Raw genomic sequence first — 121,896 nt, 5'->3', positions numbered from 1 at the left:
CTTTTCTTTCCTTTTCTTCTTTTTCTTCTTCGCACGCAGCGTTGAGAGGTGCGGCCGCGGAATTTTGCATGGCGCTGAGAGCATTTTCGGAGCGTGGTATGTTCGAATTAACTGTCGCAAGTGCTTGCGTGTTGAAATTACAGGGCGTTTTTGCCCATTGGAATACACACAGCTTTAATGAGACCTCAGCATGAGCTCAAATTAACCAGAAGTTACAGGCATGTTTGAATTAATGAGGTTTGACAGTGTTTATTTGTGAGCACGTGTTTATTTGTGAGCATGTAACGTTTGTGAGCATGTAGCACGCTCACACGATTAGTTTTCAACAGATGTCAGATGAAAATTCAGACGAAAAAGTTCATCAAATGTCCATAGCTACTGCACAAGGTCTCCTTTCTAAGAGCACGAAACATACTAAGGTTGGTTTTAATGAAAGATGACAGGTCAAACAGACATGTAAACTACATGAGCTCATCAAGGCTTCTCTACGATGACCAAGTTGAGGTGGTCCTGCAGCCTGTCAACTAACGGTGTAGCACTCAACGGTCGCACCACTGACGAACTCGACACCTGAAATGTCCACCATTTCCACTGCTTCCTCCACCACGTCGTCCACCACAGTCTCCTCTATGACGGTGGCCGCCATGTCGTCAGCCACAGTGACAGCACCACCGAGTCCTGCTACGGCATGGCCGAGTTCCGTGGCAGCCACCCCGTCATCGGCAGTTTCCACAATCTGCATCACATTAAGCATCACATCGTCGCCAGTCTCCATGGACACCACCGGCACCGTGGTGTGTTCGATGTAGACAGGCTTGGCGCGACCCTTTCGCGAAGTTGTGTTCACCATGCCCGTCACTTTGTGCACCTGGAAGATGTCGAGGCATATGGCTGTTACATCATGTTCGGCTATATGCCTCGGCTTCAAAAGTGATGTCACTCTTGGTATTCAACATCATTAGCTGGCACTGCACCTGAAAGCGAACATACACTTCACGATGATGGGAAGAGAGCATGCGCAGCCCATCTCTTGTAACTTGCCACACCATACAGTAGACTCAAACGGAAGCTGAAGGGACCAGAAAATGTGTTCCATTTAACCATGAGTTCCCTTTACTGAGAGATTAACAGGAGTGCAGCCAGCTCTTAGGTTCGAACACTGTTTTAACAGTGGAACTGTTAAAGCTCTTTGTTCTGCTGGTTCACATTACCAAAAAACTAAGCTGTGCTGAGCACGTACAATGCGAGAGCTTGGCCAGCATGCATTTTTTCTTCTCTTTCATTTTAAGATTAACTATAGGTATAGGCAGGCTACTTTTGGTGACATACGTTCCAAAAATGAGGGTAGTTACAGCACATTTTTCTGCGTTGCCAAGGATTTGGCGGATAACAAGGCCTGTGGCCAGCATGTCATTGAGGTTGACACGATAGATGTCCAATGTTGGCATTTCTTCCATGTGTGTGCTTTCAAAAGACAAGTACCAGACAGAAAATCATAAGGGAATGGATAGATAGAAATAAACAGGAACAGAGAGAGAGAACCTTGCTAACACTATGCTAATTGTGACAATGCTAATAATAACTATGCCAGTTAGGGCAGTAATAATTAGGGCCACAAAATAATGGATTGTTTTAAGTAATATATTCACAATTATGGCTGGATTAATTAACAATGTGCTAATTAAGACCTTGCTTTTAATCTAGGTCAGCCTTGCACTATTAGTGTAAGCTGCCCACATTTCTTTTACAGTGAAGTTTTCTCAGTCTAACCTGCCCCGCTGCCGTTGTTGAAGCATTACGAGTAGTAGTAGTAGTACGGGTAGTTACGCAAGTCACGAGACCAGAGAGGGAAGTGAATAAATAAATATTTAAAGTTAAATGGTGATGATGAGTTTCAGTACAAGTTATGATATAGATTTTCATTAATTACATTACAACTAAATCCCAAGCAAGTGGTCCCCCTGCAGTGAAAGATAATTATACAAGATTCGGAGGGGGGGCCCTTGGTCTTGGACGAAAATTCAAGGTGGCAATGCAAGAGCCACTAAGAATAAAGAATGCACACCAGTATTTCTAATGAAATGCTTTGTTGAATATGCATACATTCACCGTTTTTTTTCATGATGCTCGGGAGAATAAGAAAGGTGAATGGAATAGTGAATAGTGAAAATGGTGCAAAAAAAGAAGAAGATGTTTGTTCGGTTATTGGTGCATATTTCAAATCTCCCAAAAAAGCCGGGGGAGGGGGGTGTTTGCTCAGGCAGAACGTGCTTGAGATTTTAGTCATTGGAGATGTACACTTATTATAATCAATTAAGGCAAGGCATCTGGGTGTGTATGGATGTTCATGTAGATAACAGCGAATACACACATGGCAGGGCTCCGGCTGTGCCTCCAGCAAATCCTGTGTACGACGCATCTGGTGCAATGCTATCACTTGAGCCTGTAAGCCACGCGACCTTGCTTTGCCCAATGAAGTGTAAGTGCACATATTTGATATCTAGCAGCATATTTACAAAGCAACGTGACCTTCTTAACCAATCGCACACACTTGCGCACTTACAGCTTCACTGTCCGAAAGTATTGCTCGGCGTGGAACTGGCCGAAATCTTTGTTATTGAAATTGTCTTTTTGTGTAGCCTTATTTCTAGTGGCACCTTTCATGTAGCAAAAGGGATCCTTAAGCAACCATAACAAAATAAACTTCAGTAATACAACAAAGCAAACTATCAATTATTGCGACTGATTCATTACACAAAGGGTTTGCAGTAACTTCCAACAAAACAGCCACATTTGTTCACCAACCCGCAGCATTTCATCTTGGCCTGAAAGGTGTCAAGCGATTGAAACTTTTGCAAAAGCCCAATAAAGCAAGGTTCCAAGTTGAAGTGCAGCCCAAAGGTGATGCATGTGCGCAACAGTGGCGTGCGTACAGACCTGCATGAGGTGCTTGGCAAGCTTTCGTCGCACAACAAACCCACGGGAGCAGATGGGGCAAAAGACTGCGTAGTTTTTGGTGTGCATGTTGACGGTGTGATACTTGAGGTTGGTGGGGTTTCGGAAGGTCATGCCACAGTGCTGGCACAGATACGGCCGCTCGTCAGTGTGTAGGCGCAGGTGCATGGCCAGCACATTGCTCCGTCCGAATACCTGCAAGTTACATTGAGCAAGCTCAAATGTGATCAACTTGAAAATGCAGAAAGGAGCCCAAATAACACCTTTTGAGGCACAATCAACAGAATATTGAATATACTTTCCGAAGTAAACTGAAGTGAATGCTTTATAAGTAGTTCCCAAACACTTAAGAGCCTGTTTTATAATTTACCCTAAAACGATGACACTCACTTTTTTGTATGCATAATCTTAGCGTTAAAAGCCTGAATGTATAAGAAATAAACGTTTCTCGAATGCACAGAACTTTTCAATAGAGCTCAAACAATGGTTGCGTAGCCAACGGTCTCTCAGAGTGACAAGGCCTAGTGAACTATACAACATCTGTCCCCAGGTATTATATTTATCACACTTTTTCAATAATTCTGCATTTATTTTATTTCAGTTGACCTTTCAAAATACTTTTAAACTATTACAAAAATATTTGTGCTTATGAATTGCAATTATTTCACACGAGATTCAAAATGAATAGCTGGCATTCTAAACTGGGAATTTCAGCATAATGCACAATTAAACACATGCCCATTTCATGGTGCACAGTAAAGGTTCCATGCAGTTTAGGTGGCCAGTTGCAAGCAGTATGTGGTTTTACATGTGAGCTTACTGAAAGATCTTTGCCAAAGTCCACAAGAATGCTTTCAGAGTTTGCTTTGTTCCTGCTTGTTACTGACTGATGAAGTTACATGGCTTTCATTAGGTTATTATTCTGCCCATAAGCGATACCAACTTTTAATATGCAAAGCATTTCTTTGCACGCTGTAAGCACTTTGAGCATTATCCGCTTATGCCTTGGTAAGATCTCATGATCACCCCATTGAATGGGTAAACAGAGCGCCGCATTCATTCCGACTGCTAACAGAGCACCGCTCCAATAGGCCACTTATGGGACACCTGCATTCCACTGAACATGGCTTGAGAAACCCCATCTTGAGAATATAAGATCTTTTGCATGAACTGCAGAAAAATGGCAAAACTCCAGTGCCAGACAAAGATCCGGAACCTCATTGACAATATTATTGTGCTCCTGTGCAACCTAAAGAAGCATGGATGGCGCATACAGCAATAGATTAATGTTATTGCAGTACACTACCACACCTGTGTGCAACTGGGACATGCCAGGCACGCTTCGTTTCTGTGAACTTTTGGCTAGGTGGTCATAACGAGTTGGTCTCTAACTCATGGTACATGTCCGCATTTTTCTTTTTTGCAAAATTTTTTAAATACAATACAGAATCCTGTGACAGTGACGTAAACAACAAAGCACTGGAGAAAAACCACACCAAGTGGTACTCAAGAAATGATTATTTAACAACCACATCTTGCTCAGCAGGGCTGTAACAATGCCAGCCAAAATACAGTCGAACCCCGCTACAACGAAACTCACGGGGCGCAGAAAATATTTCATTGAAGCGAGAATTTCGTTGTAGTGAAATAAAAAAATTACGACTCATCTGAGCTAGCTAAAACAAGGAACGTTCTTTCTTAAAATTAAAAAAGTGTCCGCTACTTCCTATTCTTTCTTACCAGCGTCACGGCCTGATTCACAGTCATACATAGCGAGGCCATGGTGAAAACCGCTGAAATAACGCCTACAACCGCATTCGTAAACGTACCAAACAGTTTCATTAATACGTTAACACCAGCAGACATCCGCCGTCAAAGTGTATGCAATAACGGCAAGATTGTGGAGGTGCTGACATCCCCTGTAAAGTTGTTTGCGCCGTGTGGCGCACGTGTCGCGACCCAAAGCCGCATTTCGGGTGTCGATCGCCAGGCGATAGATGGCGTTGTATTCGCGTTGAGCACCCCTATCGTCATCATCATCATGGGGTCAACGGTGTCCTTTCACTCCAAGAGCGTGGCGTGGCGCTTGCTCGCCAATTCGAGACCCCACAAGATGGAGGCATGGTATCGTGAAGAGGTGACTTTTGCCTTATTCTATGCCATTCTTATCATCGAAATCTCGCGGCTGGCTGATTTGATTGATAATGTGGGTGAACAGCCGCTCTGATTAGGTACCACACTGGCCAAGCGCGAATAATATGATAAGCATTGGAATCTGAAAAGGCATCGCTCTGTGGTTGCACGCTGCAGCTGCGTGAAGGAAACCATGAACTGAGCGACTGAGCTTCAGCTTTGGATCGTCTGCGGCTCGAAAACAAGCCAGTGGCAAAAGCAGGACCATCCTTTATGAGCAGAGTAGTCCGATTGTCATTGCTATCAAGCAACGGTGGCGCCCATACTTGCTGAACAGCGACGATTACTCGTGGTGGCAACACGTGTTTACACTTCATCGACGTATTTTCAGGTTCTCAAAATGCATCAAAGTCTTAAAGATTGGGTATCCTGTATAGGAATAAATATCTGTGCCTGGAATTGCATCGTGAAATTTTGTTGAAGTGGGACGGCAGAAGAAAAAGTGTTCCTTGTGGCGACAATATTTATGCATTGACTCCTATGAACTGCTGACAGGAAACTGAATTTTTCGTTGTAGCGGAAATTTCATTGAAGCGGCGTTCATTGTAGTAAACCGTTGACTTTTGCCAGTGAATCTGGAGAGATGTGACTTGATTGTAACTGCTGGTCAGTATAAGGGGGCATGTATAGGAATGTGAGCGAGCGCTGAAGAGGGCAGTGCACGTGTCTGTAGGCGAGTGTGCAACTTGACAATAACTATCAGTGAAAGAAATATATAAGCAAGTAATAGTTAATTATGCCCTCCAATGGTGTGCGAGCGCACCACATATTAAGGAGCCAGTATTGCAACGCACCTTTCCACAGTATTCACATTCAAAGAGACGCCCCTCTGTGCGTCCAGTGTGCTTGTCGAGCTTGTGCACTGCCAGGCCGCTTTGGTAGCGGAAAGCTGATCCACATATGTCGCACACATGAGACTTGAGCAGCACACGCGGGTGATACCTGCAAGAACATTCCAGATCAAGAGAAACTAGGAGAGGCTCTGCACGCAGGATTAGGAAGCGAAGTAAGTCGTAATTTGTTACATGCACTGATGCCTTCTTTATTAATTAAGCACTTTCAGAATCAACCATTGCCTACGGAACACTAAAGCCAAACATCCCTGCCTAGTTATTGAGGCAGCTTTTAGGGGCGAAGCTCCTTAGGGCGTGGGCTATGCGTCCCCTGTAGCCTGTATGTAGCCAACTCTAGTTTAGTTCTTGCAGTGTTCACTAGATGGCGGTACCGTCCCCTGTATCTAGCCACCTCTAGTTTAGTTCTTGCAGTGTTCACTAAATGACGGTACCGTCTCCTGTATGTAGCCACCTCTCGTTTAGTTCTTGTAGTGTTTACTAGATGGTGGTACTTGTAGCTGATGATGAAAAGATGCAAGATGTTATAAACTAGAAAGCGGTACTTGTAGTTGATGAAAGACGCGAGATCTTATAAAATAGGAATGATGTCACATATGGCGCGTGTCATTGGTTGAAGGCAATCGTTCGATTTAGTGCGGCGACGTACGCTAGGGGGAGCGATGTAATAAAATCGAGTGGGCAAAATGTACAGAGGATTCATGGTTTACCAGGTTTACCTCCGGAGCTTCGCCCACTCATCATCATTCACTTCGTGGATATGGCGGAATTTTTTTTTGTCATAAGTGAGCCTTGCACATTAGAAATGTGAGGCGATACTGTAACTGTCTGTCGTGCAAATAAAATGATATGCTTCCCAGCCCTTTCAAGTATGAGCTACTACATCAGGAAGAAAAACATTCAGTCAAGAACTATTTTGCAAATTTTCTGGAAATTATATATACTAACTCAAGAAGTTAATTCATGCCTGACCATTCAAAGGCTCGAACTTCCACCGCCATATAATAAATAGCTCTTCAAGCCTGGCAGAACACTTATTGAACATGTCTGTGGTCGATCTGTGATGGTAGACAGTGGTCCCTTTCTATACTTGGGAAAACAGCAATGCAAAACATTGTGCATGCTTGATCGATGAACACCTCTGAAATACGGGAAAGCTGCCTCTCTATGATTTGAGGCTCCAAGACGATCAACGTCGCATTAATGAGGGCTGCAACTACTGTAACTGTTTCAGAATGGCTACCTGCGATAAGATAAATGATGTGGTGGAGGTTTTCAGTGCCAAAAACTTCAGTTTATGGGACAAGTAGCGGTGCTGCAGAGCCATCCAAATAATCCAAGTTGTACAGATGATCCCTTTGTGAGACATGAGAAACTTCAGCCTTTCAAGTTAGGTGTCTCTTATAAGCAGGATACCACAATATGCATTTCCTTATCAACACCTACTTCAATGTAGGCACACTGGTGTCTATTTTATACATTTGTCTGTTACATCATTGCCTCTCATAAAGGAATTCATCTGTACCTAAATAAAGGCAATACTGCAAAACAGGCTTCACACTGGCCAACACAGGGTGCCGGACAACTGTCTACACGAGAGGAAAAGAACAGCCAAGGCTGCCATTTCATCTCACACTGGTCACAAGCTGTTGACTTCTGCAGTACTGCAAGTTGTAACTGTTGTTACTGTACACAGTAGGAGGGTACATCAGCCAATCACCTGCCCTATAGCCCTGACAAAGTACACACAGTCCCAACTAAGTGCAATGTATACAGTGGCAATAATTTTGGCCGAAGTAGCCAAGAATCAAGAAGAATTCTATGGTTACCAACACAGTGGCATCAAAGGGACACTAAAGGCAACTATTAAGTCAATGTTGATCGTTGAAATAGCAGTCCAGAAACCTCGTAGTGTTACTTTTGTGCCAAGGAAGGGCTTATTTTGAAATAATATAACGTTTTAGTGGCCCGCATCGGGTTGGCGCACTTCAAATTACCCACTTCAAGAAGCAGACCGACTGATGTCACTGTTGCTGTGCACAACATTGCCCAGCTTTACTGCACGGTCACCGACACTAGTAGACAGAACGAAAGCAGTGGGAGCCAGAGCAGCAACAACACCCATTGATAAACTTCCTGCCATTGGCTCCGAGGTGGCAGACGTGTTTTGGTTCAACTGTGCCTTGCTAGATGGAACGACCTGTCCAGTGTAACCACGTGAAAATCGAATTTTCGAACCACTCGTGCCATTTCCTATAGTAACGTCTCACAGTTCTTTTTTCGATGAATCAAACAGAAACAAACAAGCAGCATTTTTTTGCATCTCTTGATGCATGGAAGTTTCATTATTTAGTGCAGCTAGATCGATTACTAGTGATTATTGTAGGCAGTTTGTCTTACGTCATCAGTATAATTTTGAGAATGTCTTACTGCAGTGCATGTATCCTTGTGCATTTACTTTAATTCTCTCTTTTTTCCTACCAGCGAGCGGCCCTGAAAGCTTTGCAGGGGAATGATGACAAGGTGGCAAAAGGTGGGTCCTTTCGTCAGCTCATATCATGACGCTCATCTTCAGTGCGATCACGAATGTGCACATGGCCACGCGGCATGATCCCACGGCGGCCACGATAACTACGCAGCTCGCAATCTTCAGATCAGCCAATGGATGCAAACTTTGGGTCTATGGTGTGGTAATTTTGGTTTGTGGCATCATTTGCTGAGAGAAAAGCGCGTAATTTCTGGCCAACTTTGAGAACTAATTGTGAATTCCGGGCTCTGTGCTACACTATAATGTTCGGCTCATGTTCTCAGGTGCCTCGACTATTGATCAGCATTGTTTTTTTGATTAAACTGAACAAATGTTGCAGGGCCCCTTTAAAAGTCGTCATGACAAAAGAGTTTTTCTCGTCTTTTCAAACTTTCTCGCGAAGAGCTTCAACCATAACGCTTGCTAGTCGAGCATGAGAATGCGTAAACGTTGTGGGCTGCTCACTTGCGGACATGTGTCACCCGCTGGCCGATATTGCAGAAACGCTGGTGGCAGAGGCGGCACTCGTAAGGAAGGTTCAGGTCATGCTGCTTGTCGTGGTGCTCACGAAGTGCTTCTGCGCTCTCAAAGTGGTGGCCGCACTGTTCGCACGGGTGCGACTGGCCACTGTGATGCAGAGCCACGTGATTTTCGAACTCCAGCTGGTCCTGTCAAAAAACAAAAAGTAACTATGATTGAGTCACACAGCGTGAAAAGTAAGCTTTGAATACCAAATTCCCTCTAAGATATCTTTTTTTTTTTTTTAGTTGAACACAATCGCCAAGAATTGCAATAACGTGTCCATGTGCTTAGAGTTATCAATGAATTCCCTCTCGTGGCGTCATTTGCTAGCTTCCTGGTTAGCTCAATCCGTAAAGCGACCCCCTTGAAAAGGTGTTGGCCCTGGGTTTGATCTTCGTACCAAAACCAATTTTTCAGCAACCAAGAAGATTCCTTTGCGAGAAAACTGCAAAGGTTTCCTTGTGGCTTCATATTACAAAGGAGCGTTTGTCCATTTCCCAACTAAGTGATGGAGAACAAAGGCATCAACAGAAATTTTTGTGGAGGGGGGGGGGGTTGCAATCACAGGGGCCCATTCAGCACAGGCAACCTTTTTTTTCTTCACTGCCTTGACAAGATCGACAAAATAGCAAATTTCTGGAAAGCCAAGAAATCTGCAGTGCTGCAACCAGTGATGTTGAGCACATTCTTGTCTAATTTCACATGTGCATTGCAACTGCTTGAATGAATTGCAGTGACAAGGTGGCTTGGAAGCCAAACGGAGGCTCCGATCCAAGCTTTCAAACAACAAAAACCGAATTAAGATGGAAGAGAACCATTTAGCATAAATGTATTCCTCGAAGCAATGCCTCAAAAGACTAGCATTCACCTTTTTAACAGTGCCTGCTCTTTCTGGTTTCCTAAAAGCATTGGGCAAAAATAAATTTTTGAAAGCCAAGGGAGTCGGGAGTCGCAAGAACACGAGCCGGCAATGCAATCGCCTGTCTAAAATGCTGATGGAAAGGTAAAACTGGGCAGCATGCTTATAAATGAGCCTGTTTATTCCTACTTGGCTTGGAGTTACATAACACTAATCTACTCATGTTGGAGAATCTCGGTGCACCTTACCAGGATCCATTTCAAATTTTCGTTTAATCATTTCACGGTTGTAAGGCAACATCCGGAGTGCATTTTACCAAAAAGAAATTTTGAAGCAGCTTCATTATTATTCACATTAGAAGAAATTGAAATGTCCATTACCATGTCTCCAAGAATCGAGCATAACAAGTAAAGGGGACACTGTCCCACTTTGCCTCGGCTGCTGTGTCATGGTGACGCGACAAACTCTGCTCTCTAGCTTCTACTCTCTCTATTCAGCTTTCTAACCCAACTGCAGTGGCATCATTGCACACTCACTCCATGTAGGATAAAAGCAGAAGTCATGAACCATGGTCAGTGGTGTTTCACAACCATTTTGCCAAGCCTGTATGCAAACCTACACAGACATAAATGTTTTCGCTAGTGCTTCTTACATATATAATGCATGTTGCCTTAACTCTTCTGAAACCTGCCTCTCACGAAAAAAAGGCCACACTCATTTCACACCCCATGGGTGCTTCATAATTTACGGATGCCATTGCTACCGAGAGTCTGGTTCACACCTTGCAAATTTCGTGTAGAGACTTGTAAGTATTTTGCCACTTGGATTTGGATACTGTGCAAGCATTGACATGGCCAAAATGTCGTCTCATAAGCTCTTCACATTCTCCTGGCTAGCTCGCATTTGCGTGTTATTTGTAAGGGTCGAGGCTGAATGAAGCTGCAAGTAATGGGTAGTGCAGTAGGCCCGACAAAATGACCAAGAGCGTAGTGTCAGATCGGCAATACGACTGCAGCAGTGGCTACAAATACAATAAAATGCAGTGCATTTATCCTACCTCCTGAATTTAGCTAGAAACTACCTCCCTACATATTTGAAATGGCTCGTGCACACGCACGCTGCCTGCCATCAGTTTAAAGTTGCTCTGTGCTTCCAGCAAGACCTAAGCTGTCCACATACGGGTCACCTAAAAAAACTATTGCGTACCGAAATGTACAGCCACTTTTGCCCGTCTGAACATAACTTCGTAAAATAAAAACAATGCTAAATGCAAATCAAACAAAATTCAAAAATCTACACAAGCATCAGAGCTGCAACTGCCGAGAGTACCTTAGTGGCATTCATGTACTTCTGACCCAACACAAACTTAGTGAAAGTGAAGTTCTGCTAAATACTAATATGGGGCATTTGAAGCTTCTTATATATTCATCAGGCTAAATGAAAGCCAAAACTTTCTTAAGTGACTTAGGAAACATTACAGTGCACTAAATATATTACTATCGTTCCTGTTCCTGTGAGCCAAATTTTACAACCAGGTTGGTGATCCATTACGACGCTTCGGTACACCTGTTCGTCTTGTTTTCACAACCATAGTGGCATCCCCATATAATTGTGCAAAGCCAGAAAAAATCCTCATGCACTTGCGCTATCAGAAACTTAATCAGATCTAGCCATATTGTTACGGTGCAACATAGACATGAACCAGGGTGGTGGTTGCCGAAGATGAAGACGACCAGAAAACGTAGAGCTGGCGCATGGTACTCATCCGCCATATCGTCTGGGTTATAATCAGCTGTTTAAATAAACCTCGATCTCGCCTACGTCAGACTTGGTGGAGGTGCTGGGTAACCGCCTCGCAATGGATCTTTGCAGCGGCTGTCGTTTGAGGGGTAACTCTGCAACTGTGACGGAAAATATGGCGTCTGCATCTGCTCCCGGTGCTCCTGTGGCTAGAGATGATGTGGTGACTACATCTGCTCCGGCGACTACAACCTTCGTACTTGAACCCCCACGAGATCCTGGCACGTTTAGCGGTTCCGCAGATCCAGATGAAGTGGACGTTGAGGATTGGCTGGCAGGGTACAAACGTGTGAGTACTCGATGCCGATGGGGTCCGACTCTTATGCTGGCGAATCAGTTGTTCTACCTTAAGAGAAACGCCGAAGTGTAGTATGAAAACTATGAAGCAGAACTTGGGAGCTGGGAAACGTGCAGGCAGAAAATGTTGGACTTGTTCGGGAAGCCCGTCGGACGAAAGATGGCTGCAAACAAAATGCTCGCGTCTCGGGCGCAAACGTCCACAGAATCGTACATCTAGTACATCGAAGATGTGATTTCTGTGTGTCGGAAAGTCAATGCCGAGATGCCAGAGGCTGACAAAGTTGGGCATATTCTTAAAGGGATTGCCGACAGCGCCTTCAGTCTCCTAATATGTAAGAATCACTCAATCGTGGACGCCATTATAAAAGAGTGCAGGCGCTTTGAGCAAGCAAAGAGCCGGCACATTGGCGACGCATTTGCCCGGGTTCCCAACGAGGCTGCATCGCTGTCGTGCGAAGGTTGCGCGAGAATGCACACCGACAGCTGTTTCGCCAGACCAGGTGACTAGAACCGTAAGGCGCGAGATTGAAGCCATGGTTCCTGCTCCAGCTTAGCCGGTACAGCTGATACGGCACCAGTTGCTGCTCCCATGGTTCAGGCCATCGTTTGTCAGGAACTCGCCAGCATCGGCATCTACTCGGTGTGCACTATGACCAGTCCACAGCCAACCTCATGGCGTTCAGCCTCGTCCTGTCCCAAGCAGCGCTTTCCTGCTGCCCGCTCTCGCGATCCTGCAGCTTGGAGGACTGCCGATGACCGGCCGATTTCTTTTCACTGCCATCGTATTGGCCATGTAGTCCTTTACTGCAATGCCAGCTGGTTCTCGCCCCCTCGGACGTCGTCTGCGCCATACCGCCGACAGGGTGACACCCACTTTGCTCCGCCGACCCAGTTCTCTTCCCCCAACGTATGCACAAGGTTCAACAGCCGCTCCCCGTCGCCCCGTGGTCATCAGTCACGCTTGCCTCCGGGTCAACGCCAGTCGTTTTGCTCACCGCAGACTCACCTGCCGTCCTCCCCATTTAACCCTGCTTCTTCCTACCCGGAAAACTAAACAGTGCAGTGCCCGGAGGTGACGCTGCATTGTAGACTTCCTCAATTCCGCTTTTGACGAGACAAAGTTTGCTGGACATTGATGTTGATGGTGTACATATTTCGGCGCTTATTGACACAGGAGCACACATTTCAGTAATAAGCGCGAACCTTCGCCACCGCCTACATAACGTCCTCGCACCTGCCGCTTCTGCACACTCCAAGTTGCCAATGGAAGATCTGCTGTCGTTCACGGAATGTGCACTGCCCGTATTTGTATAGCCGGTCATTCTACCTCGGTTCAATTCGCCGTCATTGACCAGTGTCCCCACAACCTAATACTTGGCTTGGATTTTCTGTCCAGTCACTCCGCACCGATTGATTGTGCGACAGACGCTCTTCAGCTTGAGTTGCCGCAGCTTGCCGATTTTCCGGCTGACCTGCCTGCCCGCTTGCACTCTCATCATCATGCCCGCTTACCACCACAAGCTACTACCTACGTCATTGTCTTGTTCACGTGATATGCCTGACGGTGACTACATCGTGCCTCCTATTGTCGACGTACTGATGGCGCGAGACGTCGCCCTTGCTCAGACCATTGTTTCCGTGGTCGATAATACAGTGGTCATTCCACTTCTCAATGACAGTATATTGACTCAAGTGATTCCTCAAGACATGTCATTGGCCACCATCTCTTCGCTAGACAATTGCGTGATTGCCGCTTTGGATGCTGATGTTTCGTCTCCATGTCATGATGCTAGTTCTACTCTGCCTCCTGAAGCCATCGCGAAAATGATCACTCCCGATTTAACCCCGGCGCAAGCTACAAATCTCTATCATCTACTTGTCTATTATAGCGACATTTTTGACTTCGATGACTGCCCTCTGGAGCAACACTGGTGGCGCCACTCCTATACGCCGGCATCTATATGGCGCATCTCATCAGGAACACCAAGTAATTCAGCGCGAAGTTGACAAAATGAAAACTAAGGACGTTATAGAGCTGTCGTCCAGCCCGTGGGCCTCCCCCGTCGTGCTCGTGAAAATAAAAAAGGATGGAAGCTGGTGCTTTTGTGTTGACTATCACCATTTAAAGTAACTTATAAAGACGTCTACCCTTTGCCATGGATCGATGACGCTCTCGACTGCCTTCATCGTGCACAATACTTTTCATCGATCGACCTTCGGTCCTGTTATTGGCGAATTTCAGTGTACGCCATGGACAGCGAAAAAACTGCCTTTGTGATGCCCGATGGTCTCTAACAATTCAAGGTCATGCCGTTTGAGCTTTGGAATGCCCTGGCAACTTTCCAACGCACGATGGACTCCCTGCTCCGCGGATATAAGTGGTCCATCTGTTTAAGTTACCTAGACGATGTCATCCTCTATTCCCCTCAATTGACAGCCATCTCATACGCCGGTCTGCCGTTCTGGATGTCTTTCGCAGAGCCACTCATCGACTGAATTCGGCAAAGTGCTCTTTTGGACGGCGCGAAATCACTATACTCGGTCACCTTGTAAGTGCTGCCGGCATTTAACCGGACCCAGATAACGTGCGGGCCGTGTGAGAATTCCCTGTACCGTGCTCAACCAAAGACATCCGCAGTTTTGTAGAATCATGTTCCTATTTTCGTCGCTTCGTCCGCAACTTTGCTCACATTGCCCGAACTCTTACTGATCTCCTGAAAAAAAAAAAATGCTCCTGATCTCCTGAAAAAAGTGCCGAGCAAACTGACTCTTTTTCTACCCTTATCCATCTGATGACTATGCCGCCAATACTGGCGCATTTAGACCCTGCTTCGCATACAGAGCTTCGGACCAATGCTAGTGGCCATGGAATCGGGGCGGTTCTCGGTCAAAGACAGCATGGCAAGGATCCAGTAATTGCTTATGCTAGTCGTCTTCTTTCGCCCGCCGAGCAGATGTTCTCTATTACTGTGCGTGAATTCCTAGTGCTAGTGTGGGCTGTGACCAAATTCAGGCCCTACCTATATGGCCGAACGTTTTCCATAGTCATGGACAATCACGCTCTCCGCTGGCTCTCATCACTAAAGGACCCGTCTGGACGTCTCGGTCGCTAGGCACTACGTCTTCAGGAATATTCGTTTGAGGTACATTACAAGTCGGGGCGACTTCACACAGACTGTTTATCACGTTATCCAGTTGAAAAGCACAAACTACAAGACCTTGACTCGGACCCCTGGGTGCTGTCCATTCACGCTTTGCTTGACATCGCCACTGAACAGCAACGGGATCCATCGTTAGTGGCTATTATCGACCATCTAACATCCCTGTCACCCGACCAGTCTGTTGGAGCTGCATGACAACATCCTGTATCGTCGCACCTTCAATGCTGATGGCCCGGAACTACTTTTTGTGCTACCCCGCCATCTACACAACAGTGTCCTGGAATAACTTCATGATGTACCAAATGCAAGTCAGCTTGGTGCCTCTCGCACATACGATCGAGCGCGAAGTTGCTTTTTCTGACCCGACATGTACCGTACTGTGGATCGTTACGCCGCTTCATGTGACCACTGCCAATGACGAAAGTGCCCCTCGGTACTGCCTTCTGGCCACTTACACCCCATCGACATACCCATGGAGCCATTCTTCTGTGTTGGACTTGACCTGCTAGGCCCTTTTGCTACGTCCACCACGGGTAATAAATGGGTTGCTGTCGCCACAGATTATAGCACATGCTTTGCCATCACTTGAGCACTGCCGACGAGTTGTGCCACGACGTCGCTGACTTTCTCTTGTACGATGTCATTCTACATTATGGCGCTCCTCGACAGCTGCTTACCGATCGAGGAAAGTACTTTCTTTCATCTATCGTCGACGACATTCTCCGTACCTGCTCCACTCAGCACAAGCTTACCGCAGCATATCATCCCCAGACGAATGGTTACACTGAATGTCTCAATTGAACGCTTACTCAGATGCTGTCAATGTATGTTTCGTCTGATCACCGTGACTGGGACAGTGCACTGCTATTTGTCCCATTTGCTTATAAATCTTCACCACATGATACAGCGGGTTATTCACCATTCTTATTTGGTCAGCAACCAGTGTTACCATTTGAGATGCTCCTTCCTTCAACCAGACCCTTGTCTACTACATACGCCACCGACGTCATCGTTCGAGCACATAGAGCTCAACAAGTCGCCCATGACTGACTATCTTTGTCGCAAGCACAGCAAAAAGATTGTTACAAAAGTCAACATCGAAGCGTCCACTTCTCATCGGGATCTCTGGTACCCCTTTGTGTACCCTGCCACCAAGTCGGCTTATCCGAGAAGCTTCTCTCCCGTTACAACAGCCCCTAAGGAGTACTCCGCTAACTTAGCATTGTCAATTACGAGATCGCGCCTGTGAACTCGGTTTCTTCGACCACGTAACCCCAGACATCGCACACGTTTCTAGACTGAAACCATATTGCCTTGCTAGCTCTTCATCGCCTTAGAAAGCACTTCCACCGCGGGAGGGTGATGTTACGGTGCAATATAGACATAAACCAGGGTGGTGGTTGCCGAAGATGAAGATGACAAGAAAACATAGAGCTGGCGCAAGGAACTCATCCACCATATCGCCTGACGATCAGCTGTTTGAATATACCTTGATCTTGCCGCCGTCACAATATCACTAGATGAAGCCACCACATTTTACCTTGTGCCACGATACACCAATAATGCTGGCAACGCCAGGTGTAGCTTTTCAAGACCGCCTTTGGTATCAACATGCTCGCTAAATGTTGCCCTCTTTTGTAAGAGAAGCATGTAGAAGAGCTTCTACAGCTTCAAAAGTACATGTTCATAGCTCCTTGAAGCTATGTACCTCAGTTCTAACCAGTTGTTACGGAATGTTACCAGTAACCAGTTACCTTCTCAACCGACATGACAAAACCAATTATTGTAGAATCCCAATGTGGGCACAAAAGGGCCCCTCCACAGCTACAGGTTACTGATTAGGTAACCTGTAGCTCATTACTTTCGCATATGAATAACTTACAAGTGCAACACTAGTACTCTTACATAGCAACTACATTGGGCTCTATCAGATACTAAAATGTATTTACCTGCATCTATAACAAGTGAACTTCAACAGAACCACAAAAAACAGCTCGTGTTTGGGCACTGTCATAACTGTTCTCGAGGCAATGCGAAATAATGATGTGACTTGACTGGCAGTAACTGCTACAAGTTGCATTGTGGAAATACTTGTGGACATAACTATAGCACAGTTACATTTGTGCTCCATGCAACTCTACTAGAAAAAATGATGCTTTTCGCAGATAACAAACACATGACAATATATCATGAGCTGACAGCTGTCGACTGTGCCACTCTCCCTCGACTAAGGCATTAATTTAGGAATATGTGTTTCCAGCAAGACCAAAGAAAAAAAAAATGCCATAATTACAACAACAAAATGCGCTCAGAGAGTAACACTGCCAATCTATCACACAAAAGCACCCTGCCTGGAAAATCCTTGGGCAGTTTGGACAGTTTTGCTGGCCCTTTGGGTGAATGATGTGCACATGTCGGCTGAGCTCCTCCTTGGCTGCAAAACGCCTCGGGCACTCGGTGCACTCGTAGGGGTAAACGCCCGTGTGGGATGCTCTGTGCCTCTCGAATCGGCCCATGCTTTCAGACTCGAAATCGCAGTCAGTGCACTTGTGCACGCGCTTGCCCTTCGGCATGGCCACGACATGGGCCTTGGCCATGTGGTCCGCTTTCTCCTTGACCGTGGCAAATTTGTGCGGGCAGAGCTCGCAACCGTGCTCATGGTCAAACAGGTGAATGTTCTTCATGTGGCGACTCACACTGAAGGTCGTCTGGAAGCACTTGCTACAAAAGAGGCAGCGATACTTGCGTGCAGTCTCCTTGTTGTGCCGGTTGAGGTGCTTGATCAGTGCCACATTCGTTGTGATACCCTCACCACAGAGTTCGCAAACGTGCCTCACAGACCTTGGGTGACGCTTTATGTGCTCCTTTAGAGTGCGGCAGTTCTTGAACTCCTTCTTGCACAGTGGACACTGCACGGGCTCCCCAGCATGAGACTGTGGAGAGGGACTAGACGGTGCAGCAGCCTTCCCGTCAGGACCATGGCTCTTGAGGTGCTCTTGGTGTACTCCGAAGTCGAGTGACAGGTGACCGCAAGGCTCGCACGTGTAGATCACCTTTTCGGTGTGAGACTCCTGGATGTGCTGGCACAGACTACTTGCCTCGGACGTCGTGAAATCGCACAGCTGGCAAACGACCGTCTGTTTCTTTTGCCTAGCGACGGGACACTTGAGCTCGTGCAGTGCCAGCATGTCGGCGCTGAAAAAGGCATTCGCGCAGTACGAGCAACGGTGCGGCGCCAGGTCCAAGTGGTCGCTTTGCATGTGCTTGTCCAGCTCTTGCTCGCTGCGAAACTTGGACGAGCAGTGCTTGCACTGAAGCGGGCCTCCGTGGTATATGCGCACGTGAATACGCAGCAAACCATCGGCCGGGAACTGCTTGCTGCATTCGGCGCACTTGAAAACTGCCGCTTTTTTCTTTGGCCGAGGCAATCTCGGTGGGGCGATTTTGTCGCGCATGACTGCGGCGGGCTGCCTGACATTGGAAGCAGGGACGGGAACGCTCTCGTGACTTTTGGCGTGTTCCAGAACTTCTTCCTTGCGCATCGACTGGAAATGGCAAACTGTGCAGACGTATGTGCACAACGGCGGTAAAAGCGATCGGGGCGCGGCCACTTCAAGTTTACCGCGCACTGTCTTCTCCCGCACAGCGGTGCCTCCTTCGGTAACGCCATTCTCACAACCGTTGGCTCCAACAGCGTCCGAGATGACTGTTGCCACATCTTCGGCCGTTTCGTGAACCGCTGTCGGAGGCGACCAAACCGACTTGACATCATCATTCGCCACAATAGCAGCTGCATTCCCTTCGCCACGCGGAATTTCCGCTTCGTGTGCGGCTGCCGCTTTCAGGAAGCACAGCGGATGACCGTCATCTTCGTGAAAAGCGTGCACTGTGATGTTTCCCTCGAGATAGCGCTGGTCGAGCACGCTCGCCCTCCGCCTGACGACGGGAACGCACTCGCGTTCGTTCACGTACGCGAATCTGGACGAAGTGCGAAGCAAATTCAACTGGACACTTCCCCCCTTTGGTACACCGTCCGGAAAAACGAGGTCCACGCACGTTGGGTGCATGTCCAGGTTTATGTTAACTTGAATCGTCATGTTTTACGACGCGCAGTACCACGGCACAGCGCACACGCAACGCACTCAACCACCTTTATTACATCGCTGCACGGCCTGGCCGCACCAAAGCCGAGCGAATCACAACCACAGAACACGTCACAAACATGTCATACGGTCAAGCCAGAGAAAAAAATTGCATGTGGCGCCATCCATACGCGACAGCAGCACTTAAAGCTTTAGTCGAATAATTCTTAGAGTGGGCTTTTTGTCATCTACAACGTATTCCTGCCGCCAGTAGCCATGGTGTGGCGCTACCCTTTTATCGCACGGGCAAAGCAATGAATGCGACAACAACAAATGGCTAAAGTAAGGCCGCTAAAGCTAGCCTGAATTTATCATCAGACCTGCTACACAAACCGCTGGCACAAGAAAACGCGGCTATGGTGGCTAGAATTGGGAGGTGACGCCAACGGGAGCTCGGAGCCGCTCCTTCGTTTCGAGCAGCGCGGCGGTGGCGCTGTCGGCGGAATGGTGATGCTAGTTACGCGCGCGCGCCTTGAGCGCGCGGACCTTTCAAAGATGCTGTTGCTGAAGCATGATTCAGATAAATTGGCGATTCAGATAACTCACTGTGACGATGGCTGATAGAACGCCATTTCAAGCATTAAAAGAAATTGGCTGCCGCTGCAAGACTTCTGTGACGTTGAATCTGCGCAAATTAAAGCTTTCGTTCGCATATCCCTGCAGTGTTTTGGAGTGCAAGGCGACGGCGTTTTTTTTAAAAAAAATATTACCAAAGTTCTGGGCGAGGAAAATAAAACAAATATTTATTGCACATCATATTATTAGGAAGATCTATTGCACATCATGGAATACAGGGTAAAATAAAATAAAATGAAAAAATACGCACATTTACATACGCTCGGGAGTAGTTAAAAATATTGAAACATTGCACACAGACAGCGCATCGCTTGGCACTAAGTAATAAGAGGCATACGATCACTTTCCACTCGGCAAAAAAAAATCAATAGAGCTTAAAGTTACAATATCAAACTCAGAGCACGCGTCTAAGCTTCAGCAATTTCATTCTTTCCTGCTTAGCATTTCGTTTGCTGTTCTGGGCTTTGACATGAAAGTGGAGCCTAGTAAGAACATAAAACTTGATAATTTTGTTTGTGAGGGACATACTGTGGTCAGGGCAGCCAACAAGTGTAAGCTTTCTTAACTGCAAGAAGGAAACCAAGTCCACGATGCTGTCAGGTTTGACTTCTGTAACACTGAAGCAGTGGGTAAAAGTGTTCTCGAGAGTGGTCACGAGTTCATTGAGCTTGACTGATGGGTACAGCAGGCCTCCTCGGTCAACAGCAGCCGTGAGGGATGCTGCAGCTGGAGATGGATCGTTCTCGCCTTGTAGGAGCTGCTGGCTGCACTCTGCACATTTGGTGCTTGCAACGCTTTTTCTTGCCACATATCCAGCCATGTAGAATATGAGTCTGGCATCGCTGCTTTGCACGACCATGTCTGCATACTCGGTGCCGTGGCCGTATTCATTGAGCACTTCATGTGCTTCGGCAAGGTTTCCTACGTCAAGAAGCTCGTCTAATTTCCTCCGAGGAGTGAGGTCCTTTCCGTTGTCAGCTCCCAGCAGACTTCTCAGCAGTCCTGAGGACACATTGCTTCCTTTCGGTGGTTTTGCCAAATTCTGGAAGCTCAAAGTGTTGACCGAGATTAGGAACTGGGAGGCAGTCGGATGATCATTGCATCCAGACATTTGTCGGACGATTCCAAACAGCCTCTCCAGGGGGTCCTGACTCAAGCGGCATGTCATCATATAGCTGAAGTTCAACTTCATCGTCAGGTAGCGGAGAAGGTGTAGCGTGCTTGATAAGGTAACACGAAGCCCCTCGGCTGTACTGCGGCTTAGGAAACCTCCGGAGCCAGCAGCTGTTTCCCAATCGTCCAGGTAAGTCAAGAAGTTTTGAATGCACTTCTCGTGCATCCCTCCAGGCTTAAGTGCACCCGAACTGCACCTTGAAGTCATGGCCTCAATGAGCCTTCTCATTCTTTCCACAAAGCTGACTGTCGCCGCTGTGCTCCCATGCTTTTCTTCGATGGTTGCATTGTACAAGAAAAGGCCTCTGAGGACTTCATCACTGTAAAGCCGCACTGCATAATTTACCCTCATTTTCTCAAAGCCATTGGGATGCACAACCGATTTGCTAATATGAGGCATGGCTTTGAGAGTCGTGTCATGCTGTTCATCAAGCTTCCGGGCACAGTCAATAGGGTCAACACTGGCATGGCCTTCTGGCAGTTTCACGCCCGTTCGAGGGCCTTCACCGCTTCTTCAAATGCTGCAGAATCATTCCGTGCATTCTTTTCTTTCATTTGTTTGATGAGTGATTTAGCCTGCAGGACACTCAGGCGACTCCTTTTCGCTTGCGCTGTTCGCAGCTTAAGCCTGTATGAAAGCTTTTGGGACTGGGCCACATTTTTGCCTTTTCTTCGCCTGTAGGACTCACGATTCAGGAGTAGTCTTCTGAGGTGCTTGCATTGTGGGCAGGCTTTTTCTGGCGTTGGAGCAACCCCACGGCAAGATGGGCTGAAGGTTCTGCCATCAAAAGTCTTCTCCTTGTACTTTAAATTCACTCCAAATTCACCAGTTTTACCAAACCCTCTGCATGGTATCATGGAGTCGACGTCGCGAAGCAACTCTTCTGCCATTTCGATGTCGGTAATGTCAAGGGTATTTATTTTTGTGGCTTGCACAAAAGCTGTCGCTTGAAGTTTGTTTTCATCTGATGTCATTAGCACATACTTGTCAATAGTCAACTTGTCACCATCTAGTGCGCAAACTGTAAACACCGTGGCGTTGTCGGCTCCAGCAATTAGATGTCGAGCCCAGTAAGCGCTGGGAAGACCACACTTGCGGACGTCGGGAATTGCGGGCACATTCGGAACAGGTATTTGGTTACTGTCGCTTTCTGTGCTGTACGAGCCAGCTGTCTCCTCGCAAGCAGACGTGCTTGGTTCCTGACGCCGAATTTTCGATGGTAGGCCGCAAGTGGATGTTCTTGACGTCCTTTTCTTCGGCACTTTCTTTGAAAGATACGCAGGAACATTTGGGAATATGGTTGGCACCGCGTCAGATTTCAGCACCGGTTTCCCTCAGGGAATCTGAACAGTTTCGCCGTTTATCACATGCGTGTAAAAACGCTCAATAAACTGCTCGTCGAAATGAAGCTCACATAGCGCCGACTTCACGTCCAACGACTTGTCGGCACGGGGTACGGCTCGTTGCCAGGCTTCGAAGAGGGCAGGGTCTTTGGGAACAGAGAAAAGAGAAGCACGCTGACCTTGCTCCCTCGATGACACATAGCCGCTCGTGCAGCCAGGAGCAAAGCAGTGGCGTTGCCTCGCTTTCGTAGTGCTGGAGTTCATCCTAAGGTCGGCACTCACACTGTTATGTCAGCAACTAAATACATTTTGCCATAAGCGAGACATCAACGCGGAAAACTGCACACACCCAGACACGCTTCCAGAGGCGAACCAGCGAACCCAGCGGCGAGTCGACGAGAGAGCGCGGAGCGCGCGCTTCGCCCGCATCACTATGCCGACAGGAGCGCCGTGGTGGCCGTCGCGGCGGCGCTTGAAAACGAGGATCGCGCGCGCTCGGCGAATATGCGGGCGCTGGCGTCACCTCCCAATTCTAGCCACCATAACGCGGCCACTGCTGCTAGCACGGTTCTTTCCTCCGTGGGCGCCACCTTTTTTTCCTCTGTGGAGCACACGGAGGAAGGAAAAAGGTGGTGGAGCCAAGGAGGATTAAAAAAAAAATGCTGGAGTGGAAATGATTGCGCAGAAGTGAAGCCGTTCCTCTGGCAAGATGGCGATTAAAAACGAAGCGTTTCCCTCGAACGCCCAACGAGTTTAATGTGGAAACTTTTCTGGGTCACATAAAGCTCCAAGTGCGTCTTACAGTTACTAGTTTTTCTTAGTGAGCCTCAATTGGAGGCAAAGTTCTTTAAAGATTCAGTCATCCATACTCGTTTCTGTGTGTAATTTCGTCGGGAACAACCATCTTTTAATATAGAACTGACGTAGCATATACATAACATATCAAAACCACTTGATCTTTAAGTAAGCACTATGAGAAAAAAAGCATGTTTCCGCCATCTTGGCAGAGGCAAAAGCTGGCTTCACTTCTGCCGGCAAGGCGTTGCGGGAGCTTCCACTCCAGCAATTTTTTCTTTAATCCTCCTTGCAATTTTTTCTTTAATCCTCCTTGGGTGGAGCACATGAAAGCTCCCTTTATTGTGGATGAATGAATAGGGCTGTACCCTTTAAATTGAGTGGTGGCTAGCGCCACTAAGCCGTTAGGAAACTTAGGATAGATAAATGGATAGATGAATATGGCTGTACCCTATAGATTGGGCAGAGGCTAGCGCCACCAAGCCGTAATACTTAATGAACCGAAAACTAGATTTATTTTTTTTTCTTTAAAAAGTGAGTTTGAGGAATCGTACTTTGCAGTGAAGAGTTTAATTTTCACTCGTGCCTTGACTTTAGCCACCAATCAGATAACCTCCTTCTAGTTAAGTCTACCCGCTTAAAGTCTATTTTGCCCTCCCGGTCCCTAAACACCAGTGCTTAGAACACGGAGGAAGGAAAGGTGGCTTAGAAAAACTCTGCGCCATCATTCTGAACTATAGGGTGAAGCCCTTTACAGAACATTATTAAGTGATCGGCAGTTTCTTCTTCCTCTCCACACGCACTGCATACCGTGTCTACCCCTTCGTATTTGGCCCGATATGTCTTCGTTCGCAGTACTCCCGTCCTGGCCTCAAACAGTAGAGAACTACCCCGAGTATTATCATAGATCCTTTCCTTGGCAATTTCCTGCTTAAATGTTCGATAGATCTCTAGTGCGGACTTCTTAATCATGCCCATTCTCCACATATCAGTCTCCGTTTCCTTCACTTTCTTCTTAACCTATAGTTTTTTTTTTTGGTTTGGCCACCTGCTGTTTTCTAAGTATTTACCAGTCAATTTCCTGGTTCGCTTCCTCCATTTTGTATCGACATTCTTCATGTACAAGTAGCTGAAAACCTTCCTAGCCCAACGCTTCTCCCCCATTTCTCTCAATCGCTTCTCAAATTTTATCTTGCTGCTAGCTTCCCTGCCCTCAAATGATGTCCATCCCATATCACCTTGTACTCCCTGATTTGGTGTATTCCCGTGAGCTCCTAAAGCAAGCCTACCTATTCCACGTTGCTTAATTTCTAATCTTGCTTGAACTTCTGACCTCATGCACAAGACTGCATTGCCGAACGTCAGACCAGGAACCATGACCTCTTTCCATATTCCTCTCACAACATCATATCTATTGTAATTCCACAGTGCCCTATTTTTCATCATGCTGCATTCCTGTTACCTTTAGTCGCCACGTATATTTCGTGTTCCCTCAGGTACTCGGTCCCATTGCTTATCTATACGCCCAGATATTTGTATTTGTCTGTTGTCTCTAGCGTGACCTTCTGTATTCAAAGCTCACTACCTTCGTTGTTATTGAAAATCATGACTGCTGATTTTTCCTTACTGAATCTAAAATCTAACCTATCTCCCTCATTACCGATTGATGTCCATCAATCTCTGCAAATCTTCCTTGTTGTTGGCCGTTAGCACTATATCATCTGCGTAACTTAATGCTGGTAGTGCCTGATCAATAAGTTTTCCTTGTTTGACTAAAGAGAGGTTGAAGCCCAGTCCACTTCCTTCTAATTTTGCCTCTAATCCTTGTAGGTACATCAATTAATAATAAGGGTGACAGGGGACACCCCTGCCTAAGCCCGCGTTTTACCTCTGCAGGCTTGGATACCTGTTTTTCCCACTTTATAACTACCTTGTTACCTTTACAGATATCCTTTAAAAGATTAGTGACTACATGTTGCACGCCTAGTGTGTCCAGTATTCCCCACAATTCCTCTTGAACCACGCTATCGTACGCTCCCTTGATATCCAAAATTGCTAGCCACAGGGGCCTGTGTTCCTTTTCTGCTATTTCGATGCACTGCATCAGTTAGTAAACGGGACAACAGCGCTATGTGCGGCTAATAAACGCAAGAGTTTCATTTTCCGCTATCGACTCAGGCGCCACTTGACCGGGTAGGGTACTTTGAAGAACTACTGCGAGTCTGCGATTCGTAAGCGCCGTTTTAGCGCTGTCGCAGTGTTTTGTGCGAGCAGAGTCGCTGAATCTGTTTTGTAACAGCCGTGTGTTTATATCAACGTAGCGCATTCGCGTCTGTAATTTGTGTTTGTGCGAACTCATCCTCTGCGTTCAAGCATTCACTCCGCACTGTCGTAAATTTCTTCGGGACATCTCCGTGAGAAAATTCGATCGCTGCTATGCGCACCGCCCTGCTTTTCGCTAGGTTATGACATTCTGATTAGTGATCATCGATTCTCATAAGCTAGACTGAGTCGCCTACGGCCACAATACGTCCCTTCCATTGTCCATCTTGCTCGGAACCAATGGAGGCAGGTAAGCGTCTTCGTGCGTGCATCAGTGTTGCGACCATGTTCCAGCTGCGTGTTAACCGAAATCGTTGTGATGACTTCACATTTCTATAAACCGAATTCGTTTTGATGGCTATACATGAACATTGCAGAGCAATTGCCCGGTCATCATTGCGCACTTGGCTCAACGTAGCGCAGGTTTTGTGCGCGATTTGCCGCGATGTCATCAGAGAATCATGTACCTATAAATACGTGAAATGATTGTTTCACAACACTCCCTTCTTTTTCATTCGGAAACGTCGAGGTCTGGATTTGGAGGCCTCCAAAGACCACACGTTGTTTTTGCAGAGTTGCCACTGACTTTCGAGTGAAATTCGCCAAAAACTAACAAATGTAGCCATGTAGCCAGAAGTCGCCAATTTTTTTTTTTTCAAATTTCGCCATAAAATGTCGCCATTCTTCATATGTGTGCCTTGCCTAGTAATCAAAATTTCTAATCATGTATAGCCTCAACGAGTACGGCACCATCGATAAAACCTAAATTATATTGACGTTTTTCAAAACCAGTCAGATCACCTGCTTCACCATGGGAGTTCTGAAAAAGGGCATGCATGCACTAGCATCAGCCCTGAATGTAGCACCTCATAACAAAAGCTTGTGATGGCTTCCGGTCATTAGCAAACGCCGGATAAAGCAATGACTACAACAACAGGTGTATGGCATGTATAGCCCTCCTGCAGAATTAGAGAATTTCTTTTCCGGGAAATCATGTATTCAATAATCGAAATTTTAATCACGAAACAACAGATATAAATGTGCAAGTATTGCATAATTGTCACAATGACTGCACAAGGCTTTATGGGTGGTCATACTTACGCTGTACATTCTGCAATTTTTGAAGGATGCCCAAAGGAGGCCGACTTGTTGGCCCACACGAATATACAAAATTAGAGGGTACTACATCAGAGAAGAAGTCGACAAGCTGTTCAAGACAGTTAAAGCTGTGGTCGGAACACAAAGCCTTACCATCCCCTAGCCACTTCAGAAGCGAAACTTTGATGAAGCTTATAGCTTTGAAAGCCCCTAAAAAACATTGTATAACACCACCGTCTCGCTGCACACGAAGCAGTCTGCTGATCTAAACATTGCTGAGAAATTGCTGGCAGACGCACTAGTGTGCCAGTACCTCCTTAGGTGAATTGGGAGATAGCGGTACACACGAGAAACAAGACAGACATAGTAAATTGTGCTTTAAGTGCACCTTGTACTGGTGGGTCTGAAACTACGAAAGAAAGTTTTGTCGCCTATTTGTTTTGAAGGTACTGAGTATTGAAGCATAACTCAGTCGACACATAAGCCGAAATTCACCGAAAATTCGCCATGCCGCCATTCATGATTTTAGGTCGCCACAGGCCTCTCAAATTTGCCAATTTGGCAAAAAGTAGCCACCAGTGGCAACCCTGGTGCGCTGTTTAGTCATTAGTATAGATGTCAGACTCTGAAGTGATGATGATGATTATTTGCTGCTTTTTAATGGGCGGGTTTACTTATAGTTGTAAAGACACCCTAGCACACATATATGGAAAAAAGGGATGCACCCAGCAAGGGGGAAAAAACCGAACAAACACTAGAGTTTTGTTGGAGTTACTGTATATGCTAGCATATTCAGTAACTCTTAAGTATTACAGGCACGCAGCGCCACCTGTCGACACAGTTTTGAGTAATGCAAAGCTTGACTCCCTTGCAGAGTTTGCTGCGCAATAAGGTGCAACTACAGCATTAGAAACATTGATTGAGCTAAATATTAGGCCTATTTGCGCATTAAACACTTAGAAAGCTACGAATTTCTCTCCTCTAGTCGTACGCATCACTGAACCGCTGTGAAGTGCTTGCTAGTTCATCCGCCAGCATGATGGTGAAAACAAGAGCAGACGCAATAGCTCTGTGCTCTACGGAAAATGACCCCCGTCGACGCAACTGTTGTGTTGTGAAAGGCCACGGATGTAAAGGACTACGGTTTTACTGAATTCCCCAGCTTTTGCGAAGCAGCGCGGTGAGAACGCTGTATACGGGCCGTTGCGAAAGTGTTCGGTAAGCGAATTACTCGCATTCTTCACAGCCGTTTGAATAAGAAAGTGTGAAAATGTAGGTCTCTTGTTATTGTTTTGAGTTGCCCTGACGGAGAACCGTGGTAACTGATTTCAACAGAGCCTCTGACCGTGGTGCACGCCGTGCAGCAGTAGACAGGTGACGAGAGTGATAAACATCGCCACGTCGCGACCACCGATAGTTTTGAGGTGTCGCCACTACATGGCGTTACGCAAGTAGGGCTTTGAAGACTCAAAGTTCTGGCTTTAACTAGGAAATGCAAACACGTACGTCATACAGGTAAATCACAAAATTATTGCGACCACAATCATGTTTTTCTTGCTGTTGTTCTCCGCAATTGCCGGAGCTATCTCGGAGGCCTCGGTGTTGCCTTTTATTGTACAGCGAGAAAGTGGACACGCATATATCCCCACTATATAGCAATATATACGAGCGGATGACAACCGGCAAGATAACACTCTAGCATGCGTAATAAAACGGTACAATGCACAGGAAGGGAGAGATCAATGGAGAAAGAACTGCAAAGGCTAAAATCACCAGGGCTATTCGTGCCAGATAAAGCGAGCTTCGTACCACTGATCGTGAGATAGATTCCTCATGTATGCACTTCATGGCCTTGGAATCATGTGCATGTATAAGCTTAGGCGTTAGAGAATGCACGTCGGAGTTCTTCGGACTCGATGTCATGCGCTGCTCACTTGCACTTAAATTGCCAGTTGCAGTACGCCGAAATAAATGAAACATCTTTCGCACTGTACCCCCAGTTTGTTTTGATGAGCTTCCTACTTTTCTGAAGCGAGGTTGGATTGAAGGAAGAAGCTTTCCAGTTCCTTGATATTCATTAAACCGCATGTCAAGACCAATGAAAGAGGAGGGCCTATGCACGTTTTTTGCTTGCAAACGGCACTCCTAGCACTACCCATTTATGGCCAGCGCATCGATAGGGGCGCTGATGGCGGCATTTTTTGCAGTGCCGCCTGGGAAAAGTCGGACGTCAATTTCATGAATGCCTGCTGATATGTGGCGCTATTTGAACGAATTTGCAGGGCAAGGTCCTGTTCAGGATCGGGCTACGGGGGCAACTCCGAAGACGTCGCTTAGCTGCCGAACGTCCTCGACTAGTCGCATAAACACTGAATGCATCTCGCACCACTGGACCATCGAGAACTTCAGCAAGTGCCAGTTCTTCCAAAGCGGTACTTTCTTCAGCGAAGAGTTCCCAAAGGATTCGTCACTGGTAAATAACCTGTGCTGTTGTCGATCTTGCATTACATCTTGTGCTCAATGTAGCTCCACTACCGCAAAACCTGAGGTAGGGCGTATTACGGGCAATCCAGCGATTGCCAATGCGGTGGCGCCATTTGGCACGGTGCGAGTATCAGTTGAATATTTTAGACACCTATTTTTGGTTATTCATGTAATGAATATTTTTGTTATTTTAGACTTAGTTTATTTTGCACTGTTTTTGAGCATTGTTAGCCTTCTTTAGGCCAGTACTGACCATTGCTTGACTATGCAAAATCGGAGGGTGGATGGATGACAAGTTGGCCCCTAAAATACTAGGCACTAAAAAAAACACGTCTTCTCTCGTGTTGTGCATAGTTGCCAACTGTGAGGGTGCAAGCATAGTTGCCTACTGTGAGGGTGTTGGCACCTCCTTTAAAGTTGTTTGTGCCGCGCGACGCACTTGTCTCATGCGGAAGCCGTATTCTGGGGTCACAGCTATTGAGCAGTAGGTGGCGTTGTGTTCGCGGGCGTTGATCACCACTATCATCATCATAGTTAGATCGGTACGAGCGCTGGCGGTGACTACTGGCGGCACGCCTTGGTGGTGACGTGCAAGAAATAAACTGGTCTTTTTCTCTGGTGGTGTTTGGCGCAAACGGTGTGGCGCGAGCGGTGTGTCCCCGGTGCACGGCAGTGTGGGCCGTCGGCCGGGGGCCATTGTAGTGAGTCAGGCGTTGGCGATGCCGCCTTGCCTTTGTTATGTTATGTTGAGTGTTGTGTAATAATGCGTTAGGTTGTTCGTGTGGATCACAGTTGATGTTATAATAATTCAGCTGACGATATCATCAATCAAAAGTAGTTAAATAAATAAGTTTTTGTTTTGTTCCGACTGCATCTGCTGTCTTTTTTCACTCCAAGAGCGTGGGGGCGATTACCACCTCTAGACCCCACGCACTGGCGCCCTTGGACCATAAGATGATAGTTTCCGCGGCTCGGTACAACCTTTTGGTTGAGCTGGGGTAGGTCTAAGGGGACTTTTAGGTAGAGTAGGCCTAGGGGGGACTTCTCATTGCTATAGCATCGGCGGTGTCCTTTGTTAAGAGCGAGGAGATCGGTTGTTGTGGTGTGTTTGAACTTGTCAGCACAATGAGTATTTTTTTTCTGCGCACAACAGTTTTTTTATTATTTTGTTGTTGTCGGTTTTCAAGAATGTTGTTCAGTTGGTACGAGAGCCATGCGGTCTGCATCCTGGGGTGAGCATTGCAAAGCTTAGAGCACGTGGATTGTGGGCCAGACCCGAAGCGAGTGAGCACAGAAGCCTCGTGGGTGGTCCGATTTTCTGTAGATAGCTCCTTCCATCTCATCAGGCTCAGGGAGCCGGGCGTCATTGCTGTCTTGTATTGCCGTCCGGGACAGTGGATGCCGATCGCTCGGTAAGCTGCTGTGTGCGGCGAGCGATAGGGCCGCCTTGCAGAATGGATGTCTCCTTGCGGCTGCCTCTTCTGTGCCTAGGCTGGGTGCTGGGTGGATGCGGGTTTTTGTCGAGCGACTCATTAGGGGTAACGCATCAGCATCATTTGCTGATGAGCACGTACCACGCGGTTGGGAGCTGTCAGACCGCGCTTTGGTCCTCTACGCTTACGCACTCCATACGGCCCACGCTGCCCCCACGCGTGGCATTCCACAATAGGAGCGCGAGGTCGAGACGAGGCCTAAAGAGCGGCGCAACCCAGAGCGAGGACCACCTAATCGAGCCAGCGTGGCTTCCACGGTCCTTGCTATCGGTGCGGCGCGCCAGAGCACATCGCCCGTGAGATCGAGGCGACTTACGATAGAGCCGGCATGGTTTCCGCGGTCCTTGCTATCAGTGCGGTGCGCCGGGGCATATCGCCCGCGAATGCGACTGAACACCAGGTCAGGAGCAAACGCGTGGTTCGGGAAAGGGACGGCGCCGCCGGTGAACCACATCGGACACCGTGCAGCGATCAGTAGTTACACTGATGTGTTCCAATCACTTGCACCGTCAGTCTGTTGTGCAAGTGATGCCGTAGACTCGCCTGAACCGCTGATCGAGTTAAAGATAGCTCAAAAGAAGTTTGTAGCACTTTTGGATACTGGGGCAAGCGCTTCTTTATTTGGCGATGACGTATTGCACCATCTCCGTGAGAACAATATCCGTTTGCGACAAAGCAACACCATTTTGCTCCTTGCTACGGGTACAGCGCAATCGAGCGGTGCGGCTACGCTAGTGATCCACTGGGAAAGATGCGTGAGGCGACAACGTTTAGGGCATCTTTCTGGTCTGTCAATGTCTTTAATTTGGGTCGAGACTTCCTCACTAAGTCGGGTATTGTCAATGACATTGCAAACGGCAGTTACCGAGAGCGCGACGGAGACGTCCTAAAGCTTTTCTCGAAGGCCCCCCCGCATTAACAAAAGCATACGAATCACAAGGTGTAATAGGATGAAAAGGTGGGCTAGGTGGTTATTCATGATGGTTCAGCGAACAGCACGAGCGCTCAACTAACTAGTTACACTATCACACAACACTATCATCTTATTCCTGTTGACATGCGCACCCTTGTGTACTTATATGTCCTTTAAACGTGAGAATAAACTAGTTGTTAGTTGAGCGCTCGTGTTGTGTGCCTCTTCTTTGCTTTGTGTTTGTGTTTACCCCGCTCTCCCAGTTCGCTGAACCATCACAGGGTGTAACATTCGCCCAGCTTGCTACGCTCTTTCGTTTGGCTTTCTGATAAGCTTGCCTGCTTGCCGCGATATCGGCTCCTCTTGCTTTGTTTTTTCCACCCTCAGATTGGTTCGATAGTGCATAAAAAGCGCGTCGTTGAGTGAATAAAACGGGATTGTCTTCCTGGCACTGCTTGCGTCGTCTTTCCTCAGTACCCGTCGGTCATCCAGCCGTCGAATATGTAACAGCTGGTGGCAGCGGTGGGATAGAGTGTGCGTCGGCGGTGGCTCTTGGCATTCGTTTGGTGAGAGCACGGCTAATGCACGGAGCATTAGCGACATTTTCTTGGTAGTAGAGAATTTTTTATTTTTTGTCTTTGCTAGATTTAAGTTTTACGTGTAAGAGTTACTTTTGTTATCAGCAGTCATGAATCTCGGGTCGCTAACGAAGCCCAACCTTGTGTTGCTAGCTGAAGAATTAGGCATCAAAGTGCAGAAGTCAATGCGTGAGCCTGAAATTATCGAGGCAATATCCACCTGCGGAGCGGAAGATGATGAAGTATAGGAATGTTGGAAGGCAGTCTCCCTGCAATTGAAACAGCAAGAGGTAGAACTGAAGTTGAAAGAGATGCAACTGCAGAACCTTGAACGCAATGATAGCTTTGACATGCGCGGGTACATGCAACCTTTCAAGGCCGGCAGTGACATCACTTTGTATCTCGTCAACTTCGAGAGAACGTGCATTAGGGCAGTACTTGATACAGAAACCTCGTCACAACGCCTGTTGACATTGCTTCCCAATGAAGCAGCCGACGTAGTCGCGAGAATGACGGATGAAGATGCAAGTGACTACGGAAAAGTGAAGCTTTTGCTTAGAAAAAGGTACAGCTTGTCAACAGAAGCCCTGAGGATGAAGTATCGTAACACAAGGCGTAGTCAAGGGGAGTCATACTCCGAGTTCGGCTACAAATCCATGAGCTTATTAGAAGAGTGGCTTAAAAGGGCCAACGCATACGAGGACAAGCAACATGTGATTGAACTGATTGCGCTAGAGCAATTTTGTGCATCGATTCCGGAGTAAATGCGCCTGTAGATTCAGGGCAAGCCAAACGTCGAAACGTTGCAAATGGCAACTAGTTTGGCTGACGAGTACTGTTCCAGTAGGATGGGAAGTTTGGAAGACCTGCGAAAGAAACCGTCGGTACTTTTCAAGAAATTTCAGAAAGGAGCGAGAGAAAGCAACCAAATAAAACCCGACAACGTCCCCCCCCCCCCCTAGGGCACACGGTCAACCCGAGCGAACTCAAGAGTTCCAAGTTTGAAAAAAAAAAAAAAAACGGCCGTTGACCTGTTATAAATGCCATCAACCAGGCCACATCGCCGCAGGCTGCAGGCAGCCCAATGTGCCTGCTGATTTGCTAACAGAGGACAGCGACTTGCTCTCACCCTACACGTATGACATGGCGGTGAACGGCATCAGTTGCAAGGTTCTGCGTGATACAGGAGCGACATTTGATATCGTCCACCCGTCATTTGTTCAGCCCAAGCGCTTCACAGGATCGTGTGTGTGGGTGCGGCAGGCACTAGAACCTGACATGAAGTGCTTGCCGGTCGCAAGAATTCAAATGCAGGGTCTTTTTGGCAAATTCCAGACTGAAGCGGCTGTTTCGGACAAGCTCCCTCGAAAAATTCCGTACATTTTTTCTAACAGATCGATGAGGGACTTGCAAAATGCAGGAATGCAACTTAATGCGAACCCCGTAATGGTGGTCACTAGGTCCCACACCATAACGCAAATAGCCAGCGCTACTTGTGCCGCCGTAATTGCAGCTGACAGTGCCAACAGTGCTCCGGCGCAAGCTGCTGCAACGAGCGCAGGCGCCCCAGCCACGCCAGCCACTGAAAGCACTGATAACACCACTCCCGTTGCTTCCGCGTCCGGAGGCGAACCGATAAGCCCAGTCAGTGAAAATTTTCAGCTTCTGGCCAAGGTTGACAAAAGCGCTCTCAAGATGGAGCAGGCAAACGTCGAGTCACTGCAGACGTGCTTGGAAAGATCGAGACGGAAACAAAAAGGACCAGTGTCATTTACTGTCAATGACGGCCTCTTGTACAGAAAAATTCAAGAATAAAAAAGGTCGATGTTTCGAGCAGCTTGTAGTCCCCCAAAGGTATCTCGTTGCGCTGCTGGGTTTGGTTCACAGCGACAGCTGGGCTGGTCATTTAGGAAGAAACAAGACCAAGAGCAGGCTGCTGAAATTACTACTGGCCGGTGTGCTTCAAGGACTCCGATAACTGGGTGCGCTCCTGCAGCGTTTGCCAAAGGACAGGACAGCCAAACGAACGACTCAAAGCGCCTTTGGTCGAAGTACCTTTGGTCGGAGAACCTTTTTGCAGATTGGTAATCGACATTGTAGGGATCTTAACAGTAACAGCGGCAGGCAATAGGTACTTGCTTACACTCATTTGTCCCGCGACGAAGTTTCCCGAAGCAGTGGTGTTGCCGGAGTTAAGCTCCACAGCAGTTCTTAACGCGCTACTCGCTGTATTTGCCAGAATTGGATTCCCCAGTGAAATCCAATGCGACCAAGGATCTGTTTTCAGAAGCGCGCTTACCACGACATTTCTCAAGAAGTGCGGCATATCCTTTCACCACAGCTCTGTCTACCATCTGCAGAGTAATTCGGTCGAAAAACTTCATTTAGTAATGAAGCGAATTCTGCATGCGCTCTGCTTCGAGAAGGGCACTGATCGGGACGCGGCTATTTCCGCGATACTCTGCTCTGCGCACCGTCACTCACGAAGCGACTGATGACGCCGGCGGAACTCGTTTACGGCCGGGCGCTTCGTTCCCCTCTAACGTTGTTGAAGGAAAAGTGGGAAGACGAATTCGTGGACAAAACGGTGGTCGAGTACGTGCTGACGTTGTTGAAGCGCCTACGTGAATCGCAGAAATTGGTGCACATCAAGATGGCTGAAGCTCAACAACGTGCAAAGGTGTAATACGGCTGCACTAACCTTCAAGGAAGGCGATAAAGTACTTATTCTGAAGTCGTCAAAGGCAAATAAACTGGAAGTAGCATGGGACGGGCCTGTCACTGTTAAACAAAAGCTCTCCTACACCACTTATTTGGTCACGACGCCTGGCAAGCGCAATGATGTGACACTTTACCACTGCAATCTTATGAAGCCCTTTGTCGAACGCACGGAGACGCTGAGCATCGTCTTAAACGAACCAGAGGTGATAAATGTTCCAGTCCCTCAAGGGGGGGCCGCGGCAAGTAAAGTGCCGGTTTTGGTCAAAATATGCGATTTTCTGATTTATTTTTTTTGTAATCTTCAGACCTTCAACTTCCTTGTTCTAAAATATTACAGCAAAACGTGCGCTACAAATCCCGCAAATAGTGTTTTTGTCGAGGCTAGTCGCCGAAAAGTGCGAAAAAAAAGCCCCTGAAACGGTGTTGTTCACGCCACGCAAACGCGCCAAGTTGTTGACCGTGAGCCGCCATTTTGGCAGCTTTGGAAAGAGGAGAATGCCGGCTTCCCGATGGTCGCGGTCTCGTATTTCGCCGAGTGAAAATATAAGCGCGAGGAGCAAGTAAAAAAACGAAAACGAAGAAGGCTGCGCGGGTCACGTGGTAGCAGGCGCGACCTCTTACTGGTCAAAGCTGCGCCGCGCACCTTGGCAACCTTGGAAGCGCGAGCGCATCTGCGGCCGCCGCGCCGAAAATCATCCGGCGTGCGCTTCGTTTTTTGCCAGTTTGCTGTTTTTGTGATAGTTCGCATGCTTTTTTTACCAAGCTTTGTTTACATCGGTGGTCTCTTCTGAGTGCTTGCTTATACTGCGGTGCTGTGTTGCCGCAAAGAAGTTCCGGAGCGTCCACAAGTACGGCAAGCGTCGGAAAGCTTGGAACAAAGGGCAGACTACTGCGGCTGCCGTCCCAGTCGCAGTTCCGGACGGAGCATGCTCTTCAAGCGTCACGGAGCCTCTACTCAGACCCTTCGCTGATTGTTGTGAGGCCGAGAGTGTGGAAGGTGCCACATCGTCGTATGTCGGACCGCCGGATGCCGTCGACCGTGATGGACGCTCTCGCGAACCCGATTGCGGTGGCACCGCGTCGGCAGCTGTTGCAACTCCGGGCGTTCGCGCGTCGAACATTCTATCGCGAGTTTCGGCCCAGATTCCGAGCAGTGAAGAAATCGCGCAGCGGGCGCAGACAAGGCGGGATGTTTTGGATGCCGTAGCTTCGAAGTCTGCTTCAAAGCGGAAGCTCGAACTTCTGAACGAAGGGTGCGACGAAAATGACGGCGGTAAGGACTCCACATTCTTCTTTGTAAATAAGAAGATGCTGAACGGTCTGCTTTCGTCACCAAAGTGCAACAAGTGCGACGAAGGGTCGATACGCCTCGAGACTACGCACTGCCTTGGACTCGCGGCGAGGATGGAACTTTTTTGTGACAATTGTGGCATAGTGAACAGTGCGTGGTCGTCCCCGAGGTGCTCCGGGCAACAAAAAACGAACCCCTTTGAGGTAAACGTGCGTGCTTTGAGGGCTGTGCAGTCAGTTGGCAGAAAACAATCTGTCATAAATGACATTTTTTCTGCGATGGACATTTCGCATCGCGCACTGCACCACAAGTCCTACCAAAGACTGCAAAGGAAGTACAGCCACCCTGCCACCACATCAGCTGCCACCCGCATTGAAGCAGAAAGCGCACAGAAGGTGCATGACATTTACAAGGACCTAGGAGGAGTGCCAGGCAACATTGACGTCATTTACGATGGCACGTGGATGACGAGGGGGCACAGAAGTCATATTGGCGTGGGCTGTGTAATCGAGCTGTACACAGGCTTGGTCTTGGACCACTGTGTCCTGTCCAACTACTGCCAAGGCTGTGCTGTTGGCCCCAAGCCTAGTGACGACAACTATGAGGAGTGGCTTGAGAAACACAAGCCACAGTGCCAAAAGAACACCGATGCTAATGCAGGCCAAATGGAAGTAGAAGCAGCTAGGATCATGTTTGAAAGATCGTTAACCAAGTACAAGCTTCGATACATCAATGTGCTCTGCGACGGTGACAGCCGTACATATCTTGCCCTCACGCAAGACAAGGTGTATGGCTACATGGTGATCAAGAAACAGGAGTGTGTGAACCATGTGAAAAAAAGAATGGGCACTTCCTTGCGCAACCTTCTTGATGAGCACAAATCCAAAGGCCGAGGACTGAGCATGGGTGGCAAAGGCCGGCTGACGCAGGGCCTGATAAAGATGTTAACGAATTATTATGGCTGGGCCATTAAGAGCCACCCCAACGATGTTCCTGGCATGGAGAGGGCCATAATGGCCACTTATTACCATGCAACATCCACAGACCAGGATCCACACCACGACCTGTGCCCAAGTGGGACCGACTCCTGGTGCCCGCACATTCAGGCATTGGCCAGGGGAGAGCCGCTACCGCCTCACAAACATAAACTGCCCCCTCACGTGCGAGTGGCACTGCTGCCACTCTACAAGCGCCTCTCGAACAAAGAGCTCCTTGAAAGGTGTGCGCAGGGAAAAACCCAGAACGCTGTGGAGAGTATGAACGGCGTCATTTGGTCACTCCAGTCCAAGAGCCAGTTCGCCTCCCTTCGGAGTGTGGAAAGTGCAGTTGCAGATGCAGTCTGCCGTTTCAATGGTGGCTGCAAGAGTGCGCTGCAAGAGATCACTGCTCAACTGGGCTTCAATCCAGGAGACTGCTCTTTGCGGCGAGCAGCCGAAAAGGATGCCAAAAGGGTAAAGAGGGCTCAAAAGGCGCATTGTTCCACGACAAAAAAGCGCGAAACTGGGTTGCGCTCTACAGAGGCCAAGGCCACAGCATCTCAGGATTACTGCCCAGGAGGATTCTGAGTGTTTTAAGCATGTTGTGAACTTCCAAACAAGAGTGAACTTTCAAAGTCAGTTTTCTCAACCCTTGATTTTCGCCTATGTGCCTTCGCTAGAACATCTGTCATTTTCTAACAAAGACTGATAGAGTCGTTCCGTTTTTTGCACTAGGCTCAGGAGGCCTTTAGCAGTGCAATAAAGCTTTATCTCTCTTCTTACTCATCATTTAAAATTTTTAGAACACATTTTATAATTACTGCGATGTGTGCATAAAACAACATTTGTGTTTTGGAAATTTTATTTATGGTTACAAGAACTAGAAAAATCAACTAATAGCTTCTTTGCACAAGTTGATGCTTTGGGAACATAATAATATGAAAAAATAATTTCATTTAGCAATAATTATCTCTTTAATTGCGAAGAGCAACAATTAGTATAACTATGCTTATAACTCGAAAAGTACAAGAGGTATTTGAAAACGGTTTTCATATTTGGAATCCTCACAATCATCCACATACACACACCGAATTTCATCACAAACAGTACATTAATAAAAAAATTAGTTTTACTTGCCACGTCCCCCCTCAAGTGCCGACCCCTTGTTCTTCCCCGTCAACTGAAGACATGTTTGAGTCTGTAGCTACACAAGCCTCTTTAACAGTCGAACAAAGAAAGCAGTTGAAAATGCTTATCAGCAACTTTAGCGATTTGTTGAGCCCCCACCCCGGCAGAACAAACCTTGTCGAACACGACATCGAGTTGACATCTGACCAACCCTTCCGAATCAGGATGCACAGATTTTCACCCCGTCATGAGAAGCTGTTGAACGATTGCGTTCAAAACATGTTGGCCCTGTGTCTAATCATGCCGGGGGAGAGCGAATACGTGTCACCGATGTTTATCGTAGAAAGTCCTGGCAAGGAACCCCGAGCATGCATTGATTATCGAAAATTGAATGCGATTACAAAGACCAAGTTGTTTCCCATTCCTAATGTCGAAGCCTTGATCGAAAGAGTTTCCGCAGCACAGTATGTTTCCACGTTGGATCTAGTCCGCGGCTTCTGGCAAGTGCCACTCACGGAAAACGCCAACCAGCTAGCCACTTTCATGACTCCGACAGGCACATATCGCCCACTTGTGCTGACTTTTGGTCTCAAAAACGCACTGTGTGTATTTTCAAAACTAATGAATCAGGTGCTCGCAGGCACAGAGTCATTTGCTGTTCCCTACCTCGATGGCACCGCGGTATTCTCGAACACTTGGCAACAGCATTTTGAACATTTACAGGCGGTTTTCCTTCGACTACGTAAAGCAGGCTTCACTCTGAAAATGACTAAATGTCGTCTTGCAAACACCCACGTCCACTACTTGGGGCATGTTGTTGGCCAAGGGAAGCGACGTCCTTCCGAACTAAAAGTTGACGCGATCACTAGCTTTCCTTTGCCCAAAACAAAGACCGACATGCGTTCATTTTTGGGTTTAGCTGAATACTACAGAACTTATATTCCTAACTTCGCAAACTTGGCTAGTCCCTTCACAGACGCTCTCCGCAAGACCGAACAAACTACAGTGCGTTGGGATACAGCTCGAAAGGCAGCGTTTGTCGAGATTAAAAATATTCTTGTCATCCAACCGGTTCTCGCGGCACCAGACTACTCCCTCCCTTTCCTAGTTCAGTGTGACGCCAGTGATCGCGAGATGGGCGTCGTTCTAAGTCAAGTGAACGAAAAAGACGAGGAACACCCTGTGATCTACGCGAGTAGAAAGCTCACGTCCCGTGAGCAGGCATACAGCCCAACGGAAAAAGAATGTGCCTGCTTGGTGTGGGCCCTCGAAAAGCTCTCGTGTTATCTGAAAGGGTCTTCCTTTGTTTTCGAAACCGATCACTCCCCTTTGGTGTGGCTCAACCAGATGTCAAACAAAAATGGCCGCTTGATGAGGTGGAGCCTCGCACTCCAACAATTTGATTTCACAGTGCGGCACAAGAAAGGCAAACACCATGCAAATGCTGACTGCCTCAGCCGCACTCCCTAGTGTTTCTCTTTTTTCTCCTTCCCATTGTGTGTGCGTGCCTTTCGGCGTAGGCTTTTCCATTGTAGTTTTGGTTTCGTGTTATCTGCTCCCGGTGAATGCAACAGTTGGGCTTACCCAAACTTGGGTGTCAGGTTGCTCCTGACGTAGTTACTGCGCTCCTGCCGCTTGTTCACTATGCTGTTTCAGATCCTTTCATGCCGTCTGACGAGTCCAACCCTGCGCCAGGTGTCTTCTGCCAGCTCCTTCTTGCTACATGCGTGGCATCCGAGCACCAGTCGGCAACCAAAGCCCGTTCTCATCGTTGCTCCTCCTGGGAGCCCCAAAAACTCTACGGGCTTGTTAATGCCTGAGGACACCCAAATGCCATCATTGTCCACTGTGCGGGTGCCAACCACAACGTGTCCGCATGTGCCGCCATGCATCCCGCCGTCTTCACCCGTGTCAAGCACAAGGACAATGTGGACGTGTGAAACGTGCGGTCAGTGCTTGCTTGGACAAACTTGCCTCGAATGTTGACCACCTGTTCCTACCTTCAGTCCTTCAAGAAGAGTCATCCTCTTGAACGCCTTCCGACATGGGTAGCTTTGGCCGAGTTGTAACGTTCACCAAGCTTGCCATGCTCTTTCGTTAGGCTTTCTGATAAGCTTGCCTGCTTGCCGCGATATCGGCTCCTCGTGCTTTGTTTTTGCCACCCTCTGATTGGTTCGACAGCGCATAAAAAGCGCGTCGCTGAGTGAATAAAACGGGATTGTCTTTCTGGAACTGCTTGCGTCGTCTTTCCTCGGCACCCGTCGGTTGTTCAGCCGTCGAATACGTAACAAGGGAGAGACGCGGGTATGCTTGGAGAAAAGTGCGCTGAAAAACCGAGTAACCACTCCACCGAAACAATGTGCTGTGCTGCAGGGAAGGTCAGTGCACCCGCTTTTGGTAGAGGCAGAGCGCAGCTGTCGTCGCTGTTGTACGAGTATGACATGATGTTCACTGACCGCCCCGGCCACACTGCACCTGTCAAGCACGGAATTGACATGGGTGATGTACGACTTTGGAATTGCGATCCCCGACCGATCAGCTTGGCTACGCGGAAAGCACATGACGCCGCCTTGTACGAACTCATCGACACAGCCGCATTCGAGAGGTCAAACAACCCATGGGTTTCCCGTAGTTCTAGTTCCAAAGACAGATGATACGTATCGCCTTTGTGTAGACTACCGTAGGCTGAATGAGATCACGAAAAAGGACGCGTACCCTCTTTCCTTAATTTTTTTTATCTTGCGCTGCATGAGTTGGGAAAAGTGACCTTTGTTGTTTTAGCTAGACGTTTCAACCGCTGCCGATGTATTGGTTAGCAGTACTGACCATCATACCACGTGGACGAGGAGCCCGAAGCTCCCTTCCCTCTGCCCTACTGCATTGTGCTGTCGAGTGTTTTGGAATGTTTGCAGCGGTAATTACGTAATCGACGGCTGGCTGTTTTCTGCACATCGTCTTCGCCTCTGGCCAGGAATGCGGTCATGACATCGGGTGATGGACATGCCTGGGACCTGCGCAACTCCCTGCAGTCCGGTGCATGTGGGTGCTGGTCACAACCGGAAGATGTGTCGGCGCAAGTGATGCTTCATTGCGCCGACGGCAACGTTGTTGCGGGACCGGGACTGAGGTGAAGTCGTCGAGCCGTACAGTGCAGCACTGTCGACTGGAGGCGGTGTCGTGGTGCATGGACATTATGTAGGGGCATGAGTTGTAATTTTTTGTTAGAGCTTGTGTAGCTGATTTCTTTTGTGTTTTTCTTTTCGGGATATGGTTTGAATTAAGGTTAAAAAAATGTGAGGGTGCTGACACCCCCTTTGAAGTTGTTTGCATCGCGAGGCGCACCTGTTTCGCACAGAAGCCGTATTTTGGGGTCACAACTATTGAGCGGTAGGTGGCGTTGTGTTCGCGGGCGTTGATCACCACTATCATCATCATGGTTAGATATCAGCGCCGGTGGCGATTACTGGCGGCACGCCTTGGTGGCGGCGTGCAAGAAACAAACTGGTTTCTTTCTCTGGTGGCATTTGGCGCGAACGGTTCTCTCTCGCGGTGTGTCCTCCGTGCACGGCACCGCAAGCCGTCTGCCGGGGGCCACTGTGGTGAGTCGGGCGTTGGCGCCTTGCCTTGCCTTTGTTATGTTGAGTGTTGTGTAATAATGTATAAGGTCATTTAGCGTGTGGATCACAGCTGATGTTATAAAAGTTCGGCTGACGATATCGTCAATCAAATAAATATGTGTTTGGTTTGTTCCGACCGCATCTGCTGTGTTCGTTCACTCCAAGAGCGTGGTGGCGATTACCGCCTCTAGACCCCACACAACTTGGCACTTTCATGCTTGGCTATTGGTGAATAGGATTTAGGTGCTGGTCATTGTCTGTAGTTCAATCACTTGTCACAACTCTACTCAAGCTTTGAAGAGAAAAGATGATGCATTTGATGAAAAAGGATCGACGTTGAAGAAGACGAGTAGAGCTGGCCTTCGGATTCACGTGCTGCAGCCGTAACCCACAGAGTCTGGCTGTGGTTTATTGAAAATAAACCCCCTTTTTCTACGAGAGGCTCGATTTTCTACAGCATTATTATGCCCTAGCCTGTTGTCCCCCTTTAACCCTTCACAGTCGCAAGCATTTTTCTACCTTTCGGCCATGCTGGCCCGAAACTGAAATACTCAAAGGTCAAGTAATTTTTTTTTTTTACAGAAGGAGCTCACATATTGTTGCGAGAAAAGAGGCGCGTAAATCAACTGCTAAAGAACTTGCTCTGCACTGCGCAACTGTGAACTGTTCCATAAGTGTTACATTGCCTAGCAGGCACCGACAGTGGCTTATGCTGCACTTCACTTATCTTGCATTCCTCTTTAAGACCAGACGCGAAGAATGGCAACTTTGGACCGTGGATTAGCAGGATAGGAGATTTAAAGCCCAGTTAGACCGTGATCATGGTGTATGATACAAACACTTTAGGTGGGGACACTTGGCTTTCTAGTGGGACGCGACTTGCCAAATAAAGTAACAGAGACGCACGTCCGTCGGACCGCTGCTGCAAGCCAGCGCAACTCAAAAATAGAAGGAAAAAATTCACGCGCTGTTGCTATAGCAACCGGTAAGGCTGGTGGCAACGCCGGCGTTCCGAAAGTGTCGTGTTTTTCACTCGCAAGGAAAAAAAAAATCATTCGGCCGCTTTAGTCACTAGCGTGCCTTTGGCGCGTTTCATGAAGTGATAGGGAGCTTTAGAATAGAGCACCGTGAGCCCTTGCGGTGCGGTCACTACCACTACGCATGCGTCGTACGTGAGCCCCCGTTCGCGTTCGCTGCCCGCCCGCAGAAAATCCGAAATAGCGTGCAGCGATCAGGGCCCGTGAGGCCTGCGAAGTGTTGGTGTCGAGGCTATCTGAAGTTTCCTTGCATTTGAATTTGCAGACCAGCTGAAGTCCCTACATTGTTCCCTAGGAGGGGCAAATGTTATTCTAAAACTCATATGGTGCCGCAGCACCTGCAAAAGTTATTCTAAAACTCCCTATTACACTATCCCTATTCTAAAACTCCCCACTTTATTACACTGTGCATTCACTGCTTTTTGTGAGCAAGCTTCCAGTGGCATTCCTAAAAAGGTCAGCTGATTGTTTAATGCAAAAAAGAAAAATACTGTAATGCTCATTCCGTGCACGGTAAGAAGGGATGGTAAAATCAGCGAGAAGATAGGCACAGGGTCTCCTGTAAACTTGTCTCCCAGGGGGTAATCACACAGTCATGAACTTTTCACCGTATAGTTATCATTAGAGCCGTGAAAATAGAATTTGGTGCAACTATGTAATCTATGTAATACACTCCAACAAATTGGTTGAGGTATCCAAGTCGTTGCTTTTCTTTTTATGAGCAGTCACGGGGTTTTATTCAAGTTCTGCTTTGCTCGTCATCAAAAGAATGTGCATCCGCCCACGTCGTTCGCGCTTAGCAGATCCAGCTTGCTGGTACGAGTGTCCTACATACCATCAGCGAGTGCACGAAAACTAAGGCATTCAAATAAAGAACAGCTTGATACAAAATTTTGAAAAGCATGTCAGTTATTCGCGTATCTGTTACACCCCAAGCAGTATTAAGTTCACAGGACGTGCGAGAACCACTTCAAATATCGGCATGCGTTCCATAGAAAGACATGTAGATCGTATTCTCCACGTGACTAAAGCCCCCGTTATGCTTGCAGACAACGGTAATCTATTTTTACTCTTTGGCACGAACAACGCTACTGTGCTATTTGATTCTCTCACGAAGGTTGGTTCGCAACGCTTCACTTTGTCTTCAAGTTGCATCTACTTGTCGATAGGCACGCTGACGGCAGCGGTCCGACGAACGCGCGTCGCTGTTACTTTATCTGGTCCATTGTGTCTCGCGAGTGTCCCCACCTTAAGTGTTTGGTATCTTACACTGTGACCGTGACATACCATGTAGTAGTTGCACTCTGCCTGTGGAGCAGAGACATCTCCAGGTGGAGGTGCTTGAGTGCATTGCCAGACTGCTTGCCATACATCATGTAATTTCAGAGGTTACTGATACAGTCCTGGTATTTCCATGTCAATCAGCAGCCTGCTTATATTTTTTAAAGAAAAAATTTTGGTCTGTCTGTCTGTACATTTGTCTGTTTGTCCTCCCTAACGATACCTGAAACGGCATCAAACGGCCCACCCCATCGGCAGCGCCCACCAATATTGCTCAAGGTTTAGCATTTATGGTTGTGCGATTGTCAATTAAAAGTAATTATTGCGCATATCTGAGGCGCCACAACAACGCTTCGATGTTTTTTCTCCTGGTTCATATCTACAACTATGCTATTCGAAATGCAAAAGATGCCCTAGTTAGTCTCTTGTCTTGTACTGAACCCTTATTATGACAATACATTCCAATGCAAAACACAGCTTTTTACATACTATAGTGCTTGAAGTGTTGCATTGTAACCTTAGCAACTACAGCGTAACGGCCAGGGCAGGAAGCATGCTCTTCATTATCCCCTTCTGCAGCAAGTTTAAAATTGCACTCATCAAATTTAGAGGCACGTCATGCACCATGTGTTTATTCAAATGGCTTGAAACGTGGTGTGCTCATTTGTGCAGGCTTCCTGAGTGGACAAACATCGATAATTTAGCTTATTTATGCTACGTAATGCTGCGGCGGATCACTTAGCTGGTGACACGACCATGTTCGATGACCAGTTGACATGCCGTGTTCTAGGACCCATGTCACGAGTACTTTTTTTCTTCGCTTAAAATGAATGCAAAAAAAAAACTGTGCTTGCATTCTGCCCTAAATCATTCTTTTTGTGCAAGAATTGATGCTGATTGAATAAATAATAATTAGATACTTGATTCCATGCTAATTAATTACTGAAACTTACAGAAAACAAGACATTCCTTCGTCTTTTTGGAATGCAATGCTGAGTGCCTTAAAATCATGCCATGCAAATTTGACACATTTGTAGACAGTGGATCATAATTAACATCTGAAGAGGATAATTATACTAGAAGTATGAAAGCACAGTGGAAGAGTGGGAAAATGCTCAAGGTCATGACATGCTGAAGTACTTTCTTGTCTTTGTTCCACCCCTCCCTACGTAGGTCTCACACTTCTTGTTGGGATGAAAGAAGAGAAAAAAAAAATTGTTCGGATCCCGCGACAAAATCCTGCAACTACAGTTGTACTTGACACATTCGAAGCATTTACACAGCAGTCGATTTCAGAAATTGTAGGCTCAAGCAGCGAGATTCTTTGTGGAGGATAAGATGACAAAGTGTTGTAGGGCCCTTTAAGGATTGCTCAGTGGATAATGGAGTGAGTAATGTGAGGTTCAACATTGACAGGAGGACTGCTGCATTTTAGAGCAAGCAAGTGTAATTCGTATTGTTTACATGGAGAAAAAAATTGAGCTTGGTAATCCATGCAATGCGTAGTGTAGATAGTTGATGATCCCAGATTTACGGAATAGGTGCCGAAAGACAGGAAGTGCAGTCATGGATGGCAGAGAGTTCAGTGGTGGGACAAAATGTAAATGTTTACAGGTGTAAAATGGAATCCACTCATGCAAGACCAGAATAATTGGAGATTGTTGGGAGACCTTTTTGTCCTCAAATAAACAGAAATGAATGAAGGGTCATGGTAGGGATCATGATGATCACATTCTAAGGACTTGACATAGCTTTCATGAGATAGCTTCACCAAGATGGTTGCTTTGCTTTGCATTGTGCAGAGAGGAACACGATTATGGGTCGTACTGCTGAATTTAGGGTGTTGCAGTGGTCCACATAAACACGTGAATTTGGCTGCAAGGACCTCGATGTTGTGACCTTCATCTGAGGTCTGTCTGCTGGAGGCACTTAATTTTTCTTCAAGCTGGTGAAGATTTAGTGAGTGAGGCTAACGTGTTTCACTGTATCTTTGTACACACAGAGGTGCTCACGGGCAAACTTTCGTAGCTTTGGCATATGCCTGCAGTTAGTGTGATACTTGTGCATATAGGCTAATAGATGTCAAGCTGTTTTTTGGGTGTTAGTGTGTCATGTAAATTTGAAAACCTTGGCTCATTGTTTCCAGGTGCGCCTCAAGCTTCGGTTGGATCTGACAAAGGACTATGCATCCATCTGTGTGGTGCCCTTCCATGGGATGCAGGGGCGCAACTGTGTGTACACGCTGACGCTTCTCGGCGAGGCGGGACGGCCCGTGCAGCGATACTTCCACAACGGCTTCCATACGCTCTACCGGGGCAGCACAAACTACCTGGGCATTGAGCTCTGCAAGGCGTTTCTCTACAACCGCGAGAATAAGTGCATCCACGGCGATGCCCTGAGCATTCTGTTCGAGGTGGAGTTCCTCGCAGACAGCACCAACACGCCCATCAAGCGCACGGACATCCCTGTCAGCCCGCTACTCAAGAACTTGGCGGGCCTGCTGGAGGACAAGAGCTTTGGCAACGTGCAGCTGACGGTGCAGCAGCGGAACCTGTATGCCCATCGCGATGTCTTGATGCTTTCATCGCCTGTGTTTGGCGCCATGTTCTCGCATCCCACCAAGGAGTCCCAAGAGCAGGTAAGCACTCTCATGCGCAGGTACACTGGGACAATCCAGCTGTAGTAGTTTTGAACGGAATGTGGGCTGTTGAGTCACGAGAGCAACCCATGTAAATTCTCTGGGCACATTTTATTGCTTTCACATCCGTACTTTCTACTGTGGTGAAATGTTGTGATGGAAATCGTATTGAAATGAAATGTTCAACCCTGCACAGTAATGAAACCGGTATGAGAAGCTGTAAATTTCTGTGCTTATTGAACTCGCTGTCTTCCTTGGGGTTCTTCACTTGCACTCTTTAGCAGTGTATGGTGGCGTAAAGCTCTGGAAGTACGACAAAAAGAAAATAATCATCAGTCTCAGAAAATTAGTAAAGATAGACCAACTGAAGAAGCACTAGGATGTGGAAACTTGAGGCTCCAAGTTTCCTCAAACATTTTGACCAAAACTGAAATCAATGCATGCATCATAAATGAAATGCTTTGATAATCATTTTTGGTCCACAAGACAGTGGTGGTTGCTTTGGAAACCGACAAGTTCAGGAGGCAAGCAGGTTCTCCATTGCAGTCTTTTTCCCTCTGTTTGAGCAACAAAGCTATGGTGATCTACAACATGTCAGCAGGATAAATATTGATTAGTCAGGTGGTGGCGTACGTACAAAAGCAGAAAAATGACAGCCATATGTTTTCACTGCCCAGTGGGAGGTTTTCCTATTGCATTCAATAAAGCTTTTGCAAAGCTTCCCTTCAAGTGAAACTGCAATGAGCACGATCAGTAGCCACACACGTGGAAGTCTTTTTTCCTTCGTGTTAATGGGGTCTGTACATTTTGTTGCACAAAATGAATTCTGAAAGAATTCGTGTCAAGGAGAGAGAAGTAGCATCTTTGAGCAGAGGAAAATGAAACTTTGTGGCTAATAAATGTTGCCTGTAGCGTTATTATTATGGCATCATTTAAAAGATATGTGGCTGTATTTTTGTAGATTGTTACGCAGCTGTCTCTGTGTGAACAGGTTTTTTAGACCCAGAATTGGTTGAGGACTTTGACCGATCTGAATTGCAGTTTGAGAAGCTTTCTGCTTCGGTGTGCATGAAATATGTGTACACATGGGCTACCAGCAGTACTGCCAGAATCATAAATTTCTATAGAAGTCTTAGAAAAGCACCTCTGTTGTGCCATTCCATTAATGATATAATAGAGGAATAAAACATTGAGAGTATTTCAGTGCTTATAGTTAATTGGCTCAATGCTGGTGCTTGGCATTTTTGATTTTTGATGAGCAATGTTCTTTGAAGTAATAGTTCTTTTTTGCTTTGGTTTGTTTCTTTATTACTGGCCATGTTTCTGATGTGTTTTCATGGAAGGTGGACTAATTCAAGAGGTGTGCATTTGTAGAATAGCAATTTGACCGGTGTTAATGTAGTTCTGATATTCTAAAAAAAAACAGTCTAGACCACATCTTGTTCCTGTAAAAGCCACGCGGGGATGAAATTATGTGTTTAGTGTAAATCGTGAGGCTGATTTACCATAAAATATCCATGCTTGAAACTGTTGAAATGAATTGACATTTGAATATTCGTTTTGAGGAAGCCTCGCTGAAGTGCCCTAAAATAAAACAGAGTGGTGCGTTGACATTTAGCCAATGCACAAAAGAAACTATACAGTCTGTTATCATCAGTTTCCTAGCTCCAAGCAAACTTATGCATGAGATATGTTACACTAGTGTTTATAGTGTACAAAAGTTAAAAACTATCTCATGAGTGGAGTGTCACCCAAACTACCTGCAGGTTGCGGGATAAAATTCCAGCTCCGGCGGCTGCATTTTCGATGCAGGTGAAAATGCTGTAAAGATCGTGGGCTCAGATTTGGGTGCATGTTAAAAAACCCTAGGTGGTAGAAAATTCTGGAGCCCTCCACTACGGCGTTTCTCATAATGATATGGTGGTTTTATGACGTTAGACACCAGATATCAAATCAAATCAGTGCCACCCTAACTAGAGGCACATACATTTGAATACAACCAGTGCTATGTCTACCCAGTTGAGCTTGTTGCAGCGGCAACATTGATTATCTTAGCAATATATGCATTCTTGGCGAGTAAAAGCTACAAGTGCTATTGCTTGATGTTGATTCGCAGTATACATAAAAGGACAAAATTACCAGCAGCCCTCACTGGTCGTCAACATCAATTGACAGCACGTACATGTGATGCTATCAGATAAGTGATGTGGGTGTTAGAAAAAAAAAAAGAGAGCATTCAGTTGAGCAGGCAAACAGGGCTGGAAATCCTGTCTTTGAACGTTTGTGCTGCACAGGTTGTTGGCAAATGATTGGTAGACTGAAAGAACCAGAGTGCCAGATGAAGTTCACTCCGTGAGTGGGAGCACCACTGTACAATGTATTTGCGGAGGCGAAATATGGAAATACTGGAAGGGGGCATTCAAAAAGTAGCATATTTTCCACATCTAAATAAAAGAATAAGTCAGTCAATTTTAGCAATCATTCATCATTGCCAGTGTCCTTGTACGTTTCTGTGAAATTACAGCCTAAACGATGTCAATAACCTTCAAAAGGACGTCGACTCCATTTTTAACTGGTGCACAACCTGGCAAGTAGATCTAAGTGCCACGGAATATAAAGCTTTGAGTGTTTCTCAAATATCATCTTCTGTTACCTAGTTAACAACATTCTACTCGAACAAGTCACCCCCTATCATTATCTGGGTGTACACACCACCACATGTGTAAGCTGGTTGCTCCACATTGGTTCCATTACTAATGCAAACCCATGCTTGGGTACATTTGCCGCAATTTCACCTCCACGCCCATCTCCTTTAAGCTCTTAATGTACTAGGTACTAATTGGTAGCAAGCTAGAATATGCTGTTGCATTATGGCGCCCTAGTACAGCTAATCTAATGAATGCTCTCAAACTAATACAGAACAATTCTGCTTGCTTCATTCTACATCCGTCATCATACTAGCATCACTGCCATGAAGAACTCACTCGAGCTGCCTTTTTCCTAATCTCGTAGGCTTTTACACCTGTGTTTATGCCACAAAATCTATCATCACATTCCAACTCTTCGGGACACTGATTTTTCCCCCTTCTTACGTATTGACTAGAACAGATCATTGTAATAAAGTTGGTGTCATATCTATAATGAGGAAAGGAAGACGACAACCGGGAACGGTGATCATCATCACAAGAGACAGGAACCACTATATCGGTGCTCGAGCACCACCATCTTCCTTGTCCTGTGGCTATTTCTGACCGACCGCCTGTTTGTTAGGCTCGCCCAATAAACTTCTTTACATTTGGTGGATTGTGCTGGGTATCCACATTGCCTACACCTTGGAACTCTGATCCCGCATCTTGCCGTCGACCATGCTGCAAGTTCACGCTGCTCAACAGACACTACCTCTCGTGGCCGTGGCATGCCCGGGCCCGGTTCAACAGCAGTGAGACACCACAATATTTGCGGGCACCGAAGACCGGTATGTCGAGGACTGGCTGTTGTCCTACGAAAAAGTCAGTCAACCCAACAGGTGAGATGACGCTGCTAAGTTAGGCACTGTCAACTTTTATCTCACCAACATGGCTAAATGTGGTATATGAATAGCAAAACCAAGATTGCGAACTGGTTCACTTTGAAGGAGGCAATATCCGCTATTTTCGGTCGTCCTGCCTTACAAAAGTTACGCATCGAACGTATGCACACAGGGGCACAGGAACCCGGTAAAACTTTCACTGCATATATTGAAGACATAATTGATCTCTGCCAGCGCGTCGATGCCTTCATGAGCGAAACGAAAATGCCAAGATACAGCACATTACGAAGGGCGTCGTTTTTCAGATGCTCCTTGCGAAGACCCCCAGCACTGTGGCTGAAGTAGCGACATTGTGTCAGAGCTATGGCGAACTGAGGAGGCAATGAGCTCTCATGTGACGTTCATTCTAGACGATCCAACCAGTCACTGCGTTGGACATCATGCCTGACCAGTTGTACCTTCTTACACAAATGAAAAAAAATGCCCGCAGCTTCCCTCGGGGGAACACTGAGGAAGATGCGGAGCATATAATTGGTTAACGGGGTGTTAAAGTGCGACTTACTTGGGTCGATGGCTAAATTGGTTAACGTGGTTGTGAAATGGGGTGTTAAATTGCGACTTACTTGGGTCGATGGCTAAATTGGTTAATGTGGTTGTAGGAGGGGGTGTTAAATGAGTGAACCCGTACACACGTATGCGAAAGGGCGGCGCTGGTCGAAGGGACGTCGATCATTCTGTTTGTGGATTCGTTGGCATTCATTTCACGGCGACTTCGGACGTCGACGCGCCGTACAAACCAACGGACGAGCGGCAACTGAGCGAGCGAGCGCCGACCTTGAGTATATATACAGCGTGACCGCGCATGCGCTGTCAGCTGTCGAATGTTCTCGAAGGAGAAGCGCGCGCGCGGCACAGATGGCGACGGCGCGACGGCGCATGCGCTGTCAGCTGTCGAATGTTCTCGAAGGAGAAGCGCGCGCGGCACAGATGGTGGGCGACGGCGCGACGGCGCATGCGCGCGCGTCAGCTGTCGAATGTTTGAGAAGCGGTGCGGACGGCGCACTACAAGGCGCGAGTATAAGATGCTTCCGCATCTAAAACTTCGTACGAGAGGAAGTGGCTTGGCAGCTTTCTCTACTGCTTTTTGCTCAGCACCAGGAGCTCTCGCGGCAGCAGCCGCTGCGGCACCCCACCCAACCCCATTGGCCCCCATGTTCCGACATGTGTTCCAAGAGCAGATTTCCAAGGCCATACCAGTGCCGTTTTAGCAGCACCCTGTCACCACGCCTCTTACTTACGCTGAGGCAGTAAAGCGGTTGCAGCCACACCAATCCTTGCTGTTCCATGAAATGCGGCATACCACAGCCCCAACTCAGCCGTCCACCACTTGGACTCCTCCCATTTCTACCGCAGCCTTAACTCAGCCATTCGCCACATGGTCTAGCTGCTCCCCCCACTGCAGATGCCTGACAAATGCGCAATATGCGGGCAATCTGTTTTGTATGCAGCGTTGCTGGCCATATTGCCAAATACTGCCATCGTTGTGTGCCAGGATACACAGACTCCTACTTGGAGAATAACTACATGGACCGTCCACCATCTCGTTATGAAAACTCGAATACTCAATCAAGCACGTCTTCACATGACTATCTGCAACCTACGTGTGGTCGCTCACCTCCAACCTGTCACCACTCCATGTCACCCACGCAACGTCAGCAAGCACTTGAAAATGAGGGAAACTAGCAGCCGCAGTTCCTGAGGCAAGAACTGCGTTGCTGAAATGCTCAAGTCCTGGAACTCTGCCGTCAAATACTGTAGCAGTTTTTGTGGAAGGCGTCCCTGCATATGTCTTTGTTGATACCGGAGCTCCCGTTTCTATTATGGATGCCAAACTTTGCCGCATGCTCCCAAAAGTGGCCACACATTTTGATACCATGTCCTTGCGTACAGCGAATGCAAAGCCTGTTTGGCCTATAGCCGCCTGCACTGCCCGACTGACCATTGCGACCAGCCACTATGTTGTTGAGTTTATTGTCCTTCCATCCTCCTCGCACAATGTCATACTTGGCTGAGATTTCCTATCACGTAATTGCGCTGTTATCGATTTTGCCAGATCTGAACTTGAACTCTTGCCATTCTGCGACCAGCCCCCCATACATTTTCAGCAAGCTATACACAAACTGGTCGTCAAGGAAGATACTGAAATTCTGCCGACAATAGCTGTTTTGCTCCCCGTGTTCTGCAACAGTATTTGTGATGAAGCTGCATTCTTTGAACAATCAAGAATCTTCCTTAGTCAAAAGCCTCTTCTTCTGCCTCAATCGACCCTCTCCATGTCTCAAGGAAACAGCTCACTCTGCCCAACCAATCCTCTTCTGTATCCCATTCTGTATCCCATTCAAGAGGTGAATCTCTTGGATGTGTGCAGGCCATTTACAATGGAGAAATATTTATCATGCAGCAACATTTGTCTTCCAGTGACCCGGACGTCATCAGTGCCCTCAACCCTTCTTATGTACCACCTTCCGAGCTCTTCGATTCATTGATCGCTGATAGACTGTCACCATCTGAATGCTCTGATCTTCTTGAACTGCTGTACCACTTCTATGAATCTTTCGATATTGCTCGACCTTCCCTCGGCCAAACTTCTACTATTGTTCACTACATCAGCACAGGCTCCAACATCCCTGTGCAACAACGACTATACCATGTCTTCGCCGCCGAACGTCAAGTTATTGCTGAATATGTTGACGATATGCTCAAACGCAACGTGATTCGACGTTTACAAAGTTTGTGGGCATCACTGGTGTTTATAATGATAAAGAAGGATAATCTGATTTGCTTCTTTAAGTGCCAGTAATCGATGCTTCGCATTGATGACACCCTTGATGCTTCGGGTTGATGCTTCGGATTGATGACACCCTTGATTGTTTACAAGGCCATGAGTTGTTTTCATCCTTAGGTTTGCACTCGGGGTATAGGCAGGTACCTTTAGCCGATGCTGATCGCCCAAAGACAATCTTTGTAACACCAGATGGGCTATATGAATTCATGTCATGCCTTTTGGCCTCTGAAGTGCACCGGCTACCTTTGAGCACATGATGGACTCAGTTCTGCGCGGTTTAAAATGGAACATATGTTCATGCTACCTCGACAATATAATTGTTTTTGTGCCAGATTTCCCAACACATCTTCCGCACGAAACATGTTCTAATATGTCCCAAGAATGCTCAGCTCCAACTGAATCTTACGGAATGCCACTTTGCGGCCCGGGAACTTACGATTCTCGGTCACTTGCTATTAAGGGATGGCATACTATCAGACCTAGCAAAACTACAAGCTGTTGCTGACTTTCTCAAGCGCACGACTGTAAAGCAGTTGCAGGGCCTTGTAGGCTTATGCTTCTACTTTCGGCGCATTGTGCGCAACATTGCCTCTGTAATTGCGCCTTTGACTCAAATTTTAAGGAGCGCCACTGATATATCTTCATGGTCTTCCGAGTGTGGTCAAGCATTCTTTACTCTTCGCTGTCTCTTGATGTCACCTCCCATATTGTGCCAGTACGACCCATCGGCTGCGACGGAAGTTCATACAGGTGTCGGCCGCGGCACGGTTCCCACACAACAAAAGCCTGGGTTCCCAGAGTATGTTGTCGCATGTACTCCAGCAGAACGCTGTTATCGAAAAAGAATGCTTGGCCATAATTTGGGTGCTTGCCGAGTTCTGCCCCTACGTATATGGCTGCACATTAATGTAGTTACAGACCACCATGCGTTATGTTGGTTGTTTTTGCATAATGATCCATCAGGTCACCTTGCTCGTTGGGCTCTCTGACTTCAGGAGTATGACATCTTCATTGTCCACCATTTTGACCGCAAGCACACTTATACTGATGCACTGTTGCGGTCCTCACTGTCAACTGAGACAACATTCATCTCTTGTGTAGATCACATTGTGTCAGCTCTTGACGTTGATGCCGTCCCCTCTGCACAGCGCAACAATCCATAAACGGCTTTACTTCTTGGTGTTTTATCTGAAGCACCCGCCCTTCCGACCACTCGAGCACTGCAACACCAGGGTTTGCACTTCAGCATTTGAGATGTCCTCTTGTACCGGCGCAATTACTCACCAGATGGCAGAAAGTGGCTCCACGTTATTCCCTGAACGCTGCGTTCTACAATCTGCACGTTCTTTCACAACGACCCACAATGTGCTCAGGCCGGTCTCTTCAATACCTATGAACGCTTGTGGAAGAGATATTAATGGCGTGGAATGTTTACCTTCATTCGTCAGTTCATTCGAGGCTGCCAAGAATGTCAGTGACGGAAAGACCACCGCATCCTGCAGTGGGTTCACTACAGCAGCTTCCATGCGCAGACCACCCATTTGATCGCATCGGAATAGACGTTTATGGGCCACTGCCATTGACCACGTCTGGCAACTGATGGGCTATCATTGCTGTGTATCATTTTACCCGGTACGCTGAAACCGCTGCTCTTTCCACGGTGACAGCACAGGACGTCGCATCTTTCGTCCTCAGTCATTTTGTGCTCTTTCATGAACCTCCTCGCAAACTTCTCAGTGATTGTGCCCATGTATTTCTCTATGACGTCAATAAAGCACTTCTCTATCAGTGTCATATTGTACGTTAGACGAGTACTGCCTACCACCCCCAGACAAACGGTTTGACTGAGCGTTTTAATCAGACCCTGGTCGACATGGTTGCGACGCACATGTTGCATCAGATCAATCAAACTGGGACCTTGTTCTTTCATTTGCAACCTACGCATACAACACAGCGGCGCTAGTCACAACGGGATTTTCCCCTTTCTTCCTTCTGTACGGTCGCCAGCTCTCCCACACTATCGACACCTTGCTGCCATGCACACCGAATGCATCTGAGTGCACAACCGTGTCTAAAGCTGCCCGTCACACTGAAGAATGCCTCTGGCTAGCCAAGCAGCTTACTACAACCGACCAACAACGCCAGAAAGAGGCCCTAGATCACGACCACCCCCTTGCGAAAAAATTCGCGTCTAGAACACTTGTATGGCTGCATTTACCACCCTGCACTACTTGTCTTCCAAACTACTCTCAAACTATCACGATCCATACCGCGTGGTCGAGCATACTTCACCAGTTAACTACGCCATTGAAACACTTATGCCGCCGAGTGACCGTCGTCGGTGTAAGTGTGATATCGTTCACGTAGATAGCCTCAAGCCGTACTTTGACCCGATTGTTCTTACCTGCTAAATTACCAGCATGGCTTCATCTTTCTTGATGGGGGAAAAATATAAGGAAGAAAGAAAGAAAGACGACAACAGGGAATGAGGATAATCACCATGAGAGGAAGGAACCACGAGATCAGTGCTCGAGCACCACCATCTTTCTCTTCCTGTGGCTATTTCTAAGCGTCCGCCTATTTGTTGGGCTTGCCCAATAAACCTCTTTACATGTCTAACAGAAACTTGGAGTGACTCGTTTGTGCCCAGAACATCTGCAGACTGGAACCACCTTTCCGGACCTGTGGCAGCCATCATCGATCATCAGTTGTTTACCAGCTACCATTGTGTAGATAAGCAAACCAGCTCGAATTGTCTTTTTGTACAACACGTTTATATTCAGCTAACATTGTATGAGTAAAAAAAATCATGTTTAATTTTCTCCATAATGCCATTGGTCTGCAGGGTGTTATTAAATAAATAAATAAATAAATAAATAAATAAATAAATAAATAAATAAATAAATAGCTGCTGCAGGACTCCCATATGGACTAAGCAGGGAGGCACATAAAACCACACGCTTTATAAGAGGGAGCAAAGATAGGTTACAAGAGACCACTGTGTTGGGAACTGTACTTTGTCAGAAGAGCAAACGTCAGTTGGTAGTTTTGTGCATTCGCTTTGTATTTTGATCAGCATTGCCTCAAAATTTCAACAGCACAGGAAAAGCTCAAACGGGTGAAAAGAGAGCTGACATGGACATAAGCTGTCCGTGACACACACTGTCTGCAACGCTTGTCCGTATCAGCTCTCTTTTCATCCACATTTTTCTCACGTTTACGTCAATCAGTATTCAAAAGACTTGAATATTTTTTTAACTTACCCGCACAAGAAAGACTATTCAGTCCCTCTTATAGCCTTATTAAAAATATCAACGTGTTGTTCACTTCAATTGCTTTAGTAACACGCATATATATTATTTCAACAGGTAATCCACCTGCCGGACCAATCCTTCGATGCCATGCGTGAGATGCTGCTCTTTATCTACACGGGTGAGGTTCCGAATCTGGACAAGGTTGCCGAAGACTTGTATGTGGCTGCAGACAAGTACTCAATGAGTGAACTGAAGACTCTCTGTGGGGACTACTTGGGTTCAAACTTGACTGTAGAGAGGGCAGCAGATGCGTTTGTTCTCTCGAACATGTACAGCGATGCCGAGCTGTCGCGTAGCATTGCTCGTTTTATTGCAGACCATCTGGTCGCTGTGCAAAGAACTGCTGGCTGGAAGAACATCTGGGGCAAACCTGACATCACTGAGCGGCTGTTTATGCTCATTGCTGACATTGGAAACACCCTCGAGCCAGCCACATAGTCTCTTGCTGACAGACTTATTCCAGCATTTTGCTCCACTGGTCAGTGTGGGTTGTGGAATGGCGACGAGGGTGGAATTTTCCATAGGAGCTATTCGAAAGCCAGAAGTTTGCACTTGTGTATCCGCATGCGCCGTCGTCTCTTACTCAGTGTGTTCTGATGAAAATTGGGTATCCAATCTTTTGCCATGTCAGGCATGAGTTCTGAACAAATAAAAGAACATGCACAAGCTTTGTCGGTACTGTATGTTCAAAGCATGTCTATTGTGGTGCTGTCAGGTTACACTCGTTGCTGATATTGGCTGTTGCCATGGGTTGGCTCTTTAGGCCGATCCACTAGAGACATTTTGCCTGTTTGCGTGGTGGCTGGCAATGTAGTGAAAGTGTCTTTTCGAAGATTAGCTAAATGCGAAAATTTTGTGTAAATAGCTTCAAATGTTTCCACTCCGGGTGTACTCTGAATTTGTGAAAAGTGTACTCTGCTGGCTTTTATTGAAAGCTGGAGCCAAGCTGTGTGCTGGCTCTTGGAAGTCAGGATGATTGATGCAAATTTAGTATTGTGACACACTTGTGACTGACATAGGCAGAGTCCTTATTTAACCTAGCAGCTTGTTTGTAATTTGTAAAAATGGTCCACCAGGACTTTGCTGCACTAGCGGGCATTGTGTGGGAGATTTTTGAGGTTGTGCCAAGTTGAAAGTTGTATGCAAAGGAAAATTTTCCTTCCAGATATTTTGCATTGTGCACTCCCAAAAGCTAGCACTTACACATGATCATCTGTTATGGAACGAACAGTCAATACATTGAACTATTCTGGTAGTATAAGTTGCATTTGTAGAGTTTCTGAGGACAAAGTCTGTGATTGTGAGTAGAAGCAACACTAAGGACAGGTGCAAAATGTTTGCCGTATATTTGCTGATGCTGTAAGACAGAAGTGAGAGCAAAAAATGAAAGCTGGGCAAGTTAGTGCACAATCAACTTTATAGCAAAATACATACAAACAGCCCACAAAGCAGTGAAAGCCCACAAACAGGCCACAAGGCAGTGGAAGCCCTTTTCTGTTTTTTGAGGACGACGGGCTTGTGTGAACGCCACTGACTTGCCGTGGAGTTCAACACGCTGCAGTGAATTTACCAAGTAATAAAAAACTAAAAAGTGAACCTGGGCTCTCCTCACAACTACGTAAGGTAACTTCAACTTGTTGGTTGTGTGTAGCGGTTGTGTTTTTCATTTGTAGATTCATATTGGTGCTATGTTCTCATGCTGCAGGGAAAGTTGAAATAGGTGACCTCCTTTTCATGTCTTTTAGATTTACCAATGAAAACGATTGCTCTTGATTACATCTTACAACTCTCTAACAATTTATTATATTGCTTTTCAATATGTTATGTTAGCCATAAGGTGTTTGCAGTTGATGGGGCTGGGGGCTAAGTTGCTGGCAGCAGCAGTAATGCAGAAACATTGAAAGCAAGTTATTGATGACTTGCTAACATTGGTAACATTAAAGTTCAGAACTGGCATAAAAACTGTCTGTTTGCATGCATGCCGAAAGAGTGAGTTAAACCAGTCATGTCACTTCTATAGAGAAAGTGACTAGGCGCTATTCCATGTTTCTACATACTGCGTTGACACAGTGCAGCCGCCAATAAAACAGCCGTAAGCATTGTGCTACTTGCATGTGCCACTAACCAGAGGCAGTGCCGAAAGTTAAAAGGCCATGCCGGTAATGAAGTCTCAGTAGTAATTGTAACATTCTGAAGTTTTGCAATATTTGAGCGGTCCTTCAAGCACACCATTATTTTGGTTGTTGGGTTTCTGCACAAAGAAGGATTAATGTCGGTGTGTTAGCAACATGAAAGCTTTTCAATATCATGTAGAACTTGACTGCTCTTGTGCTGTGAAATGCAAGCAGGGGGCAAATTGGGATGTTAATACACCCTGTGGAAATAAGTAGCAATTTGTGCTTGCATTTTAGAGCTTTAAAGAATGAAATATGGGTAAGTCTAGAAAGTTGAAGTATGCTATTTGCCTGCACTTTTAATGTAGATTGTATTGTAGGTTGCACAAGTTTGCTCACGTCTCGCATTATGGTTGTTGCGTACAAATGTGGCCACTAGGATGGGCCGAGAGACTACGTTACCTGTTTTTCAAAGCTGTCTAAGTTGAAAGACTGTTTAAGAATGGCCATAGTACTGTGAAAGTAACTGTGAAGTATTACTGTAAAAATGTTTCTGTTGCGCAATATAAAGCACTGTGATCCAGCATATCTGGTGGGATAAAGCTGTCGGTCTTGCACAGTCTTTCAGTTTTCTTTAGCACCTGCTGCGTAACTTCATCTATTATATCTGCCAACCAGTGTATGTACAATAAGGTGGCCTTGCCTAGCTGTAGCTACCACTCCAAAGTAATTAATCTGCAAATGCAGGTGGTACCCAGATGGTGATGTATAAGATCAATGTGCTGTGTGTTTTCCTCTGAATTTTTAAATGTCCTTTGGCATGTATTTACACAGCTCAGTTATGTGTTTAATGTTCTTCACTGTACACACTAAGGTCAGTTCAGGGTGCTGCAATGCTTTTTTGCTTGAATGCTCAAGTCCTAGAGGCCAAAGTTAGTGTGTTTTTAAGCATCTAGAGAGTGCATTTGTCATTGGCACGTCTTCAGTGTGCACCAAGCTGTGGTGCTGCATTCAACATTCTAGTGCAAATGTACATATACCTAGAATAGTGGTTTCAACTAACCATTATCATGTGAGTTGTATTTAACTATGTCATTGTATTCATTGTAATAAAAGGAAATGTGATAGACTGTACCTTGCGTTTTCATGTTACTGCAAGTGCAAGGATTACACTACAACCTGGAAAGGCCTATATCACCTGTTATGTTTGGGACAAGCGAAGGATGGCCAGTCGGTAAACGGCGCCTGATGAAAAGGGAAGATAATGAAAAGTGGCCGCCCAGACGAAGTACTCAGCTGTTTACCTCTGCACGTGCCTTTGTTGCCGAACCCCGTGCTGGTGAGTCAACCGCACGGCGGAAGCATTCTCACAGTGAGCCAGACTGAGAAATAAGTGGTCCCTGTCGCGACACCGCTCCAGACAGGATATTGTGGCAGCGTGCTGTCACGGTAAGTGTGACAGACTGCAGCATCGTGTTTACTGACTCCAGACAGCCGACTTTGTTTGTTGTTGTGCATAACCCACCTGCTAAAATCCCTATCTGGGATTGCAGTATTTATGAATAAAAAAATAAATAAAAAAGTATTTTAGGCTGTACTTTGACGAAATAATGAAGTTATTCTGTAGCCGATTTTTAGGAGGATGAGGATAGCAAAGTGTGAGAACGCCGAGGCTGAGACAGGTCTTTGAGGAAAGGAGAGTTGCTTGCTGCATTGGGAGCATCAAGAAGGGGTTCGTCCAAAGAGGCAGTCTCAGATGAGACGGGAGGTTTAATGGAGTGAAATGGAGAGGAGGGGAGCTTAGTGCTTGAGTACGAGATCGGGAAGCGGGGCCAGAAATCGTGCTTGGCGCCGTCTTTGATCCAGGGTTTGATACTACATCGAGAAGTTGGTGTCGATTTGTGCAGTATACTAAGGGCTTGGAAATTAACGCCGACGTTATTAAAGCCCAGTTCTTACTGTGCGGTCGGTTTAGTGGCCACCCCGGCCTTTGGTTGGAAATAAGTGTCAGTGTGTAAATAAACTGAAGTTTGCCAGGAACTGAGTAACCGGACCTGTCCAGTTCAACGTGTCGTCGCGACCATCTGAACCCTTGGGATTACCTACATCATCCCAAACTTAACTCCACCCCTAAGAGCCAACTGCAACAAAGCCTTAAACTTTCAAGAAAAAAATCCTGATATTGATGAGCCCTCCTGTGGCAATTGGTGTTTTTATTGCAACTAGAAGAATAGCAAAAAAGCAAACAAAAGTAGTTGTTTTTGACACTCCTCTGTGGTAGTGTGGCATCAAGCAAACATTTTTATCACTGTCTACTTATTTAAGATTAGGATGGCCAACAGCACGGAGAGCAAGGACTGTGCTGTCAGTGAGACTATTGAGCACCTTTTGTGTTATTGCCCAGCATACGCGAACACAATGCTTCACCTCTGCACTGTTAAACTGTCGAGAAGGTATCGGGACCATGGCGCTATCCATCCCGGCTCTGAAAGGAAACAAAAGTGCTGTTGCGTTTTCTCAAGGACACTGGTGTGGTTCACCGTTTGAGTGATGAAACATAAAACTGTTATGCGCCGGCCCAGTTGCTACCCGTGAGGGTAGCCTACCGGGCTCAGCCCAGGTTAACCTCCCCACCTTTCTTATTCTCTCTCTCTCTCTCTCTCTCTCTCAAGCAAACTTCGGTGCTCAAACCACGTACATCCACTGAGTACTTGGGGCCGTAGCGATACAATGCAGAACAAAAAATAAACACCAATTCTTCATTACGAGAGAGTGGTGAATTTTCAGGAGCTACACAGTAGTGTTGGGCAAGCTGCCGAGTTGAAGAGAGAAGAGGTTTGGTTAAGAATGGAGTCAATTTGAGAGAGAGTGGTAGCTGCGAGTGACGCAGACACGAAGCGTGTTGCATAGAGTCATCAACCAACGAACGAATGAATGAATGTGTGGTTGAAGAAAAGGAAAAAGGCACTACCTTCTGCAGCCCTCGCGGGAGCACGGCTCAACGCCTAAGGGGGCGGAAGGGGTGGAGTGGAGAAAAGTTTCTAGAAGTAGATATGAGGAGAAGGGTTGAAGGAACGTGGCGGCCATGGCTGGTAGAGCAAAAAGCGGATAGGGGCGTTGGCAGGGCAGTCTGAGTCGTAAGATTTAGAAGTGTGAGCTGCAGGGGATATCAAGTGATCCTACAACTTGGATGACAGCCATGTGGAATCCAATATGCCAGGATACTTTTGAAGGCTGGTCCCTGGCAGATTGCTGGGAAAAGCATGTCATCCTGGTTGCGTGTCGGTGGACTGAGAGTGTGGTACGCCTAGAGGAGTGAGCTTCGCTGCTGGATACGCGTTGGGCATACAAACAGCAGCTGGGTGTTCTAAGGTCCCGACCTTGCCGCAGGTGGAACAGTCCAGCATAGCTGCAAACTTGAGTCGGTGCCAGCGAGCTGCTGCCTTATGGCATTCTATGCGTAGCCGCAGGAGGAGGCCATGTTGCTGCCTGGTGAGGCCTCGCTCTGGTAGTGGTGGAATTAGCTGCCCCTGGGCCACTCTTGCGTCGGGATGGCATACCCGGAGGTGTCGTCGCAGTATACAGGTGTATTGAGAAGTCACCAGCCATGACGGCTGTGCTGAGGGGAGGGTCTGTGTGATGGCCCGGGCGCCCTACCAACTAACATTCCTTTCTGGGAGCGGTCTCTCTTACCTCTCTCTCTCTCTTTCCTCGCCTTTGTAATTTTTTCTTTCTCTTTGTCTTTGTTGACAGTGCAGAGAGAGGGAAAGAAATGTCGGTTCGCGACTTCATTTGCAACCCGCTGGCAGCGCGACCTCCTGCGCCGTAGCGCTACTCACCATACCCCTAGTGAGAGCACGAACCAAATGAAACACCAGAGCGGCCACTGGCCACCTGTCCCGTCTTCCACTGCTTGTGTGTGGTAAAATTCGGTCTCATAGGGAATTCCCGTGTCCGTTGCTCTCGTTGGTGTGGGATGTTCTGCAGGTTTCAGGCGGATAGGCGGAAGTAGTTGTCGTGGACCAGTTGGTTTCCATGTGCGCCGGTTTAACTCGGCCCAGTGACACAGCTTTTTGGCGACCGTGCCTTTCGATGATAATCGTCGCAGCTGGAGGCACGAAGCAAGGTCGCGTACAAGGGTAGACTCGGGTAGTGCAAGATATTGCACTACCCGAGCCAAAACTGCGTGCGCACGCACTGGGTCAGGGGCCTTCAGCACCCCAATCACAAGTGGGGCTTCCTGGCCAACCCATCGCATGCAGAGAAAGCAAAGAAATGGAGCGATATGGTGAGTGTGCTGGTCAAGCAGCATGAGAGGGACACCTGGCTAGCAGAGATGAGCAGAGAGCCAGCGCGCTCCAACTGTGTGCGAGCGTGAAAACAGAAATACAGTTGCAAACGGCTGTATGAAATGGTGTTGGTAGCAGTCCGCTTTTCGACGCACGGGCCGGAGCCTTTTAAACCTGCAGTTGTGTGCACCCGGTATGGGGACGTGTATGGCTAGGACTCAGTGCGGGTGGCTGTTGCAGTGACAAAGCGGCCTTCGGCGGAGTGGTGGACTGAAGTGCGACGAGCGCGTAGAGGACGCTCTATATACCGTTTCAACAATGTGTGTTTTTCCTTCTCTATATTTTTTTTGCCTGTGTATCTTCTGTTTTCTTCCACTAGTCTTTGGCTTGGAGTACAAAAAGTATGGCCACAGCGTCACCATTATCAGCGTAGAGCTCACCAATGGTAGCGGTTATTCTTTGCTTCCACCCAACAGCTGCCTATAGCAATTCGTAAGCAGCTACTCTAGGCTCGCAGCCATGACTGGTGACAGTGATGTTTGTTGAGGCCCTTATTACACTACACTTAAGGCGCGTTCAGATCACCACAATTAAGAGCCCGATGAATGAAAGAGCGGGTGTTTCTTATACGCTTTGCTACATGGAGGAAGGAAAGGTGCTTCCTCCGTGCTTTGCTAAAACTACATGGTGCTGCTACCTGCCAGCTGCTCTGCGTTTAGAAAACTTTTGTTTCTTACTGCCACATAAGATCCAGGACACCCAGTCGAAGCCACTCCCGATCTCGTAGCCGCACACCGGGACCCTGAAAGCAGCAGCAACGCCGAGCTCGCAGCCGAACACCTGGACGGACCCCAACGAGGGACGCGAAGGCAACTGATTTGGTGAGCTTTGCAGATGCGGTCAAAGGAAAACGCGCAACAAACGCGGAGGCTGGCGGCAAAACACACACTAAGATAGAGGCGGAGATCGCTCAGTTAACACAGAAGATACAAACTATGCAAAAACAAATTGAATGCATGCAGGCACAGATTCACGCAAAGGACGATCTCATACAAAAGCTCCAGTCTGCCGCTCACAGCGAGACTGATCAACAGGCAATGCAGGAAACACAAGAAGAACTCGTAGAGGACGGTGAGGTCGAAGACCCTGATACTAAACGCGGGCCGGCTATCTCCCTTAAAAAGTCAGTACGTTCCAAGCGTACGCGCGCAGCAACAGGCGACACGCGAGTGAAAGCACTCGAGGCTCGCGTGAGCAGTCTTGAGGAAACTATCACCGCGACTATCACGCGTACGATTCAACAGAGCTTGGAGAGCATTTATCTCAGATTGTCCAGATTAGAAGCTGCCAACAGCGCGCTGGTGACGTCGCATAGCGAAGCGGCGCCACACATGTAGTACCACATAACCATGGCAAGCCACTCTTCGAAACAAAAACATACAATATGGCAGTGGAACTGCAGAAGTTACAAAAACAAACGAGCGCACCTACAACAATACCTGAAAACGATCCCCGAACGCCCAGACGTCATTATACTGCAGGAAATAAACGGCCCCGCCAAACTTTCAGGGTACCAGTCTATAACAGGCAAGGAGGAAAATCCAAACGTCACAACACTGGTCAAGCGAGAGCTCACGGTTATCGAACACGACACCCAAGTCAAGGATATTGAAAACGTCCTCGTAGAGCTAATTCCACCGCGTAAGACGCCCGACAGCATTTTCGTACTCAACGTCTATAGCAGTCCGAGATGTCGCAAACACCGCTTTCACGTCCTCTTCAAACGAGCACTTGATATCGCCCAGGGGCAACAACTCTTCATTGGAGGCGACTTCAACGCGGTGCATACGGCGTGGGGTTACAAACACGATCAGCCGAAAGGCAGGCATTTGTGGGAAACGGCGCAACTCGCCGGCCTCGAGCTGGTCACTGACCCAGCGGCACCAACTAGGCAGGGCAACAGCGTCAGCACTGACACCACGCCGGACCTTATCTTTACGTGCAATACACGAAAGGTGACTTGGAGAAACACCATGCAAGACTTGGGCAGTGACCATTACATTATCTCTATAGAAGCAGAAGGCAGCCCACAGGAACACAATGCCGGTCGCCAAATGAAGATCACCAATTGGGAACAACTACGAAAAAATCGAGACAAGCAACAGATTGAAGACATCAAAGACATTGAGCAATGGACCGAGCAACTTCGGCGCGACATCAAGAGGGCGACGCAAATGATGCCGTCAACAGCTGGGCTTGATAGAATAGACACCCGGTTACTGCACATGTGGCAAGCCAAGACCCAACTGCATCGCCGTTTGAAACGACATAATAGGAGACTGCGAAAACGAATAGCACAGCTCAACAAAGAAATAGAAAAGCACGCATTTAACCTGCAACAACAGCAATGGGAAGAGAAATGCACGCATATGGATGGTCAGCTCACTACGAGTCGCACATGGCAGATACTGTGGTACCTCATAGATCCCGCGAACACCAAGACCTCACAGAGGCAAGGCATATGCAAAATCATACACGCTTTCGGGGGAACGGAGCAAGATTTCCTACGGGAAGCGGAACTCCATTACATATCCCAAACGCCCCCGCAAGTACATCCGGACTACAGGGCAGAAGGCAACGCCATCCTAGACGCAGAATTCTCAATTTCCGAAATCGAGGCGGCCCTCGTCGAACTCAATACCAAGTCAGCCCCAGGCCTAGATCGAATATCGAACAGGGCACTGCGCAACGTCGATTACAGATCACTAGAGAAACTCTAAGATTATATTAACGAGTGTTGGGTGCGTGGAAAGTTACCCCAGCCATGGAAAGAAGCGCAGATCATACTTATACCGAAACCCGGCAAGAAATTGCAGCTGCAGAACCTGCGCCCTATCTCCCTAACATCATGTGTAGGTAAGCTGATGGAGCATGCGTTCCTCAATAGACTAACAGATCACCTCGAGGATAACAACCTATTACCACACACAATGATTGGGTTCAGAAGACATCTCTCCACAGAGGATGCTCTTCTGCAACTAAAATATCAAATCATAGAAAATCCTGGGTGCTCAACGAGAGCCATCCTTGGCCTGGACCTGAAGAAGGCCTTCGATAACGTTCGTCACGACGCCATATTGCGACAAATAGACAGATTGAACCTCGGAATGCGAGTGTACAACTACGTCCGAGACTTCCTCACGGGAAGAACCGCACACCTGCGAGTGGGACAACTAGAATCAAATCAAATCAACATTGGAAGCTCGGGTACACCGCAGGGCTCGGTGATCTCACCCATGCTTTTCAACCTCGTCCTGCTGCGGTTACCCGAGCGATTACATCAAATTGATGGACTGCGCCACACGCTATACGCGGATGATATTACGATCTGGACGACAACTGGCAGTGACGGAGAGATCGAGGATCGCTTACAGGCGGCCATAGAATACGTGGAACATTACCTCGTAGGCACGGGACTCACCTGCTCGGCCGAAAAATCCGAATAGGCAATATGCGAAATTAACAGCGCCATCTAGTGAACCTAGCAGGTACCATATCCGCCATTTTTATGCTGGCGAGGCTTGACCACTACGCGCGGGCGACCATTAACTTCTGATGGCTTTTTCACACGCAACGCGCCTTTATCTGTCTGGCAGGGCGGATGCGGGAGAGAAATTTTATTGTCTACGGTCTCCTCTTAGCTCAACACAACACCTTTGGGTGACTGGGCTTTTCAAACGCTTTGAATACGGCGGCGGGGACGCGCCCACGATACAGACAGTGCGCGTGCTCTGACACGGGTCTTTATAAAACGGTGCTTTATTATGAAAGAGCCGTTTAGAAACGCAGCGGAGGATGCAATGAGCGGTCGGTGTAACTTCGAGTGGGGTATACTTAGAGTTGAGAAGACGCGCTCCAGCCAGTCGAGTAGTGTCACTTCGCCTGGTGAACTCGCTTTGTGGTCAGTGTAGGCGGACCGTGGGTGTTTAATGCAAGCGAATAAGGGTGACATTGACATGTCCATACCACCCTCACGTGGACTCCGCCAGTCCATGTTCTGCATGGCCATGGGCCTGATGCCTTGTCGTCGGGGGTGCCTCCATTGCTGTGGCAACTCTGTGCATGAAAACTTTGGTGGTGCCTCTTTGAAGCCCTTCTGCTTCAGCAGAAGAAGGACGCGCCGAGCCGCAAGAATGTGGCTGCACGCACCACCACTCCCAGCGGGGCGCTCACAAGTAGAATCAGCCACTGCTCCACTGTCAGTTTTCAAAGCCAAGCAGACTTTGTACGGCCGGCCACTCTTCTTCTGGCTTCGGTAGCACGTGCCACGTGCATAGAAAATTCCGAGACAGTAAGAACAACAACAACATAAAAAGAACTTTGTAAGCTGCACACAGTCAAGCTTGCCATCTTTTTACCGAGTGCCATATCACAAGTACGAATAAAGCTGTCGTGGCACTTGCCAAGACAGCTTTATGCAAAGCAACAAGATTATGCAACTTACTCTCCACGAAGCACTGACAATGTCATTCGGGAATATCCCTGCGCAGCTGACGTTACAGTGCAAAAGTACAAAACCTGCATGAAGTGCTTCGATGTGAACAACCTCGTGTGTAACATCAAAAACACTGGTTTTTATTCACGAGTTGGACAACCACATGCCAATAAAAATCTCCGAACTAACGTGCACCCAATGAATCAGGTTTTTAAGAAGTCTCGCTGTTAACTTACGTTGGCGCTTGTGGTGGATCAGTTCCGTTCTTTCTAGCTGTCCTTGTAGACCCGTTTAGTCTAAATGTTTAGTGAACAAACTAGCGTACGTCGTTTTTCATACAAAGCAGCATGCGCACTCGTAAAGGCAGCACATTAATATTAGACCAGTATTGCATATGTGCGGACGTGAAATTTGTTTGCGCAAAAAACTGTTTTCATAGTACGAGCCATGTCTTTCGAGGCATGCACGCTGAACCACCGGAACAGCTGCGAAGTTCCTATGCGACCACGCCGGCTGATTGGACATGCTAAAAATAAACGCTAAAACATAGCCTCCTCTTGCAAAACCATAATGACAAGTTATCCATGCACGCGAGTACGTGCAGTGAAAGAAACACGCAGTGACATGACCGACCTTGCCGAGAACGCCCGCACGACATTAACATCGGCGGCACTATTTGTACGTTGCTCCAAAAGGAAAAGCACTGCATGCTTTCAGAAACGTCGCTTACGTACCTTGTGTAACAGGCGTTGGTCACAACCGACAACGGCAAGGTGTACGCTTCCACGGCGAAGGCACAAGATTTGGTTTGCTGCTTGGATGACGTCGGAGCCTGGTTTATAAAGTCCGCTACAGTGTCATTCGATATATGTGGCGAAATTCCTAAACAGCTTTCCACATCACATGTTCGGGCACTGGGAAACGTCTTGCTGAGGCTACCGCAGTAGCTCAGCGCAGTGAAGTAAATGTTGAGGCGTCGTACGGCCGTACTAGCGAACGCGTTGCCGTCGACCGCTCGCCCACATTAAAATGGCAGCGGGGTCAAAATGCACAGTGTTGCCAGAGCACAAAGCAATTTTGCATATGGTCCATTACTGCTATATAGACTGGTGAAAAAGGGACGCCCGCCCAAAAACTACGTACCTTCAGAAAAACAAGAAATCAAACTAACATCATCAAACGGCTCACCGATCCCAATTGTAAAAAAGATCCGGGTACTGGGGATGATGATTGAGCAGAACGGCGGAAATGGTGAAGCACTGCGCAAGATAATGGCAAAGGCCACCAGCACGATGCAACTCATCCGACGCATCACGAACAAACATGCGGGCATGCGCGAAGGCAGCGTCATACGACTCATACAAGCCTTTGTTATTTCACAAATAATGTACACGGCACCGTTTCACAAATGGACAGTTGCGGAAAAAGACAAGCTTAATGCCCTGATACGCATGACGTACAAGTTTGCGTTGGGACTGGCGCCCGGAGTTAGCACCAGCAAACTCCTAGAGCTAGGGTTGCATAACACCCTCGAGGAACTCGTGGAGGCGCAACAAGTTTCCCAGCTCGAGCGCCTATCCTAGACCCGCCCAGGCCGACACCTACTCGAAAAACTTGGCATCACCATACGCAGCACGGCATCAAAGTCGAAATTCCAAGATCGGTACGCGAGCAAGTGTACGTGCCCCCATCGCCTCGCAACATGCAACCCCAACACCATACGGGACGGCGTAAAGCCAGGGCACAACGCATTACTCAAAGCTACTCCAACGACACTGAAGCGGTTTTCACTGATGCTGCGCGTTATACCAATAAAAAGAGTTTCGTGGCGGTAGTTACCGGCCATCGTGGCAAGTACATCACAAACCTCACGGTGAACACGGCACACGCTGAAGCGGCAGAGGAAGCGGCTATAGCACTGGCCCTCACACATACCAATGCCACATACGTGATTAGTGATTCGCAAACAGCAAGTCGCAATTTTGCCAACGGACGCATCTCGCAAGAGGCGTTTCACATACTCCAACGACATCCCATACATCCAGGAGAGGTCGACTTCTATAACCGAAGGCACCCGTTATGGATCTCGACACATACCGGACTGAGCCGCCCCAATGAAGCGGCTCACCGCGTTGCTCGAGGCCTCACTCACCGAGCATCGCCGGAGGACGACGAGCCCCCGCGGGGAACTGCAGACATCTGGGCATGGGAGGATCGTATGACCAGGTTTCACGACATCACCACACATTACCAGTTACAAAGACGCTTATACCCATCTCCTCACGAAAGGCTAAACAGAACGCAAGCGGTACACTTCAGACAATTACAAACAGATTCATACAGAAACCCTAGACTCATGCACGCCATGTATCCAGACATATACACTACTAACAGATGCACGTCATGTGGCGAGGTTGCCACCCTTAGTCACATGCTGTGGGAGTGTCAGGGCCTAATAAACAATTCGAACAGTGCCGATTCGTCTCACTCTTCCACCGCCAGCCTCCACTCGCGTTGGAGGCCGCACTGCGCAGCTCGAACCTGACAGCACAACTCTGAGCCGTCCAGCGTGCCGAGGAAGCCGCTTCGAGATAAGGTCTCGGAACCGCATCCGCGGTGGGTGCCCAGACCCACTAAAAAACGCCGGACTCGAATCGTCTGGATTCGGCAAATAAAGTTTATGTTCTTACTGCCACATGGCGTCCATATGTCACGCAGCGTAAAGTCTCTAGAAATAAACAGGGGCGTAGCCAGGGTGCGGCACACCGAACTCGTGCCCCCCCTCCTCAAAATTTTGTTTACCATGGCATAAAGAGTGGAAAATGACCATGAAATAATTAGTGGAAATGAAGTTTCTGGGTACGGCCTTGGAAATGTAGCGCCATTCGAGTCGCCGTACAAGCTCTTCCTCGTGCTTGGTAGGCTTGGTAGTGCAAGCCCCATCTTGTCTGTCCTCGGTCACATGTTTTCTTATGCTTCCACGACAACACCGGAGATGAGGAGGCGCTGCACCGGCTTACTCCAAGGAGGTTTAAATAATGTTGAATTCCAATGGCGGAGTCGGAGCAAGTTTTTCTGCTCCTTTCAGAGCAAGTGTGTTCCAATGACAGAGTGAGAGCGAGAGTCAAGTGTTCCAATGAGAGAGCCGGAGGGGATTCAGAGCGGGAGTCCCTCCGTGGAGCAGGAAAAACTGCTCCGCCAAAATCGGTGGAGTGGACCGGAACTCCACGTGACGTATTTCCTTTAACACGTTTGCCTGCTTGGGGGCGTGGCTGGCGCGGCGCGAGTTGTGTTTATAATGGCGGACGGCATGGACGACTCGGCTACCTCGGCAAAGCGTGCGGAAATGCTTCTGCTTCTCGATAGCGACAGCAGACATCGTGGACAATAGCTGTTGCACGCTTGGCGTGATATCCATTCCACACAGGTGAATAGCGCTGAACAAGCAAACAAACAATGCGGCGATGCTGGTAAACCACGTGGGAAACAGACAGTGGAAAAGACAGCGCAAGGTATCCTGGGTAACGCGGCAGCTTCCGCCTTGCTCCAGAAGGGCGGGTTGTGTTCCGATGGCGGATTTGGAGGATTTGCTCTACGCCAGAGTCGAGTGCTCGCTCGCGGAGTCGGTCGGCTGCACCGACTCCGCCATTGGAATTCAACATAAATCATGCTGGAGTGGAGGCAGCCTATACCAACGTTTCCAACGTTGGCCTATACATACCAATGGGTAGCAGTGAAGCCGTGGCGGCCATCTTGCCACAGGCAAGATACGGGAGCCAAAGCGCGCCTGCCTCTTCTTTTCGCCACGGTTTTTAACGATTATGGAGGGCATCAAGTGGTGAATTGTCAATAATAAAAAGTCGAAAGGCAAACGGGAATACAGTCGACCTTATTCTGTTTCTTTTGGCGTTTTTTTTAAATCGCGTGCACACCGACAAAACTTTCTCAGCATTCCTTTTCTTGTTTATTTTATTCTTCATGTGACAGAATTTTATGCATAAGTAGATTTCGACCACTTTGTGTGAAACATAAAAATGTGTCTCCCAAGCTTTCCAGGTTCAAAAGGATATGGTGATAAAAAAAAGATGTACGTATGAGGAAAAGTTGCAGTGAGTTCCACCCCCCCCCCTCCACACACACTCAAAAATGGTCTTTTGATTTTTGATCCCTTTCATTTCAGCTTGAAAATAAAACCTAGCTCTTTTGGTTCACTACAATTTCTCTTGAAGCTGTTATGGCTCCCCTGAGGAAACATGAACTTTTTTTTTTGGTAAAAGCTGCTGTGTAGCCGATGCAACTCCCACATCTTGAATACATATAACGGCACGAGAATCCCTCGGGTATGGTCGTTTTTTTTGCATTTAGTTGCGTCACAAACATTGCTCAGTTCAGACACTAGTTTTTGCTCACTACACTTCAAATACCAAAATAAAAGGCACGAATGTAAAAAAAAGAGACAGGTCCCTGTGTGTTATCCAAACAATGTTAACTACCCTCGTGTTAGCGAGTTAAACTTCTAATTATCACAACTAAGAAGCAGGAGTGTAGCCAAAAATTAGCACACCAAGCCCCCCCCCCCCCTCACCAAATTGTTTTCGCCATGGTTGAATGGTGAAGATCCATAATAACTCACAGCGCACTCACTTCGTCCGTGTCGTGCATTGTGAGCTATTCCCGCTACGCCACTGCCAGTAATCAAAAACTAAATGACGAAGAGGCGCATTTATTTTAAAGAATAGTTAACGTCGTGTTATTTCACACTCGCTTACCACTCTAGTGGTATCAGCAAGCCTAACAATGTGCATCAGTGAACATTGCAGGTGTTTTACAAACGCGTCTAGCCTAGCCGGATAACTTACGGGTCACAGTCCAGTCTGGTTGTAACAATTCGGCAAGTGTCTCTAACATATGTGGTCGCTGTATTTCCGCTACCGGTCATCCCGTCATCTAATGACATAAGTGTTCAACAGCACGCCCCGAAGTGCTTCGAACATTTGGGTCCATAAGAAACCTGTTAAAAAAGAAAGGATGACTGTGAGATATGTGAAAACAGGTTTACAGCTATCAACATGCAAATGTTCCGGCATAAAGTTTCCATCAAGCTCAAAGTATATGATACTCACAACTGAAACATTACTCCAGAAGACCTTTTCACTCGACCTATGCAACCTTAAGAAATGCACAATGCATTTATTACGATTAACGTCCGGACGCTATGCAACACTGGCGAACATCTGGAACATATGTGTGGCCCCAGCCGCTTGAGTTGTGGAAGGCGCGCTTTCTGCATATGGCAAGATGGCGGTGCGCGGCTTCAACTGAGGGCCGCCTCCTCCGCTCCAGGAAATATTACTTTAATTTCCTTGGCTTACCCTTCCCTGTGCGCCAGAAGAGGGTGTGCCTGCCTGTGCACGGCTGGGTTAGACTGCACCTGCGCGCTCTCTTCTTGCCTGTGTGCGTATTTTCCTGCTGGACGCTGTAGGGGCGCTGCTGCAGATCCATAGATACCCATCTAAGGAGCTGCTGCAGCTCCTTAGGCGAGTAAATACTTAAAAAGCAGCAGGAAGTCAAACCAAAAAGAACTATCCGTTAAGAAGAAGGTGAAGGAAACAGAGACTGACATGTGGAGAATTGGCATGATTAAGAAGACCGCACCAGAGATCTATCGAACCTTTAAGCAGGAAATTGCCAAGGAAAGGATCTATGATAATACTCGGGGTAGTTCTCTACTCTTTGAGGCCAGGACGGGAGTATTGCGAACCAAGACATATCGGGCCAAATACGAAGGGGTAGACACGGTATGCAGTGCGTGTGGAGAGGAAGAGGAAACTGCCGAACACTTGATAATGTTCTGCAAAGGACTTCACCCTATAGTTCAGGAAGATGGCGCACAGTTTTTCAAAGCACGGAGGTTTAGAGACAGGGAGGGCAAAATAGACATTAAGTGGGTAGAATTAACTAGAACGAGGTTATCTGATTGGTGGCTAAAGTCAAGGCACGAGTGAAAATTAAACCATTCACAGCAAAGTACCAGTCCTCAACTTCACTATTTAAAAGAAAAAAATTACAAATCTAGTTGTTGGTTTACTAAGTAGTACGGCTAGGTGGCGGTAGCCGCCGCCCGATATAAAGGGTACCGCCACATCAATCCATCCATCCATCCATCCATCCATCCATCCATCCATCCAGAGAGGAGGCAGAGGCGAAGGTAGAAGCGAAGGTGCGTTGTTGGAGCTACTTTAGTTTTTTTAGGGATTTTGGCGCAGTGTTCCCAGACAAAATACTATCGTCTTTCGACGTCCTTTGCAGTGAAGCACGCAGATACTGGGCCAATTTTTTTTTGCAGCCATGGCCATTGATCTTGGAAACTAGGAGGCTTATGTGTGCGTATCTTGTGGCTTGTGTGTGCGTGTTTAGTCGGCGCTATTTTCCGCTTTAGCTCGGCTGGTAGCGTATGTGCAGCTAACGTGGCATATGGGGCGCGATTGCATATAAACATAGAAAGAAGGCTTAAGATGGCTGGGCAGGACCTTTCTTGTCGCTCGTATGAGTGCACGCCCTAGCATGTGAATAATTTATTTGCGCCTCATAATCGCATTCTTCCTGTGGTACTTCGTACGTTGCATGAAAACGGGCTTGTCACCAGTAAGCTGAATGTTCTCTTGGGACTCCATGTATCACTCCGCACGTTGTCAGCAGTGATTCAGATGGAAATCCTGTGCTATAGCCGATTTCCGCTCTGAAAAATTATCTGCGGGCAGCTTCTCGGTCGTCCTCACAGGGTCAGCTGCTCCGTCATTGGAGGTCACTACAGGTTTCCTGGCCTCTAATGAGACAGGTCGTCAGTGACATTACTAATGTCGCAATACTCGCCACTCATGGGCGCTGAATAGGATACTTTCGCATTAACAACTCATAAATGCCAAGGTGTCCTCGAATTCTTTGTCTCGTAGCTGGCGTTGCGGGATATTCTTTATGTAGGTAGCTGCACTGATGACCGTGGTGGTAACGTGCTATCACGCTCAATTACACTCACTTGGATTATTTAATTATAGCGAAGTGCATAGTTGCGGACATGCATTTTATATACACTTCAAACAATGCTGATCCCTCGGATAAACCCTAACACAAATTAGGTATCATGTTAGATGAAGTACAAGACGCGTGCATTCAGCTCGCGTGCGCACTTTTTCTGATTTTTGGGACAATGCACTTTATCTGATTTCCTGCAACAGATACTCTACTTTGTGGAAAAATTCTTTAGGTGCCGTTGACCGATTCCTTAAACTAAACCTAAATGTACCAAATGTGCTTTCGTTCTTGGCTTTGTCTCTTGGCCACAGTGATGGGAAGGTTGCCGATACCTTGGGGGAGTTCATTAAATGTTAAAAGAGGTTTAGATCGTAGAGCCAATTTTCTGGCAGTCCTATTTTCTCAATGGCGTTTTTAATCGCTAATTATTCTTTCTCAATTACCCAGCTCAGAGTTAATATGTTTTTAGTCATATATTGCAATTTTGTTACAATATTACATCTTTCATCTTTAACTAGATGACATTTATTCTAATAATTAAGAATTTTTTTGAAAACCACCTGATTCTTGGCCAATCACCCAGCGTGGGTGTGTGCTACTGTTCAAGGTAGTATTCTACTCTACTTTCGGCCAATCCTCCATGGTGGGAGTGAGAAAGAAGTTTAGGGTCTACAGCCATCATCTCAGGGAAACAAAACAAAACCAAACAAAACATCCACATGTATATATTGTTACGACCGGGGTTTGTGGCACAGGAGATCCAGAATCACGATGTCGAGGCAAGAGGAGGTTGAACTTCGTAGAGACGGCTTGTTTACATTATTTACATGGCACGGGCTCTCTGACCCGAAGCTCTACATTAAAAGCTGTCTGAAAAAGGCTGTCTATTGAACACGTTCCATGAACCACCCTCAGCTGCTCGCGAGGGCTGGTTAAATACCATCTCATCTCTCCAGATCCCTAGATCGGGGAACAGGTACATACGGCACTGTCCAATAACGTATCCCGCAGCCCACACGAGTGTCATTATGCCGGCACCGCCCCCAACATGCACAAATACACAAACCAAACACGTGTATGGTCCCGGCGATGCTGCCTCCGGCGAACCTTGCTTGAGCGGGGTGAAACGAGTCTGTCATTTCTCCCCTCGGGCCGACCACCCATGCTTTGCCGTATGGCAGTCGCGGTCTAGGCGCCTCTGAGGGGCCATGCCTGAACATCTGGTGGTGATTTGAGCGTCGGCGGCTTATCAGTCAGAGACGCACAGCGTGATGGTCCGACTTCCACAATCGGTGGAAGCTCGGCATCGTGGCTTTTACCGGGACACGAAGATGCCACGAGTCGCATCTCTGCGCGGACCCGAAGGACAGCGGTGCTCCGTGGAGTAGTTTCAGCCACGCAGCGCCCAGCACATGAAAACAGCAGGGCGTCTTGACGCGGCTCCTTATTTCCACAAAATGAGGCGGCTGCCTTTCTTCCTTTCCGGCGGCCGCGGCAAAAGGGTGGCCCGCCAAACGCAATGATATCTACAGGAAGTGAGGGAGTCCTTTAACGAGCACCACACAATTCATAGCCTATCTCCCTAATCAGTTGCACCAAGATTCTGAAGAACCAACCAACCAACCTTCCTTTCCGGCAGCCGCGGCAAAAGGGTGGCCCGCCAAACGCAACGATATCTACAGGAAGCGAGGGAGTCCTTTAACGAGCACCACCCAATTCATGGCCTATTCCCCTAATCAGTTGCACCAAGATTCTGAGGAACCAAACAACCAACCTAAAAATCATGGTCTATTCACCAAGGTGAAATAAGAAGACCACCGAAGTGGACTGCAGTCCGATCATGGTCTGTGAATTCCTTGGAGACACGGGAAGATTTTCTTGTTAGGTCATCCTAATGGAAATCTAGTTTTTTTTTTCAAATTCAGTTAATAATTTTTGTTACGGTTCTGTATCTGCTTTAACCGTACGTGACTTTAGAATTGGTTAATTGCATACTCTCTAGATATATGTTTTATCCATTTTCCTTAATGAAATGTGAAATTACTTTATGCTCAATATTATAACCGCCGGTTTAATGGCCAGTCCGCCGTAGTGGGTACAAGCCAAACATAGGCACCAGTAAGCAAGCAAGCAAGCGATCGCGGTGGCAAACGTACATGGCCGACGGCGAAGGAAGGAACGCCGAGACCGTATCAACTAGTACGACAAAGTCAGCAAGGAGACAAAGGGCTTTAGGACACAACGCGCAAGCCCAGAGCGGTGGCTGGTCAGCGGCCATCTGGAGCCTTGCCATCACCACCACAGTGCTGCTGCTGGTGTCGGTCGTGATCACCGCCCTCGTTTCGATGACGGCGCTCGGTAGCAGTACCCACTCGCAAGCTGGCACTCAAGCAGGGGCGTCAGCGGGACGTTCGAGCCGCTACAACAAGAGTGGTGTCTTGAAAGCGGTGCCCGAGCGAGGCGCCGCCGGAGCCTGCGACTCATCGTCTTGCGCGGAGCAAGCGCGTCTGCTGCTCCGCCAAATAAATTCCAGCCGCGACCCCTGCGACGACTTCTACGCTTACGTGTGCGAAGACTGGGCGCTAACGCGACCGCTGCCTCCGGCAGCTGAACGGCTGTCTATGGACACTATCCTGGTGGACGGCTATGCCGAGCTTCTCGCTGCGGAACTGCGGGAGAACGCCACCGGGTATCCCGCGCTATGGTTCCTGCTGAGCAACTGCCTGCACCCTCAGCCTACCCTTTACCCGACGCTATGTGCCATGTTCTTGGACACGATCCGGCTCAAGCCGTGGATGGCCCGAGCGTCTGCGTTGAGACACAGGAGGCCAACGGCCCCTGAGGTGGCCCGCAAGCTGGCCGTCGCCTTCCGCGTGTTAGGAGTAGACGCGCTATTCAGGCCGTTCGTTTTCAAGAGCGGTCTTAGCGCCAAACGCTTCGTCGGGCTCGCGGAACCGTCCACAGTGCTCATGTCGGGCCCGCTGGAGAAGAAAGATTATGAGATGGTGCGCAGGGCCCTTGCTCCTCTCTTGGCTTTCTTCCAGAACATTACCGACACGGATCTGCTTCAGTTCGAGGAGCGGCTCGCTCTAATGCTGAGTCACCCTCAAGTAGACGCGGAAGCGCTCGCCAATGGTACCACGATCAAAGTTCGGGACCTCCCTGTATTGCCGAACTTCGAGTGGACGAGCTTTCTGCAGAGCGTGTTCGACAAAGGTCTGCGACCAATTACGGACAAGACTTTCGTCAAACTTAACTCACCTGACTACATCGTGCGCCTGACGCGCAGCGACTTACTACAGTTTACCAGCCAGCTGCTGGGATACCTCGTGTTCCGCGTCATGATGGTATTGGCACCACTGCTCGACGACCACGACTTGCGAGACCAGTTAGCCTCAGTGAGCTACGCGCGGCACCAGGAGTTTCCTCAGGCACTACCTCAGGCCCACTACTGCCTACTCCTACTCGACCGATTTGAGCCGAACTTACCTCTGCACCTGTCGCGTCATTTTGCTGCGTCTCTTATTGGCGGGGAAAGTGTCGTGGCTGACATGGTCTCCACGCTTCGCGCGGTTCTGCTGGAATCAGTGCAAGTGCGGCTGGGTCTCAAGAGTAGCGAGTTGTGGGAGCATCTGCGGGACAAATTGAACGCCGTCTCGTGGGAGCCGCTTAGTCCACCTGCTCTGGCAACGACTACCGTGAGGGCCGCTTACGTTGACAACGTCTATCCGAGAAACTCGCAAATGCCGGCTGCTCAGCTCTTTTACAACTGGATTCGTAAGTCCCACGAGAAGAAGCTGATGTCGCACATGAACTACGCACGCGGAAGAGGAAAAGGCGACTCGGGGTACCCGGGATGGACGGGAGGCTTTTTGAGTGCCGAGAGTCGCCTGGCGCCACCTTACGATCGGCTGGAGATACCTCTGCCCGTGTTCGACTTGTTCCTGAACGCGGATCCGGCTCTCCGGCCCTTACAATTCGCGCGCGCGGCTCCCAAGTTGTACCGATCACTGCTGCGAGCCGTCTACCACTGGGCCTACAACTTCGAACACAATGTCGCAGATGACAAGGAGACAGGCGGCGGGAGTGTGACGCGCCGTTTAGATGAACTTCGCCTCTGCCTAGAGCAACAGTACTCAGCGGTTGCTTGGTCTGATCGAAGGATGCAGCTAGACGCATCGCGCACTTCGTGGTCCGATCTGTGGGACTACCTGGCGCTGAGACCAGCGTTGGACGCGTTCACGCTTTTTGCTCGACGTGTGGCGCCCGACTACCGCCTGGCGCTGCTCGAGCACTGGGACATCGGCCAGCTATTCTTTGTATACTACGCAGCCAATCACTGCGAGAACAGCAATGAACGCTTTTTGCGCAGAATGGTGGCCTTGGGTCCTCACAGCACTGCCTGGTTCCGCGTCAACGGGCCTTTGAGGAACGCTCGGGAGTTTACGCAGGCCTTCGGCTGCAAGCCCGGCTCGTTCATGAATCCAGTCGACCAGTGTGCGTTGAGTGAGTGAGCGCAGCCAGGGATGATTGGAATATAGTTCTTGTAGTCTTTAGTCACGGCCACCTTGATCGGGTGCGGGCGGTGGTGTGCCGCGCGCGTCCAATCCAGGCGGCCGTACTTAAGTGCACGCCAGACTATAGCGCTCTGTTGCTTATTTATATTGGTTCCTATAGACTTCCACCAGAACGCAAATGTGGCAGGTCATTTCGCCCTCCTTCTTTTTCGGCTATATCAGACGTAAGATAGCATGTGCGCACGCACACAAACGAATGTTATGCGACAGTACATCAAGCACTTCTCTCAGTTGCATCGCTCCATCAACTGCCATATTTTGCACGATTTTCAGTAATACCAGTTTATGGCACTCTTGAATAAATATAACGCCAAACAGCTGTTGTTGAACTCCAAATATATTTTCATACGCTTTCATTGTGTTCATATTATGCCATGTGGATTCCAGTGTGCCCTAACATTATTGCTCTAAGAATGCAAACCCACAGTGTGGCTCAGTCAGCCGACGGCAGTACTTAATTTGCACAGCAGTTCTATAACGCAAAAAAAAAGAACGTATGACCCAATTTCTTTAGAGAGAGTTCACAGCGTTATACACCGTATATATACTGTGACTACGCGGGATCGACGAGCACACAAAGCACCTCAAATAAATACGCTTTATTGATCGCAGGAGTAAGACTGCAACGACTTCTTCGTATTTTGCCCTCGGCCAAAGACACTCGCACCGCTTCGTTGTCGCCACCACTGGCACATACGCGCGGCATTATTTCCCCTTTTAAAAAACATCGCCCCGATGTTAAACGTTCGAGAAGCAAGGCGAAACCAAAACTGCACAGTTAGTCACTGAAAGTAAGGTTTCATCCGAAGCACGTGGACACGTTTTGGTGAATGTCTGCGGCACTTCGAACACTGCACGCCGTTTGGAACAACCTCGAAGTTGAGGTCACTGATGCATTGCAGAACCTTGTAGGGTCCGAAGTATCTTCGCAACAGCTTTTCGGAGAGCCCACGCTAACAAATAGGTGTCCAGACCCATACTTTGCCGTCCACATTGTATATGACGGGTCTGTGCCGGAGTTTGTAATGTTTGGCATCGTCGTCTTGTTGTTTGGTAATTCGCAACCTGGCAAGTTGTCTGGCTTCTTCTGCTAGCTGGGTAAACTCTTCGGCATCCGTCTTATTGCCATCATTTTCATAAAGGAGAATTGTGTCTAACGTTGTCGTAACCTCGCGTCCGTAAAGGAGACTGAAGGGTGTCTTCAGAGTGGTCTCCTGACGAGCCGTGTTGTACGCGAACGTGACGTAGGGCAAAATGACGTCCCAGTTCTTGTGCTCTACTTCTACGTACATGCTTATCATGTCAACGAGGGTCTTGTTGAGGCGTTCGGTGAGCCCGTTGGTTTGAGGATGATACGCCGTTGTCTTTCTGTGAGCTGTACCACTTCGTCGGAAAATGGTGTCCGAAAGCTCGGCCATGAACGCAGTACGTCTGTCAGTGATGACTATTGCGGGAGCATCGTGTCTTAAGACGATGGCTTCGATGAAAAATTGCGCCGCTTCAGCTATCGTTGCCCGTGGCAGAGCGCCTGTTTCTGCGTATCGGGTCAGGTAATCCGTGACGACGATTATCCACCTGTTTCCAGTGGCAGACTTTGGGAAGGGGCCCAGAAAATCCATGCCAATTTGTGCAAACGGTGTCGTCGGCACTCGGACAGGTTGCAGCAGGATAGCTGGTTTGATGGATGGTGGTTTGCGATGCTGGCAATCTAGACATGCCTGCACGGAAGTTTTGACAACTTCGGCAAGTCTTGGTCAGTAATAGTTCTACCTTACCGTCACCAATGTTCTTGCGTAAACCAAGTGACCAGCGGTAGGTTCGTCGTGGCAGGCTTGCAGTATGTCACGGCGAAGCGAAGAAGGAACGAAGAGCAAGTAGCTGCTGCCGCCGGGAGAAAAGTTCCTTTTATAAAGAACGTCATTTCACAAGCAGTAAGACGGCAGCCTTCTCGCAAATAACTTCGGCACGCTATTTGTTCGCCCTTATAGGTAATTTATGAGTGGTAGCAGTTCAGCATCGTCACGCTGCTTTTGAGAAGAGGCGGCAGTGTCCACAATTCACAGAAAGACCGTGTTATCATCGTCGTTGTGCGGGGATGCCGTCTCAACAAGAGAACGAGAAAGACAGTCGGCATCGGTGTGTCGTTTTCCCGACTTGTAGGCAACAGTGAAGTCAAATTCTTGTAGCCGAAGACTCCATTATGCAAGACGGCCAGACGGATCTTTCAAGTTGATTAGCTATTACAGAGAGTGGTGATCGCTGATAGCGGTGAATGGGCGGCCATACAAATAAAGACGAAACTTCACGACTGCCCATACCCTTGCAAGGCATTCTTTCTCCGTCGTAGTGTAGTTAGCTTCCGCACGGGACAGCGTCTTGCTGGAGTAGGATATCACCTTTTCGTCGTTGTCCGTCGACTGTACGAGCACTGCTCCAAGACCCACATTACTAGCGTCTGTATGAAGTATTGTTGGCGCGTCTTCATCGAAGTGGGCTAGCACAGAGGGTGTTTGCATGCGCTGACGATGCTCGTGAAACGCCTGCTGTTGGTCTTCGCTCCATCTGAAGGGGGCATCTTCTCGAGTAAGTTGTGTCAATGGCCATGCGATGCACGAAAAATTAGCAATAAACCACCGGTAATAGGCACAGAGTCCCAAAAATTGTCACAGTGATTTTTTGTCTGATGGCGTTAGGAAGTTCGCCACGGCGGCAATTTTATCCGGGTTGGGCCAAATCTCTTGGCTGCTAACGACGTGACCGAAGAATTGAAGTTCGTGGAAGCTGAAGTGGCACTTTTCAGGTTTTAAGTAAGACCGGCCAAGCGTATTGCTTCAAAAACTGATTCGAGTCTTCGCAAGTGTTCCTCGAAAGTCGTTGAAAAGACAATCACGTCATCGAGGTGCACCAAGCAGGTTTGCCACTTAAGTCCCGACAGAACTGTGTCCATGAGACGCTGGAATGTTGCTGGCGCCGAACACAAACCGAAAGGAAGAACCTGAAATTCATAAAGTCCGTCGGGCGTAACAAAGGCGGTCTTCTCACGATCTCTCTCATCCACTTCAACTTGCCAGTAGCCGCTTTTCAAGTCCATGGATGAAAAGTAGCGTGCGTTTCGTAGTCTATCCAATGAATCATCAATACGCGGCAGATGGTAGACGTCCTAATTTGTGATCTGATTGAACTTCCGGTAGTCGACGCAGAAACGCAAGCTGCTGTCCTTCTTCTTGACGAGTACTACAGGTGATGCCCAAGGACTGTTAGATCGCAGAATAACACCATCTTCTAGCATCGTTTTTACCTGTTTTTGAATTGCCTCACGCTCCTTTGGGGCGACTCGATAAGGATTTTGCCGGATGGGTCTGGCGTTGGAATCCGTGATGATGCGGTGTTTCGTCAGTGCCGTTTGACCAACTCTTGATGTGGATGAGAAGCAGCCGTAGAACTTGTTAATCAGCGTGATAAGGCGGTCTCGCTCGATGGGAGATAACGTTGGACCAACGTCGGCAGGTGTCGGTGGAGTGACGCTGCTGCTGATTGTTTCTGATTGCTGCTGATTGAGATTGTTTTCCGCTGTACTCAACATTTGAGCCATCTGCTTGGATAGAATCTGGGCCAAGGACTCACAAAGCTTCTCAGCGATGCACTCCATTGCTTTCTGCACTGCCTTCTCAATTGATTTCGCAATAGAGACAGAGAGAGCTTCCATTGTTGGCATATTATGAGCTGTAACACCGGCGTAGCCTTGTGTTCGTGCTTGTATTTCAAGTACTTCAATGCTTGTATTTCAATCAATAGTCTCAGGGGTACCACAAGCCTCAGTTATTGGACCCACTCTTTTTTCCCTGTACGTTAACGATTTTCTCTCAATCCTACTATATTCAGAAGCTTTAATGTACGCAGATGATACGGCACTAATCTTTGTTGGTGACAGCTTAAGAGACATCGAAGATAAAATTAACGAAGAGTTACAGAGAGTACAAGTATGGTTTAAACGAAACCACCTAAATATCAACACAGAGAAAACTAAATACATGGTCTTTCACTCTAAGAAAAAAAAAACTCGACTTTGCAGGTTTCATCTTGGTTTTAGATACGGCACTGCTACAGCCAGTAGTTTTGTTTAAGTACTTAGGGGTCATGTTTGACTCGGACATGAACTGGAAATCGCATATAGAAAAGACATGCTCCAAGCTAGCATATGGGTGTCACACGCTACTAAAAGCCCGTGAATGTTTTGGCGCATCGATTTTGCGCATCCTATATTTTGCATTCATCCCGGCTGCGGCGGCTGCATTTCCGATGGAGGCGGAAATGTTGTAGGCCCGTGTGCTCAGATTTGGGTGCACGTTAAAGAACCCCAGGTGGTCTAAATTTCCGGAGCCCTCCACTACGGCGTCTCTCATAATCATAGAGTGGTTTTGGGACGTTAAACCCCACATATCAATCAATCAATATTTTGCATTCGTGTACAGTCACTTGAGCTACTGTACAGCATCGTGGGGCAGTACATATAAAACTCATTTGAAATGTATTAGCCGCCTGCAAAAGAGGGCAGTCCGGATTATCACATACTCAAACAGGACGGATACTGCAAAACCACTGTTTCAAATGATGCGTGTACTTCCACTGGACTCTGTTCACGTGTCTAGTGTTGCTGATATAGTGCATGGAATAATAAAACGTGATGACCCATTCCCATTAACCACCTTTACGTTACCCGCGCGCTGTACAAGAGCTGCAGCGAATCACTGTTTTAATTTACCGGTAGCCAGAAATGCCTACGGTCGAAGGCTCATAGAATTTCACGGCGCTCTCATATGGAATGCGATAACGACTGATGTGTAAGAGGCTAAAAATTTTACATTGGCCATGAAGCATGCACTTCATGCGAACTTTCTAAGTAATACGTCTGTATAGTCATTTAGTATTATTATTATTATTATTATTATTATGATTAGTATTATTCTAGTGCTATTACTATTCTGTGCTATAAGTAGCTATGTTCTGCGCTATGTTTCTTTGTACAGCTCAATCATGTGTTTTTTGCTTTTTTTCTATTTTTAAACATTGTATCCAGTTTGATGTCCTTTGTCGCTGTGTAACCGCTTGCGCAAGTATGTAAGTATGTCACACAATTGGTCCCTCTACTAGCCAGTTAGGCTATGGGACCAAACAAGTGTTTGCGAAGTTTTTGTTACATGGATATGAAAGTTACAATAAAAAAAGTGTTGCTGCCTCCCGTGAACACCGTCTTCATTCTACTATCTTTAGAATTTGCAGTTCACGTACCTTTGCCGAACATCTAGAGCTAACGGCAGCTTGAGCTTTGTTATATAGGCAACACTTTTTTTTACTCTGACAGTCGCTAGAATTGTGACCTTCCCTGCATACCTTACACCTGACCGCTGACCTACAACCTTTCATTGTGTGACCATAACGCCAACACTTTATTCATTGGAGCGGACGAGGAGAGAGCGGTTCTACTCTGTAAATTAAAGGCCAAGCCTTAATTTCTGATGGTCGGACTGATCCCGCAAAGGTCACAATTACAGACTCAGTTGGTATTTTGTTCTTATTAACTACCCGTCCACACCGATAGACTGAAATAGCACCTGCTGGCGAAAATAGCTCTAGTACTTTGGAGGGTGGCATGTTGGCATCGACGCCACGCACTAGGCCTCGGGCACTGTGGAGGAATACCGTGCATCTCTCCTTTCAAGGTTGACCCTGTTTGCGCTGTTTACGGGTGCGGCCACTAGGTGGTGAGCATTCAGTTGGAGTCGCGAATTCCCGCTGTTTCACCAGTGAAATCCTTTACGCCAATGAAAATGAGGCGGTCCGCGGTCAGCACCTATTCGCCTTCGACGAAGCAACGCGACCCGACGCCACAATCAAGAAAGCAAAAGGGACGCGTTGACCGCATTAAGAGTAACCATCTTTGTTTTAGGGGCGAAGCTCCTTATGGCGTGGGTCTGTCCATCTCTTGTATGTATGTATGTATGTATGTATGTATGTATGTATGTATGTATGTATGTATGTATGTATGTATGTATGTATGTATGTATGTATGTATGTATGTATGTATGTATGTATGTATGTATGTATGTATGTATGTATGTATGTATGTATGTATGTATGTATGTATGTATGTATGTATGTATGTATGTATGTATGTATGTATGTATGTATGTATGTATGTATGTATGTATGTATGTATGTATGTATGTATGTATGTATGTATGTATGTATGTATGTATGTATGTATGTATGTATGTATGTATGTATGTATGTATGTATGTATGTATGTATGTTTTTAGACACCGGTTGCGAGATGGGAGATGGCGGTACTTGAAGTGTTAACTAGATGGACGCACGGACGGAAGGGAACCCGTGAAAAGGGGTTTATTGGCGTGTGTTGCGACGGCGGCTCTACGATGAAAATACGATCGGGACAGAGCAACGGCCAAGCAGATGCCGGTGACGATCAGCACGAGGTGAGTGAGAGGAGCCGAGAACCCAGTACCTAAGCGGTGGCGATGTTGCTTGCAAGTTGCCAACGATACGTTTTCTTCTTCACAATTTTCCCCCGCCGAAAAAGAGCCATCCTCGCAACCTAAGAGGCTGGATGCAGAGGGCTATGGTATGGCTTAAGGCGGGTGACGTGGACGATGTCACGTCCACGCCGGGGCATGTCGTCAGATGGGGAAAGTGGGTCAATGAGAAAATTTACCGGCTAGGTTTGCTCCAAAACGCGGTAAGGGCCCTCGTACTTTTGGACGAGTTTTGAGGAAAGGACGGGGGTTCGGTAAGGAACAGCCAGCCATACAAGTGATCCCGGGGAATAGCTGTGGCTTCGTGAAGAGTCGGCGTTGTTTTTCGGTGTTGTTTTCTTCCTGGCACTGCTGTTCTTGGGACGTAAAGGTGTGTGCGAGTTCACGACACTCTTCCGCTTTTCGGGCAGCTTCATACACAGATGGGCATTCGGATGCGTCAAGACAGTATGGAGGGAGAGGGTCGATGGTGTGGGAAGGTTCGCGTCCATAAAGAAGAAAGAAAGGAGAAAATCCAGCGGTAGACTGTGCCGCGGTGTTGTATGCGAATGTGATGAATGGTAGAATGCGATACCAGTTTGTATGGTCAGATGTCACATACATCGCGAGCATATCGACGAGGGTGTGATTAAATCTCTCCGTGAGCCCGTTAGTCGGCGGGCGGTATGCCGTGGTTTTGCGATGAACAGCATGGCATTCAGAAAGCAGAGAAGTGACCACTTCTGATAGGAAGGCTCGACCTCGGTCACTTAGTAGTTCTCGAGGTGCACCGTGTCGTAGTATGAAGCGATGAAAGACGAAGGATGCTACGTCCCGCGCAGTGGCACTTGAAAGGACGGCGGTCTCAGCGTGGCGTGTTAAATGGTCCACAGCGACTATGATCCACTGATTTTTATCTGATGTGGTCGGTAGAGGGCCATAGAGATCAATTCCGATCTGATCGAAAGGTTTGGCAAGGCACGGAAGCGGTTGAAGCGCACCGGACGAGTGGAAAGGCGGTGATTGGCGGCGTTTGCAGTCAGGGCAGCCCATAACGAATTTTCGAACAAAATTATACATTCCGCACCAGTATAAGCGATGACGAATGCGTTCGTAAGTTTTGAAAACTCCAGCATGGCCTCATTGGGGATCGTCGTGAAAGGAGGCGCATATTTGTAATTGCAAGCTGCGGGGGACAACCAAGAGCCACTTACGACCTTCAGGGGCGTAGTTGCGTCGGTGTAGCAGCCGATCAGGAATTGTGAACTGAGCAGCTTGACGTCGGAGAGATCGTGATACCGCAGTGGTCGACGATCCAGAGAGACAGTCAAAAAGGGAAGTGATCCACGGGTCCTTGTGTTGTTCACTGGCAAAGGAGTAAAGGTCGAGAGATGCGACGGAGTTGGTACCAGCGGTTCCGCAGGCCGAGTCGGGAGGTAAAGGCGAACGGGACAGGGCGTCGGCGTCAGAGTGCTTGCATCCGTTGCCATAGATGACGCGAATGTCGTACTCCTGGATTTGCAGTGCCCACTGAGCTAGGCGGCCAGAAGGATCTTTCAATGTTGCGAGCCAACAAAGTGCATGGTGGTCCGTTACCAGGCCGAACGGGTGACCGTACAAATAGGAGCGGAACTTGCGAAGCGCCCACACTAGCGCTAAGCACTCCTTATCAGTGACACTGTAATTGGCCTCAGCTTTAGTGAGCGTGCGACTCACGTAAGCGACGACGTATTCGGAGTAGCCCGGCTTGCATTGGGCGAGGACAGCGCCAAGACCAACCCCGCTAGCATCTGTGTGAACTTCCGTTGCAGCTGTTAGGTCGAAATGCCAAAGAATGGGAGGAGAGGTTAGCAGACTACGGAGCGTAGCAAACGCGATGTCGCAGTCAGGAGACCAGGATGAAAGGTCTGCGTCACCGCGTAGGAGGTTGGTCAGTGGTGACATGATCGACGCGAAATTTCGAATGAAGCGCCGGATGTACGAGCATAGTCCGACGAAACTGCGTAATTCTTTAAGTGTAGTAGGTTTCGGGAACTCGGTGACTGCTCGAAGTTTTGCAGGGTCGGGTAGAACACCATGCTTGGACACGATGTGCCCTAAGATGGACAGCTCTCGCGCGGCAAAGCGGCACTTTTTAATGTTCAGTTGGAGCCCAGCGTTGGTTAAACACACCAGAACCAGTTGGAGCCGAAGCAGATGTGTAGGAAAATCGGGAGAAAAAACGACAATGTCATCGAGGTAGCATAGACACACATACCACTTCAGTTCCCGCAGTGTGTGGTCCATGAGTCATTTAAGCGGGGCAGGAGCATTACAAAGCCCAAAAGGCATTACGTTAAATTCGGAAAGGCCATCTGGTGTAACGAACGCAGTTTTCTGGCGATCAACTACTGCCATAGGAACCTGCCAGTATCCAGATCGTAAGTTTAAGGAGGAGAATAATTCGGCTCCTTGGGGGCTGTCAAGGGCATCGTCGATGCGCAGTAATGGATAGACGTCTTTCCGCGTCACCTTGTTTAATCGCCAGCAGTCGAAGCAAAATCCAACCGATCCATCCTTCTTTCGAACAAGAACGACAAGAGATGCCCAAGGTCTGTGCGATGGTTGAATAACGCGATGGCGTAGCATCTCTTCGACCTGGTCGTTGATGACTTGACGTTCTGCAGCAGAGACACGGTACGGTCTTTGACGCAATGACTGGTGCGAACCGGTGTCAATGTAGTGGTGCACTGCGTAAGTGCGACCCAATTGAGGCTGAGAAACGTCGAATGAATTCGTAAAGTGCTTGAGGAGATTAAGAAGCTCGGAACGTTCTTGAGCACTTAAGGTGTCGGCCTTGAAACTCGAGAAGATGTCACTCGACGAGCATTCCATTAGGGAAAGGGCATGAAGTTTTGTCGAGGCGCTACTGCATGATTCGTCTGACATGTTAAGGAAGAGAGAATAATCAAGGTACTCTACTCGGCCGAGACATTCGCCGGCAAGTAGCGTAAACGGTGCAGAAAGGGGGTTGTGGACGAAAATATTGCTTTGGCCAGCAGTGACCTCAAGTGTAGCGAACGGCAAGGAAACGGCTCTGCAGCTCATGAAAATATCGGAAGGTGTAAAATTTACCGTAGCATCGTTATGGTCATCGCAGCAAACAGGAACAACAGCAAAAGAGGCTGGCGGAATTTCAGTGTCCTCACGCATGACGAGGGTTGGTGACCACTCAAAAGTTTCGTGGAAAGGTTCGTCACACAGGTGCAAAAATTGCACTTCAGCGCGTGCGCAGTCGATGATGGCATAATGATGTGACAAAAAGTTCCACCCGAGGATAACTTCATGCGAGAACACCGAAAGGACGATGAACTCGACAACGTACTTAGAGCCTTGGATGAATATGCGGGCCGTACAGGTGCCGAGAGGTCGAACTAGTTGTGCGCTAGCCGTACGAAGCGATAGTCGAGAGAGCGGCGTGGTCACTTTGTGCAGGTAGCGGCAGAGCTGGGCGGCTATAACACAAACGGCAGCACCTGTGTCGACGAGAGCAAAGGTAGAGACACTATCGACAGATATGGCGACGACGTTAGCAGGTGAAGTGCGAGGACTTGGGCATTTCGACGACGACACAGTTCTTGTTTCTGGAACTGCGGCGTTCAGTTTTTCCGGTTGGAGAAAGCGGGTCGGGGATGCATTGTGGACAGTGATCGCCTGCGAGGAGACGGGGAGCGGGGAAAGTGAGTCTGAGATGGGGGCTGGGGTGACTGAGACTCGAGAAGGTTAGTGTAGCCATACTGCGGTGAGGTATAGGGAGCAGGTAGGTGCATGGGCTGTGGGTCATACAGGAACGGCCGTGGAGTGGTTGGAAGCGACGGCGACAATATCGTGCCACGTGTCCTGCCACCGCAGACGTAGCAGATTGGTCGATTGTCAGGAGTGCGCCAGGAATTTCTGACTCGCGGTGCGGCCCAAGGTGTCGAAAGAGGGGCGGAGTGGGGAGCAAGTGAATACATGGGTGGCAAATGCTGCTGGCGGGGTCTACTGCATGCCACCTGGGCATACCTAAGAGGTGGGGCTACGGGCTGCACAGCCCATGCATGGGGAACAGGCATGGCCACAGGTTGCTGGTGGACAGTGACGAGAACAGCCTGAACTACCTTTTCGGCAATAACGTCGCGGAGCGGTGAGGAAAGACGAGAGGACTGTGACTGCTGCGTGAAGGGAATCAATGACAGTTTTCGAGCTCCTTTTTCACGCACAAAATCTTTAATTTCTTGCAGGGTCGGTGAGTGATCGGGAAGAGAAGTAAGACTGGAGAGCGAGTCAGCGTGTAAGAAAAATGGCTGACTCAGAGCGCGCTGCTTCCTCAACTAGTCGAAACTTTGACATAAAGTGACAATTTCCGCAACGGTGGCAGAATTACGGGCCAGGAGCATCTGAAATGCGCCTTCATTTATCCCTTTGAGGATGTGTTGAATATTCTCCGCCTCGGGCATGGCGGTGTTCACACAGTTGCAAAGATCAACAATGTCTTCGATGTAACCGGTGAACGATTCCGATGGCTTCTGTGCGCGAGTGCGCGAGCGTTGTTCGGCCCTGGACTTGCGGACAGCGGGTCGACCAAAAACGTCAGCAAACGACGTTTTGAATATAGACTACGTCGTAATGTCGTTTTTGTGGTTATTATACCACATTTCGGCCACGTCAGTGAGGTAAAAGATGACGTTAGTCAACTTGTCCGCGTCATACCAGTTATTGTTTGCGCTCACCAGTTCGTATAGTGGGTGAACCAGTCTTCCACGTTGGTCTCATCAGCTGCGCTAAAGACCTTGGGCTCTCGCAAGCGAAGAACGCCGGGGTTTCTGGAGGATGTAGTGGAAAAGCCAGGTTGCGCGTTGTTGGTGGCCATGATGGGAGGTAGCGTTCGGTTGCGCAGCTCCAGGTTTAGGCGAGGGTGAATGGCAACACCCAGGTTCAGGCGACGGGGAATGTCAGCACGCTCCACCAATTGAAAAGGGGTTTATTGGCGTGAGTTGCGACGGCGGCTCTACGATGAAAACACGATCGGGACAGAGCAACAGCCAAGCAGATGACGGCGACGATCAGCACAAGGCGAGCGAGAGGAGCAGAGAACCCAGTACCCAAGCGGTGGCGATGTTGCTTGCCAACGATGCGTTTTCTTCTTCACAGTATGTATGTATGTATGTATGTATGTATGTATGTATGTATGTATGTATGTATGTATGTATGTATGTATGTATGTATGAATGTATGTATGTATGTATGTATGTATGTATGTATGTATGTATGTATGTATGTATGTATGTATGTATGTATGTATGTATGTATGTATGTATGTATGTATGTATGTATGTTTGTATGTATGTATGTATGCATGTATGTATGTATGTATGTATGTATGTATGTATGTATGCATGTATGTATGTATGTATGTATGTATGTATGTATGTATGTATGTATGTATGTATGTATGTATGTATGTATGTATGTATGTATGTATGTATGTATGTATGTATGTATGCATGTATGCATGTATGCATGTATGCATGTATGTATGTATGTATGTATGTATGTATGTATGTATGTATGTATGTATGTATGTATGTATGTATGTATGTATGTATGTTTTTAGCCACCGGTTGCGAGATGGGAGATGGGAGATGGGGGTGCTGGAAGTGTTCACTAGATGGACGCACTAACGGACGGAACCCCGCGCCCTCGCCGGGAAATTTCACGCCATTTACAGACTGGGTCTTGAAAGATATCGCCCAACGTCAGGCTGCGGCTGCACCTAATGCTTCCTTGCCGTTGGGCACAGAAGACATCTCCTGGGACGAACATTGGACCACCGTTCATTCGAAATACAAGCGTCGAACAACACTGAAACAGGCGGAGGACTCGTGGCACCCTCGCTACGTTTCGCGACTCAATCAAGATGGCTATGTTGTTGTCATCGAAGCCAGGGTTACGTGCAACTTCGCCGCATATAAAGGACAATGTGTCTTCGCGGAAGCAATTCATGCAGCCCTCTTACAGGCGGCGGCAAACACACCCGATCTACATATTGACTTTACACAATATGGACTGCATCCCATCTGGGACCAAAACATCATCGTGATCAACACCCCTAACGAGGCACTGATCCAACGTTTCCTCAACATATCAGCACTGCAATTTCCTGAAAGAACAGTGTCAGTGCACAGTTACCTCAAGCCAATGGACAAAATGGGCCGAGGCGTCATTCGGCTAGCCAACCACATTTCTACAGACTATATAGTCCATTGCGCTGTCTCACCGGGCAACAAAGTGTAGGGGTCCGGCGTCTTGGAACCACCAACGTAGTCAGGCTCACGTTTGAACACCTAGACATTCCAAGGAATGTGCTCGTTTTTGGAGAAGCTAACCCTGTACAACGCTACCACAAGAACATCCCAACCTGCTGTAATTGAGACAAGGTCGGTCACCATACCAATGTCTGCCCTAATCCGACGACACCACCCAACCGGTGCCCAACATGCGGGAAGGAAGATGTCAACCTTTCCAACCATGATTGTCTAGCCTGCTGCCTGCTCTGTAACGGCCCTCGCATCACCGGAGCAAAGGAATGTCCTAAGCACTACCGAAGCCCAGTCAACACACCATCCTGACCAGTATCATCGACACGTTTGGACGCACACGAGCAAACATTCACAAACAACAACGGGGCCCGCTCACGCTCAGAGCGACGCAGCACCTCCCGAGCCCGCTCAACTAGAGAGGCTCATCGTGCCCCATTTCGGCCTAAATCTTGGTCCAAGTCTCGGTCCAAATTACGGTCCAAATCACGCTCCAAATCTCATTCCAGTTCGAGACCCGAACGGCTCTACAACAAGGAACCACCCAGGAACCTCGGTGCTGCAGTCAGGGTCCACCCCTGATGAACAAGACATTGGCACCACTGGTAAGCTGTGCAGAGGTTGTTGCTACCACCCAATCTAAGAGCGACGACGACTCTCAATCAATCGCACAACTCCAAAAGATGATAGCCAAACAACAACAGACACTAATGAAACCACAAACACAAGATAGATCAGTTAGAACAACTAGTGCAGTCACAAACATCTAGTCAACCGCCACCCAGCACAACCCAGCTTCAATCTACAACGGTACCCATGGAAACAGATATTCGGACTCCCTCGCTTGACGCAGGCGAAAAATTCCATCAAGACCAGATCGAACAAATCGTAAATACACTTGTCAAAGTGCTCACACTGCTCCTAAAACTACAGATCAGCGAAGAGCTACAACAAATACGGGACCAACATTCGGCCTCCATACAATAAATCAAGTGACAAAGCTTGGCCTCAATCAAGGAAGCCGTGCAGCCCAAGCTACTTGAATTAGATGCCCTCAACTGCAAATACAAGTGCAGCGTCTCACAGATGGAACAGGGGCACTGAAAAACACCTGTTAAACTACTCACGGGGCACCGTGATATCTGCGCGACAGTGCATAAATCCGGGGATTCGGAAGAGACATCTTCGAATCCATAATGGCACAGCTCCCTCGAAGCCTAAACATAATACAGTGGAACTGCAGAAGCTTTCGCCGTAAGGCGGCATCGCTGCAACAATACATAGGCACGCTCGACCACAAACCCGACATCATAGCGCTACATGATACTGTAGTCCCCGATATCAAATTTTCGTCGTACACAGCACATGCACTCAAACACAACACATTGGTCTGCACTTTAGTTCACAACACCTGAACTGTGGTCACGGTAGATCTTGACCTCACGTGATACGCCGCTTGAGTACGTCTTCATACGCCTTTTGCCTATCAAGCGCTCTCAGCAGCCTGTGTATGTGTTTAACATATACAGTCGACCCAAGTCTCATAAGCAAACCTTCATCGAAGTCTTCCGCAAAGCCAGGAAACAGGCTCTAAATGCTCGACTTCTTATAGTAGGCGACTTTAACACCCGACACGCCTCCTGGTGTTATCCGCAAGAGGACATCAAAGGACGAAAATTGTACGACCTCATGGCTTTTGGGGTATCACTCTCCTCAATGAACCAGCCTATCCGACTCGCACGGGTAACAGTGTTTCGAGTGATACATGCCCCTACCTAACGATGGGTATCAACCTTCCTCAGCCACGCTGGTGGAACTCACAAGAGAACTTCGGGAGCGACCATTTCATCATTCACACGTCCTTATCGTATGGCAGACAAAAGAAAGATCAAAAGACAGTCAAGCTAATAGATTGGCCAGCTTTCCACACAACAGAAAACTTTTTCTTTCATGAAACTCCCACCTCTTACTCGGAATGGGCCGGCACCTTACTGGAACTTGAGAACGAGGTTACCAAAACTATTGCACCTACACTTGAAGCTCCAATGGTCGATAGCCATCTATTGCGTTTATGGGATGCCAGGCGCCAACTCACAAGACTCTGGAAATGACAAAGGCTTAATCGCCGACTCAAGACACGTAATTCCGCACACTACTACTTAGGCAGAGAAATACGCAACAGCACTCGCTAAAGAAATTTGGTTCTCAAAATTCGACTCCCTTACAGGCTAACTCCACATCAAATCTGCCTGGCACCTTCTGCGTCACCTCATTGACCCGGACTCTAGCAGAGGCGCGACCAAAAGAAGCCTTCAGAGGGTTATACAAGGCTTCTCTGGCAACAATGTGAACTTACTCGGTGCCCTACAGTCGAAGTATGTCAACACTGCGCGGGACCACGCATCCATACCCCTTTATGACGGTCCCGATAATCCGGAACTTTCAATAACATTTACGGCTGTCGAATTTAAAGCGGCAATACAAAGCAGGAGGAAAGGTACCACCCCGGGACCCGATCAGGCATTGATAGGGCTGCTCTCTAACCTAAGCGATGACATGACTCAGTTGCTGGTAGATAAAATGAACCAGTACTGGGACGCCGGAACGCTTCCCCTAGAGTGGAAATCAGCCGAGCTCACTTACATTCCTAAAGCCGGCAAAGCACTCAATTATGATAACCTCCGTCCCATATCCTTCACGTCATGCGCTGGTAAGGTGATGGAGAAGGCCATACAAATAAGGCTAACCAAATATCTGGAAGAACAGAACCTCTTGCCTGACACTATATACGGCTTTCGTCTCCATTTGTCAGCGCAGGACATCCTCCTCCATCTAAAACATGAGATTGTCAACCTACCCAGCGGTACCACTTAAGTGGAAAGGCCCATTCTTGCAATCGATTTCAAGGGTGCCTTTGACAATGTTCGGTACTTCACTATCTTGGAAAACTTATGGGAACTCAGGTGCGGTCCAAAATTATATGCATATGTGCGGGACTTCCTTACAGACAGACAAGTCATTATATGCACAGGGGACCTTAAATCTCCACCCATCCCATGGGTGATTTCGGTACTCCCCAAGGGACTGTCCTTTCCACGCTCCTCTTCAATATCGCCCTCATGCGCCTCCCGGAGGCCCTAAAAAAATTTCGCAAGTACGCCACACCATATATGCTGATGACGTCACAATCTGAAGCTGGTCTAGTATCTGGGTCAGATAGAAGAAGTCTTCCAACAGGGCACCTCCATCGTAGAAAAGATAGGACGCAAAAGTGGTCTGGAGTGCTCCGCCACTAAATCGAAAATCGTAGTATATCGAAATAAGGCATCTGGCAATACATCCCTCAACGCATAACTCAATGGAACGCAAATTGAAGAGGTTGAAACCATCTGGATTTTTGGGGCCCACTTCAATAATTGGGGCAACAACTCATTTGCTTTACACAAACTAAAAACGTCTTGCCTACAAATCTCTCGCATGATTAGTCGGGTGGCTAACTGACGATGAGGAATGAAAGAACACGACATAATGCGACTCATTCAGGCATTTGTTATCAGTCGCATAACCTATAGCTTCCCTTACTTCAGGGTCTTGAAAGAAGACGAGCACAAAATAGACCGATTCGTACGTGTGACTCTCAAGAAGGCTCTGAACCTACCCCCATGGACACTCACGGAAATGGGGCTCCACAATACCGTATCGGAACTATTTGTGATGTAGTAGCTTTAAAAAATGCGAGCATCAGCAGACGACAGCGCCACATCACCTGGAAGATGAGAAGAATGAAGAGGCATTGCAGCGCGCCCATTGAAAAAAGAAGAGGAGACGCTCGCGGAGAACGAAGCTGTTCGGACGCCGGCAAGACGACGCAAGGGAGCCTAGGGCGAACCCGCAACTACGCGCGAGGTTCGAAAGGCCGGGTTCCTGTCCTCGAGCCATTGACGTCCTCGGGGCACGACGTGTCGGCGTGGCCAAGCACGAGTTCTCGGTGAGTGGTCCTGTGGACATCTCCGGTACGGCGAGCGCCCTCGAAAGACCGGAGCTGCTGACCACGTCCACCGAGCCGACGGCGCTGACAGTGTGCGGCTACGCCTAGACCTGGGAATGCCCCTTACCGTGGTATGCTGACCTGGAACCCAAGCGACGACAGCATCCGAGCACGCAATGGGTCCCCCTTCAAGGCACCGGGCTACGGCACAGACTGTGAGACTGTTTTCTCCTTTCTTTCGTGTGTGAACTGCGTGCGTGTACGACTTATGGTACTGTATGTGCAATAGTTTTTTTTGTTCGTCCAATATAACTTCCGTTAGTTTTCCTCACTGTCTCCATCTTCCTCGCGTCACACGCCTTGCTATGTGACGAACCTAACACACGACATAACTGGCGTCCGCGAGACAGGACTACTCTTATTACATCTAAGGAGAGTATCACATCGCATATGTGTGTGTGACGGTCGATGATGGAGGCAGATAAGCTGACGGCGATCGGAAAGGAATTGGGGTTAAGCGGCTCAGCACTAAAAGAATGGATGGACCAAGAACGCGCACGCGAAAAAGAGGCACGTGACGCTCGTCTGGCTGAACGAAATCTCGCGAAAGAAGCCGAGGCAGAGGCAGTCGCTAGATTACAGGCAGAGAAGGAAGTTCTTGAGCTCAAGTTAAAGTTGCATCAGTTAGGTGCGACAGCAGGTAGCACAACTACTGGGCAGCTTACCGAGGGTGCGCCCGTAGGCACCACGCAGAGCTACCGAAGTCCACATAAACTCATCCCAGCCTTTAACGAGGAACGCGATGAGCTGGACGCATATATACGGCGATTTGAGCGCGTCGCTACTAGTCAAGATTGGCCGCAAGACAAATGGGCCCTATCACTAAGCCTTTGCTTGACCGGAGAAGCCTTGAGTGTAGTTGGTAGGATGGCACCAGAACATGCCACAGACTACGTAACGTTGAAGAAAACGCTGCTACAACGCTTCAGGTACACAGAAGAAGGCTATCGGACAAAATTTCGATCAGCAAAACCAGATAATTCTGAAACGGGCACGCAGTTTGCCGGGCGTCTATTAGGTTATTTTGACCATTGGCAAGAAATGGCCAAGACAGACCGGACCTACGATGCTCTGCGAGACAAAATTGTCTCGGAGCAGTTTCTCGCACAATGCCATGAGAAACTCGCTGTGTTTCTTAAAGAAAGAAACTGTGAAAGCCTTGAAAAACTTGCGGAGGCTACAGACCACTACTTGGAGGCCCAGGGGCTGATTAACCTTGGCAAATGTAAAAGCGATATCCTGAGCAAGCCTCCAGGTCAAACTCGAACGTCTGAGCGGCGAGATGACAAAGAGAGACAGCAGTGTTTCCTTTGCAACAAAAAGGGTCACAGAGCTGCTGATTGCTGGACCAACACAAAGGGTCCAGGTACAAAGCCACCCTTTTGTGGGAAATGCCGCCGCACTGGGCATAAAACAGCTGACTGCTCCAAAGGGGCCAACAGCGTTGAGAAGGCCTCATGTTCTTTTCAACAAAGAGATGGAGCCAAGATAATTGAGAGTCGAAGGCTTCCCTTTGTGTTCCTTATAGTCCGGAGTGCGAAGAAACGCACCCAGCCAAGCTGAAGGAAAAATCGATGCCCACGGGCGAAGGTGTACTCGAAGGATATCCCGCAACAGTATTGCGAGATACCGGATGCGATTCAATCATTGTCAGAAGGTCTCTTGTGGCGGATAGCAAGCTGACTGGAAAGCTTTCCTCGATTTGCCTCTTGGATGGACGGTTGATGAAGCTGCCTGAAGCACACGTGGAAATTTTTTCACCGTTCTTCACTGGCAAAACTCGAGCCCTTTGCATGGATACTCCTTTATATGATGTTGTCTTGGGAAATGTGGAAGGCGTTCGAGATGCTCACAATCCTGATAACGATTGGAAGAGCCGTCTTTACACCCAGAACACTGCAGAAGAGTATTCTGGCGCAGAAAAATCCGGTTCTGCACACGGACCCTTGTATGCAAAGACTTCAACATCGGCTGCAAGGAAAACACGTGGCAAGACAAAAGTTGCTGCAGTAAACCGAAAGGCAGGAAATCCACATCTACTTCCGGCTCCAGTTATAAACCCCTTAGACATCAGCCCACAGGACTTTAAAAACAAACAGGAGGAAGACAGCAGCCTGCGGAAATGCTTTGAAGCCGTTCACAAAGAGGTCAAGACAAGGTTTGGTAAAATATTGTTCTTCACGAAGGACGGAATCCTCTATCGCAAGTACACCCTTCACTCTAAGAGGCAGGTGAATCAGCTTGTGGTACCAAGGTGCCTCCGACAATTTGTTATGAAAATGGCCCACGAAGGCATCCTTTCGGGCCATCAGGGAATTAAACGAACTACCGACCGGGTACTCGAAGAGTTCTACTGGCCAGGGGTTCAGTCAGACATCACACGATTTGTTAAATCGTGTGATATATGTCAAAGAACTATTCCCAAGCACTTGGTGGGTCGTGTACCTCTCGGCAACACTCCTATAATTGACACCCCTTTCAAGAGAGTAGCCATTGATATAGTGGGTCCATTATCACCGATGTCAGAGGGCGGAAACAAGTACGTACTGACAATGGTGGATATGGCAACGCGTTATCCCGATGCTGTAGCACTGCCGAGCATCGAGACGGAGAAAGTCGCTGAGGCACTTCTGGAGATGTTTTCTCGTGTAGGTGTCCCACGGGAGATAATCAGTGACAGAGGCACGTCATTCTCGTCACGCCTAATGAAGGAGCTAAGCCGACTTCTCTCCTTCAAACAATTGCCAACAACCCCATATCATCCCATGGCTAATGGCCTTGTAGAAAGGTTCAACGGCACCCTGAAACAAATGATAAGAAGAATGTGTCAGGAGTGTCCGAAAAAATGGGATCGGTACCTGGCACCCTTACTCTTCGCGTATCGCGAAGTTCCCCAGTCGAGCTTAGGCTTCTCCCCGTTCGACTTGCTCTACGGCCGTTACGTCAGAGGTCCACTGGCGATATTGAAAGAAATATGGGCCGCCGATCATCTTGATGATGATGTAAAAACATCCTACGGGTACGTAGTCGAACTGCGGAATCGTCTTGAAGACACCTGCCGTCTAGCAAAGGAGGAGCTTCAGAAAGCGAAGATAGTACAAAAGAAGCATTATGACCAAAAGGCCAGACCACGTCAATTATCCCCTGGAGACAAAGTTCTGCTTCTGCTTCCATCGGATACCAACAAATTGGTTCTGACGTGGAAGGGACCCTTTAATGTCATTGAGAAGAGAAACGATGTCGACTATTTAATTGACCTCGGTACCAGAAGCACGCTATTTCATATAAACCTACTGAAAAAGTATGAGGAACGGCCGCCTGCACCACCGCATGAAGCATCAGCTGTTTGCCGGGCGGATGACCCCGAAAGCGACGAGCTACCATGCGTCCCATTCCAACGAAAGGACTACTGCACCCAGTCTCATACGCAAGCCGTATACTGCAACCATGCGAAGCTGCTTACGCTACAGTAGAGCGAGAAGCCCTGGCTCTTACGTGGGCGGTTCGGAAATTTCACATCTATCTATTTGGACGCGCATTCATTCTACAGAGGGACCACAAACCGCTTGTGTACATCAAGTCGGCCAAACATGTGAACAGCCGCGTGTTACGGTGGAGCCTCATTCTTATGGAGTACGACTTTTCGGTCGAGTATATTAAAGGCAGAGACAACATAGGCGCAGATTACATGAGCCGTTTGCCAACTCCGTGAGCAACGTCTGTAGGAAGAATAGATGCTCAATGGTATTAATAGCTTATGATGTGAACCTTACAGCGCGGTACAAGTATCATGACGCTTTAGTTCTGTGACTTGTGTCTTTTTTTGCCTGGTGTGTACTTTTGTGACTGAATGTGCCGAGTGTGCGGGGCTCGGAACTGCTATAGTGTGCAGCGGTGCTTACGTGTGTGTTTCCGACAGCGAACCAACGTGCCCCAGTGCCCTCAAGTTCTTCTACCGGAAGAACTTTCTTAAGTGGGGGGTGGTGTGATGTAGTATCTTTAAAAAATGCAAGCATCAGCAGACGACAGCGCCACATCACCTGGAAGATGAGAAGAATGAAGAGGCATTGCAGCGCGCCCATTGAAAAAAGAAGAGGAGACGCTCGCGGAGAACGAAGCTGTTCGGACGCCGGCAAGACGACGCAAGGGAGCCTAGGGCGAACCCGCAACTACGCGCGAGGTTCGAAAGGCCGGGTTCCTGTCCTCGAGCCATTGACGTCCTCGGGGCACGACGTGTCGGCGTGGCCAAGCACGAGTTCTCGGTGAGTGGTCCTGTGGACATCTCCGGTACGGCGAGCGCCCTCGAAAGACCGGAGCTGCTGACAACGTCCACCGAGCCGACGGCGCTGACAGTGTGCGGCTACGCCTAGACCTGGGAATGCCCCTTACCGTGGTATGCTGACCTGGAACCCAAGCGACGACAGCATCCGAGCACGCAACGGGTCCTCCTTCAAGGCACCGGGCTACGGCACAGACTGTGAGACTGTTTTCTCCTTTCTTTCGTGTGTGAACTGCGTGCGTGTACGACTTATGGTACTGTATGTGCAATAGTTTTTTTTGTTCGTCCAATATAACTTCCGTTAGTTTTCCTCACTGTCTCCATCTTCCTCGCGTCACACGCCTTGCTATGTGACGAACCTAACACACGACACTATTCCATGCACACCACACAAATGAAGTCATGAGCCTCGCCATCACTAAAACGGGACGGAAAACATTATCAGAACTTGGCATCGAAGCCACCATTGATAGAAGGGGAAAACAACGTATCCCACATGAAAGGAGGCAGGACTTCATCATTAAACCACTTCCTCGCAACATGCATCCTCAGTTTCACGAAGATCGACATCGGGCACGGGCAAAAGTTCACGTGAACTACTCAGATACTGAGGGCGCCTTCTTTGTCGATGCAGGAGGACCAGTGAATGGCAAATATACAGCAAGCGTCATTCATTGCGGAAAACAGGTTGATTGTATATCAGCCCAGGACACAGACACAACTAGTATGGAAGAAGCAGGAATCACCCTAGCCCTACAAAACCCAAGGTCCACCTTCCTTCTAACAGATTCAAAAGCAGCCTACCAAAATTTTTGTAAAGGCTACATTGGCCCCATTGAGCATCCACTTCTTACACAACTCTCGTCCTCATGCTCAGACGGTAAATGGAAACAGCTCATATGAATACCCGGCCACTGCAAAGTTAGAGGCAATGATCTCGCCCATGCCTCAGCCCGAGAATTACTCTTCCGGACCTCCAAACCCGGCATACCGCACCCACCCTCGTCTATGCATATGAACCAGTTCCTAACATACACAGATATTCTAGATCATCAAAGACTCGAAAGACGAAACTTCCGCCTCCGGGGCCAAAGCTCAGTAAAGAATCTCAGGTAGCATGGTGTCGCCTGCAGACCTTGCCTTACCCCAACCCATACATACTGTCCAAAATAGATCCCGACATATATGCACCACAGTGCAGGTACTGCGTCACTAAAACAGCCACCCTGTACCACATGGTATAGGAATGCCCACACAATCCACCTCTACAACCCAGAGAACAGCACAACGCTGTGGGGTGGGAGGCAGCTCTGTCCAGCTCGGATCCGAAGACCCAAGAGGTCCTCGTGAGACGAGCGAGGACAGCGGCCCATGCCAATGGGATTCCGAACTAAGGAACCCACTCACCGACATTCCTTCCTCGGTCGCAAATAAATGTTTTATTTCCTCTCTTAGACTAGCAGACGGACGGACGGAGGTATGGATGGACGCGTGGACGTACGGACGGATGAACGCACGATCGGACGGACTCATGGACAGACGGAGAGACGCATGGATTGACGCATGAATTGACGCATGGATGGTTGCGCGGACGGACGGAAGCAAGAACGAACGGAGGGACGGAAGCACGGACGGGCTGATGGACGCTTCGCCCCACTCATCATCAGTCACCCCGTGGATATGCTGTGATTTTTTTTCGATGAGTGTTTCCAGCACACGGGACGTTTTATGAAGTTGCGAACGAATAGCACGCTGCCGCGTCAAAAAGCACCGCTCTGACGTGCTGCAACGAGTGCGTGTGGTAAGGCCTAAAGTACATTGCACCTAATACACGCGTACCATTTGGTGTTTGCCTATTATTGGAAATGCATTGTTCGGTTTTCTTATGAAAGGAGATAGCACCAGGAAAGAAAATAATTTCGTGCTGCACGATTCATATGATGTCACTTATACACTTATAAATTATTCGTTACTTGGCAAACCACTGGAGTGGGTGTGAGCCATACATATAGTCCATCATAATCCCTATGCACCACCACCACCACCACCACCATCATCATCATCATCATCATGATCATCATCGTCATCATAATGATCATCTAGATGATGATCATCATCATCATCATCACTATTACCACCACAAACGCTCGTTTCCCACCACAATCCCCCAGAGTGGGTGTGAGCCATGCATTTAGGCCATCATCATCAGTATCATCAAACGCTCGTGGTCTCGCGCGCGTCGTTCCGGCTCGAGAGCTATAGCACCCGCTAGCTGAGTACGACTGCCGCCATTTGCAGCTTCGGCCACCTCGGAGAACGCGTTTCTTCCTGACCGTTTGCCGATAGCTTCCTCACCGCATTTTCTGCCTGCGAGCTTGGCAGCGATTCCCGAGTCCCTGTAGCAGTCAGGCCTTAGCGTGTACCATTGTTGAGGAGCTTCTCCGTGGTTAACGCACGCCCGAGTGCAGCTTGCTGCTAGGACTCTCCATTTCACCAACGACGCTGCGCCGTGTTATTAGACAGATGACGCGCCGCGCTAGACCGATGACGGGGCCTCCTCGAGCGACGATGCACACCACCATGTCCCCCGAGGAGCGACGTCTTGTCAAGGTGAGCGAGCTTGACCTGTGTATCGCTCGGAGCAGTTGGCGCGCCGAATTCGCTTCCTCTTCCTACGCAGTTAAGGAGCCTTCGATATTTGCCGCACACGCGTCAGCAAGCAGTTTTAATTTCGGTCGTCGGCGTGCTCGCTTTATTTGCTATTTGCGGGTGCCCCCTTTGAAGCATGCATTATTTACTTCTCGCCGATATTGCATACTGCCACGTAATGCGTGCAGCAATCGCGCGATTCCGGAGCTTTTATGGCCGCCACCTATAGAAGTACATTATCAGGCCTCCGTGACGTCTCTCGCTTTGCCCGATCGAGCGCGCGTACGGCAGGCTGTGAATCCTCTGCCAACATCGTTTCCCGTTAAAAGATCAAACGTTCGCGGCGAGTTTTTGGTGCTTAACATCGATATTCTGCCTTTTGAGTAAAAAAGGTGCTGGTTTAAGTAATGTATTGCGCTTCAAGCGTTTGGAGCTTCACCTGTGAGCCATTTTTTGCTTATGCACTATCAAACGTGTGGTCGATCTATTAGAGGAAAATTTGACGGACCAACAAAGTGACGAAATAAGTAAGGGTAAAGTTTATTCAGTAAGTATTTACATACGCAAACACTCACACTTTCTACAACATGTAGAGAAATTGTTCCTACTCATTTGAGAAGTGTCTGCAGTTTTAATTGTACTCTTTCGAACGTCTGTCTTCATAGACACGTTGTTATTGAGGAAGTGTGTGCTGCTGCCACAAGTTTGTTATTCAGCACATTATCAGGGTGATGTCTATTGAAAGAGAAAAGAAAATCATTCGGTTCACAAAAAATTGTTGCGACCGACACTAGGGGCGGAATTTCTTCTTTTGCTCTAGCCCCTCCCGCATTGGTGCGTAGATTGATTGATTTGTTGAGTTTAACGTCCCAAAACCACCATATAATTATAAGACATGCCGCAGTGGAAGGCTTCAGAAATTTCGACCACCTGTGGTTCTTTAACGTGCACCCAAATATGAGCACACGAGCCGAAGACACTTCCACTTCCATCGGAAATGCAGCCGCAACTGCCGCGATTCGATCCTGCGACCTGCGGGTCAAATGGTGCGTAGTCTGTCATATAACTTAGGGCCTGGAAAACATGTTGGTACCGGATTTAGAATAAACCGTGTAGCCTCCGTGGGCGCTTCCACTGCACTTACGCTTCTTGAATTGGTTTAGTTTTGGCAGTGGTTCTTAAATATTTTAGCTTGAAGTAGAGCTGACACACCTGAAAACAAATTAGGAAAGTGCTTTACCGTAAGTGTCTCCACGCATCTAAATTTCAAGGAACCATATTAGGCTAAAGTGCTTGCAAGACTGGTGCAAAATTTTAATACCACAATAATACGGTTGGAACACCGGCATGATAACTGGCGCACTAATCAATGCAACAGCATTCCTTACCTTTTCCTCAACCAAGTAAACGAAGGTAATACAAGAAGCCCGCGGCGCTAATTACAAATAGCAAACTGTTTACCGACCCTGAAGAAAAAACGCCTGTTCTGAAAACGTACAGCCACGCACGTTTGTTATTTTAATGCCAGGGCTTAGGCCAACAAGTCAGAAGCACAAATGACGCCTTTATTTTAAAGCAAGAACGGAAAAGGGTGGAGATTTGGCCAATGAAACGACTTAAAAATACGTAGTACGAACACACGTACCTCCGGGTCACGAAGAAAACCGATGTCGACGTCTGCTTGACGAACAACACGCTCCCATTTCGTTCTTCGGTAGCCCTTTGGAAACGAGAACACTCGAAACTTCGGTCACTTTACCGCAATGATTCGCCTCGCAGCGTCGCCCAACCATTCGGATTTGCCGCCATACAGATTGCGAATATCCCGTGCACAAAATGCATCACATATCCACACTGCAGTTCGCGGACACAGAAAAAAATTGGCCCCGTATCTACATGTTTCACCGCAAATGTCGTTGAAAGCCAACGTCTGGAGAGAGTGAACAAAACGTTTATTTGATGTTCTGCGCGAGAATCTCGAACCGTGCAGCGAAGGCGAACGAGCGCATCGAGGCACGTTAAAGCCCCGTGGGTCTTAACGCACGTTTGGGAGCCTTCGCGTGCACACTTCTCCGTGTAACACGGAGACGTGCGCACATGAAGGCTCCCCAAGGCACGTTGGACACGAGCGCTATCTGGAAGTTATTTTCGAAAACGAAGGAAGGCGCGCGTGCCTGTCACGGAGGCGATAAGGTGTAGAACGCAAAGTGACGGACAGGGGCGACCACCGTGTCGTCTTAGCAAAGCGTTGGAAACACTTGCCTTTTTAAGCATAGCGTTGCATTGTCAGCATAGTGTGATAAAAGTTACGGTCCTTAGATATTCTTATGTATGCATTCTCTAGTAAAAGACACTAATACAAAATGAAGTGTTGCTTTGGGGCTTCATATATGCGTAATAATTGCTTTTTAGCTGAAAATCCCACAAGTATGAACCCTGAAACTTGAGCAATATTGGTGGGCGCTGCGGATGGGGTTGGCCGTTTGAAGCCGTTTGAGGTATCATTACGGTGGACAGACAGACAGACAGACAGACAGACAGACAGACAGACAGACAGACAGACAGACAGACAGACAGACAGACAGACAGACAGACAGACAGACAGACAGACAGACAGACAGACAGACAGACAGAAAGACAGACAGACAGACAGACAGACAGACAGACAAACGTTTTTACATAGAAGTACCCAAAGACTATCGTCTTTCAAAAACGGTCTTCTCGAGTTACCAGCAAGCACACCAGCAAACCACGAAACGATTCGTCGGGCTTGGGAAATTCACGTCTATCCAGCGAGGTGAGCAAGCGAAGGGCCTTGCGCGCCCACAAGTGAATACCGCGTCGCTGCGATTTACTGAAAGTCCACTCGCTGTTCAGGATTCATGGGCTTGTTCAATGGGGGGGGGATAGCAAAGAGGGACGGCTTCCCCATTCCCCTGCTTTGGAAACATGGCTAATATTTTAGCAATAAGCTGCACTTCTTCACTATAGCAGACTCGGATACCACATATCCGAAATGTAATGGCGCTGAAGAAACGTACACGTTTCTCGCCATAGATCACCATGTAGCCCAATCTGTCATCCTTCTAAACCTGTGTGGAACTGCTTTCAGTATTGGCAGCGAACTTTGCACATTGTATTGTCATGTCAGAGTAATGCTGCGTGTGCTGAATTACTTCTCCCTCCCAGCCTTCGGACGCACCGTTCTGCAAAAATTGCTGAAGTACGCTTGATTGTGGCGCGAATACATTTCGGGAAGACGAGGGGAGCAGAATAAAGTGAACCACCGAACTACCTAATGCTTAATGATAGTCTAAGAATCATCCAGGGGACAAAAGACACTTCTGCGCATGCGTGAACAGTCAAACCACGACATGCAGCGACATGATCAAGACAACATATCACAAGGGCATTTCATCTCTCATCTCTTACTCTTGTCTAGTGGCTAAGGCACTCCGCTTCAGACCAGCAGGTCGCGGGATCAAATCCCGGTCGCGACGGCCGCATTTTCGGTGGAGGCAAAATTGTTTGAGGTCCGTATGCTTAGATTTAGGTGGTTGAAAGATTTCTTTTGCGACGTATCTCATAATCATATGGTGGTTTTGGGACGTAAATCCCAACAATTATTACTATTTTTGCTCAACATTGTACTTTGTGCTCTCGTGTCGAGACGCTTTGCGGTTGCACCACCCGGGATGAAGTCGCCTCGATGACCGCTCGCCGGTGGGCATACCCCGTCCGTGATCTCTTCTAACTATACTCCGCTCTTTTCACTCCATCTGGTGCATTATTGCTGAGTTGTCCTTGCCTAAGATAGGCAGTTGTGGGCTGCACTTTTCTATTCATTCCCCGTCTATATGATAATCATTCAGACACTCTAGTATCAGAAATGCCAGCTGTTTCACCTGGCGTATAGGCGCCCTGCCAGCGTATAGAAATTTCGTGGGAAGGTCGAGACAGACACCTCTCAATCTGTACTTGAACCAGTGTAAACGCGAATACCATAGTAAATATTGATAACAAATGGAAGGTTCTTTCGTAAGATATAAAATGTGTCACTAAATTATTGCAATTTAGAACGCACAACTAACGCAAATAGCTCCCACTTTAGCTGCAAGTATATCGTAGGCCATAAATTACCAATTGTTCGGAAATTCCGGTGGTGTGGAATGACGTTTAGGATGTGGGATCTTCACATGCAAATATTGTTTCGCACAGGTGAGATGATTAGGCTTCACGAGAAATGCGAATAAACGCTTGACTTTGTGACCTCTACGGTCTAGAAAGCTCGCTTAACGAAAGCTCTTAAGGCAAAGTGCCTACGACACATCTGACGGCAGCTTCGTTATTTTGGCAGACTTTCTTCTAGAGTATATTTCAAAGGCCACGTTTAGCAAGGGTCACTTAAGAGGGAATTCTAAAGCTCTTTGTATCTGGTTTGAGAACTTAAGTTGTTTGTCCCGCGTCTCTCCTTGCATGACCGAACGCGCCATGCGTCAACGACAGATGCTCGCCAAAGACATGCACCTTGACAGACGTGAGCAGACTTTGCGGTTCACAATCGGGGTGCTGGCAATGTGTATATTGCTCCTGCTGCTGGGTGCTCTTCTGATTCGATGGGCGACGAGAGGCCCACGAGTTGTGCCGGGTAACGGAACAAAGGAGGCCACGGCGAAAACGCCTGCGACCGCAACCATTTCGCCCTCGGCAGATGTACCGTCCACCACCAGCACTATGGACACGCCCGGGGAACCGACTGAGTCATTCACGACTGAAACGGCAATGACCACAGAGGAGATAAGCACGACTCCCGACCCTACTAAGCCCTACGTGCCCAAGCCTGGTAACGAGCATTATAGCGGTGACCTAGTTGGCGACGTCAGACCACTTAAATATGACGTCACCTTTGCGCTCAATGGTGAGAGCTTTATTTTATACACGCTGCCTCTGTCCCGAAGCACAAGCAGCAAGATTTAAGGCTGAGTGCTAAATGTGTATACATTTCATAACGGTCATACGTCACAATCGAATTTCATGAAAGTGGTTAGATGTCGGACCTTTCACATGATCTGTTGATGCACAGTGTTAAGGCTGCGCATTCCTTTTGACTATAACAGTGATCAAGGACCTCAGATGTTGCATTAAAAGAGCTGTTTATGTCACAGCTTGAAAGGCGACAACCAATGGCAGGCTTTTGTGAGAGACACGTCATTTCTTTTCGTTTTTAGCAGCGAAGCTCCTTTGGCCCGCACCCCGCCGTCACCACTGTCAAAGCTCTCCGCCACCTCACCACTCGCCCCCTTCCCTATTCTACCTGTTCTCCTTTCTCTCGATCTCTCTGCTCTCTCCACTAGGCTGGCTCACGCCCCGCTGCATGGGCCCCGCACTCACTCCCTCAATCGTCCCCGCTACCGAGCGCAGCAGTTGCTCTCCTCCCCAGCTACCCACACTACCGTCTCCATGCACTCTTTGCCAGCAACTAGTTATAGTACACGTTACCGGTAACTAAATACTTTTTTTAGTATCTTGTAACTGTAACCAGTTACTTTTAAGCTATAGGAACTTGTAACCGTAACACTGTTACTTTTTGACGCATTGGTAACTAAATACTTTTTTCAGTAACTTGTAACTGTAACCAGTTGCTTTTAAGCTATAGGAACGTGTAACCGTAACACTGTTACTATTTGACGCACCGTTACAGTTACTTGCCGTTACAGTTACTTTTGTTTTTATAAAAATATCCAGTAGCAACACTCATTGAAGGCTTTTGGTAAAGGTTTTTCACTTATTCAACTTTTTTTTACCATGTACACTCCACCTTTAAACTTTCCACATTAGGGCTTCCCTCGCACCTTAGAAATATCGCCAAGAAGAATATCTTCAGTGCTGAAGACATCATTTGGGGTTACTTGTAAACTGCATGCCGCAAATCAATCACGTTGCATCTGAAGAACTTCCTAAGCTCACGTCCCCGCCTTTTTTTAATGGGGGAGGGCCCACATGCATTTTTTATATCACTTGTGATCCCAGCTGTATTCTTGGTGTACCGGAGGAACATTCCTTCGTCCGAGGCTTCTGAGGCCTGTGGTGGGGAAGGGGGGTAGGGGGCAGGGGTTCACTTTTCCCCCTAAAACTTTTCAGAGGAAGAGGGTGCTTTACTAATGAAAATTATAAAAATAGGCATTTTCAAGGTCTTCAACAAGGATTTTCTTTTTCCCCCAGCTGCCAAAAACCATTTTAGCTGATCGCGTTTAACAGGTGGCTAGGTAACAGCAATGCGGAACGGCTGAGCGGTGAAAGACCATGAAATGGCAAAACAAGTTCTATAAAACTCTGTGTAATTGATTCTGGTAGGTTTACTTTGAATTAACACAACAGTTATACAACAACAACAACAACAACAACAACAACAACAACAACAACAACAACAACAACAACAACAACAACAACAACAACAGCAGCAGCAGCAGCAGCAGCAGCAGCAGCAGCAGCAGCAGCAGCAGCAGCAGCAGCAGCAGCAGCAGCAGCAGCAGCAGCAGCAGCAGCAGCAGCAGCAGCAGCAGCAGCAGCAGCAGCAGCAGCAGCAGCAGCAGCAGCAGCAGCAGCAGCAGCAGCAGCAGCAGCAGCAGCAGCAGCAGCAGCAGCAGCAGCAGCAGCAGCAGCAGCAGCAGCAGCAGCAGCAGCAGCAGCAGCAGCAGCAGCAGCAGCAGCAGCAGCAGCAGCAGCAGCAGCAGCAGCAGCAGCAGCAGCAGCAGCAGCAGCAGCAGCAGCAGCAGCAGCAGCAGCAGCAGCAGCAGCAGCAGCAGCAGCAGCAGCAGCAGCAGCAGCAGCAGCAGCAGCAGCAGCAGCAGCAGCAGCAGCAGCAGCAGCAGCAGCAGCAGCAGCAGCAGCAGCAGCAGCAGCAGCAGCAGCAGCAGCAGCAGCAGCAGCAGCAGCAGCAGCAGCAGCAGCAGCAGCAGCAGCAGCAGCAGCAGCAGCAGCAGCAGCAGCAGCAGCAGCAGCAGCAGCAGCAGCAGCAGCAGCAGCAGCAGCAGCAGCAGCAGCAGCAGCAGCAGCAGCAGCAGCAGCAGCAGCAGCAGCAGCAGCAGCAGCAGCAGCAGCAGCAGCAGCAGCAGCAGCAGCAGCAGCAGCAGCAGCAGCAGCAGCAGCAGCAGCAGCAGCAGCAGCAGCAGCAGCAGCAGCAGCAGCAGCAGCAGCAGCAGCAGCAGCAGCAGCAGCAGCAGCAGCAGCAGCAGCAGCAGCAGCAGCAGCAGCAGCAGCAGCAGCAGCAGCAGCAGCAGCAGCAGCAGCAGCAGCAGCAGCAGCAGCAGCAGCAGCAGCAGCAGCAGCAGCAGCAGCAGCAGCAGCAGCAGCAGCAGCAGCAGCAGCAGCAGCAGCAGCAGCAGCAGCAGCAGCAGCAGCAGCAGCAGCAGCAGCAGCAGCAGCAGCAGCAGCAGCAGCAGCAGCAGCAGCAGCAGCAGCAGCAGCAGCAGCAGCAGCAGCAGCAGCAGCAGCAGCAGCAGCAGCAGCAGCAGCAGCAGCAGCAGCAGCAGCAGCAGCAGCAGCAGCAGCAGCAGCAGCAGCAGCAGCAGCAGCAGCAGCAGCAGCAGCAGCAGCAGCAGCAGCAGCAGCAGCAGCAGCAGCAGCAGCAGCAGCAGCAGCAGCAGCAGCAGCAGCAGCAGCAGCAGCAGCAGCAGCAGCAGCAGCAGCAGCAGCAGCAGCAGCAGCAGCAGCAGCAGCAGCAGCAGCAGCAGCAGCAGCAGCAGCAGCAGCAGCAGCAGCAGCAGCAGCAGCAGCAGCAGCAGCAGCAGCAGCAGCAGCAGCAGCAGCAGCAGCAGCAGCAGCAGCAGCAGCAGCAGCAGCAGCAGCAGCAGCAGCAGCAGCAGCAGCAGCAGCAGCAGCAGCAGCAGCAGCAGCAGCAGCAGCAGCAGCAGCAGCAGCAGCAGCAGCAGCAGCAGCAGCAGCAGCAGCAGCAGCAGCAGCAGCAGCAGCAGCAGCAGCAGCAGCAGCAGCAGCAGCAGCAGCAGCAGCAGCAGCAGCAGCAGCAGCAGCAGCAGCAGCAGCAGCAGCAGCAGCAGCAGCAGCAGCAGCAGCAGCAGCAGCAGCAGCAGCAGCAGCAGCAGCAGCAGCAGCAGCAGCAGCAGCAGCAGCAGCAGCAGCAGCAGCAGCAGCAGCAGCAGCAGCAGCAGCAGCAGCAGCAGCAGCAGCAGCAGCAGCAGCAGCAGCAGCAGCAGCAGCAGCAGCAGCAGCAGCAGCAGCAGCAGCAGCAGCAGCAGCAGCAGCAGCAGCAGCAGCAGCAGCAGCAGCAGCAGCAGCAGCAGCAGCAGCAGCAGCAGCAGCAGCAGCAGCAGCAGCAGCAGCAGCAGCAGCAGCAGCAGCAGCAGCAGCAGCAGCAGCAGCAGCAGCAGCAGCAGCAGCAGCAGCAGCAGCAGCAGCAGCAGCAGCAGCAGCAGCAGCAGCAGCAGCAGCAGCAGCAGCAGCAGCAGCAGCAGCAGCAGCAGCAGCAGCAGCAGCAGCAGCAGCAGCAGCAGCAGCAGCAGCAGCAGCAGCAGCAGCAGCAGCAGCAGCAGCAGCAGCAGCAGCAGCAGCAGCAGCAGCAGCAGCAGCAGCAGCAGCAGCAGCAGCAGCAGCAGCAGCAGCAGCAGCAGCAGCAGCAGCAGCAGCAGCAGCAGCAGCAGCAGCAGCAGCAGCAGCAGCAGCAGCAGCAGCAGCAGCAGCAGCAGCAGCAGCAGCAGCAGCAGCAGCAGCAGCAGCAGCAGCAGCAGCAGCAGCAGCAGCAGCAGCAGCAGCAGCAGCAGCAGCAGCAGCAGCAGCAGCAGCAGCAGCAGCAGCAGCAGCAGCAGCAGCAGCAGCAGCAGCAGCAGCAGCAGCAGCAGCAGCAGCAGCAGCAGCAGCAGCAGCAGCAGCAGCAGCAGCAGCAGCAGCAGCAGCAGCAGCAGCAGCAGCAGCAGCAGCAGCAGCAGCAGCAGCAGCAGCAGCAGCAGCAGCAGCAGCAGCAGCAGCAGCAGCAGCAGCAGCAGCAGCAGCAGCAGCAGCAGCAGCAGCAGCAGCAGCAGCAGCAGCAGCAGCAGCAGCAGCAGCAGCAGCAGCAGCAGCAGCAGCAGCAGCAGCAGCAGCAGCAGCAGCAGCAGCAGCAGCAGCAGCAGCAGCAGCAAAGAGTGGACGTCGATTAGTCCATCAGTGACACACACGTTGCGAACGTTTCCTTTTACGAGGAAGCCTCATCTCATCGCTTACGGGTTGGGGAAAGGGTTACAAACCCTCCTTCAAAATTTTCGATCTTGCTTGCATATATATACATGCACACACACAAACGCACGCACAAACATATAAACTATGGACGCAAGAGCTACCGGAGCTGCAACCTTGGCAGGTACATCGCGAAGAATGATGCCACACATTCGGTTGTTGGCACAGGTGGTCGCATTCATACGGGTGTGACGTACTAAAAAATTACTCATTTCTTTACGCGCACTATATAAATCGTTCCAGTTGAATGTTACTGGACACACCAACTGCGTCATTATCAGGTGCTGGCCTGCAAGATGCTGCGCTGAGTGTGACAGGGAGGTCAGTGGCGTCGCTGGAGGTACATAATGCGACTTCAAAAGTCATATTGAAGGCCGGGTCAACTACCATCAAGGGAGTCAAAATGGCGCTTCTCGAAGTTCCTGCCGCGCCGGAAGAGGGCGTCAAGGTTCTGGGCATCTCCACCCTCAGCGTCAACGATCCCTTCTTCATCGTGGAGCTGGAGGAGCAGCTGGAAGTGGGCAAGTCGTACAAGCTGGTCGTGGAGTACGACTACGACACGGCCGTGAACGATGGACCTATCTCCGTCTCAGCAGGGTGAGTACACGAGGCTTCATGTAAAGTTACCTGAACAAAGAACTTGCACATGCTCGGACAAGGCAACAAGCAGCTAACGTGCTCCATGGATATCTATCTATCTATCTATCTATCTATCTATCTATCTATCTATCTATCTATCTATCTATCTATCTATCTATCTATCTATCTATCTATCTATCTATCTATCTATCTATCTATCTATCTATCTATCTATCTATCTGTCTGTCTGTCTGTCTGTCTGTCTGTCTGTCTGTCTGTCTGTCTGTCTGTCTGTCTGTCTGTCTGTCTGTCTGTCTGTCTGTCTGTCTGTCTGTCTGTCTGTCTATCTATCTATCTATCTATCTATCTATCTATCTATCTATCTATCTATCTATCTATCTATCTATCTATCTATCTATCTATCTATCTATCTATCTATCTGTCTATCTGTCTGTCTGTCTGTCTGTCTGTCTGTCTGTCTGTCTGTCTGTCTGTCTGTCTGTCGACCTACGTCGAGACGCTCTCGTGGTCACTTTCGTGAAACGTTTTCACGAAAGAACCTTTCGGACGAAAGAATCCGGTGCTACCGACAAGACTTCATGCCACAGAAAAAGGCCGCGAAGGCGCTCCTGCGCTTCCTGCGTTCAACCGCAGGAACCGAACTTCGACCGAACTGCGTTCATTTATTTCATCTCTCATCTCTGTCTTCTTTTAGATCCTTATTTTCCCACCCCTGTCCAGGGTAGCAAACCGGTTCTTCTTCTATAGGATAACCTCAATGTCTCTTCCTTTTATTTATTTCTCTCTGTCTCTCTTTCGCATGACGACTTTAGGCCCTATTCACGCTCGAGTCGCCCTACCCAGTTTCCATGGGCGGCTACCGCTTGACCTGGGACATGAAGCTCTAAATGTAGCGACTCTCCTCCACTCCGAAGCTTTCCTCTACCAACTGGCGCCCGCGAGCGTCCCTGCTACGTTATAGATACGGTGAAAAACAGTACATTAATAATAATGAAAAAGTTTCGTGCGCGGTTCACGGACAATGGCCCAAGGGGTGTACCGTAGTGCCGAGACGGGACGGTAGAGAAGAGCCAGGTCTTCACTGCGAGCCTGCCATGAGCGAGGCAGTTGCATCATTTACGGGTGTAACTGGGAACCGGTAGGCGACATGTGCCGTGGACACTCATACATCTTCAGGCGGTTCGTGTGTGTGAGCTCTAACGCCGACCTAGTCATAACCTTACTTTTGTTTTAACGAGTCTGCATGGCACGCCCATGTACGAAATAGCGGGCTCAAGAGTCATTGGTGCTCTTGCGCACGACATCGCATTAGGAGCGGCCGCTGTTTGTCTCTGCAGATGCCCTCGCATGAACACGGTGTTGTTCTTTTATGGTTCCTGCGTTAAATGGTAGTGATCGCCTGCTGTGCATCATTATGGCTGGTCTACTCGCAAAATGACTGCGCCATACGCCCCCATATCAGCATCTCGGCAGGAAAGGTGGTACTTAGTTTACATTGCTGGCATGCGAAAGTGTTTATTTCAGGGTCACCGTCGCGGACTTCTCATACGTAGGCGCGACTTTCCCGCTTCCTAATGGCACAGGCTTGCCAAGATGCAGCTGAAGGAAGGCAAGGCGCACGCCGCCTACCCCTGCTTCGAGAAGGCTGGCTGGAACGTTCCGGTAGTGCTGACGCTTGAAACGCCCGAGAAGCACTTCGCGGTCGCCAATACGCCGATGGACGGAAAGCCAACAGTGTGAGTCTCGACCTCCGGATTATCGCGAAGACTTCTACCGTCAGGGTTTTGCTCTGAGGTTGGCGCCACGAAAACGAGATAGCAAGATGCACCTTAGATCTAAAAACCTCACGTAGGGGCAAAATATGTAGTCAGAAAACTTTGTAAATGAATCTATTTATACAATTTTCCTTTTAACATGTACGTACGTGTACGTAACCCGGCTGCTCAAACGTTCACTAACCCATGACCATGTATTCGAATTCCAGCGTGACCTGGGATCTTTTGATCCTCCCCCCCCGTCCTTTAAACACACACACACGCACACACACACACGTGTTTAGGAAGTTAAGGAACGCCGCCGGTGAGTTCGCAAGGCCTCCGTAATAGACATGCATGCATTCTGACAGAATGCTGAAGATGTCCACAAAGCAAGCAGTAATATTTTGTGTTTTACTCTTAAAAGGGCTTGTGATCACGGCCAATGCACTTCGACGTGGCGTACAGTCATCGGCGATAAAAACGTGATACTCAGAGCGCGTGGCTGCTGGTCGTGACGAGGATGTAGTGCGCGAGGGCCTTCGTGACAAATGGCAATGCCATTTAGAAAATAATTTCAGGCTTGCTCTAACTTTCAGGCCTGCTCACTGTCACCGTGACGTCATGCGTCTTGATCGAGCAAGCCCACACGGTGGCTGCAAAGCCGCTGCCACCGACTTCTTTCGTGAAAAAATGAAGCGTTCACAGCAATCACTACGTATTAAATAGCTTAATTTTACCTTTTGCGTCGAGATTTACGCTTGTTTAATAACTGTATTACGGTTTAACAACCCGCGGCTTGACAACAGGTAAACGCAATGGGCGTCGTGTGTCCCCGATAGGGCGGCAACTGTTTTTCGCTGGGCGTGCAAAAGCATGCAACGCGGTGTTACACCTAGGCGAGGCAAAAGCGCGTTGCAGAGATATTTTAGATGCGAAACAGCTCTTTGACTAGCCTGTGTAACGCTGTCCCTCCGTCCGAACCGCTCTCCTCGCCGCAGGTGTTGAAATGGTGCCAAGTAGGTCGTGCCCTCTAAGCACTGCGTGGTGACGCCTCTCTCCCTCGCCTGCTGTGTGCTCGCTTCGTCCTCTGCACCGCTAGAAACGCTCAAGCCCTTTCCTTAAGTGGGCATCATCTCACCCGCGCCACCTCTCACCTCCATCTGTAGACGAGAAGAGGCCGCGAGCCGGTGGGTGTACGCGCTTCGAGAATTTGGTGGCGCCAACAATGTGGACAGCTAGCCGCTGCTTGCCGCGCAATCGTGCCGACGGGTGGGATGCCGTCGCGGCATGCTTCCCGCTAGTGTGTACGTACCTTTCTCGGCTGCTGCCGGCATTGCGATGGTTCGCGACACCGATCGCGTTCGTGACTGGCGACGTTAACACTGAGAAGGCGTGAGCCAGGGAAGCCTAACGAGAGCGTCGGCAGTGGAAGACCGGCGACACCGATGAGATGCGAGTCAAGATCACCGAAAGCAACGCATGGTGGCACTGCGACCCTGTACAGGCAGCGGCATCTTTGGTAGAACTGTAAAAATAGGGGATGTATTTTGCGCGTTTTCCCTTCCCGCCAACACTTTTGCCGCTCGCTTACCTGCTCGTGCACAGCGCGCGCAGTGCGTTTGGGCCACTTCACAATGTACCGCCTGAGTTGCGGCTTCAAAAAGATCTCTGAGCTAGAGACGCACTTCCAAAAGCGAATTTAACGAAAACAGAAAAGCTCATTAGAACCGTTTATGATGTGGAGCAGACATACAGACAGAAAAACATTATTAGAGCAAGTTTGTTTGGACCCCCCGAGATCCCTGGACCACCGCGCGTTCTCGCACCACGCCTACACGGCCATGCCTGTTGCCGCGATGACATCGGCTGCCCTAGTCACCGCAGCAAGCTGCATCGCCGGGTCCCCAGAAGAGAGCAGGACCTCCAGTCCTCCCCGCTTGAGATGACAGGCTGTCCCTGCGGGGGAGAATCAGCAGGGCAGCCGAATAGGATATGGGAAAAGGTGGCATGATGTTCACCGCAGAGGCAATATTCCGGGGAAGTGCCACAGTAGTGGGAGGCAGCTGAGGGGAAGAAAGAGTGCGAGTCTGGAGACGTCTCCATAGGATTTGTTGCGAGTGCGTAAGAGAGGGATTTGGAGGAGGGTAAATCCGATGGTTCAAACAGTGTATTTGTGTTAGCTATGCGAAAGTGTGCGGCCGCTCCTTCGAGAAGCCTGAATCGAGGCTGTCCTGAGCCCGGCAAATCAATCCTCGGGCCAATTTATCGGCAGTCTCATTTTCGGGGTTCCTCGAATGAGCCGGTACCCACTAAGCTCTATACCATTAGCGGTAAATATTATGTGGGGGTGTTCAACAACTGCCAGGCAGAGGGGTGTATCCTGTCCCTGGCATAGTTGTACAGAGCAGTTTTTGAAGCAGTGAAAACGTACTGTTCATCGGAATGTGCAAGGGCTAAGGTGATGACAGTCCCCTCTGCCTCCTCAGCTGTAGACCTGAGATGGGATAAGGTAGCGTAGGGTTGTTGGCAACTGCTACAGCTTCCTGTGCTTAACAAGCGGCGTCTACCCAAAACAAATCCTCAGCTTGTCCGTAACTCTTGTGAAGGGCTTTTGCACGAGCCACGCGGCGAGCGATGTGATGCTGAGGGTGAACATTACGAGGCAAGGGTCTCACTATTATAGAGGCATGAATGTGTCTTGGAATGGCCACGCAGGTTGGTTGATTAGCGGGTATGCTTATATGAAAGGAGGCGAGAATATGGCGGCCAGTGGCGCTAGCGGAAAGTCTTAAATGTTGTACCTGAAGATGTGCCTCAACTAGCTCAGAAAGGGTATTGTGCATGCCCAGTTCAAAACGTTTGGCTGTGCTTGTGCTACGAGGAAGGTTCGGAGCTGGCTTAGTTGCAAGGCGAATCATGGCATTCACGCGTTCAGTTTCTGTGCGTTTCAGCTTAAGGTATGAGGTTGCGTATAAAATGCGGCTAAGTGTGAAAACATGTACAACTTTCATGTTGTCCGCTTCGCCTAAACCCCTGTGCATAGAAGATACGCGGCGTAAAAGCTGCAGACGATAGAAGAGGAGGAGGCCCGAGTCACTGAGAAAAGCGTTTCTGGTCCGGGACAATACCATGTACGACGTATGCCTCGAAGTCTCATTCTATCGACATGAAGTCGCATCCTCTATCATTGTGCTGCGCTGACGTTTATGAAAATCATATAACTGTTATTTTTATTTGGTATCTAACAGTAGCAGCCGTGTACTGTCATGTGCAAATGTTTGCGGCATGCTGAAAAAATAAATAAAACTAAACTGATGTGGTTATGGCATTAAAATGTCCAGGAACTTTTAAAGTCAATTTGAAGGGCTTGTCTAGTTTTTTACTACTCTCGTGTCATGCTTGCCCTAGCTTTCGCGAACGCGGCTCAGTGTGAGTGATGCCGAATGACAGGTGGGGTGTGGTATCGGTCGCACGATGCGCCATTACCGCACACGTAAACACGCACTCGAAGCACTGTGTGGAATGTAATTAACTTTTAAACATGTTCGATCATCCCAAGTTTCACTTTGTATGCGCTCCTGAAACATTTTGGCAGAGTGGCAAACCGGAGGTGAAACGTGCGCCATCATGTAACACGCTGCTTAGTATATATATGCAAGATTGAGAAGGCAGTTGCATGCGAAAAACAGCGGAAACTGGCTATCCAGTTTTTTTCTCTTATAGTTGGAAAGGTCATGCAATAAAAAGCAGGATCTTTGTACTTGAGAAGGCGCATGCAGCTGCAAAGCTGGCATTAAAGCACAGTACAACCGCAAAATCACGAAGTCAATTCACGCACCAGTGAGCCTCAGAGTTGGGGCAAACCAGAAGGCAGTTGCATGTGAAAAACAGTGACAACTGGCTGTCAAGGTTTTTGTTGTGTCTTATAGTTGACATGGTCATGTCGGGAGAAGAAGGTTTTTTGTATTGGAGAAGGCACATCTACAAAGCTGGTATTAAAGCACAGTGCAAGCACGCACCCGGGGCATCCACAAAGTAGTGAAGAAGTCAATTCATGCACCAGTGAGCCCCAAAGTTTGGACAAACCAATAGAGCTTTACACGTGGAAAGCGTCGCTTGGTGTTGTGTGCATTGCTGTGGCAGCCTACGACACAACAAAGCCTTAGACCTCGCCGACGCCTCCGTGGCGTCACCACTGCCATCACGAAAATCCAACTACGCACAGCGAGCCTCTCGTTTTTGCACGCCAAGCTGTCGGCACGGCGCTGAAGTCCAGCTGCTCCGACTGCCTAACCAACGCCTTCTAGATTTCCCGTGCCTGCCGGATTATCGGCGGTCACTAGGGAAGCGGCGGTCGTCGGAACTACAGTGGTGGCGCCACTCAAATAGGGGTGTCTTCAAATAAATTTTTACGTTTTTGGAGCTTATATACAACAAAAATAACGTAAAAAGTTTTAAAAAGGTGTAAACGTAATTATTATTAACCCTACGTAAGTGACGCCATCACTCAGCAAGCAACTTCTTTAATACAAGGCATCCTCTGAAATTAGTAGCAAACGCCAAAATTGCCAATCTCAAAGGTTAAGTACAAAGACCCTTACCCCTACGTAAGCAGCGCCGCCATATATGACCAGCGTTTTGCGCTCATTCGGCAGGCACGGGAAATCTAGCCCCCGTATTCACAAACCATCCTCGACTCAATTTTCAACCTTCACTTGGCAGAGTAAGGTCCCTAGATGAAACAAGTTTCCAAGGTAGCGACACCCTCCCTTTTCCTCCTCGCTTATTTGCCTGAAGCGCCCCCTAGAAGGTTTAAAACTTTCATCCAAAAGCGAATGTTTGGGTTATGTTGCTACGGTGAATAGATGTATATGAAACAAAATTGAACGAAATAAGACGTAGAATAAACAGTTACCTTTATGAACATAAACGGCACAACACAAGAGCAAGCGGGATGTGCGTTACTCAACCGGCAACGTTGTGCAGTTCTATACTTTACACCACTAGCCATGGCGTCTCGCGTAGTACATTTTAGTTCCATGGCCGCGGTATTTCGTCCAGTTCTAACTAGTCCACTTCTCCGATTGTGTTTTGTTCATGCTGTGACACAGTGAACGTGCTTCTTGCTGGATCCTGTAAGTGGCCACAGGGCGTGACGTTGTGACGATTGATTACAACCGGCTTGTGCACACGCAAGAAAAAAAACTACGACCAGACTGGTACGAACACTCGTCCAGCAGCACTGCGATGACGTTTTTTTCTAAATGTGCCCATTTGGACAATAGTGATGCCAAGTAATTCTGATACGGTGCTGGGAACTTCCTGAAAAGTGAGAGTTCTACTGGTGAGGTGTCTCGAAGCAGCGCGTTTCGGCTCAAGTGAGAACTGGTCAAGAGTGAAATGTTTCTGAAGGTGCATTGATTACAACCTACAGCTAGCTGCTCTGTGTACGTGCATACCCACATGTATTTTTACCAACTGGCATGCACTAGACACGCATTAGACGCGCGCCTGGCGTTTCAATAAAAACCAACAAGTGAACTCGCTTCGCAGATCCGCGTCGACATACGTTGACGGAGTTGCACGAAAGCATTCGCGTGAAATGGTTCATAGTTGCGCTTCATGGTGCGCTTCATCTCGGAAAGCACGAGGTAAGTTGAAGAGAGCGAAACCATTTTCTGTTGTTTACGGCAACGCAGCGTTGCTGAAAAACGCAGATGTTGCATTGAACGAGCATGGCGAAACAATCTTGGTCGACTTAGCGTACACCGAAACGCTCCTCCTCTTCAGTTTATGTTCTGGCGACGATTTTGTCTTCTGGTCACGGCGAGAATCCGGCTGGAGCCATATGCGCATGCGTACTCGTTTTGAACCTTTTGCATAATAATAAATAACACCACCAGCCATTTGCAAGATCACGTGCAAGTAACGCACCAATTACAGACGCGGACGGCAGAGAAAAAAGAGGAGTAATCGAGAGAGTGAGGAGGACGGCTCGAGAACAATGAGTGACGCTACCTTGTTTCTTCTAGAGACCTTATGACAGAGTTAAGCACTGCGTCGCTGCTCGGCTGAAATTGACGCTGCGCTGCTCGAGAATCACACCACATTATCGTTGATATGCAGTGACTTGCCGTGCCTAGAGAGGGCGCTTCCATCGGCTTTCTCAAGTGAAGGTGAAACGTTGAGTGAAGGGACGTTCTCGAATAAGGGGTAGGAGGCGTTGGCCTAACGCATTCTGGGCCTGTAGCATGCGCTCCCGCATCGATGAAACAGTGAATCGCGCGCGCCCATCCTCCAAGTTCTCCAGAGCTTGCCGCCAGTGCCAGGCGTGGCATTGTTGTCGCTCCGCAAACTTGAGCTTCGGTTCCCTATAAGCGCCACACACTGACTAGAGGCAGCTATGTTGCTCACGCTGCCCCATCTTAGTTTCTGACATTTTCCGTTAGGGGCGTGCAGAAAAGAGACGCGTGCTCGCGTTACCAATGTATCTCGGGCACAATCCGCCGACAGATGCAGGGCGCGAATCGTGCCCCTCGCGTTCCATCGTCACTGATGCCGTCTCAAGGTTTCCATTTTTTAGGTGTGAATACACTTTATCAGCGACCCAAAACCATCCACCGCCGTCGGCGGCGTCCGCAGTCTTCTCTCTATCTTTAAAAGAAAGAGAACTTGGCGGGCCGCAGCGCGACGCTCTACCGAATAAGCCACGGATGCGACGCTGATATCGGTGTCAGTAACGCGCCTTATACCCCCTCCCCCTTCGCTCGCTCCTCCGCTCTCCTCGCTCGCTGCAGCTGCGCGCGCACCCCTCTCTCTCGCGCGCCCGCCTTCTCTCTCAGTCTCCCGTCGAGAGCGGGTCGTGAGGGGGAGTAAAGTTAAAATCTGTTGGCATTCGCCAGTGAGTTAACGTAAACTCCCCCGTGTGATCAAATTGCGAATCCCAGGAACTATTACACCATAAAGGCACCATAGTGTGATTAATAAATATAATAGTGCGAATTAATAAATACCCCTCATAGCATCACCCCGTGTATTCGCACTTAACCATGTTCACCCTCGGGGAAATGCTTGGGAGTTTTTTTCGTGTTACAAGCTGCCACTCTAGCGTCGCCAGCGCGAAGTCGGCGACGGAAATGACAGCAGGTTAGTTCGTTTCGTACGCAAGCGAAGACAGTGAAGAGATCAGAGACGTGAAAAAACAAAACAAACTTTACTCCAGTGATATTGCAGCACGCGGGATCTAGTACAACTTTTCAATACAACTAACAAAATACATCAACACTTGATACAACTAAAAATACTTATAAAAACAATAAATCAGCTGACGAGAGAGAACTATTACAAACTACACAAACTAACAACAATTGAACTACGGAGGAGAAAGTTCGAAGATATAAACAGGTGAAGGCATACGTGTGATGACCGGCAGTGTTGCGTCCCCGACGATCGGACGCGAGAAGTCGAAGAGAGTTCTGGCACGAATGCGATGTCGG

The 121,896-nt window shown here is 48.4% G+C and overlaps 3 protein-coding genes across 3 annotated transcripts; 2 read left to right on the top strand and 1 right to left on the bottom strand.

The window, feature by feature from the left end:
- Positions 1–248: 248 nt before the first annotated feature.
- On the bottom strand, positions 249–19,382 carry LOC119178172 (uncharacterized). The gene is made up of 5 exons (XM_037429351.2): positions 17,520–19,382; positions 8,992–9,194; positions 5,943–6,090; positions 2,938–3,150; positions 249–868 (listed from the first exon to the last, which is right to left on the bottom strand). The coding sequence occupies exons 1-5, from the start codon at positions 19,263–19,265 to the stop codon at positions 521–523; spliced, it is 2,658 nt and encodes an 885-aa protein (XP_037285248.2). The 5' UTR covers positions 19,266–19,382; the 3' UTR covers positions 249–520.
- A 6,133-nt stretch (positions 19,383–25,515) lies between these two features.
- Positions 25,516–57,051, top strand: LOC142801760 (speckle-type POZ protein-like). The gene is made up of 4 exons (XM_075887557.1): positions 25,516–25,770; positions 28,901–29,091; positions 46,285–46,776; positions 56,519–57,051. The coding sequence occupies exons 1-4, from the start codon at positions 25,761–25,763 to the stop codon at positions 56,900–56,902; spliced, it is 1,077 nt and encodes a 358-aa protein (XP_075743672.1). The 5' UTR covers positions 25,516–25,760; the 3' UTR covers positions 56,903–57,051.
- Positions 57,052–76,550: 19,499 nt separating this feature from the next.
- On the top strand, positions 76,551–78,908 carry LOC119178604 (neprilysin-2). The gene has a single exon (XM_037429816.2). It carries the CDS (start codon positions 76,551–76,553, stop codon positions 78,906–78,908), a length of 2,358 nt encoding a protein of 785 aa, XP_037285713.2.
- Positions 78,909–121,896: the final 42,988 nt, after the last annotated feature.

The sequence above is a fragment of the Rhipicephalus microplus genome, chromosome 1 (genome assembly GCF_043290135.1).
Source record: "Rhipicephalus microplus isolate Deutch F79 chromosome 1, USDA_Rmic, whole genome shotgun sequence".
Taxonomy (NCBI): Eukaryota; Metazoa; Arthropoda; class Arachnida; order Ixodida; family Ixodidae; genus Rhipicephalus; species Rhipicephalus microplus.
Note: the sequence above shows the minus strand (reverse complement) of the source record. Positions and strands in the feature narration are given on the sequence as shown.

Bases quoted from the DNA above. Each gene is read 5' to 3' on its own strand.
- LOC119178172 (XM_037429351.2), bottom strand. From the start codon at position 19,265: ATGACGATTCAAGTTAACATAAACCTGGACATGCACCCAACGTGCGTG. The intron at 6,091-8,991 runs GTGAGCAGCCCA...ATGTTCTTGCAG, and splicing joins CGGGTGACACATGTCCGCAA to GTATCACCCGCGTGTGCTGC. The intron at 869-2,937 runs GTCTGTACGCAC...GACATCTTCCAG, and splicing joins TTGCCAAGCACCTCATGCAG to GTGCACAAAGTGACGGGCAT.
- LOC119178604 (XM_037429816.2), top strand. From the start codon at position 76,551: ATGGCCGACGGCGAAGGAAGGAACGCCGAGACCGTATCAACTAGTACG.
- LOC142801760 (XM_075887557.1), top strand. The intron at 29,092-46,284 runs GTAAATAACCTG...CATTGTTTCCAG, and splicing joins TCCCAAAGGATTCGTCACTG to GTGCGCCTCAAGCTTCGGTT. The intron at 46,777-56,518 runs GTAAGCACTCTC...TTATTTCAACAG, and splicing joins CCAAGGAGTCCCAAGAGCAG to GTAATCCACCTGCCGGACCA.